Source organism: Lynx rufus, unplaced genomic scaffold, assembly GCF_022079265.1.
Source record: "Lynx rufus isolate CCGP_SWC_20201006 ecotype Redwood Valley unplaced genomic scaffold, mLynRuf1.p SCAF_18, whole genome shotgun sequence".
Classification (NCBI taxonomy): domain Eukaryota; kingdom Metazoa; phylum Chordata; class Mammalia; order Carnivora; family Felidae; genus Lynx; species Lynx rufus.
The window spans coordinates 4670525-4799527 of NW_025814832.1; the positions used below are offsets into that span (position 1 = coordinate 4670525).

Genomic DNA, 129003 nt, shown 5'->3' on the forward strand with positions numbered 1-129003 from the left:
CCCATACAACTCCATGAGGTAAATACTGTTACTGTCTCCATTATGCAAATGAGGAAACAGAAGCAGAGAGAGATTAAGCAACTTGCCCAAGATCACACAGTTCTGGGGACATCTAAATCCAAAACAGTGCTGTGGCCACAATACCACTCCTTCCCGAGGGAACAAGTTTAATCCAGACATGCTGAGTTGGAGATGCTTGTGGCTATTCTAAGAGACCACTTCCTCCAGGATCAGCAAGAGGTTGAACTTACCTCCAGGAGAGTTGAGGAACAGGCAAGTTGACCAGCCAGGGAGATAAGAATCAAGAGGGTCTGGCTCTTTGAAAGTTAAGGGGAGGCGGGCGGGTGGGGGGGGGGTGTTCCAGTGGCAGCTCCAGGAATCTGTTTAGGAGGAGATTAGGGAAGTCAATCAAGTCAGTGGCAAAGGCTGGGGTCTTGTCTTGACCCTGGGTTTACACCATAAGCATGCCACTGCTCTATTTAGGTTATATATGTATTTGGGAGGCTGAAAGAGGGTGCTGACGGAGGTAGTGGGTGTAAATGCCCTCCAAACTATGCCTTGGAAATATTTGCAGTAATTCCCGAGATCAGAAGCAACAGAAATATAGGGGCGCCTGGGTAGTTCAGTAGGTTAAGCGTCCAACTCTTGATTTCGGCTCAGGTCATGATCTCACAGTTCATGGGTTTGTGCCCTGCTTCAGGCTCTTCAGGGAGCCTGCTTGGGATTCTTGCTCTCTCCTCTTCTCTATTCCTCCCTGCTTGTGCTCTCTCTCTCTCTCAAAATAAAGAAATAAACTTTAAAAAGAAATTAAAAGAAAAAAAAGAACAGAAATGTAAACTGAGATGAGATTTTTGCAACACGATGCCTTTAAGGAACATCCATTGGGCAAGGCCAGGGGCTGTAAGACCTCTCTCTTCCAACCCCTGGCATGGTGACCAAAAGTCATAGGTCACCCTGGAACCTGGAGAAAAAGCAATCTAAGCCAAGAATAGTCTGCTGTGGCACCTTGGGGGAAACATGCCTCGTGCTACGTAGGTCTGAAAAAAATGCCCTGGAAGGTTCAAAAGCCCATTTAGTTAGGAACCTTTCAGCGGAAGCCCGATTGCAGCGTAAGCGTGCAGATGGTCTTGGTTAATGTGGGGTTGCATCAGGGCTCCTTGTGAGAGTCGCTGCTTCCGTCCTTTCTTCCTCAGTGTCCTTTTCTCTGCCAGCTCGTCTTCTTGTCCTTGTCAGGCAGCGAGTGGCACGCCTGGGCGGCAGGCACAGATGGAACCGGAGCTCTCTGCTGTGATCCAGAAATAGTCATGCAAATGTCTGGCTGCTGGGGCTCTATGTCTTCACCCCTTTCCTTCCCTATTCCTAGCCCGACATCCATTAATTGTTTAAGGTGGCTCATTGGCCCCCTGGCCACAGGGACCCAGGCTGCGGCTCCTCGGGTGTTCTCACTTCCTAGAGGGACAGTTCTTGGTGGCAGAGAGGAATCTCCCCAAATGCCTTGGGGCTGCAGCCCAGACTCCAACGCTGAGGTCAGACAGGGTTATCTCCATCTCCGTTGTCACAATGTGCTGAGGACCTTTGTGGGGCTGGCCCTCCTGGTGGGGCCATACCGTCTGTGTAGGTTTGATGTTCCCTAGTTTCACTGACATTCCTACCCCTGGCCCACCAGCACTGACCACCGTGTTTCCAGGGCCAGGGAGAAGATGATGTACTTGAACTTCAAGTTCAGGGTGGGGGTGGGATACTTCCTCCTGAACCCAGTGGAGATGCACCACTTGGGCTCCTTCCCCTGTTTGTGGCTCAGCAGCTGCCACACCTGGGGGTGGCCTGCCCATCCTCCCCTGCTCTACTCTGATGAGGACAGGACTGGGCTCCATGTTCCCTCCAGCCGGTCGGTGCCTGGACAGTTCAGGCCCCAGCACAGACCTCTGCCCAACGGTGAGTGACACCTGGGTCAAGGTAGCAGCAGAGACCTGAGATCTTACTGGGAAGGGCCACCTAGTGAAAAATCCTGCCATTGACGTCCCTCTCCTGCTTGATCCTTGAGGGTGGGGAACGTGGAGGGGAGTGGGGAACCCTGCTTCCTCCTGAAGGCATTACCTCAATAGACACAGTATAATGAAAGGATCAGGAGCAAGGCGACTGGAGGCAGGCTGCCCAAGTTCGAATCCCAGCTCTGCCATTGCTGTGTAATTTGGGATGAGTTGCTTAACCCCTCTGTGCCTCAGTTCCTTTACCTGGAAAATGGGAATAATAATAGATCCTGCCTCGTAAGAACGCTGTGAGGATGAGATGAATTTGTACATGTAAAGGGCTTACCAGTAGTAGTAGAGAGTCATAGGGAACCTCGGCCACCATGTTAACCTTAGCAGTCTAGGGCATTGCTTGCTGCCCGGTCCACCCAGAACTGGATGAATGGGCAACTCCTTCCTCACCTGCTCCTACGGCTGTTGGTAGCTGTGTCCCCACATGAGTCTTTCCTTCTGTGTCTCTCCTATACCTGTCCCCTCCTGCTGGTCCCGACAGCATCCGTCTGGCACAGACTTGCGTGCTCACTGCCCTGCTGCTGCTGAATGTGCCCGCGTTGCCCCCTCCCTCCATTGCAACCCGTACGTGATTACCACCTGAAGCTCCTGAGCTTGGCATCCAGCGCCTTCCATGAGCCAGCCCAGACCTCCCTTTCCAACCTGGTCATTGCCCTTTCCCAGGCCAGCCACATCAGGACCTGTGCCCCAGACCTGCACCAGATCCCTCCCACCCTCTGCCCCTCCTGGGCAGCTCCGACCTGGTAGGCTTCAGAGCCAAACTAATCCTGCTCAGCTATGTGACCTTGGGCAAGCTGCTTGGTGTTTTGAAGTTCAATTTCCTTCCGTATAAAAAAAAAAAAAAAAAAAGGACTAATAGGGGTGCCTGGGTGGCTCAGTCGGTTGAGCATCTGACTCTTGCTTTCAGCTCAGGTCATGATCCCAGGGCCGTGGGATGGAGCCCCGTGTTGGGCTCCTTGCTGAGCGTGGAACCTGCTTAACATTCTCTCTCTCTCTCTCTCTCTCTCTCTCTCTCTCTCTCAAAACAAAAGGGACTAATAATACCTACGTACTAGGTTGTTGTGAGGATTCAACGAGACAATATAAATAAAGTACTGGGCACACAATGTCCCTCAGCAAGCAGTGGATGCCGTGATTATCATAAATTCTACAATTATGGACTCAAACCCTACCTTCTTTCTATGAAGCCTTCCTCGACCCCGCCTCTGTTTTGTTTTGTTTTTCGCTCCTCTGAGCCTCCTCGAAGACTCCATCTGATACTTAGTCATGCACTGTTTTGTGACTTCCCTTTACTGCTGCCTGGAGCTGTTATTTAAATCCATCCTGCTGCAACTTTGCAAGTGTCTCCAGCTGGGCTTTGCACCTCCGTGGCAGACAGGATAGCAATGGGGTGCTTTGTATGGAATGGGGGCTCCCTCATACACACCGATTTAATTTTGTTTTGATCTTTAGGACAGAATGAGGCGTGGGTCCAGACAGGGCGTGTCGGAAAACCAGGAGAGATGGGCCTTCCTCCACCTCCCTCCACAACTTGGGCCAATCTTAACAATCCTTCAATAGCTAACTTCTTCCCAAGGTCTAATTAGAGTCCTGCTTGCTGTCGTGGAAGCTGTTTTCCTCGGGCCTCGGGCTATTGATGCCTAGGTCCTGAGAGGAGAGGTAGCCAGTAGCCTTTTGGGTGATGCAGAGAAGCCTGGGTTCTATCCTCTAGGCCAGGGCTCAGCAAACTATAGCCCTCGGGCCCCAATCTGGTTCACCACCTGTTTTTATAAATAAATTTGTATTGGAACACAGTCATACCTATTTGTCTTTATATCATCTGTGGCTGCTTTTGTGCTATAGTCGTGGAGTTGAGCAGTTGAGGGTAAAGCCTAAAATATCCGCTATCAGGCCCTCCACAGAAAAAGTTTGCTGGTCCCTGTGCTAGGCCATCATTGGGAGCCTCTGAAGAATTCCAAGCCAGGGAGGGAGTGACAGGATCGTATGTGTATTTTAGAAGGATCCTTCTGGCAGCCAGGCATATGGAAGACAGGTTGGAATGAGAAAGCTGTTGCAATTGTCCAGACGACAGCTGACGAGGCCTGAACTAAGACGAAGGCAGTGGAGATAAACAGTGCAGATTGGAGAGCTATTTGTGGAGTAGAACCGATAGATCTGGATGCCTGAGTGGATGGGGGCAGAGGGAGGAGGAGGTAAGGAGAACGCACTGTTGGCTCCCCTACCAAGGATTAGGGTCATCAGCTGAAGGGAGGAGTCATGGAGGAAGGTCATACATCTGGCTCTGGACATGATTCATTTGGGATATTTGCACGAGATGGTGAAAGCTCCAGGCTAGCCTCTAGAGTGATGTCTGCCGTGGACATTTGAGACTTATCTGTTGTGTGGGAGTGTTTATTGTGGTAAAATATGAATAACATAATATTTACCATTTTAACCATTAAAAACATTTTTTTCTTTAATGTTTATTTATTTTGGAGAGAGAGAGAGAGAGTCAGAGAGAGACAGAGCATGAGTGGGAGAGGGGCAGAGAGAGAGAGGGAGGCACAGAATCCGAAGCAGGTTTCAGGCTCTGAGCTGTCGGCACAGAGCCAGATGTGGGACTCGAACTCATGAGCGAGATCAAGACCTGAGCTGAAGTCAGACACTCAACCAACTGAGCTAACCAGGCACCCGCCATTTTAACCATTTTTAAGTGTACAATTCCATGGCATTAAGATATTGTACAAACATCACCACTCTCCATTTCCAGAACTTTTTCATCATCCCCAACCAAAACACTGTACCCATTAAATAACTACTCACCATTCTTTCCCTCCCTCAGCCCCTGGTAACCTCTATTCTACTCTCTGTCTCTATGAATTTGCATATTCTATATACCTCATGTAAGTGGAATCATACAGTATTTGTCCCCCGTGTCTGACTTCTTTCACTTAGCATAATGTCCTCAAAGTTCAATTACATATGGCTGAATAATATCCCATTGTATGTAAATGTCACATTTTGTTTATCCATTCGTCTATGGATGGGTGGGTTCTTTTTATATTCTTACACTTCTAGTAAAGACAATCATATTTCTGATGTCTTAAAGTGTCATTTTAGAGACAACGGGACACTATGTGCCTCCTGTGAAAAGAAGATTATACCACCTATGAAGTATTCTTGCCAAAAAAATTAAATTCAAATCTGTCCAAGCCTCTAGATGTACCTACCAATTTATAGGAAATACAGAGATCAGAGCATCATATTAAACTATCCTATGGGGATTCAATCAGCAAAGTCCAGACTGTGCAAAATTTATAGGATAAATGACCTAGTTTCTTCAACAAATAAATTGCAGGAAGAAAAAAGAAAGAAAAGAGAAAAGTTTAGATTAAAAGATACTTAAAAGTTTTCAGCTTACTGAAACATGTGGATCTTGATTCAAACAAACAAACAAGCAGTTTTTTAAAAAAGACATTAATGGAGACAATTAGAAATTTGAACACTGATTATTTGACAATACTAAGCAATTATTGTTCATTTATTTAAAAAAAATTTGGGCGGGGGGGGGGTGCGCCTGGGTGGCTCAGCCGGTTGAGCGTCCAGCTTCGGCTCAGGTCCTAATCTCACAGTTCCTGAGTTCGAGCCCCACATCAGGCTCTGTGCTGACAGCTCAGAGCCTGGAGCCTGATTCAGATTCTTTGTCTCCCTCTCTCTCTGCTCCTCCCCTGCTTATGCTCTGTCTCTCTCTCTCCTTCAAAAATAAATAAAAACATTTTAAAAAATTAAAAAAGGTGTCCCTTTTGGAGGGCATCCCTGGGTGGCCCAGTTGGTTGAACGTCTGACGCTTGACTCTGGCTCAGGTCATGATCTCACGATTCATGGGTTTGAGCCCCACATCAGGCTCTGTGCTGACAGCTCAGAGCCTGGAGCCTGCTTCGGATTCTGCATCTCCCTCTCTCTCTGCCCCTTCCCTGCTCATGCTCTCTCTGTCTCTCTCTGTCTCACTCTCTCTGTCACTCTCTCTTTCTCTCAAAAATAAACATTAAAAGATTAAAAAATAAAATAAATAATTTTTTAACATTTATTTATTTCGAGAGAGAGAGTGTGCATGCACAAGTGGGGGAGGGGCAGAAAGAGGGAGACAGAGGTTCCTAAGTGGGCTCCACGCTGACAGGAGAAAGCCCGATGTGGGGCTCAAACTCACAAACTGCGAGATCATGACCTGAGCAGAAGTCAGTTTCTTAACCACTGAGCCACCCAGTCACCCTTTAGGTGATTATTGTTTAAAATCTTTAGGTGTGATAATGGTATTGTGGTTTTGTTTTTAAAATAATCCTTATCTTTTAGAGATTTATACTAAAATCTTTTCAGATGAAATGATATATCTAGGAATTGCTTCAAAACTCTACTGGGTAGGGATGCCTGGGCTCAGGTTATGATCTCAAGGTTCCTGAGTTCAAGCCCCGCATAGGGCTGTCTGCTATAAGCACAGAGTCTGCTTCAGATCTTCTGTCCCGCTCTCTGTCTGCCCCCTCCTCCCCAAAAATAAAATAAACATTAAAAAAAATCTCTACTGGGTAGGAGGGAGTATAGTTGAAACAAATTTTCCTTGAGTTGGAAGCTATTGAAGTTGTGCAATGGATACTTGGGGCGGGGGGGGGGGGCGGGGATGGTGTGTGTTATATTATTGTTTAGTTTCGTATGTGTTTGAACTTTCCTCAAATAAAACATTTGCGTGTCATATCAGAGATGTGCTCCTTTATTTTGGACTGAACTTCTGCAAGTACTGTCTTCTAAGAATTTAGATTTAAGGGGCGCCTGGGTGGCTCAGTTGTTATGCATCTGCCTTTGGCTCAGGTCATGAGCTCACAGTTGGTGAGTTCAAGCCCCCTTCCGGTGAGCCCCACTTCAGGTTGAACCTGGCTTCAGGTGAGCCCCGCTTCCCTCTCTCTCCCTCTCTCCCTGTGCCCCTCTCTCAAAAAAAAAAAGGAAAAAGAATTTAGACTTAAGTTTCCTGGAGAGCATTCTCCACCCACACTCCAAGCCTCGAAGCAAAGAAATAAAGGATCTTAAGCTAATAAATGCGTTTTGAGGGAAAATATTCAAGGTGTGCCTTTGTCATCTGAATAGCACTTGTTATCAGGCAGATTTGTAATTCTGTGGGCTTTTTAAAAAAGCTGGCTTGCTTATCTGCGACCCTTTTTGGACGGCCATGGTATGGTAGTTTGCCACCATAACAGTCTCATCTCACGTATCATTTGCCATTTCTCGTAAGCCTCACAATAACTCTGTGACCTACATGCTATTATCAGCCCCCATTTTACAGATGAGGAACTAAAGGTTCAGAGAGATTAATAAGGGCTAACATCTGTTAACCACTTACTATGTATCAAGTACTGAGTTAATTGCTTTAAACGAATTTGCTTGTTTTATCCTCTCATACCCTTGTGAGGCAGGCATTGTTATTATCCCCTTTTTATAGAGGAGGAAATTGAGGCGTAAGGAGGCTAAGGAATTTGCTAGCAGCTGCTAGACCAAGTGTCCTCTCCGGCCGTGTGGCTCCAAAGCCCATGCACTTTCCACTGCACCCGGGACACAGCCCAACAGAGTGTGATCAGAGCAAGCATTCCGGGCTCTGCTATGTATTAGTCACGTGGCCTTGGGCAGATTATTTCACCTTCCTAAACCTGGTTTCTAATCTGTAAAATGGGGGTAATAACAGCACCGACTGCATAGTAAGGGCTCCGCTGACGTAAGCGACTGTTATCACCAGGTTTTCTCTCTGAGGGGGATCCTTGATTAAAGTCAGATTGCTTTAGAAGCTCAGGAATCTTCTGGGAAAAAAAAAAAAAACTGGCCTTTCCATGGTCATCTGGGCTATTTTATGTGGACACCCCTCTGACATTTTTCTACAAGGGGGAGAGAGGTGCTTTACTTTCACACAGAGCCCAGACAGGGATTACTTCTTTGGGAAGTAAAAGACTAAAAACCACGAGACCATGAGCCCACCAGTCATTGTGGATGTTACCTTGGTGTTTCAAACCTACCCCGTCTCTGAAACTGCTTCCTGGGTCAGGCTAGAGGAGCTCTTAAGAATACCCAGTGCTAGGGGGTGCTTGGGTGGCTCGGTCAGTTGGGCGTCAGCCTTTGGCTCAGGTCACGATCTCACAGTTTGTGAGTTCAAGCCCTGCCTCAGGCTCTGTGCTGACGGCCTGGAGCCCGCTTTGGATTCTGTGTCTCCCTCCCTCTGCCACTCCCCTGCTTGTGCTCTGTCCCTCAAAAATAAATAAACATTAAAAAAAAAAAGAATATACTACCCCAACAGTGCCTAGATGTGGACACACATAAACAAAACATTTTTTTTTAAGTTTGTTTATTTATGGGGTGGGAGGGGCAGAGAGGGAGAGAGAATCCCAAGCAGGCTTTGCACTGACAGTGCAGGGTTTGGACTCACGAACCTCGAGATCATGACCTGAGAAATCAAGAGTCAATCGCTCAACCAACTGAACCACCCAGGTGCCCCCAAAAGATACATGTTAATATGCCTATTCATTCACTGTCATGTTGTAGGGGGAAGAACATGAGCTTTGGAGCCTTGGGGACCTCAGCTTGAATCCTGACTCTGCCACTTGCAGGCTGTGTACAAGACACAAATCTGTCTGTGCTTCAGTTTCCATAGCTATGAGTTAGGACAGATGTGAATAGTAAAGCTAATAGTTATAGAATGCTTACTATGTGCTGGGCACTCTTCTTTTTATATATTGGCTCATTTCATTATTTCAAACTTAAGACATTTCATTTTTATTTTTATTTGAGAGAGAGAGCAGGGTGGGTAGAGGGGCAGAGAGAGAGACAGAGAGAGACAGAATTCTAAGCAGGCTCCACACCTAGCACGGAGCCCAGTGTGGGGCTCTATTCCATGATCCTGGGATTATGACCTGAGCCAAGATCAAGAGTTGGATGTTCAACTGACTGAGATACCCAGGCGCCCCCAAGAAACTTTATTTTTAAAAGTAATTTTAGGTTTATAGCAAAATGGGGCTGAAAGTGCAGAGTTCCCATATACCCTCTGCCCCAACACAGGCACAGCCCCCTCCCCCCCTCCCCCCACCGCGTGCCATCAACATCCTGCACCACATTTGTTGTAGCTGATGACCTGATATTGGCACACCATCATCACCCAAAGTCTATAGCTTACATTACGGTTCACTCTTGGTGTTGTACATTCCACAGGTTTGGACAAATGTGTAATGACATGTATCCATATCATATCGTTTCACTGCCCGAAAAATCCTCTGTGCTCCGCCTATTCATCTCTCCCTTCCTCCAGCCCCTGACAACCCCTGATCTTATTATTGTCTCCATAGTTTTGCCTTTTCCAGAATGTCATAGAGTTGCAATCATACAGTATGTAGCCTTTTCAGATTGGTTTCTTTCACATAGTTATTTAAGGTTCCTCCTTGCCTTTTCATGGCTTGATAGCTCATTTCTTTTTAGTGCTGAATGATATTCCACTGTCGGGATCTACCACAGTTTATCCATTCAGGTACTGAAGGATGTCTGGGTTGCTTATATACTGGCAATTATATTAAAGCTGTTATAAACACCTATGCAGGGTTTTGTGTGGATAGAAGTTTTCAGTTCCCATGTGGGCAAATAACAAACAGTGAAATCTCTGGATCATATGGTAAGAGTATATTTAATTTTGTAGGAAACTGCGAAACTGTCTTCCACAGTGATTGTACCATTTTGCACTCCTACCAGTAATGAATGAGAGTTCCTGTTGCTCCACATGCCTGTGAGCATTTCGTGTTGTCATTGTTCTAGATTTGGGCCATTCTAATAGGTGTGCAGTGATATCTCACTGTTGTTTTAATCTGCATTTCCCTATGACATATGACGTTGAGTATCTTTTCAAATGCTTATTTGCCATCGATACGTCTCCTTTGGTGAAGTGTCTGTTCGAGTCTTTGGACCATTTTTAAATAGGACTGTTTGCTTTCTTATTGTTGAGATTTAAAAGTTCTTCATATATTTCTGACAACCGTCCTTTATCAGATGTGTCTTTTGCAAATTTTCTCTCCCAGTCTGTGGCTTGTGATCTCTTAGTATTGTCTTTTGCAGAACAGATGTTTTTAATTTTTAAGAAGTCCGGCTTATCAATTTTTTCTTTCATGAATCATGCCTTTGATGTTGTATGTAAACAATCATCACCATGACACTGGTTGTAGCAACATCTTTTCTAGATGTGTTTCCTGAGGCAAGGGAAACAAAAGCAAAAATAAACTATTGGAACGACATCAAAATAAAAGTTTTACAGAGCAAAGCAAACGATCATTGAAACTAAAAGACAACCTAGTAAATGGGAGAATATATTTGCAAACGACATATCCAATAAAGGGTTAGTATCCAAAATACATAAAGAACTTATACAATTCAACACCAAAAAACCCCAAATAATCTAATTCAAACATGAGCGGAAGACATGAACAGACATTTCTTCAAAGAAGACATCCAGATGGCCAACAGACACATGAAAAGATGCTCAACATCACTCATCATCAGGGAAATACAAATCAAAACCACAATGAGATACCACCTCATACATGTCAGAATGGCTAAAATAGAAAACACAAGTGTTGGCAAGGATGGGGAGAAAAAGGAATCTTCACGCACTGTTGGTGGGAAAGCAGACTGGTACAGTCACTCCAGAAAAACAGTATGGTGGTTCCTCAAAAAATTAAAGCTAGAACTACCATATGATCCAGTAATTCCACAATTGGGTATTTACCCAAACAATAGGAAAACATTCATTTGAAAAGATGTATGGTCCCCTATGTTTATTGCAGCATTATTGACAATAGCCAAATTATGGAAGCAGTCCCAGTATCCATCAATAGATGAATGGATAAAGAAGAGGTGGGTACATATGTACAATGGAATATTACTCAGCCTTAAAAAATTAAATGTTGCCATTTGCAACAACGCGGATAGATCTAGAGGGCATAATACTAAGTGAAATAAGTCAGAGAAAGACAAATACCATATGGTGTCACTGATAGGTGGAATTTAAGAAACAAAACAAAGAAAAAGAAGAGACAAACAAAAAACCAGACTCTTCACTACAGAGAACAAACTGACGGTTACGAGAGGGGGGGAGGGCGGTGAGGGAAGTATGTGATGGGGATTAAAAGTACACTTCTCATGAAGAGAACTGAGAAATGTACAGAATTGTTGAATCACTGTATTATGTACCCAAAACTAATATAACAGTGTATGTTAACTATGGTGGGATTAAAATTTTTTAAAAATCATTACCATACCCAAGGTCATATAGGTTTCCATCTATGTTATCGTCTATCCGTTTTATAGTTTTGTGTTTTACATCTAGGCCTATGATCCATTTCAATTTTCGTAAAAGATGCGAAGTCTTTGTCTAGATTCGTTTTCTTGCCTACGGATATGCAGTTGTTCCAGCACCATTTGTTGAAAAGACCAAACTCATTTTTTGTTTTTTGTTTTTAAAGATTTTATTTTTAAGCAATCTCTGCATCCAACATGGGACTCGAACTCACAATCTCAAGATCAAAAGTTGCACCCTCCACCAGCGGAGCCAGACAGCCAGCCCAAGACTAAACTCATTTGGTTTTCAGTATAAACTTTGAGGCAGGCACTGTTATTTATCCCCATTTTTCAGATAAGCAAACTGAGGCATAGAGTGGTTTTGTAAATCGCCCAGGGTAACACAGCTAGGACTTGACAGGGATTTGAATTCAGGTAACCTGACTCCAGAGTCCATGCACTCAGTCGCTATCTATAATAATAGTCTCTTGTCATAGGTTTGTTGTGAGGAATGGAGAGTGTGTGTATCACATAGTAGGTGCTCAGGAAGCGGTAATGATATGATATGGTATGATAGTATTGTCCAACCCAGCCTCCAAGGTTTCACTCAATGTCATGTCCTCATCCTAGGGATGTCACTGTCTCATCCTAGGGATGACAGTGTGGTGTACCCTCCTGCAGTCACAACTCACTTCTGTGTGAGTTCCCTGGAAAGAGGTTCTATGTCTGATTTCTCAGTGTCCCCCGGAGTGCCTGGGGCTGCACCTGGCACTCAGCAGCCTCTCAATAAAAATTTGTTTAATCGAGTTTGGGTGGCACACTATTCCTCTATCCAAAATGTACATCCTGGGTGTGGTCTATTCCTCAGGATCTCCCAGCTCTTACTCACCTCTTTGCTCCTGAGCCCCCTTGCTCTAACCTTCCCTGATCTGTCAGCTTCCGCCCCCTCTGTCTGCAGAAATTCTTGGTTGGGCTAACTGTGGAGGCAGCTGCTCTTGTCTGCTACACCCTTCTTCCCACACCATGCAGTCAGTTTCTTCTACATTCTGGGGTATCCCACTCCAGTACGCACACTGCCTGTAGAAGCATCCACCTCTCCATCTCCGAACTCAAGATAGAGCACCTACCTTGGAAGACTGGTCTCTAAACACCTCTGGCCTCTCCCAGGACACCTATAATCCTTTCCTGGGTAAACATCTCACTGGATGAGGACATGACGGGACCTGTAAACCAAGAAGCTTCTGAAAGGTGTTAATCTTATTAGCATCGTTGGACTCCTTTGGGGACTGAGTGATCACCGCTGAGGGCTGCGTCTCCTGGGCCCCGGTACACCCCTCAGGCAGCTGCACTTGAGGCAGGGCTCTCTCAGACCAAGCTACCACCCTGGGGAGTACATTCTGCGAGTGCCACCCTGGACATGCGGGCAGTGTCTGCTTCGGCCTAAGCCATCTGGCACCATCGAGCAGCGCCCTATGTCTGCCCCTGCAGAGCCACCCTGGGAAGATGTGACCAGCAAGACTCGAATGCGTCCTCCGCACAGCACTGCCCTGGGCAGCACCCTCTCGGACACAGCCAGCGCGCGGAGTCCAGTGCCGGCCTTGGAAGGAACCTGTTCTATACATGCGGACACGGTGCCTGCCCTGGGCGTGCCCAGCGGCCTCCGGCGCCCAGCGCAGACGGGAGCTCCAGGCCTCTCGGACGCGGGCAGAAGGCTCCCAGAGCAGCGCCCCGTGCCCGCATGGCCCGTTCTGGAGGCGCGCCCAGGCGCTGCCAGGAAGGCCGGGCGTTTATCCCCGGAGCCGCCAGCAGGGAGCTCCCTTTCGGCTCTGCTCGCGCGGCCGCGGGGGGCGGCGCTGCGCTGCGCCGCGCTGCGCTCCAGCCCGGACCGGGCCGGGGCCGCTGGATGCCGCGTCTCCGCTTCTGCTGCCTGCCGGGCGGGCTCCGGCGGCCGGTGAGCGCGGGGCGGCGGGGGCGGCCGCTCGGGGGCTGCCCGGGCCGGGTGGGGCGGCGGGGCGGGCTCGGGCCGGGAAGGCGGGCGGGCGGCGGGGCCCGCCGGCTCCTCCTCCCCCACTGTCCCCTGGAAGCGGCGGCCCGGACTCCCGGCTCCGGTCCCCGGCCGCGCCGCGGAGCTGGGCGCCCGGGAATGGGGGCCGACAAGGAGGGGCGGGGAGGGGAGCTCCGGCCCCTTGTGCCAGCTCGGGAGCGCGCGGAGGCAGGGCAGGGTGGCCCTCGGTTTAGGGGGATTGAGGGCTGAGGGGAGCCCAGGTGGCCCCGGGCTGCGGGGTGGAGGCTGCAGCCTCCGGGATAGGGGGCTTCTCGGGGCCAGGCCCAGGCCCCCCCTCCCCCCCAGGCCGACCGACCGACCGACCGAGCGAGGCTCCGAGGAAGGCAGCGGGGAAGGCGAGCACCTCCACCGAACCCTTTATCCCTCCCAGCGGCCTTCACCCTTTCACTGCCAGGCCGACAGCGGGCTCCTCTCAAAGGAGCAGCTGCTAGACAGCTGGCAAAACAATGGAGACCCCGCTTCCCCACGCCCCCTCCCCTTGGGACAGAAGACGGGGGTGAGTGAATGGTAGGCTTTGGAGATTAGGGAGTGCTGCCTGTCCCCTGTGACTGGCTGCTCACCTCACCTTTCCCTGCAAAGGGGTGGGGTGTGTGTGGGAAGGTCGGACAGCCTGCCCCAGGCCTCTGGGAGAGACTGCCCTGACGCCCCGCCCTGCTAACCTGTCATGCCAGTTGTCTCGCCAATGGGGAGGCGAGGTGGTAAGGTTAGCTGCTCCACACCCCTGTGGTGGGGGTGGTGGGGGGTGGGGGTGCGGCTTGGTACCAAGCATGGTGAGGAGTGGGTCATGTTCCTGGCTGAGATAAGGCCTGCAGGGACATAGCACACATTGGGGCTTTGTTGGGGGCAGAGAGGGGGGATGGGGATGTCACCCTGTTGCAAGGCACATGTGTCCTGCTGATTAGTTGGAAAGGCTGCCAGCCAGAATGAACGGCGGGGGGGGGGGGGTGGGAGGGAATGGGGGGGAGGCAGACGGTGTATTTTCTAAGGGTACTGCTTTTGCCTACTCACTTGGCCAACCGGGCATGTATTTGGCAATGTCTTCTTGGTTTGTGTTTGTGCAGAGGTTGGGGACAATGCTTCTTGGGAGGAGCTCTCCTGCCTGGAGCCTTCCTGCCCTCTGACGGACTCCCAAAATTATGGAATTGGGTTCCCTGCCCCCCTTCACCTGGCCAATGATTCAGGCTGGTTTGTGTGGGCTCATTTGTCTTTTGGAGTACCCGGCATGTCTGTTGCTGAGGAGGCCTTGTAATTCCCCATAAGGAGAGTGAACTGCCCGAAGTGTGTATGCATTGGGTCCATGCTGGAAGGGAGGGAAGGTCAACCAGACAGTTAAGAGCAAGATCACCTTTCCACGTTCTTACCAGTTCTGGAGCCCTTTCTTGGGCAGGTCGGTTTCCTGTTGGCATGGCAATGGGCCAGGCCTTGTCTAACTTTCCCCACCCTTTTGGTTCAGAGGCTACTTTCTATTTGGGGATATTGAAAGTTGCTCTCCTGAGGTCTCTGGCTTCCTGACAGACCTCACTGGCTCTTTGTCAATGGCCTGCCACCTCCTCAGCTTCCCCTCTGTCCTTTTGTGATGAGGGCTTTCCAGGAAACATCCTCCTGGTTGCTGGACATGACTAATTATAGATAGCCTCGGGTGGAGGTGTGCTTGTTCCTTTGGGGTTGGAGACATTGGAGTTGGGGCCTCATATTCCAGGAAGACCATGGGGGAAGCTATTGTGTTGGAGGGTTAGGGAAATGAGAAGGATCACAGGTGGGGGTGGAGGGGGGAATGTGGGAGGGATAGAATGAGTGCTGGTGGTCACTTCCTTTGGAAGCTTTGAACTTTGAACACTTGACCTGGTGCCTGGCAGCTCTGAGTATCTAGTTTGTTTACTCTCTGCGGGCCTGGCTCAGGTGCCAGGGTGTGTGCCTAAGGGCTTCCTCCGGTGCCCCTGGCTCTCCTCAGAAGCCCTCACGTGGATTGTGCCCCTCCTGCCTCCTGCCTGGTGCCTCCACCTCATTCCCTGGGAGTCTGGGTAGCCAGCCTGTTGCCTGGAGCCCCCCTCACCGGCCTAGCTTGAGGCTGCTCATTAAAGGGTGCGTGTGTCTTCAGAAATCGGGCCTGAAATGTGCGGGGTCCCCCAGAGGCAGGTACCTGAAGCTGGACTGGGTGGGGCAGCACTGGGGCTAGTGTGAAAGGGAGAATCCACCCTACTCGGGTGGAGCAGGGAGTTAGTTGCTGGAACTCAGGAAGCCCTGATCCGGACTTGGTGTGTCACAGGTCTCCAGAGCAGCACGGCTGCTCTTGCTCCTTCTAAACCAGACGTCTGTCCCCAGCCAGACCCCCCTCACCTGAAGTGGACGCCACAGACGGAACTAGATCATCCATGTGAGCCGGGTCCTGTTGGTGGCTCTGGGCCCCAGGCCTTGTCCCAGGCCTGTCCCGGGTGTGGTGGGTAAAGGGGAGGGGCTCTGACCTGGTGTAGTTTAAAGTTTCAAGGGTATGGGAGGGCCCAGCCCACCCTGTGCTATGATTAACAGGTTCCCCCAGGACTCGGGCTGGGGGCTTGAAGTTCTACGTTGGATCAGGCCCCTGGGTGCTTTCACTGCACCCCATCCGCCCCCCCCCCATCAGCATTTTCTGAGGTAGCCTGAATTAGAGAGTGTTGTTGGGAGCCGGATTGGGAGGGGTGGGGAGCAGAACTGGAAAGCCTCCACTCCTCTCCCCACCTCACTGTCCTTGAGGTGGGAGTGGTACGGCTTGTCAATTATCCATATTCCCATGATGTTTCAAAGAGCCTATAGTCAGGCAGCAGTTTAAACTGAGAGCTGAGGGTTTTACAAGGCCCTTGGCCCTTTCTCTCTGCCAGGTACTTCACCATCGCTTACAGGGGATTATTTTTATTATCCTCTGATATTCAGAGATGTTGGATGATGGGCTCAAGGTCACACAGCAGTTCAGAGGCAGAGCAGGATTTAGAACCTGCAATTTGTAGTTGAGCAGAATACCTCTCCCGGCAAAGGCAAGGGCTCCTGGCCAAGTCTGAACTCTCAGGCCCATGGAGATTTTATAGTTGAAATAGCTGAGGCCTAGAGAGGGACGGGACTTGCTGAAGGTCACACAGAAATGGGGGGGGGTGGTTAGCAGCGCCCAGCGGACTGCGGCAAACCCCTCCTGGGGCTGAGGAGGTGCACCTGGAAGAGCAGCTGGGGACCTGGCCGCGCTCCTGGCACCTCTCCCGCGTCGTTCCTCCCGGGGCCTGCGGGATCGCTGCGTTCCAGGGGAGACGGTATCTTGGCGGGAGGCGCCGCGGGGCTGCGGCTGCACCGGCCGGCTGCCTGGAAGTGCTGAGCGCCGCGGGTTCCAAGGGAGCCGGAGCCGGCGGGCGGTTGGGCCGGCCGGCCGGCTGATGTCATGTGAGAAGCGTGCAGTCGGAGCGAGCACACCTGGAGCTAGATAAGCTCCGTGTGACCTGGTCTTGAGTCACGGGGCGCTGCGGAGCTCTAAGCAGGACCGGCTGGGAGAGAGGCTCGGGCGGTGGCGGCGAAGGCGACAGGCGTCCCTCTGCGCCGCTCGGCCGGGGCCCCGGCCGAGACGGGACCGGCCAGGTGCTGCTGTTCGAGTCCTGCCTGGTCGCTTTTGCAAACCTTGGTATGGACTGGCACCGAGAAAGGCCTCTGGGCTGTAGGAAACGGCCGCTTAGGGAGGTCAGAGGCCAAGGGAGAGAGGCCGGCTCTCTTGGGAAAGTATTTCCTTTGTATTTATTTATGAGTGTGGTCTGGGAGTGGGGTGGGGAGGACTGACCCTTTTAAGTGTCCACCCACAGCAGCCAAGTCTGGGCGCCTTGTCTTGGGATTCTAACGTTATAGTTTCCATTTCCTGGGGCTTCTATTTTGCCAGCTGCAGGGTGACCCATTTAAATATGTCCCCACTTAAAGCCACAAGACGCTAGTGAGATCTATTTTAACCAAGTCCCCCAAGTCACTGAAACTTTCCTAAGGCATGAGATGGCAAGCCTTGAACTTAACAGTTGCAAACTTGGTTTACAGCCTAAATGCTAAGTGGATTGTCAAACCTTCCTTTTTTTTTTTCTTTCTAATCTTTTAAAATCACAAAAGTAACATATGCTGCGAAAGGCTATTAGCTAAAAAGCTAAAGTGTTACTACCCCTGTTTGCCTGTGCTGCATGGAGAAAACCACAGACAAAATCTTGTAATGGATCTTTTCAGGCATTTTTTTTAAAGCTTGTTATGTATATCTTATATATAACATATTTATCACATATGCATATATTATTTATTTATATTTACATGCAATATCATGTTTCATAAATATAATTTTACATAAATATTAAAAAAAATTTCTGTAGGAAATAAAGAGCATATAGAAAAGTAGAAGAAATATTATGCATAATCCCACTCTCCAAAGCCCCTAGGCCTAGGGGCGCCTGAGTGGCTCAGTTGGTTAAGCGACCGCCTTCGGCTCAGGTCATGCTCTCATGGTTCATGAGTTCAAGCCCCCCATCAGGCTCTGTGCTGACAGCTCAGAGCCTGGAGCCTGCTTTGGACTCTGTCTCCCTCTCTCTCTGCCTCTGTCTCTCTCTCTCAAAAAAGAAACATTGAAAAAAAAATAATGAAATAAAGCCCCTAGGCCTAGATACACACACACATACACCCCTACCAGCTAAATATTCTCATTGTAAAAAATTAAAACAGTATAGATGAAACACAAAGCCATTGACTCTTCTAAAATCTGTCTCTTTCCCAGAGCATACATTTTTCTATGCGTTTGCAAATATTACACATACATAATCTCCATGTATATATATGCACACATATACATAGTTTTAAAAATTTTAGTAAAAATTATATGGCAACTTGAGTTTTTCACTTAAAAATTTTTTTTTCAACGTTTATTTATTTTTGGGACAGAGAGAGACAGAGCATGAACGGGGGAGGGGCAGAGAGAGAGGGAGACACAGAATCGGAAACAGGCTCCAGGCTCTGAGCCATCAGCCCAGAGCCCGACGCGGGGCTCGAACTCACGGACCGCGAGATCGTGACCTGGCCGAAGTCGGACGCTTAACCGACTGCGCCACCCAGGCGCCCCGAGTTTTTCACTTAATATAGAATAGAATCTTTCTAGGTTAGTATATACAAACCTTCATTCTTAAAAAAAAAATTTTTTTTAATGTTTATTTTTTATTTTTGAGAGAGAGAGAGCCCAAGTAGGGGAGAGGCCGAGAGAGAAAGGGAGACAGAATCTGAAGCAGGCTCCAGGCTGTCAGCACAGATCCCTATGCGAGGCTCGAACCCATGAACCATGAGATCATGACTTGAGCTGAAGTCGGATGTTTAACCGACTGAATTACCTAGGCGCCCCTTCATTCTTTTTAACTGTCCGGTTCTTTAATCTTGCTATTTCCCTAGTGATATGATCTTTGTATCGACAGAATTTTGAATTACAAACAATGATGCAAAGATCAGCCATGTTTATTGTGTGGACATATCTGTAGATGTCCTATGTGTAGAATTGCCCAGTCTAAGAATATGTACATTTAAATATTTTCATAGATACCACCAACTTGCCCTTATACCAATTTATACTCCCAACAACACATAGCAGATACCCTGCTTCCTATCTTCTATTTGATTGACATTATTAATGATGGTAGTTTTTACTAACCCGATAAGTGAACAATAGCATGTCTGTTTCATTTCATGTGTCTGTGATATGACTGAGGCTGAATACCTGTTTGTGTTTGTTGGCCTTTCATATTTCTGCATCTATGAATTGCTTGCGCTTTGTCTTCGGCAGTAGCTACATGGGGCCTCTGGACTCGAGCCAGTGTGATCCAGCCTGGCCATGTGCTCATTGGATTGCCTTCACTTCTTTGGGCTTTACTTTCCACATACAAAGATTCTGTCCAGGGGCGCGTGAGTGGCTCAATTGGTTAAGCGTCGGACTTTGGCTTAGGTCATAATCTCCTGGTTTGTAAGCTCAAGTCCTACATTGGGCTCTGCACTGATAGCACGGAGCCTGCTTGGGATTCTCTCTCTCCCTCTCTCCCTCCCTCCCTCCCTGCCCTTATCCTGCTCATGCGTGCATGCTTTCTCTTTCAAAATAAATAAATAAACTTTAAAAACTTAAAAAAAAAAAAAGGTTCTGTCTGGCACTAAGATTTTATGTTTAGACTTATTTTAGTCACACTTGGGCTGATAGTCATTTCTGTACTTTATTATTCTGTCTACTGTCCCATTTAGATGATAAGAATGTGCCTTGCTATGCTTGGGTACCATTCTTGAGGGCTTACCCTGGGCTAGGTGTTATATGGAGGACTTATATACCAATTTCATTTAGTCCCCAGGCCTTATGTGGTAGGTACTATTATTTAACAATTTTTTTAATGTTTATTTATTTTTGAGAGAGAGAGCATGTGAACACAAGAGAGAGTGTGTGAGGGAAACACAGAATCCAAAACAGGCTCCAGGCTCTGAGCTGTCAGCACAGAGCCCAACACGGGGCTTGAGCCCACCAACCGTGAGATCATGACCTGAGCCGAAGTTGGATGCTCAACCAACTGGAGCCACCCAGGCGCCCCTGTTATTGTACTCTTATTATCTCCATTTACAAATGGGAAAACAGAGGCACAGAGGCATTAAGTGACTTTCCCAGGATTGCATAGCTATTACCTCAGAATTGGTCCCACGTTTGCTACCTGACATCTGAAGCCTAAGCTCTTTCATTAGTTTCATTTCTCTTGCATTTAGTAGGTACTTGATAGATATGTATTTTCCCCAACACTTTATCACAATTTAGAAAAGTTAAAGAATTTTACTGTGAATATCCCTCCGACTTCCTAGATTCTACAATTTACACTTTACTGTCCTCACTTTATCACATATTTATCCCTTGATCCATCCATCAAACCGTCTTACATCTTTGATACATCTCAAAGAAAATTCCAGACATCAGTATACCTTGCCCCCAATACTTTAGTGTATGTATCATTAACTAGACTGCAGTATATGTTTTCAGTTCTTTTTTTCTTTTGAGTGCCTGTTTCACATAATGAAATGCACAAACCTCATGTGCACTATTTGATAACTGCTGACACATGTATACATCCGTCAGCCCAAATCCCTATCAAGGTAATGTAACATGAACATCACTCCAGAAAGTTCCCTCATGCCCTTTCTCAGGCAATGGCCACCCCTACCCGCCTCCCCACCTTCCAGAGGTAATCACGGTTCTGATTTTTTTTCATCGCAGATTAGTTCTGTCTATACACATCTTCCTTGGCTGACAGTGGGTTTACCTCCTGATAAACCCATTGTAAATTGAAAATATCATAACTCAAAAACGCATTTAATACACCTAACTTGCCAAACGTCATAGGTTAGCCTAGCCTACCTTAATTGTGCTCAGAACATTAATATTAGCCTACAGTGGGGCAAAATCATCTAGCACAAAGCCTATTTTATAATAAAGTGTTGAATATTTCATGTAAATGATTGCACACTGTACTGAAAGTGAAAAACAGGATGGTTAGGGCGCCTGGGTGGCTCAGTTAAGTGTCCAACTCCTGATTTTGGCTCAGGTCATGATCTCACGGTTTGTGGGTTCGAGCCCCATATCCGGCTCTGTGCTGACAGTGCAGAGCCTGCTGGGGATTCTCCCGCTCTCTCTGTCCCTCCCCCGCTTGCATGCTCACTATTTCTCTCTCAAAATAAATAAATAAACTTAAAAAAAAAAACAACCCACAGTGATTGCGTGGGTACAGAATGGCTATAAGCACATCGGCTGTTTACCCTTGTGATTGTGTGGCCGATCAGGACCACTGCCTGGCATCACAAGAGAGCATCCTACTGCATATTGCTAGGTCAGGAGAAGACCCAAATTCAAAATTCGAAGTATAATTTTTACTGAATGCCTATCACTTTCATGTGTGCATATTGTAAAGTTGAAAAATTGTAAATCGAACCATTGTGAGTCAGGGACCATCTCTATGTACTGTATGAGCCTCACCAGTATGTACTCTTATGTCAAAGCCTTCTTTTACTGTCGCTTGACATAGTATTTTTGGGATTCATCCCTGTTGTATCAGTAGTTGCTTTCTCTTTTTATTGCTGAATAGTATTCCATTGTGTGAATATGGAAACTGTTTCCCCTGTTGATGAACTGCAAGATGCATATTTGAGTTGAAGGGTCCTTGCCCTTAAAATGCTTTCTGTCTTAAAGTGATAAGGCAGCCGAGTTGAGTCAGTCGATTGTACTTTGCTTTGATCGGGTTAGTAGTAGGGTCAAGATGATATGGGGACATACCCTAATTTTTATATATAGCTTTCCTCCACTTAAAATTAGGAAAGGCCTCCTGGAGTAGGATGAGGGGAGAAAGACAGAGAAGGAGGTCAGAAAACTCTAAGGTGACCTTCACTGGAGAGGGTAAGAGACCAAGGGGAGGCGGGTAGAAACTGCAGCCCAGAGTGAAGAGTGGGAAGATCCTGATGTCATTGCTGCTGGAGACTTTGAACCTGAGGGTGGGAGATGGTGAAAAGTGCAAGGTCCACAGGAAGGTGACAGAGCCCAGGTCTCTGGAGACGTGAGCTCTGAGGAGCTTAGGAGCGGCTGCACTGTAGGTTTGACCCGGACAGGGAGGTTGCAGGTAGCCCCAGACAGGCTTGGAGGGATGACAGTGGGGAAGGGGTACCTTGTGAGCTGTGTGCCTAACAGTGGCAGGACAGGGATGATGAGGGAAGAGCTGAAATGGACTCAGTCTCCAAAGGCTCCAGGGTTGGGATGAGAGGAGTAACTTTGGCAGAAGGTTAATGAACAACCTCTATCCACAAGAGACTTAGATGTTTGGAATTTTTGAGCGACAAGAGACCAAATTATCCAGCCCAACCTTGAGCAAAGTGACAGGCTCAAGGTCCCCTAGCGATTTGTTGGCAGATCCAGGCCTAGATACCAGGTCTGCTAACGTTCCTGGCCAGCGCTGTCTCCTGTGCTACTGCTGTGATGGTGTGTGGTTCCTGCCTGTCACAATCGCAGCGAGGAGCAAGCTTTTGCCAAGACACGGATTTACATTAAATTACTTCTCAGGGACCTTTCCAGCCCGAAGGTTCTAGAATTCTGGGACCTGTTTTCTGTTGGTGCTACACAGGTGTCTAGCTCCCAGCAAAGAGCCAGGGTTGGGGAAGGATAGCAGAGTAAGAACTGAAGACCAAAAGAAGTGTCTTGGGGGGAGAGCATTGTAGGCATTGGGTTCTGCGTGGTTGGGCTGAGGCTGAGGCCAAGATACTCATTTGTGTCCTTCCAGTCCCCAGGGTGGGTTTCTTTCTTCATTTCCCACACAGGTACCCCTGGAGCCATCTTCTTTTTTTTTATTTAAGGTTTATTTTTGAGAGAGACAGAGACAGAGTGCGAGCAGGGGAGGGGCAGAGAGAGAGAGAGAGAGAGAGAGAGAGAGAGAGACGCACACAGAATCCGAAGCAGGCTCCAGGCTCCAAGCTGTCAGCACAGAGCCAGACATGGGGCTCGAACTCACAAACTGTGAGATCATAACCTGAGCTGAAGTCAGACGCTCAACCGACTGAGCCACCCAGGCGCTCCTGGAGCCATTTTCTAAATCATCCTTTTAAAGGGCACCTGGGTGGCTCCGTCAGTTAAGCATCCAACTTAGGTCATGATCTAAGGCTCAGGTAATGATCTCACGGTTCGTGAGTTCGAGCCCCACATTGGGCTCTGTGCTGACAGCTCAGAGCCTGGAGCCTGCTTCGGATTCTGTGTCTCCCTGTCTCTCTGTTCCTCCCCTGCTCACACTCTGCTCTCTCCTTCTCAAAAATAAATAAACACTAAGAATGTTTTTATTTATTTTTGAAGGAGAGAGAGACAGCGCATGAGCAGGGGAGGAGCAGAGAGAGAGGGAGACACAGAATTTGAAGCAGGCTCCAGGCTCTGAGCTGTCAGCACAGAGCCCGATGCGGGGCTCGAACTCACGAACCATGAGACCATGACCTGAGCCGAAGTCGGATGCTTAACCGACTGAGCCACGCAGGCGCCCCCACCCCCCCCCCCCAATTTTTTTTAATCAGCCTTTTAAGACAGTGCAGGAAGTGATGGGTGAAGGGTAAGGTGGGCAGTGACCAGCCAAAGATCCCATGTCTTGGTATATGGTATGTCTGTGCCACACTCCATCAGTGTTGAGGAGGAGAGAGAGAGACTCCCCATGTCAAAATAGAGCCCATAAGAGAGGATGCCTGCTGTCAGGTACTCCCCCATCCCAGATCAGTCCAGACTCCGCAGGACAAGTTTGCCCCTGGCTTTGCACTTCTTGGGCCCTAGATTTCCTGTCTTCCTATTTCCAGGTACTGTGCATGGAGCATTTCGAACCAAAAGGTTCAGAAGGAGCTTTGTCTTACTAGGTAGAAACAGGTCAGAGGGGGAAATGGTGCCTGTTAGATCCACAGGGAGCTAGTAACTGGGCCAGATTCCCCATCTCTTTGGATATGGTCTACAATTAAAGATTTCTGTAGAATTGTGCTGCCCAGTTCAATAGCCACTAGCTGTTGAATACTTGAAATGTAGTTAGTCGTAAGTGAGATGTGCTCTAAGTATGACATTCACACTGGATTTTGAAGACTTAATATGGAAAAAAGAAAGTAAAATATCTCAATATTTTCCTTTTTAAATTTTTAAAAAATGTTTATTTTTTAGAGAGACAGAGAGAGACAGAGCATGAACATGGGAGGGACAGAGAGAGAGAGACACAGAATCTGAAGCAGACACAGAATCTGAGCTGTCAGCACAGAGCCTGATGTAGGGCTCAAACTCACGAACCGTGAAATCATGACCTGAGCCGAAGTTGGACACCTAACTGACTGAACCACCCAGGCGCCCCTCAATATTTTTCAGAAAGATCACATGTTGAGACGACAGTGTTTTGAATATAGCTACATTAAAGTATATCATTAAAGTTAATTTCACCTGTTTCTTTTTACCTTTTTTAATGTGGCTGCTAGACAATTTTATTTTATTTTATTTATTTATTTTGAGACAGGGAGAGGGAGGGAGAGAGGGAGAGAGGGAGAGGGAGAGGGAGAGAGAGAGAGAGAGAGAGAGAGAGAGAGAGAGAGAGAGAATCTCAAGCAGGCTCCACACTGTCAGTGCAGAGCCCAATGAGGGACCCATGAGATCATAACCTGAACTGAAACCAAGTGTCGGACACTTCACCGACTGAGCCACCCAGGCACCCGAGACCATTTTAAATTACACATATGACTTGAATTATATTTCTGTGAAGAGTACTGCTCTAGGAAGAATACACTGGTCTCGCAGGAACCTATGGGTCAGGGTGCTGGACGTTGGAGGAAGCAATTAGCCGGTGCACCAGGACCCTTGGGAGTTCCTGGCCTGAAGTCATCCTTGGCATTGTACCTGGGCTAGGGATCCATGGGATGGAGGAGCCTGGAGGGCCTTACTTGATTGTGGCAGTGGGGTACACGGACAGGACAGGCCTCCCCAGGTCTTGCAGAAGGTCCTTGCTGGAAGGAGTGAGCTTGTCAGTCCCGTGTCTAGAACTCAGAGGGGGAGGCCTTCACGGAGAGAGAAAAAAATTACATTTAATTTCTAATTAGGCAGTATGGCCTATTTCTCCTTCTTGTTCGCTGCTGGTTAGAACTTGTTCCTTGGCTTGCAACTCCACCCCCACCAGGTTTTGCTCAGTCCTGTCCCCAGTCGGGTGGGCATAGGGGCAGAAGGCTGGCATCGTAGGCACAGGTGCCCTGGAGCTGGCATTCTCTCTCAGGCTGCCACGACTTTCTTCCCCAGGCTATATTTAGTTGTTGGTCTGGGGAAAAGGATATGAGTTTTTCAGGATCCTGTTTATCCAGCAGACCCACCCCCACCTCTCAGCTGTCTGTCCTCGGCTCAGTGTGGAACTTCCCCTACCCTCCCCGCTTCACTTTGGGCGCCGAGGACCTAGAGAGAAAACAATATTTGCCATGGGATCCCACCACTACCACTCACTGGCTGTGTGACAACTAACAACATACTTAATTTTCTGAGCCCTGTTTTCTCATTTGTAAAGTAGAGATAATGATCCCTCCCGTGCAGGGATGCTGTGAGGTTCGAATGAAGTAATGCGTGTAAAGTGCCCGGCAAGTGGTAGCCATCAAATCGGGGTGGGTTCTTTGAGGTCTTCTGTCAGGCGGTGGCTAAGGCTGCTTCCGTGGGGATCACAGGCTTAGGAAAGAGCCAAATAGCCTGTGATGTCTGTTGCTTTACTGGGCTATTGGCTCTGGGGAGGTGATGGCCTTTGTGTTTGAATCTTCAGTCGGGTACCAGGTTAGCTTGATGGCGCCCTCTTGCCAGGAGGTCACATCTCCCAGACGCCACCTCTGTGTACACCTATCAGGGATTAAAGGCAATGACAGACTTTGGAGTCTGGGCTTTTACAACCCTATCTGAACCTCAAGTTTCCTTATTTGTGAAATGGGGGTAATCACAGACCTTCCTGGAGCAGTGTTATGACGACTGGCTTAACAGAGACGGTATTGTATAAAACAGAGCACCTGGCACGTAGGGAGCTAGCTCTCAGCGACCACGAGCTGTGCTCATTAGTTGGCCTGGTCTGCACTGGAGACACAGGAAGAGGCTCCTCTCGAATAACCTCTTTCTCTCTCTCTGTTTCTGTTTGCAGCAGCGAGGCGGGGTACCAGGGCCCTGTGCTAAGCACCCGTAATCCCCCAGGGGTGCCACCCCCAAAAGCTGTACCCCACCATGTTTAACCTAATGAAGAAAGACAAGGACAAAGATGGCGGGCGGAAGGAGAAGAAGGAGAAGAAGGAGAAGAAGGAGCGGATGTCGGCAGCAGAGCTGCGGAGCCTGGAGGAGATGAGCCTGCGTCGTGGCTTCTTCAATCTGAACCGTTCCTCCAAGCGTGAGTCCAAGACCCGCCTGGAAATCTCCAACCCCATCCCCATCAAGGTGGCCAGTGGCTCCGACCTGCACCTGACCGACATTGACTCTGACAGCAACAGGGGCAGCGTCATCCTGGACTCGGGCCACCTAAGCACCGCCAGCTCCAGCGATGACCTCAAGGGTGAGGAAGGCAGCTTCCGTGGCTCTGTGCTGCAGCGGGCGGCCAAGTTTGGCTCCCTGGCCAAGCAGAACTCACAGATGATTGTCAAACGCTTCTCCTTCTCCCAGCGGAGTCGGGATGAGAGTGCCTCAGAAACCTCTACCCCTTCCGAGCACTCTGCGGCCCCGTCCCCGCAGGTGGAGGCGAGGACTCTAGAGGGACAGCTGGTGCAGCATCCCGGCGCAGGCATCCCTCGGCCAGGGCCCCGGTCCCGAGTGCCTGAGCTGGTGACTAAAAGGTTCCCGGCTGACCTGCGCTTGCCCCCCGTGGTGCATCTGCCACCGCCTGCCCTCCGGGAGCTGGAGCTGCAGAGACGGCCCACTGGAGACTTCGGCTTCTCCCTGCGCCGCACAACCATGCTGGATCGGGGCCCCGAGGGCCAGGTCTACCGGAGAGTGGTTCACTTTGCTGAGCCCGGCGCGGGCACCAAGGACCTGGCCCTGGGGTTGGTGCCGGGTGATCGTCTGGTGGAGATTAATGGGCACAACGTGGAGAGCAAGTCCAGGGACGAGATCGTGGAGATGATCCGGCAGTCTGGGGACAGTGTGCGGCTCAAGGTGCAACCAATTCCGGAGCTCAGTGAGCTGAGCCGGAGCTGGCTGCGGAGTGGCGAGGGACCCCGCAGGGAGCCAGCCGATGTGAGTGTCCCCCTGGGCAGCTGCGGGGGAGCAGGGATTTGGAAGTGTGCTTGGGCGGATGACTGGGGTACTCGGGAGTTGAAGTCACGCCACTCCTTGGCCCTAGGGACAACTTACCTGGCCCGCAGGGAGGAGCGACCTTAGCAGGGGCTGGTGCACAGTGATACAAACTTCTTGATGCGAGGGTTCAGGGTTTGGGCACCATGTTTCCTGAGCCCTAATTTGGGGTGTGGAGGGTAACACGTGCCACTTCAGATGAGAGACAGTCCGGACTACTTGTCCAGCCCGGTATCTGGAGTAAAACGTAGGATTTCCGTGTTATTTAGATACTAGACTTGAAAGAAAAAGATGGACTATTTCAAATCAGGGCTGTCGTGGAACTTCTGGGATGTGCAGCTGTTTTGCTAGCTCTTGGGTAAGATGATTTCAGACCTCCTCTTGCCCTTGAGTGAGGAGTTGAACAGGAGGTAATGTTGCAGCGATAAGCAGGGGCCAGATCATGGAGGACCTTGCAAGTCATGATAGGAATTTAGATTTTATCCCAGTGAAATGGGACCATTGTAGGGTTTGAAGCGGGGTTGGGGGGAGTGACTGGACCTGATTTATAAAGATCACCTGGGCTCCAAGAGTCATTACTACCTCTCCTGGAAGAAGAAAACACCCTGGAGATACAACAGGTATCAAGCCTACAGAAATAGTCTGACCTGACTATCCGTGAGACCCCGCTCAAAACAGCAGTGGAAGGGGTGACATAGGAGTAGAAGAGATTTAGATTATATGTATGAACGGGTCTCCAGGGGGACAACGATCTCTAAGCCCAGGGGTCTTTTGACTCCACCTATAGCGTGGCTACATATCAGTTTGGAATGTTCCACTTAGAGACAGCACATGAGGACAAGCTGGCCTCTGGCCATCCCTGCCTCCCAGCTGTCAGGTTTTCGGACTGCCCAGCTCTGGTGCCTGCAGCCTGACCAGTACACAGGCTGGCCGGGACCTCTTTCAGCACTAAGTGACCAACCAGATGTGTCCAAGTCAGAAGTGGGAGGAAATGCTAAGGAAGCAGGCAGAGTCCTGGTCCTAGCTTTCTCTCAGGGAGGGGAAGTGGATGCTCAGATGGCCTGGGGGGCCTGGGAGCTGCAGGGTCAGAGTCTGGCAGGAAGCCCTGGAACTGGGTTCCGGACCTTCCTTTACTCGGGGCCTGGTGGAGGTCAGGCAGTTTTGCTAGTCAGGAAGGGGTAGTGCATGGGAGGGAGGCTGTTGTGGGATCCGCGGAAGGACCTGGCCTCATTTATTCCGGAAACTCACAGCGAGCACCTACTGTGTGTTAGCCACCAGACTAGACTGAGCTCAGGGAACCACAGTGTAGAGGGAGTGGTCTTTATCTTAGAACCAAAGCCCATGCTATGTTGCCATGCCTGTCTACTTTCTCCCAGGCTAACATTGCTTTTAACAGATGGAATTTTCTTCTTAAAGAATGAGTCCCCTAGGGGACTGTTGCCAGCTCCCTGCTGAACCACAGCACAGGCCTTTGTGGGGCCCTGGGCCTGGCATCCCAGATGCTGTTTAGTCTTCTCTTTATAGCCTAGGGATCCTCTTGGCATCTCGTATTTCTCGGCTACTCTCCCTTCCCAGCTAGCTGCTGCTCCCCCCATTCCTGGGGAAGTGGATGGTTTAGCTTTGGAGACCCTGGTACATTCCACACTACAGCTGGTATCCCCAAGACCCTGGCTTGCTCTGGCCCCTGTGGGGCAAGGGCAGAAGTGCCCAGAGGACTTCCACAGAGCATGCTACCCTCACGAGTCTCCCAAGAGCCATCTGAGAGAACAGTGAGAAGCCTAGAGCTGAGGAAGCTCCCCCGCCCCCAGCTTCCCCTGCCTGGCAGGTGGCAGGGACTCCTGCCCCAGCAGAGAGGAGCAGAGTGAGCCCAGCATCCTGGCTTCCTGGGACAGGCCTGGAGTGGGTCTGTAGTGGCTGCAGTTATCACCCTCCATCTCCTCGTCTTCCTCCCACTCCCACTCCGGCTCCGGCTCCGGCTCCTTTCCTTGGCAGCAGTTCTAAGCTCACTTCCATGCCAAGAAGAGTCTTCCCATTTCCTCTGGGCTCCCAGGCGGGGCACCCTGACAACTCTGGCCCCACGAGGACACAGCTCCTGGCGGCCACCCTGCCCGTCAGGTCATCCATCAACTGTGTCCACACCGCCTGTCCCCAGGGAGCTCTGAGGGAGCTGGCCGGCCATCTGTTCTCTTTCTGCTACACAGATGGAGACCAGGCCTCATGGCTCCTCTCCGTGGCCTGTTCAGAAGGCCCCAGGGAGAGACAGCCCCTCGGGTTTCCTTCTCACATGATGTGTGTCCGGAGTGCTTGGCTCACACCTCCATGTGTCCCTGTAGCTGCTAGCAAGGTTCCACTGGGAGTAGGGGTGAGCCACTGTAGTGGGATAGACATGGGGCCTGATGGAAATCACTCAGCAGGCCTGGGAGGAGCAGTTCTTTTCCGCCCTCCATTCTTCCACTCACCTATCTATTAAATAAACATTTGTTGAGCACCAACTGTGGGCCAGATCCTGGGATCCAGTGGTGACAGCACATAGTCCCAGCCCTAAGGAACTCATAGTCTGGTGGGAGAGATGGTCAAGTAACAGATGACAATGCCATTTGAGAGGCTCCCCAACAGGGGCCAGTACGGGGCCCTAGGGAGCCCTGCACAGAAGAGGGACTTTAAGTACAGTCTTGGGAGCGATCACTGGGAAAGCTGACATCCAGGTGGGAGATGGATGCCAGAGAGGCAGGTGGAAGTGGAAGGCCGTAAGAGACACGTGCCAAGACCTTGAGGCTGGAGAGAGAATGACGCATTTGGGGAATAAGGCTGGGGGGACATTGCATGGGGGAATGAGTATTGAGAGAAGTGGCAGAGGAGGCAAGCAGGGGACAGGTCACGAAGGCCCTTGTGAGCCAGCCTAAGGAATGTGAACTTCAACCAGAGGACAAGAAGCAGCTCACTCAGGGAGTGATAGGAACAGATCTTAGAAAATCTCTCTGGCTGCTCATGAAGAATGCTTCTGGGTGTAGCAAGGGCAGCCATGGGGAAAACAGCAAAGGCCCTATCGTCATCTTAGTAGAATGAATGGAGGCCTGCGCTTGGGGAGAAGCAGGGGCAATGGAGAGAGAGATCAGACGTGAGCAACTGAGGGACTGTGTAGTCTTGGTGACCGACCAGTGTGGGGGATGGAGGAGAAGAGGGGTCGAGTGGGATGCGTCTTTGGAGGAAGATGCTAAGTTATTTCCTTGGCTTCTCAGGGAAAGTGTTTTGGGCCATCTGGTTTGGGATCAGTTACTCTTAAATTGTCTAAAGGCGAAGCGTTCCCTGAGTCTGGTGTTGGTACAAATGAGGATCTTAAAACCCCAGTTGGATCAACATTCCTTTCTCCTCTTCCATGAATCTGAGTGGGAAAGTCAAGGGCCCACTGAGAAGGAAGAGAGCCTGGGAGAGAGAAGAGCCAGCCCCTTCTGTTTGTATCCTTGTGGGCCCATCGCAGGGAGCAGGAGTGTAGGATGTTTCTGCTAAGCTCAGAGAAGCCCAGCTGGCTAAACCCTGGCTAATGTGGTTGCCCCCCCTCCCCCCACCACCAAGGAGCTAGCCTGCAGGGGACGCCTACCCAGAAAGCACTACTTCCCTGAGCTTCGAAGATGTGGTGGGAGGGGAGAGGTGTGGATGTAAAAGAAGGCGCCCACCCCTTCCCAGTCAGGTCTACCTCCCTGGGCTCTATGTAGCTCTCAGGCATTTACCGGAGATCTGTGATTCAGTTTCTTCTCGCTTTGGACGGTGGGGTTTGTACTCAAAGACTATAGGGCTGTGAGGTTCCTTAAAAAGGTTGTCGTGTCTGTGTAAACCACCTGCTTATGTAGAGTTGTGTAAACCACATTTGTGGACTTCAGCAGATAGTGAACGCTTAGGAAGATTGGTACCTTTCCCTCTGCCCAAGCTCCAAAGCCATCCAGGGAAGGTAATTTTGCAGTTTCCTTAATTAACCCATCCTAGTGCTTTCCCATCTGTGCTCCTCGTAAGGTTTTCTTTCCAACGGGAACTCATGACGCTTTTGTCCAGACTCTGTCCCTGTGGCCCTGTCCTCAAAGACAGCCAGCTGCAGGAAGCGCTGGGATGCTGGGTGCTCAGGCCTGCAGATGGGACATCGGTGGCCTGGCAGGAGACTGGCCGGTCGGGGTTGCCCACATCTGGGAGAAGGGCAGGGGCCCCTTTTCCAGGAAGCCCTAGACCCCTGGGCAAAAGCTATATGACCCTCACCAACCTTGTCTCCAGGACCCTGGTTGGGTGGTGGCGGTGGGGTCGGGGGTGGGGGGCGGGGGTGGTACCTGCAGGAGTGGGGATTGCAGGATTTCAAGGAGAGACTGAAAAGTCTGCTGTTCCAGGTCTGCCAGGCCAGCTTCTGAGCAATGGGCTTTCCCAGGGGCTTCTGGTGGTGGAGGTGCTGGGTGCTGCCCGGGCTCAGTGTTCTAGAACGGCTCTCTCCCTAATGTTACTCCAAATGATCCCCAGAGATGTTTTTGTTTTTTGCTGGTTCATTTTAAACAGAAAACTCTTATTTCATTTGGTGCCAAAGCTTCAGGTACTTCTGACATCGGAGTCTCACCATGTGAGAGCTCTGGCTGGAGGCCTCAGAGTAGAACTCAGACTGAGTTCTTTTGATAATGAGGCGGCCAGTGGGAAGGTGTCCAGGGCATGTGAACTCGTGAGTGAAAGGTCTTTAGGAGCATTTGGGGGGTTACCTATCCTGGATTAGTGGGGCGCATGGGACCAGCAGCACCGGGTGGTGGACTAGGTCATTTCCATTCCGCTAGGTCTCCCTTCTCTGTCCTCAGAGGCATGTTCTGCCCTCTTCCCCGTGAGCTGCTAGACAGACTGCAGCCCCAGAGTGCCCTGGCCACCCAGCCCGTGGGTGGTGGGCACAGTGCCCAGGCCACATTGAACTGGGTGTGGGCACATGTCATGGTCATCTGTTGTTTTCGCAGGCACCGCTTGGAGCCCTGGGGGGGGGGGGCGGGGGGGCAGGGCCTTGACTTGAGGTGGTCTGCACCGGCCCCTTCTGGCCCTGGCCAGAGCCCCTGTGCCCCCCCCCCCAGTACCCCTGGCCACCCTGTCCGCAGCTCCCTTCTCATCTCTTATTTACATTGAAATGGTTCTGGAAAATACCAGATACGCAAACACCCAGACTAGGGGTGGGTGAGGAGTGGGGTGAAGGGGGGTGTGTGGCGGGTGGGAACACAAGTATTTTAAAAATGCTGCAGATCTCTACAGCGTTTCCCAGAAACCACAAGCACGCGGTCCGCCTGCCAGCAGCGCTCCCGCCACCCCGCCACGCTCAGCCGCTGGGTTCTCCTCACTGTGGCCCGAGGTGGAGAGCAGCGTCGGTGGGGGTGGGGGCCGGGGACCCAGCCGGGGAGGGGGCTGCCTGGCGCCTCCATTGTCAGTCTGGGGCAGTGGGTACGCTGTGCCCCAGGCGGCCAGCAGCGCTGGGGGCGCCCGCCGTGCCAGGCAGGCGCTGCGAAGGCGTGGAATCTTCCTGGCTGCCCCCCTCCCGCTGTGCACTTTGGGTGGGGGGGGTCGGTGGGTAGCCAAGCCCAGAGTCCCCTCGTGGTGTTTGGCAGCAGCTTCTGTTCTGTTAAATACAGGGGACAGTGTCAGCAAAGCTTTTTTTTTTTTTTTTTTTTTTTTTTTTTTTTTTTTTTTCCCCAGTTGTTGGCTCCCGTTTGGTTGGGAAACTGTTTCCTCAGACCTGGGTCACCACTCTGGCTGCCTTCATCTCCCGCCATCGGTTTCTCAGAATCGGGAAGTGACATGCTTCCCTGGCACTCGCAGCCCGGCCGCTTTGCAGACTCTGGTGTAGGGAGGAGTGTAGGGTGTTTGTCCCGCGTCCCGGGTGGCGCCCAGGACGGCGCCCAGCGAGCGCATGCATGCTCCCTGAGTGGCGTCTAGTTGATCTGGTAAAGGTTCCGCTGAGCAGAAATGCCTTGAGGGGAGAGCATGAGAGAGAATAGCCAAGATGAGGGTCGTGGCTGGCGTTAGGACTGTTCTAGCTGCTTTACATATATTAACTCATTTAACGTTCCCAACACCCCTTTGAGATAGGTATTACGATAATCTTTATTTCATACATGAGGATACCCGTTTACGCAGAGGTTAAGGATAAGTACATTGCCTAAGGTTCCAAGGCTGTTGACTTGTGAGGAGTTGAACTTAGGGCATCGGCTCCTTGCACCTCACTGGTGTGCTGTCCGGGGCAGAGGACGCAGCATCTAGATATAAATCCATTGCCCGGCCCAGGCCTGCGTCCTTCTGATTCCTGCGGCCCCTGTAGGCGTCTCCTCCAGAAGGGAAGGGGAAGTGAAGAGTGGCCACTCTTGCTCTCGCTCTGTGGAGGGTGAGCTGCAGGAGGGGGTGACTGTCCCTCTGTCTCTGCAGAGGATTAGCCAGAGGAAGAGAGCCCGAGTGGCAGCAGGTGGGATTTAATCTGGTGGGAGCTGGGAGAGGTACTAGAAAGCGCGGCTGCATCTGTCCCGGCAGTATTTGGCTGTGGTCCCTTGGAGGAGGGGCAGGGGCACCCTTTGCCCCTTACACATCTCCCCTGTTAGACCCTGGGGGGCAGGGATGGTGCCCCTCTCCTGTTTGGCCCTTGCTGACGCTAGTACTGACCTCTGCGATACTCGGGGTGGCAGGGTCCCCAGAGTGTCACCTCTGACCAAGAACAGGTCCTCTTCTGTCGCATAGGGGCTGCACGCTGTTGTTTCCTGGTGTGCACTGTGGGGGGGAGGCGAGGAGCATGGCCTGGCAGAAGGCCTAGCGGGTAGTGGGTGTGCAGCTTGGCTTCTTCCATTGAGTCCCTGCTGTTCCTTATGTCGATAAGACTTTTCCTTGCCCACCCTCACGCCCTCATACACATCGGCCCCAGTTTGAATGTCACTTCCTTAGGGGAGCCTTCCTTGACCTTCTCAGATGTCACGTCTGCACCCTGGCACCACCGCATCCTTCTCCTTCATAACATTCACCAAGATTGCGATTAATGGGTTATCTTATGTCTCCAGTGCTGGAGACCTTCAGTGATATTTGTTGGATATTTGCTGAAGGAAAGAAGATGGTTGTCTGGCCAGGAAGTGGTTTCCCATTCTCTCTGCATTTACCGCAGTTTTGGTTTCTAGAACCCTTCCCCCAACTAGCGTTGGTGTTGCGTCTGCAGTACGTCACCATGTTCTACCCGCTACCTTTACTCCCGACTCAGTTTCTTGTGGGCGTCTCAGCATCTCCCGCAGGAATGGAGGAGAGATGGGCTCTGGGCGGCCAGGAGCAGGAGCCTAGGGAAGGGGCTCTGGGAGGAGGGTCACGGGACGGCCTGTCTCCTGGCCCCGCACTGGTATCTTTGGGAAGGCACCAGGCTTGGGTGAGAAGCAGATTTGGGGGCATACGGAGTCACTCTGTGCCCAGCCCGGGGGACCTTGGAGAAATGTGCTTGTCTTACTGGCTGCAGGTCTCTGAGGAGGTAGGATGTGGCCCAGCAGTGATCAAGGCTTCCTCTTTCCTTCTGCTGCTTGCCCTGCGCTGCCTGCGTGCTGGAATGTCAGCAGGCTGGGAATTTTCACAGCAAGGATTTTTCCCAGTCAGAGCAACAGATTCCAGCTGGAGCCTGGGGACAGCTCCGCATGGGCAGGGGCTGCCACAGAGGGCCAGGGTGCGTGCTGGGGCACCCCAACGGCTCCCCTGTTGGGGCCTGGGCCTCATTCCCATCCTCCATGGGAAATGCAAACATCTGTCTCTCCTGTGGGTCCGGCGGAACCTGGGCTTCTGGAGCTGTGGAGCTCAGGAGAAGCAGTGGGAGGCCTTGGGGACCAGAAACTCCTCCTCAGTGAGGAGAGAACGTGGCTGGCCATATCCCACAAGCCTCACTTCCTCCAGCCGGTGAGTCAGGAAGGGGAGCCGCCTCGGATTCCATCTTCAGGTGGGGCCGTGGGCTGCCAAACCCAGGTTCTCTGGCCTGTGGGGACCTACCAGCCTTGGCAGGAGGTAACACTGCTGGCTTTGTCACCCTCATCTGTCCCCCTTTCTCTCGGCCCCATAATGCCTCCAGGACCTGGTTCCCTCTCTTAGCGACCCTTCCGGCCTCTGTGCCCCTTGCCCTCTGATCTCAGTTCTACCGGCCCCTCCCTTCCACTCCCATTTCTGCAAGGAGCTGACTCACTTCCTCTCTCCCTCCCCAGCTTCTCTCACCGCCAGGCCCTATGGCGCGCAGGGTACCCACAGGGAGGGGAGATTTCTCACAGGGCACCTCCCGGGCTCTTTTTCCTGGCAGTAAGACTGAGGCCGCCCCTGGCTCTGGGCAGAAGAGGGCTGGGGCGGGGGGGTGAGGGTACATGGCTCTGGGCTGTAGGAAGGCCAGATGCAAATGGCCTTGGAGCCTTGACACAATCACGGTGGGATGTCAGGAAGCCTTGAAGGGCACCTGCTCCGTGTCACCCTGTGGGCTTGGTTCTGTAGAAGACAAAGCCTGAAGATGCCATCCCTGTGATCAGGAAGCCTGTGCTTTCTCTAGAACAGAAGACATCTGCAAAAAGATAGATCTCAGCCCGGGGTGGCATGGGCTAGTGGCCAAGCAGTGAGAGCACTGTCAGGCAGGATGATACGGTCATGACTCTCTGTGACACCCAGTTTCATGGCCAGCCCCATCGCATCATGGGGAAGGTATCTGGAGATTCCAGGGCCAGGGCGAGGAGAAGAATCTGATACTGTCTCCCTGCTGGTTCTCCCTGCCGGGAGCCTGCCTCCTGCCTCTCCTGGCCCCTGCCTTCTCGAAGATCTGTGGACCAGCCTGGTTGTGGGATTGACTGCAGAAGCCGGCAGCAGAACAGCAGAAGGTTTCCTGCCTGAGTGGCTGGCATCTCCTAGCTTGGCCTCCTTGGAGCTATCCAGGCTGTGGAAGCCGGTGCGCCTGGCACTGCGGGCACTGGGGACGCAGCCTGTGCTGGGCCTGGCACAGCCTTGGATCCTCCCCTGCGGGTGGCCTAGATTACCTAAAGAACACAAACACAGGGTAAGGTCGAGTCCCTAATCACTTGGCCATGCATCACGTTCAATAGAGGCCAAAGGGAAACTGGGCCTCCCTCCCGAGAAGCCTGTGGCCCTGCCATGGGCTGTCTTCCTAGAATCAAGTGACCAGCAACATTCCTGTTCCCCTTAGCACTTGGCTTTGCCTGGCAAAGAAGCCTGCAATAATCCTGATTCTGGCCTCAGGATTTCTGGACAATGACAGGTGTTTCATATTTAGATGAGGTTGGGGGTGACAGGCTGGAATGAGGCCTAGGTGTGGTGAAGGTGAAGGGCACCAGCCTGACCACCCCACCCCAAATACTCTCACCCTTGCTGGTGGGAGGTGAACCGCCCCACATAGGCACGCGGATGCCTGTCTGTTGCTCCTCTTCCAGCCCTGCTTTATTGTTCCTCGCCACCACCCATCGCTACTTGGCCTTGACCTGTGGAGCAGAACCAGGCTTTGTGACAGAACACCTCGTTGGGAAATGGCTTGGGATACGCACGCACGCACGCGCGCACACACACACACACTGTAAAGTTCAGTCCGGGTATCTTTTTCTTTCAGACTCTTCCAAAGCATTTCTACCATCAGCCTCCAGGCCTTCTAACCTGCCTTCACCTTCTCTGTCCAGGCCAGAGGACTTGGTCTCTGGGGCAGGGGAAGGCAGAGTTTTCTGGTTTCTGTCAGGGCCCTGGGTTCCCCTCCCAGCCCTTGTGTCTTCCTTAGCACGCTGGTTTTCAGGTCTCTCTGTGCCTCTGAAAGACGAACCCATTCTATCAAGCGTCCCCTGTTCTCCCCACCCTACTCATTCTCTCCAAAATCCAAAAACTGCGTATCTTGTTGTTGCTATAGAAACAGATGCTTGGCAAATAGGAAGTTGGATTGAAGGGCTGGTTTTGGTTGTAGGGACTGTTTTCAGCAAATTTGGGGAGGGGAAAGAAGAGGCGGGAGGCATAGGCAGAAGGGCCCACAAATCGGAAGTTGCAGATGATTATGTATATATTGTTAATACGTTGGTGTATATTGGGTACAACATGGACTCTGGAGCTGGACTCCTGGGTTCGAATCCTGGCTCTGCTACTTACTAGCCGTGTGATCTTCGGCAAATGATTTAATTTCTCTGTGCCTCACTTTCCTTATCTGTAAAATAAGAATGGTAATAGCACTTTCCTTGTAAGATTGCTTTGAGGAGTAAATGAATCAATACATGCAAATCACTTAGAATAGCGTTGTCATCATCATTAATCTGTCTCTAAAGTGCTGGGAGGTACTTGGTGCCTGGGAGTTTGATGGGCCATCTGCCCACAGGAATGCCACATGCCTGTTAATGACTCAGCCCTGCTGGGGAAGGGGGGGCAGGGAGCTTCACTCTTGTCCCCAGAATGGCGCTTTTACCCTCCAGGTGAAGATAGGGAAACAGGGCCCAGATTTGTCCACAGGTTTACTCAGGGCCACGAGGTAGCCACAGAGCATGTCCTGAGGCTTTCCCCTGGGCTTCCAAACTAGTCTGTAGTTTGATGCATCTTTAAAATTGTGCCACTTTCCCTTTCTCCATGACTGCCTCCAGTCAAATTCTTGGCTGACGCCAACCACTTTGGAATACCAGGCTTCTTCCTACCGACTTGTTTTCCAGTTGAACCACCAGACTCTACTTTTTTGTGGTCTCTCTACACCTTATTTTGCTTCTTCACGCCTGCCTTGCTTCTGGATCAGAGCTAAGCAAGAACTGAGGACAGAATGGAGGCACGGAAAAGAGAGGCAGTCCCAACCTACCAGTTCCTGGGTCTGTTCTCTGCTCCGTCATCACACATATGAGCCTGCCCAGACACTCGCACTTGGACTTTCTAACTACTGTAGCAAACCTTTCATATGAAGTGCCTGTGATAGAATGTGATTGCTGTCAGATCCGTGTCCTGTTCCCTTGTTCCTGCTGGAGCCACTCTAGCCTGGCAAGCGAGCCCTGAGCTCCTTTCTCTACCATGTCCTCCTCCCCCGCTTCCTCATTTGGTTCTTTCAGCGAGTGACGCAGAGAGGTGCCCGGTTACGTTCCCTGTTGCCCCATGGGCAGGACTCCCGGCATGCTGCTCAGGACAAGGTTTTATTGGCCTCATTTGCCCTTGAAAGTTCAGGGTCTTGCTGGGACATCTCTCTCTGGAGCACTAACATCAGATGAGTCCGGCAGCGGGTCGTGTGGGGAAGCCCTCAGGCCACTACATTCCAGATGTCTTACCCATGCATGGTCCAGAGACTCTGCAGAAACAAGGAACGATTGTGCGGCACTAAGGGGCTTTCTCCCAGGCCTGGGATGCCTTGGAGTGGGGGCTGGCTTCCATTCAGCTTTGCCTTTTCAGCCCCTCTGCATCTGGCTTCTGCTCCCTGGCTGGTTGTTAAGTTGTGGCTAAATTGTCTCCCCCTCCCCCATTTCTTCTGAGGCCTAGGGGTCAAGGCAAGGCACATGGGGACAGGAGTCTAAGCAGATTCTGGGGCAGGGGCGGGAGAGAACAGCAGGTGGTCGGGGGCAACACCTGAAGGAGTCTTTGGCAAGGAAGACCAGGACATGCTGAAAGGGGATTCTCTAGATCGGACCTGTCCAATAGGACACTCTGCCAGCATGGAAATGTTCAATAGTCTGTGCTTTCCAACTTGGTAGACATTATCCATATGTGGCTCTTGAGCGCTTGAAATGTGGCTGGCATGACTGAGAAACTGAATCTTAAAAAAATTTTTTTTGGTTTTCATTTAATCAAAAGTGTTCCCATTGTTTCTTTTTTTTTATTTAAAAAAAATTCTTTTTGATGCGTATTTATTTTTGAGAGAGAGACACAGAGCATGAGCAGGGGAGGGGCAGAGAGAGAGGGAGACACAGAATTGGAAGCAGGTTCCAAGCCGTCAGCACAGAGCCCGACGCGGGGCTCGAGCTCACAAGCCGCGAGATCACGACCCGAACCGAAGTCGGGCGCTTAACCGACTGAGCCACTGAGGCGTCCCTCCTGTTGTTTCGATTTAACTTAAATGTAGGTAGCCACACGTGGCTCGTGCCTACCACACCGAACAGTGCAGCTCCAGATAGCTCTCAGAAAAAAATGGTGGCGTGCTCTTGAAGGCTTCTCTCGTCTCGCAGTTCCCCTGATGAGGCCGGGGATGCTGGCCTTTTCCCTTCCTATCGGGAAGGAAGGCTTGTCCACTCTGGCAATTGCTACACTTCACCAACTCTGGAATCCTGATGCCCTGGGGCCAACAGGTCCGTGGCTGTGTGCCACAACTGGGGCAGTGCTTCCCCACCTTGCCAAGCATGTTTTCTGCCCAGCTTTGTAACACACAGGTGCTCACATGCCCCAGTGGATTTGACCAAGGCTGTTAATGTGGAGGTGGTGGGTTGGTAGGAAAAGCAGAAGCTTTTGCTTCTTTCTTCCTACTTCTACAGAGAGTGAGTTTGAACTTTATTTCTACTTTAAAGGACGCTAGAAACAGGCCCAATTAGGGCCTCCAGAGGTGAACACACAGATCCTCAAACATGTATTGAGTGTCTAGTGTTTGGAGGAACCGGATGCTTCTTGAAAGCAGTCTCCCTGACTTTGAGAATAGGCACCATAGGTTTCCAACTCTCACACCCAGGAAGATCTTACTGATGTTTTATTTGAATCCGTGCGGCTGACCCTTAAGCTGGCTTTCCTTTTTTTCTTCTGTGGAAATAGAGAAGACTTGTCAGTTATGTGAAAAAGAGAACAATAGTTCATTATGCTTATTCTCTCATGTCTGCCAGAGGGGGTGGGGATGGGTATATTGTGTGTGTGGTACATTTGGTAGACTCAGAAGTTAACCAAGTCTGGGTGGGATTTGGGCAGGGTATGGAGGATTTCGTCAAGGGTGGCCCTTGGCCTTGTGGGAGCTTGGCAAAGCAGAGGCAGTTTGGAAATCCCCAGGGGCCAAGAGGAAATCCCCCGCAGCCCAGAGTGCTCCGGGAGCAGCAGCCCTACTGGAGTGGTCCCTGCAGGCAGCCAGGATCTGACTCTGAGGGGACAGACTCCCAGTCTTAGCAGAGAGGACAAGCCCAGACGTCACCACTTGGGCTCTGTGCCCTTGAGATGGTGTGGTGTCACCAGGCTCTGAGCAAACCTTTGGGTGTGCTAAGGCAGGGCCTAGGGGACTGCCAAGCCCTAAGCGCAAGTGGTAGTGAGGGTAGTGATCTGGGGCTGCCCCCACCTCCCCGGAATTTCCTAGACTGCTAGTCTCAGACCACTCCCCCGCACACATGTTTAAAGCTTCCCTGGAAGTCTTCTGTTTATTCATGTATTCATCCATTCATCCATTTTATTTCAGCAGTAAGCATTTATTGAGTGCCTACTATTTGCAGGGCTGTTTTGGGTTTGGGGAATGGAGCGACGATTAAAACAAAGGCGGCGCTGAGCTCATCACTGCCCCTTCTTGCCTTATCCCTCCAGGATAAAGCGAGAGGCCATCTTGCCGCGGCAGCCCCCTCTGTCTTGAGCTCCCGGGGGACGCCTCTTGGGGGCGTGGCCTGGACGCCAGCCTTGCGACGGTGAAATCCCGCGGCTTCGGCAGCAAGGGCTGGCGAGAAGGGGGAGGCCGCCCTCTGCCGGTCTCTGGAGGCGCTGCAGGGCGGGTGCGTCCCGGGGCTCTGGATGCATGTGCGCATGTGCACTGGTACGGGACCTGGCCCCTCCCCCGACTCCGCCCCTGCGTCTGCCGGCGGCTGGGCTGGGCCGGGAAGCGCGGGCCCAGGGTGGCGGGGGCCTGGGGCTCCCAGCAGCCACGACCACCTGGAGGGCAGCAGTGTCTGGGCCCAGCCCTGCACCTTTCCCCACTTCAGGTTACACTTCTCAGCGCTCCTTGCCGTCCCTGTGGCCATCCCTGTTCTTAAAGGGGTTCTGTCCTCTTCCACTTTGGGATCCGCTCATCATTGACGTCCAGTAAAATTTCAAAAAAAAATTTGTACTTCAGAGACTACCAGGCACTGCCTACTAACACTGTTATTTCATAAAAGAGAAGCCATTTGTTACACACACACACACACACACACACACACACACACACACACTTTAAAAATAAAAGATCATCCTTTCCAGGAGAGAGAAGGCACTGGTGCTGAGGAACTCTGAAACTGCTCTCTGGGGTGTCCCTGGAGTGATGGGGAGCCCTCCTCCCCCAGGAGGCTGGTCCCCTCCAGCTCTAAGGGCTGAGTGCTTGAAACGTGCATGCCCCCTAACTGAGGGGGCTAAATAAGTTCTATTAATGACATTTTATACCTTGCAAATTAGTAATAATACAAGCACTACGTGATAACTATCTACTTGGAGATAGGGTTTATAGACTTTTTTTTTAAAGGAGTTTTTTGTTTTTTTTTTTTTTTAATTTTTTTTTTTTTTCAACATTTATTTATTTTTGGGACAGAGAGAGACAGAGCATGAACGGGGGAGGGGCAGAGAGAGAGGAAGACACAGAATCGGAAACAGGCTCCAGGCTCTGAGCCATCAGCCCAGAGCCCGACGCGGGGCTCGAACTCACGGACCGCGAGATCGTGACCTGGCTGAAGTCGGACGCTTAACCGACTGCGCCACCCAGGCGCCCCTAAAGGAGTTTTTTTTTTAATTTATTTTCTTTAACATTTATTTATTATTGAGAGTCAGAGACAGAGCATGAGCATGGGAGGGGCAGAGAGAGGGGAAGACACAGAATCCAAAGCAGGCTCCAGGCTCTGAGCGGTCAGCACAGAGCCCGATGCGGGGCTCAAACTCACAAACCGCAAGACCATGACCTGAGTGGAAGTCAGACGCCTTACCGACTGAGCCACCCAGGCACCCCGGGAGTTTTGGTTTAAAGAACTAGGGAGGCAAATAGGGTCAGATGAGTATTATTTTAGGGTGTTAAATAGAACCTCAGGCCCAGTGTTTTTCAAGCTATCTCCCTCTAAATCAGCCTCCATCGGACATTCCTGTTTTGGACAGTGGCTTCACGCTGTTCTTTTGAAATCTTGACAGCTTGAAACCTTGGAGGCTTTAGATCTTCTTCCCAACCCCGTCAACTTCGTGCCCATTTCCCATCCTCCCCCGTAGCCACCAAGTCTCTGTCTCGAATCACCCTCTCTTCCCCATCCACTGCCAGAACAGGGCAACACTCTGCCCATCTTTCTTCTGTCCCTCACCTTGACTTCCAATGGTCTTTCAGCTTTCAGCCTCCTTTGCTTCCCAGCATCCTTCTGTTAGATCAGCATTCGTAAAACACAGTTTGATCATGCCCCTTCTCTCTCCAGAAACCTGCTGTGACTCCTACTGTTTTCCAGGCAGGAGACAGAGTGGAAGGAGCTGGCTCTGGAGTCGGAATGGCTCACCCCGGCCTTACCAATCACTATCTGTGTGGTTTGGGGCAAGTTATTTAACCGCTGTAAGCCTTGCTTTCCCAGCCTGCAGTTCCTCTTTTGCATGGGCAAAAGTTTTGTGAAGAAACTCACCTCCTAGAGTTTTGTGAAGAAAACGAGTAACACTGTCCCTGACTCATGGCTAGTGCTCAGTATGTGTCTGCTTTGTCCTTATGCCGCTTACCTTACTTTTTTCCTCAGGTACAGCCCTTTGAGTTGCAAGTGACAGAGCCCAGCTGACCTGGTTTAAAATGAAGAAATGCATGGGCTCAAACATCTGAAATATGCAGGGGGTAGAACTAGCTATAGGCTCAGTCTTACCTAGAGGCTGAAACAGGACCCAGGCCTTTTCTGTCTCTGAGTTCATCTTCCATACTGGCTCCGTCCTCAGACAAGTGGTGACAAAATGGCACAGCACCAGGTTCAGGTCTTGTGGGAAAAGAAGTGTGTGACTCAGTAATCCCAAACTTTCGTGATATGTCCTTGATACTGATTGGGTTCACATGCCTTCCACAAACCCATCCCTATAGTCTGGGGACATGATACACTCATCGGCCAGACTCAAGTCATATGCTAGGGTAGGTCCCCAAGGGAAAATTAGGGTGCTGTATTCAGAGGTTGGAGGAGTGGACAGTGGGCAGCTGAAAGAATGCCTGTCTACTGTGGCAGATGGGGCTTCTTGATCTGGCCTCACCTACCTTTCCAGCTTTGTCTCTCGTCGTTTACCTATGTGTGTCCTACACTTCATCCAAACTTACTGTCTGTTTTCCCAACTCCTTGCCTTCTCTTATTCTACTCCTTTACCCTGAAATTCTCTTCCTCCCTCACCTCCACATTACAGATTTTCTTCTATCTTTCACGGCCCAGCCCCAAGCTGCCCCTAAGCTGTCTGCCTAACTCCCCAACAGGAAAAGGTCTCTGCCTCTGAATTTTCCTAGAACATTATCCACGGTCCTGTTGGAGCGTTGAGCAGATTCTAGATTGAATTATAATTGTTTGGGTACATTTGTTATCTCTTCTTCTGGTCTGTATGTTTGTTGAGGTCAGGAACTATGTCTGCTTTCTCTTGTTGCAATCACTCGCTCAGTTATGTACCAAGCACTAGGTAGGTGCAAGGGACCTAACAATGAACAACACACATATCACCTCTGCCTTAGGAAGCTCACAGTCTAGCTGTGAAGAGACAGAAAAAGAAGCAGGCATCGTGCTTCCCCACAGTGTTCACCTTGAGGTATTACAAGTAATTGCTAGTTGAAAGCCTGAATGGCTTCCTTTGCTCCTCGGAGCCTCCTGGGTAGCCTGCTCCCCCCACCCCTGCTCCCGCTGCTCTGCATCTGGCCCAGCACCAGTAACAGAGCCAAGGACCTTTCACTCACCCCACACGGAGAGCAGAGTCGTTGAAGTTGTTACTCTATCTGGATATCCCTTTTTTCCCTATTGTGTTCTACCAGGTGTATTTCACCAGCACCTTTCACGTCAGTGAGTTAAATCCAGTGGATACTTATCGAACACCTACTGTGTGCCTAGTGCCGGCAGGAGATCTAAAAAGAAGGAGGAAATGGTCCCTGCCGTCCAGGGAGAGAAAACTGAACCATAACCCCAGATAGATTACCATTCAAAATATTAGTTTACGCTGTGTAGTTGTGGCATATACACATTAAACTTTAGTAAATTCCAGGGGTGCCTGGGTGGCTCAGTCGGTTAAGCATCCAACTTCAGCTCAGGTCATGATCTCACATTCGGTGAGTTCGAGCCCTGCATCAGGCTCTGTGTTGACAGCTCAGCTCTGTGCTGACTGTAGTCTAAAATGGAAACATGTATTTTGTGTATTTCTTTTTGTCATAGGCTGTGCATGTATCTGTTTTCCTGCAGATACATGGAATATACAAAACCATGTGTACTATACTTTGGGAATTTCAAGAGTACTTTTGACTATATTCTATGTTTGCCTTACAGACTGGCTTTAGAATCTAACCCCTGTAGTATCTATGTAGGTTCCATTGTATCTCGCAGAGCACCATATTGAGTAGATTGAAGAACCACCCTATGTACATGGTGATGTTTAGGTGTAGACAGTACTGTGGTTTTGAAAATAATTTAATCACTGCCTGCAATTTGCCAGGCACAATGCCAGGTGATTTGTATGTACTTTTTTTTTTTAATGTTTGTTTATTTTTTGGGGGGGAGGGGCAGAGAGAGAGGGGGATGGAGGAGCCAAAGCAGGCTGCACGCTGTCAGCAGAGAGCCTGATGCAGGGCTTGAACTGATGAATGATGAGATCATGACCTGAGCTGAAGTCAGATGCTTAACCAGCTGAGCCACCCAGGCGCCCCTACTATTTTTTTTAACTTTTTTTTAATGTTTATTTATTTTTTGAGAGACAGAGCATGAGTGGGGGAGGAGCAGACAGAGAGGGAGACACAGAATCTGAAGCAGGCTCCAGGCTCCGAGCTGTCAGCACAGAGCCCGATGCAGGGCTTGAACACATCAACCATGAGATCATGACCTGAGCTGAAGTCAGACGCTTAACTTACTGAGCCACCCAGGTGCCCCTATTTTTTTTTTTTTTTAATTCTCAAAGCAACCCCATAAGGGAGGTATACTATTCTAAGGCAAAAAAGTGGAAACTCTAAGAAGCTGAGTTTCACTTTCCCTTAGGTCAGACAGTGAGAAAGAGGCCGAGCTGGGATTCAGCACACCTAGGCGTGCCTGGCTGGAAGTGTGTGCTCTTTGCACAGTGTCACCATGCAGGCCTTGGGGTCTGGGGAGGGCTTTATGAAGGAGGTGAGACTCAAGATGGACCTTGACAGATGGGAGGGTTCGGCAAGGTAGAAAGACATTTACAAGTAAATGCTCTGGTGGTGATGAAGGCAGGGGACCCTGGGAAGATCTGCCTAAGAGAGTGAGAGCAAGGAGTGCTGGGGAGAGGGAGAAAGGGGAAGGAGGCAGGCCAAGGGGTCTGGGGTGGGCTGGCTGGCTGTGGGAGTGACTGTGTGGCCCCCTGGAGTCATAGGGTAGGCTTATGCAGAGTGGGCCAGGCCGGGAGGCAGCACTGACCTTTGGGCATCAGAGAGACTGGTTGTGGCTGTGTGTGAAGCTGAATGGGTTGCCAGGGCCTCAGGTTTCCCTCTGAAGAGGTCTGCCCTTGTCCCTGCTCCGAGATGATCTCCATCAGTAACACGAGTCAGCTCACAGACAGAACTGACAGCATCTGGTCATCCGAGCAGAAAAGAGGAGTGATCAACACGTGGTTTCTAACAATTCAGAACAAGACTCTGAGGGTAAAGTGACACCTCAGTCTCCCAGAAGTCATCTTCCAGAGTGCTGCTGAATGGAAGGTGGGCCTAGAAGACCCTCTAGAATGTGTGGGAAAACTCAGACCTTCCCTCACAGGAGAGTGGTCTCTGGTATTCCGTTTGCTCTGCTCTGGGCTCTTTCGTATCAGGCATGGTTATCTAGTTTTCTAGTCTTTGGCAGAAACTGCTTGTTAGAAGGAAGTGAGACTGTTGGGGACAGGCATGCTGACAGGCAGAGTGACAGCTGATGGCCTGACAGGGTAAGGGACAAAAGAACTAAAAAGCAAGTATATGGACACAAAGGGCATCTGGCCTTCCTAACATGGGTGCGGAGCGAGGCCGCAGGCTGACTGCTGTACCCAGGACAGGGTTGGTGCCCTTTGAGAGTGGCCAGGGACATTGGTAGGACAGGGGCCCAGCTGGGAAGTCAAGAGTCATCACAGTGGGGATGATGTGCCCTTCCGTACAGGATGGAAACGGATTGGGTTCAAGAGAGGGAGCTCAGAGTTTGAGATGTTTGAGATGGGTTCAGAGTGTTATTCTTAAGAATCTATAAAATGTGTTATTTCTATGATTACAAATAGCAGTAGAATTTAGGAAACTACTCAAAATAGAAAGCATTTTGTGCCTTAAAGGGAATAGTCATCAGTTACCTGGAAATTTTGCTTGGGATGCTTTTCTTTTCTCGCCGCTAGTGATCACAGATAGAGAACAATAGTTAAAACTATTGCAAACTTTTTTTTCAATAAGTTTATTTAAAACTTATGTGTTAGACACTGTTCCTAGAGCTTTGCAAGCAGTAACTCACTTAACGCCTACAATAACCCTGTGTGGTGGGTACAATTATTTTCCCTCCTTGTACAGGTGAAGAAATCAAAGCACAGGGTTAAATTGTATAGCTCATCAGATGGACAAGCCAAGATTGAACCAGGCAGGCTGGCTCTGGAAGTCTCACTATTGACCATGGTACACCATGAAGAATTCCTTTATTTTTATTATTATTATTTTATTTTATTTTATTGCATTTTTTATTTTAATTTTATTTTTTATTTTTGAAATTTATATCCAAATTAGTTAGCATATAGTGCAACAATGATTTCAGGAGTAGATTCCTTAGTGCCCCTTCCCCATTTAGCCCATGCCCCCTCCCACAACCCCTCCCATAACCCTCAGTTTGTTCTCCATATCTATGAGTCTCTTCTGTTTTGTTCCCCTCCCTGTTTTTATATTATTTTTGTGTCCCTTCCCTTATGTTCATCTGTTTTGTCTGTTGAAGTCCTCGTATGAGTGAAGTCATGTGATTTTTGTCTTTCTCGACTGGCTGATTTCACTGAGCATAATACCCTCCAGTTCCATCCACGTAGTTGCAAATGGCAAGATTTCATTCTTCTTGATTGCCGAGTAATACTCCATTGTATATATATACCATGTCTTCTTCATCCATTCATCCATCGATGGACATTTGGGCTCTTTCCATACTTTGGCTATTGTTGATAGTGCTGCTATAAACATGGGGGTGCATGTGTCCCTTCGAAACAGCACACCTGTATCCTGTGGATAAATGCCTAGTAGTGCAATTGCTGGGTCGTAGGGTAGTTCTATTTTTAGTTTTTTGAGGCACCTCCATACTGTTTTCCAGAGTGGCTGCACCAGCTTGCATTCCCATATTATTATTTTTTTTAATGCTTATTTTTGAGAGAGACTGTGAGCAGGGGAGGGGCAGAGAAAGAGGGAGACACGGAATCCAAAGTAGGCTCCATGCTGTCAGCATAGAGCCCGACTCAGGGCTCAAACCCATGAACCGTGAGATCATGTCCTGAGCTGAAGTCGGACGCTTACCTGAGTGAGCCACCCAGGCGCCCCATGAATAATTCCTTTAAAACAGTGCTTCTCAGAATCACCTGGAGGGCTGGTTAAAACAAGTGCTGGGCCACATATCCAGAGTTTTTGATTCAGTAGGTCTTGAGCGGGGCCCAAAAATTTACATATCTAACAAGTTCCTAGGTGATGCTGATGCCGCTGGTCTGGGGACCACACTTTGAGAAACAACCCCTTCTTTATTTTTATATTTTTATTTACTTTTGAGAGAAAGGGAGACAGAGTGTGAGCGGGGGAGGGGCAGAGAGAGAGGGAGAAACAGAATCCAAAGAAGGCTCCAGGCTCAGAGCCCGACACAGGGCTTGAACCCACGAACCATGAGATCATGACCTGAGCCAAATGAAGTCGGATGCTTAACCAACTGAGGCACCCCGAGAGACAAACCCTTTCATTCACTGAGACTTCCCCAGTCTCCAACTGACTATGCAAAAGAGTCACTGTGGGCAGAACCTTTGTTTTGCAGGTGAGGGCCTTGGAAGTCACTTGGCTGTGGTCACACAGCTAAGTTGTTCATTCATTCATCCATTTACGCCCTCGGTGATGTTTTTACATGTTTATTTTATTTTATTTATTTTTTTTTCAACGTTTATTTATTTTTGGGACAGAGAAAGACAGAGCATGAACGGGGGAGGGGCAGAGAGAGAGGGAGACACAGAATCGGAAACAGGCTCCAGGCTCTGAGCCATCAGCCCAGAGCCTGACGCGGGGCTCGAACTCACGGACCGCGAGATCGTGACCTGGCTGAAGTCGGACGCATAACCGACTGCGCCACCCAGGCGCCCCTGTTTATTTTATTTTTGAGGGCAAGCACAAGCAGGGGAGGGGTGGAGAGAGAGGGGGACCGAGGATCTGAAGCGGGTTCTGTGCTGACAGCAGCAAGCCTGACGTGGGGCTCGAACTCACGAACTGAGAGATGGCCTGAGCTGCAGTTGGACGCTCAAGTCCCCGAGCCACCCAGGCGCTCCCACGCACTCAGTGATTGAACGACAGGGAACCTCTGCATCAGGCCTTATGCTGCTTTCAGATTGAGCAGTTCTCAGCCTCAGCTGCATGTAAGAATCACTTGGGGGAACTTTTAAAAATCCTAGTGTCCAGGCCTCCCTCCCGGGCCGATTAAATCAGAAACTAGGAGGAAAGGGTGGGATTCAGGCATCGATATTCTCAGAGTCCCACAGGGGATTTCAGTCTGCAGCCCCAGTTGGCACCAATATGTCAAGAAAGCCTAGGGGATGTGAAGATCTCTAACACAGCACATGCCCCAATAGGGCCAGATGATCTCCCTGGGAAGACACAGCAAGCAGTCCCTAGAAAGCAGAGGCACCGGCCCCACGCCCTCATGGCCGTGGGTGACTCCGCTTGTACAGTGTGTGACAGGGAGGAGGCAGAGCAGGCTTTTGTCCTCCCGGCCGGTGCTCACCAACCTTTGCACAGAGAAAGCCATGCTGTTTACAGGACCCACTGGGCACACGAGACTGGCCAGGGTGGCAGGCCTGGGGTCTCCAGCCACTCTGGTTGGACACTGGTTAGGTGACGGCTCTGTTCCAGACCTTCCCAGCACCCCCACCCCACCCCACCCCACCCTTTTTTTTTTCTTTCCTGGAGACAAGCTTCCTTTTTTCTGCAGAGCTGACAGCTTCAAAAGGCCTGTCGTTGGCTCCTTCCGAACGGCCCCCAGCTCCCATTTCAGCCTCTTGGAAGTCCCCAGCCCTGGTCTGGGCATCCTGTGGCACTAACCAAAGACCAGGGCCAGAGTCCCTCTTCACGAGGAGCCCTGGCTTTTCACCGGCAGCCCTTGCTCATTGGCCAGACACCCACGATTTCCTCTGCCTGCAGGGCTAAGGCCCACCCACCACACCCTCCTCTGTGCCTGCGCAGTCTCTGGCTGTGTGGGGTGAGGGATGTGCACACAGAGAGTGCAGTTGGTTCCTGCACTCAGTCCCCAGTGTATTTACAGCCAGGCAGCGACAGTGGGCCTCAGACTGATCGCGTGGGTCTCTACTCCTGCGGGACTTTACGGGATGGCTGCGTGGCTGCTGTTTGGGCACAGTGTGCAGCAGGCCCTGTGTGTTGGATTGGATATGACGTTAGTGGTTTTCTTGGCCTCTGCCGCAGTAATTAGATGGCTGGGGTGAGCCTATGATTTGTGTGTTCTCAAGAACACTGTGCTGTGATTGAGTGTTCATGCATGATGGTGAGTGAGTGTGTGTGTGTGTGTGTGTGTGTGTGTGTGTGTGTGTGTGGGTACGCAAATGTGCTTGTCTCATTCCTGGCCTGTGGGGCCGGGGGCTGCAGGTCTCAAATTCCTCTGCTATTTTTAGGGGCCATATCAGCTCAGCTGTCCGGGAGCCCGGGTGTGTGTCAGTAGGAAAGTCCCACCCTCCCTGTCCCTTGCCCCTAACCCTCCAACACTGCCTGCCCCCTACCTGTGCCCTCACTCTAATCGCCTCCTCTGCCCCTTCCCCACACTGTATCACCCTCTCCATCCCAGCATACCTGGTACCTGCAGTCCTGGTGGCCACTCAGTCCTTCCAACCGACGACAAGCAACCGGCCAGGGTTGGGCAGCTCCGGACGGGAGGGGCCTGGAGAGAGGGAGGGGAACAGGGGCGGGGCTGCAGCCAGTGCTATTTTGAGAAGCTAACGGAGCAGCATCAGAGAGGAGACTCCTAGCTCCGGGTTGCTCCAGGCCAGGCCATGCGGGTGAGTGTCCCTCTGACCCCCCACCCCGGAAACGTCCTAGGCTCCTCATGCCTGTTCCTCATTTATGAAAGGAGGAGCCTTTTTGTTATTTCCCCAGATGTGGCTGAAGGAGGTGGGGCGGGGGGGTGCTGCCTTGGGGCTCCTCTCCCAGCTTCTTGGTGGGGAGGGAATTATCTAGCCCAGGCAGCCTCACAACACCTCAGAGGCAAGGCCCTCCTGGGTCTGACTCATGACTTTGGGAGTTTTGGAGGGGGCACCATTTTCTAAACCTCAGTGTCCTGGGACTGCATCAGCTTGTCCACAGGCTGTGACACGCCTTCCCCACAAACCATTAGTGCTGGAGGCCTTCGTTCCTTGGAACGCTATTTTCTTCCGAGGTCTGGAACCCCAGTACCTTCTAGACACTGGGAAGTCTTGTTCCCTGCTTTGTGTTGCCAGCTTAGCCTTCCACCCTTCTTCCTCCGGGTAGACAAGAGAAAGGCGCTGGAGAGGGGTGGTTCTTGGAGTTGTCCGGACGGCCACCAGTGGACTCAGCGTGGCCTTCTGCATTTCTGTGGATCGGACACTTGGAAGGGGCGCAGATGGCATCTCGGGGATGCCCTGACTGTCTGTAGGTCTCTTTCAAGCAGAGATTACTCCAGAAGAGTAAGTTCCTTAAAAAAGCCAGTGAGGCAGACATAGCTGCCTCCCAGTCGTTCCGTTCCCCCAGCGCCACCCCTCCCGGCCACCAAGGGTCAGGTTTTTAGTCGTGTCAGCAGTTGGCAGTGTGTGGGCTGGCCCAGTGCGGTGGTGTGCCCAGAGCCTGAGATGTGCCCATGGGCATTCGTATCTCCCTGTGCCCCAGGACTGCCTCGCCCCAGCCACACAACTGGTACCAGTGCTGAGGTGTGTGTGGGTAGCTGGGGTGGGGCCACAGAGACTCCTCACCCTGAGAGGTGGGTGCTTCCTGCCCTAGCTTCCTCCCCACACCACCCCAGCCTGGGTCCCCAGGCCACCAGCACCATGTTGAAGATTTGGGGCCATGTGTGACGATGGTAAGACAGACGGCAAAAGGCTCGGCAGAGGGGTAGCGAGTGTCCCCAGGGAAGGGAGGCCTCCAGCAGGTCCGGCCATTGGAGGAGGAAACCCGGGCCCTTCTGCAACTGCAGTGGCAGCAGGAAGCCATTCCTGTGCACCTGCTTCCTCCGGGCTGGCCGGTAGTGACTGCAGGCGCTCGGCTGCTTTCTGTTCCGCCCTGGGGTGGGGGAGGGCTCTCGCTGGAGGCTGGACCAAAGGGGCCAGGGTGTCCCTGCCAAGCTCTTCTCCCCCTCCTCCTTTGGCTGGCAGCATGGCCTTCAGGCCACTCCCCAGAGGGGCCTCGCTCCTCTCAAGCAGCTCTGTGCAAAGCTTGTTTGGGTCATAGTGGAAGGGCGGGTCATCTCTGGAAGCCCCTGCTTTCTACCCCAGCTGTTATTCTGGCAGATGATGTCACAGAAGCTCAACGATGCAGGTGAATCAAGGGAGGTGGGGGCAGGGCTTGCTTCCATCCCTTAAAGTGAGCCTGGGAGGTTCTTGCTGGAGGACGGACCTGGCTGTGGGTTCTGATTTGCGACTCGCTGCCATGAGGCCTTGGCCGTGTCATTTCTGAGCTTCCTTTTGCTCATCTGTAAAGTAAGAATCATACTACTGTCTACTTCAGAGGAATACTGTAGGGGTTAAATGAGATAGTGCACGAAAAGGATTCAGCACGGTACCTGGCACTTAGTACATGCTCAGTAAAGGTTGACTGTTATTACTCTTACTACTGTTCTTTCTTCCCCATGCCCTCATCCTCCCTCTCGTTCTTAGATAAGTAGGTGCTAGGGTGGGATTGGTAGCTAGAGGGTCTCCGGAGAGCTACTCTTTGCTCCTCAGAGTGGGAAAGGAGACAGAGGAGGATGCCATGCCTCTTTCTTCTCCCAATGTGCAAGTTCCCTGGGTCACAGACAGCAGGATCTCCTCTTTCTCTTCCCACTGCCCTTGGGGGCTCCCAGTGTGGGGATATCTGCATGGACACTTGGCCTCGATGCGTTTTCCCAGGCTGGGTATTACATACCTGTGGGGAGCCTGGGCGGAGGTGGAAAGATTCTCCTGGGGGCATTTGTGCCCCCATTCCTCCCTGTGAGGGGCACAGAGGGTGGTAAGTTAAGGGCTGATGGCCTTCGCAGGTCCATGCAGAGGGTAAAATGCAGCCTGGCCCAGCCCCCTGAGTGTTGGAAGCCTTCCCAGGCTGAGCATAGATGGGTCCCTCAGCACATCTCTTGGATTTCTCCTCTTTGACAACAAATGCTTTCAGCTATTATCTCCTCTGCTTTTTCTTTTTTATTGACTATTTAGCCATCTTTACAATAGAAATAAACAGTAAGTAACAAATACATAACAGAATAAATACCAAATGTCTCCATTGTGTCTAATTTGCAAGACTGTGATGATGACTGTTTGCATACTATTTAGGTTCTAGTTGCTTTGATTGATATTATTTTAGGTGGAGTTTTCCCTGTGGTCACATTGATCATGTATTTGTTAGTTTAAGTGGCAACATAATGGCGCATTGTACCTAAGTATCGTAGTTTAGCCAACCCTTCCCTAACTCTGGGCATTTGAGTTATTGCCAACTGGGGGCTGGTATACAGAGTGCTTCTTTAAAAGTCTCTGCATGGGTTTGTGGGTGTTTTTTTCTTTCTCTTCCTTTCTTTAAAGCGACTTATTGCTTATACCTTCCTTAGATGGGGTGGCTAGGGCCAGAGGATGATGCATTTCATGGCTGTTGTTGCTTGCCAAAGAGCTACTAAGCAATTTCAGAGTGCCCCTGCCCTCCCCTTCCACCCCACGGCATCGAGTGTATACGATCTATTAATTGTTGCTCAGTTTAGAGATTTTACCTCTCTTGTTTTGCCCTCGTCCCTGGGAATCAGGATTGGCAAGTGCTATTCTCCATAGTTTACAGTTGAGGGGAGAAACCAGATGGGAACAAGAAGTTGGCCAAAGATCCCCCGTTGCAGGACTGCCGTGCAGCCAACATTTATTTATTAAGCACCCACAGTATGATGGGTAGAATAGAGTTTGCATCTGCGAAGAAACCACAGTCCAGGGAACGTTGTAGGCGCACAACCTGCTTGCGAATCCCAGGGCCGCCACTTACTGACTTTGGGGTCCTCAGCCAGGTACTTACCCTCTCTATTTCCTTATCCAAAAAGTGGGCTGTTGAGAGGATTAAATAAGGAGCCAGTATGAAGCAACTGCCACTGTGCCTGGCTCCTAGCAAGTATTCCGTGAGCATTGGTTTCTCTTCCCTTCCCTCAACGGAAGAAGCCAGAAGTGCCAGAGAGAGTAGTCGGGGAGGTGGTCAGAGCCTCAGAGGGGCAGGATCATGGCTGGGGTCTCCCTTTGCAAGTCTAGAAACTCTGTTTGGGCACCTGGAACACTAGTGCCCTCCCTGTCCATCCATGCTTTAGCTTGATCCAGACCTCCTGAACACTGACACCGACACAGTACATACACCAGGATGACTCAGCCCCTCGGATCCTGCCTAAGCCAGGGCCAAAGGTGGGCCTCTCAGGGAGCAGCATGGGCCTTGCACTCGGAGCACCTTGGGTTCAAATCTCAGCTCCACCACTGAATGGCTTTGTGACTTAATCTCATTCTGAGTCTTCTTCCTCATTAGTAAAATGAGACTGATGTCATGAGGCTGTTGTAAGACTTATATTTAAAAATACATTTGGGTTCCTGGGTGCCTCAGTCGGTTAAGCGTCTGACTCGGTTTCGGCTTGGGTCACGATGTCTTAAACACAAGGCAGGTTTAAGCCTTGTATCGGGCTCTACAGTGACAGCGTGGGACCTGCTTGGTGTTCTCTCTCTTTCCCTCTTTCTCTGCTCTTCCCGCGTGCTCTCTCCCTCTCTCTCTCTCTCAAAATAAAATAAATAAACCTTAAAATAAATAAGAGTAAAAATATGTGTTAAAGGGGCACCTGGGTGGCTCAGTCGGTTGAGCGTCCAACTTTTGGCTCAGGGCATGATCTCATGGTTTGTGGATTCAAGCCCAGTGTTGGCCTCTCTGCTGATAGGCAGAGCCTGCTTAGAATCCTGTGTCTTTCTTTCTCTGCCCCTCCCGCACTTGTGCTCTCTCTCAAAAATAAATAAACATTTTTTTAAAATGTGTTAAATACTTTTACAGGGCCTATCTCATTAGGGTAGGTGTTCCATATTCAGTAATTAATGATGTTGTCAGAAATGGCTGCAGTTTGGGGCGCCTGGGTGTCTCCGCTGATTAAGCGTCTGACTTCGGCTCGAGTCATGATCTCGCGGTTTGTGAGTTCAAGCCCCACGTCCAGCCCTGTGCTGACAGCTCGGACTCTGGAGCCTACTTTGGATTCTGTGTCTCCCTCTCTCCTGCCCCTCCCCTGCTTGCACTCTGTCTCTCTCTCAAAAGTAAACATTAAAAAAAAAAAATTAAAAAAAAAAAAAAAGAAAAGAAATGGCCGAAGTCCCACGAGGGAGCAGGTCAGGGTTTGTTCCCAGCTCTGGCAGTGACCGTCATGGAGACATTGCCTCCGTCTTTGGGGCTGAGTTCCTCATCTGTTATGTATTGGCTAAAGACAGGTTTTTTTGGATTCTAAGCAAATCTTTAAAATCTTTAAAATCCAGTGATAAGGAAGGAAGGAGAAATATTCAGGCAGTTCCTTACAAAAGCCACAGAGAGAATTTCCTCTGCGGAGAACCCCATCTTTGTGCCTAGAGTGATATTTCTAAGGAAGAGCTGATACAGAAGAACAGGCCCGGGTGTGAATGGACTGGTGTCCTCACAGCCTGGGATGAGTGGACTTCCCCCTGCACACATAGAAAAACTTGAGCAGGAGAGCAAAGAACAAATGAATTAAATAATTAAACAAACTTCACAGCTAGCATATGAACTGGATAGTAAAAGAGACAAGTCGACAAAGCAAGTTAAAAATAATTAATTGTGGGGCGCCTGGGTGGCTCAGTTGGCTGGGCATCTGACTCCTAATCTTGGCTCAGGTCACGATCTCACAGTTTGTGGGATCGAGCCTTGCTTCTGGCTCTGTGCTCACAGTGAGGAGCCTGCTTAGGATTCTCCCTCTCCCTCTCTCTCTGCCCCTCCCTGCTCACATTCTCCCTCTCCCTGTCTCTCTGTCTCTGTCTCTCTCGAAATAAATAAACTTAAAATAAAAATAATAAAGAAAATAAATAAAAATAATTAACTGAAAACAAAAAATTCTCCAATTTTTCACTGTTAATTCATGATGAGCAGTAATAAGAACAAACGAGTTCTTGAACTCCACTGAACTGAATGGATTCTTTGAACGAAGCCTCTCTCTGGGCTGAGGCAGATTCTGCCTGTTGATTTTCAAGAGGACCAGTCCTAATTTCTCACCCATAGGTGAAGTGGCTTTACAGTTCTCCAGGTCCCCTTCCTCCAGGCTGGTGATGGCGTGTTGCAGGTAGAAAGCCAAAGTTGCTGCAGTCCTGGGGAAGCTTTGTTAATGCCCTTACAGGCCCATAACTTCGGTTCACTGAGTTAAGGGCTTGAGTGCCTCTCTTTACCCAGACTCCTAGGGTGCAGACCTGGAAAGGACATCAGCCATTGTCTAGACTGGTCCATCCCCTAATTCTATAGAGAAGCCCAGAGAGGTGAGGTGGCTTATTCAAGGACACACAGCTCCCGAGGGCAGGAAGTTGTAAGTTCTGTACCCCACCTTGCCAGCACCTTCCCCCAGTGCTTTATCCCTCACTCCTCCTCTGACCTTTTGAGCTCTGTAATCTTTCCCCTTTCATTTCCTCCCCTCTGTCCCCTGTTGCCCACAGTGTTTGTCCTGGCAGGTGGTGGCCTTTAGGAAGACTCCGATTTCCTGAGAGACCCTGCCCACCCTGCCTGTGTCTTCTCTGACCCAGGGGGCAGGCTACCTTCAGCACCATGGCCTTTTCATCAAGGTTCGCCTTCTGGGAGCAAAAGGAAAGTTGGGTCTCAAAATCCTTATGCTTTTCCTATGTGCTTGGCATGGTGTGTGCAGGCAGGAGTCTGGCTTGTGGGCAAGGGAGCTTGGGGAGCTAGAGACAGACTGGGGCATGAGCGTGTATTTGGGGACTGGGGAGAATCGCTCTGCTCTGGATGGGCTTCTGTGCTGAGTCATGCTCCTTCTCTGAGCTCCACCTCTGGTAAGCTGAGCTGCCTTTTGTCCCACTGGTGCCCCTCCAAGTTAACCACCCCACACCCTTCCCATCTGCCCCCCTCCCCCCCCCCTCCACGGGCTGCTCTGACTCACCGCTGGAACGTGGGCCGCTGTGGGGGGCCGCGAGGGATGGCGTTGGTTCTGAGGCTTCTGGAACTGGGTCCCCCCTGGTCTGGGGACTGTGGTGGGTAGAAGGAAAGGAGCCAAGGGTTGGGAGCCAGGCCAGTTGGCTGCCTGGGTTCCAGAGGGTGATTCAGGCTGCCGACCTGGGCGTGCCTTTGTGCTGTGCACAGTCCCCAGCTGGGCAATGACCTGTAACAGACAGAGCCCTTGGTTGGGGGGGCAGTGGGGGAGGCTGTGAGTCAGCCTCAGGCTAAATCCAGAGCTGAGCTCAGAGCTGGGCCTAGTGTCCCAGACCTTTCGGGGGGCGGCCAGTGTTTCCCCCGGTGCCTCACCACTTGGGCGGGACACTTGGGGTCCTAAGCTCGCATCACTGGAGGGAGGACAGAATTGGAGCTGGTGGAGGACACGGAGTGGACTCGGAATCTGGGCCATCCCTGAGCCCAAGCTAATAGCACCGCGTGCAGTAATGAGCTTGTCTGTGTGGTTTGTGAACACTTGCTGCTCCTCTAACCTGTGTGCCCAGGAGCTAATGCATGGTGTGACCTTGGGGGTGTGGGGTGGTGTGAGGGATAGGCACCGGGGGTGGGGGCAGCAGGTGCAGACCCAGTCTCTCCCACTCCTCCTCGTTCCCTCTCCACCAGCCCCTCCCGTCCCTTTAATCTGCTCCAGTCCCAATTTCTAAAGTAGTAGAGCGCACTCTGATGAATAATTGCCATTTTCCCCCTGTCCGTAACAGTGTGAGCTAACTTTGAAGCTTCAGCCCATTGAAAATAGCTCGGTAGACAAGTCGCAGCTTTAAAACTTCAGCGGCCATCATGCTGGTCAGTGCCCCTAGGCACTGCTAATTAGAGCTCAAAAGTAGCCAAAGACTCCCCCTCCCCCCAGGGGGACAATCAACATGATTCTGGAAACGTTTCTAAAGATCTTTTCCATCAGGAATTGAGGACTCCTTCCAATGCTTTTACCCCACTGTGCCCGGAAGGAACGGCATGTTGAAGACGGGTAGAGCTGCTCACAGACCTGCCTTTTTCCCAAAGTCCTAAGTGACTGGGGAAAGAAGAGAAACGAAGTCCATGAGGCATTGTCTGAGCTTTTCCTAACTCTGCTCCTGCCCTCTAGCTCCTGGGCTGAGCCCAACCTCCTGGCCAGAACAGCCAGAGCCCAGGCATCTCTCCTTCTAAATTCTGCCCCCAACCTTGGGGTTCCCTCCCTCAGCTGCATGGTTAGCAGTTTTGTGGGTCTGAGGTTGGCAAAATATCTGGCCTCCCTGCCCCTGCCCCATTTCCTGTCCCCAGTCCAAGCTCAGCTGTGTGGCTGGGAAGGCATTCAGGCTCTGGGCCAGGGGCGATCACAGGGACCTAAAAGCAAGTTGGAACCAGCCTGGTAAGGGCCACCCGTTCTACCTCCGTTGGCCCAGTAGGGCTCCCACCCTGGGGCTGTTCCCTCCTTAGTCACTAGGTCAGGAGCCTCTTATTCAGACCACTTCTCTTCTGAGCTGGGAATGACTCTTGCAGTTGAGCATGGGTTGAGTTAGCTGGACCTTTCCGTCCACCCTGTAACCATGATGGCACTCTTCAGACCGCCCAAGTGGGCCACGTGACTGGTGGCCGACGGCAAGGGTACCTGATCCCGCTGTTCATTCTTGAAGTTGTCACTGGACAGTTTTGACCGCAGCGCAGGGTATCCGTTGCTCATGTCCCTCACCCCAGTACTCCCAAATGCGCAGGAACTCTGCCTGCTCGGGAGGGAGGGCCCCTCGGATGTTTTCCTCCAGTGCTTTTAATGCTCTTTCCCGCCCTGACCTGCCAGTGACTTCTTTGTCTGCTCCCTCAGGTTAAAGAGGAGGACAAAACTCTGCCGAAGCCTGGCCCCCCTGGCAAGGAGGAAGGGGCTGTAAGTGTTTCTCTGAGCCCCCCGTGCGTGTGCCCGGGTGGGTGTGCCTGCCCGCCTTCGCCTAGTCCGTGAGGCGGTTCCGCGGACCAGGCAGGCATGGCAGGTGTCCCTTCGTCTCTGGGTGGCCAGAGGGAATGCCACTAAAGGGGCAGAAAGCGCAGCACGTGTGATGCCAACCTCTGGGGTGCGCGAAGGAGATGGGAACACCGAGGCGCTTTGGACACCTCTCCCGGCCCCTCTCTTTAGTTCCTACCTTTAGCTCTGGTTTTCTGGACCCTCTGGGGCTGGAGAGTCCTAGGCGGGCAAACTCTTAAGCTGGGGAGCACCAGAGGAGAGCTCAGCTGTTGGGACTCTTCGTCCTGCTCTGGTGACACAAGACCGGCACAGGGAGGGATTTCACTGCAGCTGTTTTGTCTCTTCCCAAGACCCTGTCAGCTGCTTGGTGCGGGTGACCTGGAGGCAGGCTCCGGCTGCTTGGTGCCCCCAGCTTCTCCCCCAGGTCACTCTGCCTCGAGATAGAGACCCTGAATAAAGCTGGACTCTTTTCAGGCAAGAAAAGAGAGACAGTTCCAGAATAGCCAGGTCTAAAGACGTGTAGTTAGGAGAGGGCCGCTGTCGGCACAGGGGGCAGGAGTGCGGGGGGCCCTGGGGCAGAGCTGGGTCACAAAGTGGATCCGGGCTTCATTACCCCAGATGGTGCCTGTCCCAGTTCCCCCACTTCCTCGGATGGAGGTTTGATTAGCCAGACTCTGTGGCTTCCACCTGATGTGGAATTAATCCTGCCAGGTTAGCCAGTGATTTCAAAGGGGTCTGTTTGAGATATGCTGGGGAGGGGCCCGGGAGTATCCAGATACTCCAGAAAATTACACGTGAAGTGCTTAGAAGACTTCCCGGCACATAATAAACACTGTGTGTTAGCATCACCATTGTCACCATCTTCAGTCGGGGAGATGGGAGGAGAGCCAGAAGAGGGAGGAGAAGGGAGCAGGAGCCGGCAGCCGGGGCTGCTAGCCAGCTCCGCAGTGCCCTGGCATGCCATGGAGCACTCTTGGTCCAAGAGGTTGAGGGAGAGGCACCTTCAAGCCCTCCTCTCCCCACCCCGGCATCAGGGCCTCCCTGTAGCTGAGGCCCGGACTGAGGTTGCTTGGGTCAGCCCTGTTCAGGACGTGCCAGAGGTCTGCCCACTCTGAGTATCTTCCTGCATCCAAGCAGAGATGGCAGCCAGACTTGTAGAGCCCAGGGCCCAGGTATACCCTGGAACCAAGGTCATTGTTTTGCGGAACAGGGACTCAAACATAGCCCATTAGTGGCAGGGCATTGCCGGATCAGCAAGGAGCCCCCAGGTTGACCTTGCTCCCCCAGGCAACGTGGCTGGCTTTGCAGGAAACTCTGCCCTACTATTAGCCAGCCTGGCTTTCCTAGTGGCTGTCCCTTGGGACCGCAGACAGTTCCCACCAGTGTTGGGGGAAGGGTAGGCGCATTAGGCAAAGTGTGCCAGCACGCTCCAGGCGGGTGCCAGAGGCTGGGAGGCTGGCTGAGCCAGGGCCCCAGCTCCAGGGCAGAGTGGATCTGTGGTCACTTGAGTGCTTCCCCCTTTGTGGGCCCCAGCTCTCTCCTCTTCATCCTATTACTCTGCGCACACATACCCTGGGAGCCAGGAGGCCTCCAGCCCTTGGGAAAGTGGCAGGAGGAAAGCTGTAGAGACTTGACAGAGCAGCCTGAGGTACAAGCTTCCCCCCCGGCCCGCACTGGGTTTCTGCAGCCCTGAGAGTGGGGTGAGGGGTAGACAATGGCCACAAATCAGGGGAGCAGGAGGGAGGAAGCTTGGTATGTCCAGGGGCCAGGAGTTGCTCCCCAACCACTGTTTCTGCTGGGATTGGTAGGTTCTGGGTCTGACGGCCCAGAAAGCACAGTGATAGAAGGACCGGGGACCACAAAGGCAGAAAGCCCCAGAGGGAGGCCCAGGATTGACGGCAGGAATTGGTGGTTTGACCTCTCCATGCTCCATCTCTGCTGTTGTTTGGGCCGCGAGGGAGTGGGCTCATCTGGATTGGGGCTTGGTTGCTGCCCTGACATCGGCCAGTAACTCTGGGACACTTCATGGGCCTCCGGGCACTGTATGCTGGCATCTCACAGCTCTGTGCTAAGGCTACGGATAGACAGCAGGTGACTGCAGTACCTGCTTGTGCTTTGGGGGAGAGAGTAGCCAAACTTTGAGATGCAATTGTCCTATCTAGAAGATGCAATGAAGGCTTCCTGGTGTAGCCTCTTGGAGCTATGTGTTGTTTACATGGACGAATGGAAGGTCTGTTCCATCCAGGGCGAGGCGCGAGGTCTCACTTCCTCTGCATGGGGTGGGCAGGGACACAAGGGCCGATGCTAATGTCTACCTGTGTTTGTGTGACTGCAGCTAGAGGGCAGCTCAAAGGACAGCAGGGGTCCATCTAGGAGTCCTCAGCCTCCTACCAGCCCTGTACCGTCAGAGACTTCCCAGAGAGCCAAGAGCCCTGCACCCACACTCGCCATGAATGGCCTGGGGGCTGCCTCAGCAGAAGGCCCAAGTGAGGAGGCCCAGGGCCTGTCCCGGAAGAGAGTGGCAAACGCAGTTAGGAAGGTGGTGAGCAAGGTGCTGCCTGGTGAGGAGCCTGGGAGCGCCAAGGAGCCTTCAAGCAGAGGGGTCAGGTCCCCTGAGCACCCAGCTCGAGGCAAGAGGGGAGAAAAGGCCCCTGGTCCCAAGCCACCACCTCCTCCACCTCCCCCTCCTCCACCTAAGCCTGAAGCAAAGAAGGAGGCAGCCAAGGATGAGCTCTCTGTGGGTCTACGGAGCCTGATGTCTCGGGGCAGGGCCAAGGACCACAAGCCCCGTGGCAGGCAGTCTCCTGGGAAGGGGGAGAAGCCCTCCAGCCAGGAGCCAGGCTCCTCAGGGAAACCAGGCTCCCCGGCCAAGCCTGGAATCCCAGAGAAGCAGTGCTCCCCTGCCCCGCCGGAAGAGCTGGCGGACCCGGGCTCCGCTGGCCCGAAGCCGAACCTGACTGGATTGCCGCAGTCCAAGTCACCAGCCCCTGACGTGCAGCAGGAGGTACCCGAGTGTATCACTAACCTCCCACGCCCTCACCACCCTCGTTGGAAGGCCAGGCACCCTCGCAGCCAGCTTCCCCGGGCCTCCTCAACCCGCCCGCATGACTGAGAAGCTGGGCCTGGCCTTGTGCCCGTGGTGGGGCTGCATGGCTTTTCCTTCACTGAACACCAGAGTCCGTGGCGGCCCCTGCTCTGGGATGGGCCCTGCTAACCAGCATGCTGCCGTTCCTTCACATTCCTGTGTGGGATTGGGGCCTGGTCCCAGGCTGCGTGGTGTTGGCCGAAGGCTCCAGATTCCCAAGCAAGGGTCGGAGTCTTAGCAGATCAGTGCTAGGGGAGAAGGAGACTTTCTGAAGTCAGGTGACCCGTGTTCACATCCCCGGCTACTCACCCTCTGTGGGATCTCAGCATGGTCCCGTCGCTGACCCTTCCTTCATCTGCCAAGTGGGGATGGGACAGGTCTGATTCCCCCTCTGAAGCCCTTGGGGCCAGAAGTATTTTGCAAGTTCATAATTTCTGTATTTTAGAATTTCATACATAGCGAGCAGCAACCTCTAACCAAAGGTAAATATTTTCATAGCAAAATCTATGTTCACACTGCAGGGGGATAGAATACAAAGAGTTTTGGCGATCAAAATAGTTAAGTAAAAAATCGTTTGGGGCAGAGGGGGTGGAGGGGGCTTTCGGATTTTGGAATTGCAAACAAGGGATAATCCCAGCTTTGAAGGGTCCTGTGAAGATTAGGAATGGTACGGTGCTCCCCCGAGCCTAGACCCTGGCGTGGTGGGTGCCTCATAAATGGCAGCATGGATAGCGATGCTGATAACAGGAGTTTTAATGCCATCATTGCCATCACTTCCTTCTTCAGGCCTGGCTGGCAGTCCTCTCTGACAGCAGGATTCCTGAGGGAGCCCTAGGCCTGGGTGGCAAAGGAGAACCGTAGGCCCCTTTGGATCTGCGGACCCGTCTGTCCCCAGAGTACCCTCTGAGTGGGATAGGAAGCTGAGAGGCAGAGGGGAGGACCTTGGAAGGTGATGCCTACGTGATTGGTCCTCTGGCCAGGGACAGTTCCCTTCAAACTTCCCCATTTTGTGGACCCTTCTGAGGCCTCATGAGGTGTAGGAGGGAGGAGTCAAGTTTCACCACTGCTTCTCCCACCTGTTGCAAGCTCTTCTGGCTAGAAGGGGGGGGGGGGAGGGGGAAATGGGAGTAGAGCAGCCTAGAGGCCCTCCCTGCCGATGACCTCCTGGGACTCCCAAGGTCCCAGAACCTGCCAGGTTCCCCGCTCCATTCCTCCTGGGTTTGGCAGAACTTCGAGAACAGGAGGCTGCAGCCGCCCCAGCCCTGCCGGCCTGCTCTGAAGCAGGGAAATCAGTCCTGGCACATGGGAGTTGGCAGGGGTGTTTGGGCCTCCCGGGAAGGCTGTGAGGTGTACTGTCAGCCCCTGAGTAGAACCTATAAGTAGCCAGAGAGAGTCATGTGCCTGTTCCCTGGCTTGGCTGCCTTCCCTCCGGCTCCCCGTCCCTCTCACTGGGGTGGAGTTGAGGGGCTGAGATGTGCCCTGAGCTGAAGTTCAGCCACCTGTCACCTGGGCCTGGGGCAGGGGCCAGAGGGTGTGTGGGAGAACAGGGTCATCCTAATGCTGAAGTAGTTAGGACTGTGAGAAGAAATAACCCCAGAATTTCCTCCCCCCCCCCCCCCACCTCTCATTGGATAATTTAAAAACTCAAGTTGGGGGCTGCCTGGGTGGCTCAATCAATTAAGCGTCCGATTCTTGATTTCAGCTCAGGTCATGATCTCCAGTTCGTGAGTGTGAGCCCCAAGTTGGGCTCCAAGCTGAGAGTACTGAGCCTGCTTGGGGTCCTGTCTCCCTCTCTCTCTGCCCCTACCCCGCTTGCGTGCTTTCTCTTTCTCTCTCTCTCTCTCTCCCACCCTCCCTCTCTCTCCCTCTCTCAAAATAAATAAACTTAAAAAAAAAAAAAAAAAAAGACAGCTCAAGTTGGTGCCTGGCTTGCCTCCCTGACCCTACTCCACTTCCCCACTGGGTCCCAGTGGCTTCCTAGGCTAGAAGCTTGGCATGCCGTGCCCCCCACTCCTCCCCAGGCCAGGACTAACAGTGGTTTAACCTCTAGGCAGGAGCTGCCGCTGAGGTCCAGCTGACCCCCGCAGAGGAGGCCCACCAGCGCCTTGAGAGGATCTTCACAACTCCTGTAATGCCACCTCACGTGTATGGTTCCCAGGCCAGGGGGGACGGGGGGAGCACCTGAATATGGAAGGATGGCTCCATGGCAGTCTGGGGGCCCTCACGTGGGCTTCTCACCTGAAGAAATGAGAGAAGGGCTCTGCAGAGGGTCTGAGCACAGCGAGGCCTGTTCCTCTAGGGGACCCAAGGCCCTGTGCCGGTGGGAGGGGGCCCTTCGTGGCTGTGGATCCAGCCCCCATCTCTGGCCCCATTCTCTTGTCCTGGAGAACATGTCTTGGCACCAGGGCCTGGTGGACGGTGAGGCAGAGAGCTGACTCTCCCCTTTTCAGATGCGGGTGGGGCCAGTTAACTCCTTGTTTATTCCTTATAGGCAAGGTCCAAGGTCTAGCTGGGTCCCCTTCCTCTTCAGAAAGGTCTTTAAGTAACTAGACAGAGGGGCACCTGGGTGGCTCAGTTAGTTAAGCATCCAACTTCAGCTCGGGTCATGATCTCACGGTTCATGAGTTCAAGCCCCATGTCGGGCTCTGGACTGACAGCTCAGAGCCTGGAGCCTGCTTCAAATTCTGTGTCTCCCTCTCTCTGCCCCTCCCCCGCTCAACTCCATCTCTCTCTCTCTCAAAAATAAATAAATACAAATTTTTAAAAAAGTAATCAGACAGAAAAAGAGAGGCAAAGTCTGGCCAAAGGGTCTACCGACAGTCCCTTGGTTCTTGGGCAGGTTGCAGATGGAGTGCTGCCTCTGCTTGTGGTGTGCCCTTCTAGGAGTGGTGCAGGGGTGCAGTGGGGGGTTGAGTAAAGGGTCCCAGACTTGGGGCTGCTAGTGGTCTTGTTCCATGAGACTTGCCCTATGGTCTTGTTCTGTGCAGGAGTGACAGCTCTGATGTGTTTGGAGGCCAGATAGAGGGGAGCTAGGCTGGCCAGGGCCCTGGAGAAAAGGCCAGAGCCACCCAAGGGGCCCGGGCCCTGGGTGTGGTGAGGTGGCCTGGCAAGCACACAGAAGAGGAGCCTAATTCAGAATGCACTGGATGTCCCACCCGGGACAGACTATGGCCGGAGGCAGAGTGGCATATTCATGCCCGGGCCACAGTGAATGACTTAACAGAGCAGCTACTCAGAAGTCTGTTGATAGCAAGTGTCTCTTCACCATGCCGGGCCCCGCCTTCCTGGTCTGGCTTCTCCTTGACTGGACACAGTTGACCTGCCCAGGCCAGCTTCCCATCCTGGCGCTAAGTTCCTCCAGCCTCCACCCTGCACCTTGGGCAGCTGGAAAGTGCCCGCCCACTTGGCCCAGAGTGCTTGCTGAAGGGTTCATGCCAGTGGTCTACTCATCTTCACCCCTCTTTTTCTCTCTCTCTTCTTTGCTTGCTGCTGGCAGCTGGACCCTGAGGCCGCCTCTCCTGCCCACAGCCAGGTAGGGTGCTCCTGCCCCCTTCAGGAGCCCTCCGCTTCCTCCAGTGACCGCCTTCCACCCCTGGCCTGTACCTGGGCTGGCGTCTGTGCTCGGGCCTCATGCTGGAGTGTAAGGCCTCTTTTCCCTTCCGGCTCCCACCCTGTATCTGGGGGGATCCTTGGGGGAGGCGGTGCCAGAAGTTTGAAATGGGGCTGTTCTGTGTCAGGCCCTTGGGAGGTGTCTAGTATGAGTGCCACCACTTGAGTTTGGCCTTGTGGCACCTGGGTTTTAACCACTGGAACCCAAGGGCCTGGCAAGAGTTTTGGTTTCTAGGTGTTTTAATTTCTCTTACTCTGGATAGAGAAAGCTGAAAGGCTGAGCCCCTCCCACCTCCCACCCTCCTTCCCAAGCCAGAAGATGTGGCATTCTTTGGCTCCACCTGCTGGCCAATTTGGGAACCTACCTTTGAATTAGCTCTAAAGGATTCGTTCTAGGCCAGGACCCTGTGATGTCCCCTTCTTCATCAGGTTCCAAGCATCTGACCCGTAGAATGTGTCCAGTCGAGATGAACGTTTAACCTGTATCATGTGATTTGGAAAAAAAGAAAACATTGATTTTTTTTTTATAAACTTACATTTCTTCAAATATAAAAAACTAGCCTTTTTTTTTGTTTTCATGTCTTCATTTAACAATTTAAAATGTTGCCAGCCCCATAGTGGTTCTCCTGTTTGAAGGGTGATTTCCCTGGTCATGATTCCCAGAGCCTGGGGGCCACGCGTACCCTTCTCTCTCCAACGGGGAAGGGCAGTCAGCAAGGAAGAGGAAGTTATCTGAACCCAGAATCCAACCTGGGAGTAGAACCCAGATCTCTTTTTCGTTCAGCTCCAAGAAATGTGACAAAGAAAATATTTACTATGTTTTCTTATCCTTTCCAATCCCTCACACAGGGGGTCAGTATCACAGAGCAGCGTCTGTACCTCGGCCTCAAGTCTTGTGAGGGTGGGGGACTCTCAGAGACTGATGGTGGCTCACAGCTGTTCCAGAGCATGCCCAGCCATGTGGCATACAAGTCTTTTCCTGTGTTTGGCAAAACACTGCTGCACTTCTGTGCCCCCCTCATATGTCTGGCCATGCTATTTTATGGCCTTGGCCTTCTGAGGAGGCATGGAGGAGGAGTGGAAAGGCTGGCGTGTACATCTGGGCACTGCTCCTTGCCCAGCAGGGCATCCTCTGGAGGGAAGACCAGGCAGAGACTAGGATTTAGGACCCATATATCACTTTGCAGTAAAAAGTCCGCAGTAGACACTTCTCGGGTCTTGAGGAAGCGCCCTTTCCCACCTCGAGACAGAGGCTGGGCATGAGAGGTCACAGTAGCAGTGGGCGTTGGCTCAGGGAGAGGAGTGTGGGCTCAGCACACCAACCCTACAGGGGAGGTGGGGAAGAGGGCGGCTGAGGGCAGAACCTGCTGGTTTGCTTTCCTACAGTCTACTCTCCTCAGGACTCGGGTTCTGAGTGTCCCCGTCCTTCCAGACCCTCAAGGCTGGCATGGTCCCTAACTCTGTGTCCTTGTCCTTGGGGCTCCTCAGGCCCATCCCCATCCCCTGGCTTCCCCACCTTCTTCCTCTGACACTTGCAATGTCCCCTGTTCTGTGTCTGCCACCCAACTGTCCCCCTTACCAGGTGGCTCATCTGGAAGCACTTCCCCTCACGTGTCTCTTCTCTTCTGTCCCGACTGTTTTCCAGAGCAAGGTCTGACTATTTATTACCCCCCCTTCCTCTGATAGGTGAAGACAGAAGAGCAGATTGCAGCTGAGGAGGCCTGGTATGAGACAGAGAAGGTGTGGCTGGTCCATAAGGATGGCTTCTCTCTGGGTGAGTCTGGGGAGGCCCAGGGTGCAGATGCCTGGGCCTCTCAGGTTTCCGGGCTGGGTGTGCCTTCTGGGTCTGGTGAGGCCTGGGTGGTGAGTGAGGAGAGGCTAGTGATATAGTAGGGAAGAGACAGGACCACAAAGGGCCTGAAGAGGGTGGCAGAGGCTTCCCGGGCCTGTGTCTAACTGTCTGTCCCCGCTCTGTAGGCAGTCAGCTCAAATCTGAGGAGCTCAGCTTGCCAGAAGGCAAGGTGCGTGTGAAGCTAGACCATGATGGCGCCATCTTGGATGTGGACGAGGATGATGTGGAGAAGGTTTGCAGGTGGAGGGCACAGGAAGTGGGCTGGGCAGGGCAGACCTGTCCACTGGCAGTGCCGACAGATTCTGCTTCTTCAGTGCCTGCCTGCCTGTCCTATCACACAGGCTAATGCTCCCTCCTGCGACCGTCTAGAAGATTTGGCCTCGCTGGTGTACCTCAATGAGTCCAGCGTCCTCCACACACTGCGCCAGCGCTATGGTGCTAGCCTGCTGCATACGTACGCTGGCCCCAGCCTGCTCGTCCTCAGCCCCCGTGGGGCCCCTGCCGTGTACTCTGAGAAGGTGCGGCACCCACTAGGCGACCATGCTGCCCCATGGACCCACCCACACACTACCTACCACACCTTCCCTGGCTTTGCTCCTTCCCTTTGGCATCCCACTGGGCTCTTGTCCACTCTCACAGTTGAACTTGGAGCCGTTTCAAGGGGTGGGGACATGAAGCCCTCCCCGTAACCTCTAACAGAGGCCGGGACTGTGCTAGTATCTGCATTTCTATGCAAGGCCTTAGCCTGGGAATCCCTCGACAACCCCCGCCCCAACAGTGAAAGGCCCAGAAAGATGTGGACCTTGGGGGTGAGGACTGTCCAAGTGTGACCAGCTAAGAGCCTGCCCCTTCCCGCCCTCCCCCTCCCACCCAAGGTGATGCACATGTTCAAGGGGTGTCGGCGGGAGGACATGGCACCCCACATCTATGCCGTGGCCCAGACCGCATACAGGGCAATGCTGATGAGCCGCCAGGACCAGTCTATCATCCTCCTGGGCAGCAGCGGCAGTGGCAAGACCACCAGCTGCCAGCATCTGGTGCAGTACCTGGCCACCATCGCAGGCACCAGTGGGAACAAGGTGTTTTCTGGTGAGACAGGCCACCTGGAAAAACCGAGAGGGGCTGGGGATGGAAGCGCCTCGTAGGTGTCAGCTTTGTTCTCCCTGGCTTCTCTGTGCCCTCAGACCTCCTCTGTCCCTGGGCAGTCTGGCCTGAGTAACTCTGAGCCTTTGTGCGCTGAGGGAATAGGCCCTGGGCAGGAGGCTTTCCTGATGGCCCCTGGGCCTCTGGAGGCTTTCCTGATGGCCCCTGGGCCTCTGGAGGCTTTCCTGATGGCTCCTGGGCCTCTGTTCTACAGCAGAGAAGTGGCAGGCTCTGTACAGCCTCTTGGAAGCCTTTGGGAACAGCCCCACCATCATGAATGGCAATGCCACTCGCTTCTCCCAGATCCTCTCCCTGGACTTTGACCAAGCTGGCCAGGTGGCCTCAGCCTCCATCCAGGTGAGAGAACACTCAGGGTAGTTAAGAGACTGGCTGCCTGGTTTCAGGCTCCCTCCTGTGCCTTATTTTCCCGGGATTCTACCCAGGATCCCCTCCAGCAGGGATGGTGTGCTCTGCTCCGAGCTGTCACCATTCTGCCCCCGCCGTGTCTTCTGCCCCCCCATGCTTCTTGCCCCAGGTGGGTCCTGGCTCAGCTTCCTGCCCAACCCTGGGGTTGGCTGTACCCTACTTCTGGGGCCCTGGCCCTGTGTTCAGAGGTTTCTCTCAGGCTAATTTCACCCAAGTAAGACTTGCTTGTCAATGAAGTAAGTTCAAGCCGAAGCTGGTCCCCTTCCATGCTGAATGAAATATTTTTCCACAAAGTGCCCAGCTCCCTGAGAAGACTGTGCCTGGGGGCTGGGCAAGGCACCAAGGCCCCTCTGTGAGCTGGGCCTATCTCCTTCCCCCTGGCTTTGGTTTGTGCCCCAGGTTTGACCCTGTGGTGATCTGGCCTCTGGTTGAGAGTAAGCTGCACCTGCTTGCTCCCATGGGCCTTGTTCTTTCCGGTGTGGGGTGGAGAAGCTTGACCTGGCACCACCCTCCTTGCCCATACCCTCTATGCTGTGCCATAGACGATGCTACTGGAGAAGCTGCGTGTGGCCCGACGCCCAGCCGGTGAGGCCACCTTCAACGTCTTCTACTACCTGCTGGCCTGTGGGGATGGCACCCTCAGGTGAGATGGGACAAAGGAAATCGGGGAGGGTGCTCTGGGTTCTAGCTCACTGATGGCTCCCAGACCTTGTCACTTGACTGCATCTCATACCGTTTGTTTATCGTACGCTTGCTACATGTTAGGCTCTGAGGTAACTGGGGGTGGTGAGATGAATGAGCCATGGGCTGTACCCCACAGGAACTCCTGGGTCCCGGGCACAGAGTCCTGGCTATGTGTGAGGGGCACAATTGATGCTCCGTGTTCCCAGGGTCAAGCTATGACCTCTGCTACTCCAGGTCTGCAGAGGAAAGCACCTCAAGATGCAGGTGGTCAGGGACTTGCCTATAAGTCACACAGATAACGTGGGGCTGAGCTGTTATTTGAGTTCATACTGGAGCCGAAAGCCCGGGCCTTTTTCTGTGCCCTCCAAGCTGGGCCTCCTGCCCCCCATGTTGGCTCATCTACCAGGCTTTTCCCGGTAGACCTTCAGACTTGCTGTCTTCGTTCTTTGAAAAAAAGGATTAATGATAAGGCTGAGCAAGCAACCCCAGGACATTATCCTCCTTAACTCTTCTTGTAGCTGAGAGCCTGGTCTCTGTCCTGGCTGGACTCGCGCTTCAGGCAGATTCCTGGCTCTCTTTCAGGGTTCTGTCTGGACACTCTCCCCAGAGCATCTCTGACGACCTGTCCTAGGGAGGTTGGTGCTCTGACCAGGCCTTCAGGCCAATTAGGGAAGGCGGCGGCAGCCGGCCTGACAGTAGGGCATGATGGGCAGACAGGACTGAGAGTCTGGAAGCTGAATCTGTCTCCACCCTGGTAGGGAGATGGCCTTGGCATGGGGACTAAGCACTGTGCTGATGCCTCATTTGTACCCCTAGGACAGAGCTCCACTTGAACCACTTGGCAGAGAACAATGTGTTTGGGATTGTGCCACTGGCCAAGGTGAGGGGCCTGTGGGGACTAGGTTGGCAGTCCTGGGCCTTGGGAGCAGGGGAGTAGGGGAAGTGACCTGGAGAACCCCACGGGAATAGCAGGAGCCCAGCCCCAGCTGGGCAGCTCTCGCCAGCCCTGCCCTCCCCGAGGGTCCAGAAGCATGGGGGTATGCCGGGAGGGACAGCGCCCCCCCCCCCCCCGAGGTGCAGTGCCAGCGTCCCCTCCTGTCCCTGCAGCCTGAGGAGAAGCAGAAGGCGGCTCAGCAGTTCAGTAAGCTACAGACCGCCATGAAGGTGCTGGGCATCTCCCCAGATGAACAGAAAGCCTGCTGGCTCATCCTGGCTGCCATCTACCACCTGGGGGCTGCAGGCGCCACCAAAGGTAACCCACAATGGGTCCCAACAGCCTGGCTTGTTGCCCGGGAGAGCTTGTGGAGGCCCTGCCACTCGCGGTTTGTCCTCACCCAGCACAGATGTGTCTGTTATCACCCTCTGTTGCGTGTGCCTCTTCCCAGTCTCCCACGTCAGAACAGGAGGCTCTGATGCCCAGAGAAGGATCTCTGCCCCTGGACTTGGATGGCAGTAATGCGGAGCACTGTGAAGAGTTGGGGGGGGGGGGCAGGATTCGGAAGCTGAGGGGAAAGAGAAGGGCCCTAAGTCCGAGCAGTCCCCTTGGAATAACTCTGCTTCTTGTTCCCTTCCTGACAGAGGCCCCCGAGGAGCAAGCCGGTAACTGACCTTGGCCCCTCCCTGGGGTGTAGGGGCCACCTTGTCCCACCTTGGTGCTTGCCCTGGGCTCTGTCTGGGGGCTGGGCTTGTTCTGTCACAATGGAGGGGACTGGCCTGGGAGAAGCCCCAGGTTGAGGGGGGAGAAGGTGCCTGCCGGCTGTGAGGCTTCTCGGAGTCCCAGGCATAGCTGCTTCTACTTGTGTTGCCTCCAGATCCTGGGGCCTCTCAGGATGCCCTCCTCGGGGCTTGGATGGGGTAGGGTGGGCCTGCTTCTTGGGGCTTTCCCAGGCCAGTTTTCTCTGAGTCTTCCCTTTTCTTCACTGGTTTGGTAGAAGGCATCGCTTCCTCTTGCATATCCAGGTGGGGGCCACTAGGGGGCGGCAGGCACCGTGGTAACGAATGGGCTGTTGCTTCCGCACTTGAACTTGGGGCTTGTGAATGGCTAGAGCTTGGTCTGGCTTGGAAGAACTCTGCTGCCTTCTTCTGAGATTACCTTGACGGCTGGGCACTCTGAGCACCTCTTTGCCCCTTTCTCCCCTTTCTCCGAGGGATGCTGCCTCTGAACAGCCTCTCGGGCTTTGGCTTCATGTTCCTCTGGGATGTGAAGAGCCCCAGGCTGCTCAGCAGGAGCGAGAAAGCACTGGTGGGCGGGTAGGTGCATGGAGGAGCAGGCGTTCAGGTGTTAGGTTCCTTATGATCCCAGCAGGTGGCATCCCTGCCAAAGAGGAAGCAGGCTCTGAGTTAAAGAAGTTGTCTCCAGACTGCGTAGGTGGGCAGGCGGGTAGGCGTGTGGCTGTGTCTTGAGGAAGTTCTTTTGCTCTGAGGCGGTGACAAGCCCAGGTTTCCTATAACCCTGTACTGCACGCGGAGAGCTCCGGGTGTGTGTCAGCAGGGTCTGTTACCTCCTCAGAGCTTCCAGTATTTCCCAGAGGGTGTGTGTGTGTGTGTGTGTGTGTGTGTGGTGTCTTTGTAGGTCTCTATGTGACAGCGTGATTGCATCCATGAACACACTCCTTCGAGATGGTGTGTGTGCACATGTGTGTATTTTTGTGTCTCGGAGTCTGAATGTGGTTATGTTCTCTTGCCTGCTCATCCTCACAACCCCCCACCCCCCATGGTCCCTTCCCGTGGGCCTGGCGGGCTCAGCTGATGACTGTTTGCTAACACGCTGTTTTTCTTTGCATGCTGCATGCTGGTCCTTTGCCTTACAGAAGCTGCTGAAGGTAAAACCTTGTTTCTTGTTAGCTTTCCCTAATTGCTGTGATTAGACACATGTTGGCTGAGGCGCGACTGTCTGCGTGGGCTGTTCCCTTTCCCTGGCAGCTCTTTCCACTTCCCCACTGGTGGGCCATGGGTGGGTGTTTGTGGTCTCCCCCAGCAGATGCCTAGAAGTAAGGGAGAGGGTATTCTTGGAAGGGGGAGGCACTGGTACTCCCCCATGATGTGTCCCCCACAGGCACAGGTGGTTCCGGTGCTCATTAGAAATGGGCTGGCTCCTCCTCGGACCGCCCCACCCCAAGTTGGTACCCCTGAGGCCAAGTCTTCTAAAAGCGATGGTCAAAGCTGCCTGGGCGCCCTCTGGCGGCGGCAGCCTGGAGTTACCTCCTCTTTTAGGACCTGCTCATTCTCACTAGGGCAGGGGACCCAGGAAGTGCTTGCGGGCAGCTGCTGGCCGTCCCTGTTTTGCCTAAAGCCCTTCTGGTGTCATCAGAGCTGGTGTTTCCTCCAGAAGATGTTCACTCCCCCGTTGTTGGCCATGGGAGCCAAAGGGCCCCATGGTCATCAAGTGGACTAAGGAGAAAGACCCAAGATGCCAGATCCTTTTTTCTACCCCATAGCTGGGCGCAAGCAGTTTGCCCGCCACGAGTGGGCCCAGAAGGCCGCATACCTGTTGGGCTGCAGCTTGGAGGAGCTCTCCTCAGCCATCTTCAAGCACCAGCACAAGGGTGGAACCCTACAGCGTTCTACCTCCTTCCGCCAGGGCCCTGAGGAGAGCAGCCTGGGGGATAGCACAGGTACCATGGGACCCTTGGCTGGTAGATGTGATTGGGAGGCCTCATCCGGGGCTCATTGCAGTCTTCTCTGGCGTGGGGAGACTGCTGGGGTGAATAGGTGCTTCCATCAGAGGAAGAGGCCCAGCCCCAGGGCCCCATGCTGACTTGACCCAGGGTGGGTAGAGAGCATCCCCCGTGGGGATTCCCAGGGGGCAGGAGGTAGAGATGATGCTCTTGCCCCACAGGCCCCAAACTGAGTGCACTGGAGTGCTTAGAGGGCATGGCGTCTGGCCTCTACAGTGAGCTCTTCACCCTTCTCGTCTCCCTGGTGAACAGGTGAGTGCCAGGCAGGGCCCAGGAGCTGACCAGCTTCCTGCCGTGACAAAGGTGGGAGTTGACTGATACCTCTGTGCTGGTGTGATTGCTGAGGTGGAGCCATTCTCCGCCAGCAGAGGGCTCATTGTCCTCGCGGGCGGCAAAAGGCACATCCTCCCCACCAGGGTCGTGGGCACCTGGGCAGGGTGGAGATCTGGCTTGGGGCAGAACATGGCTGCCTGGGCGCCATAGGCAGACCAGTGGAGCGTGTTCAGTGGTACTGCCCTGGCCAGCTCTGACCCAGGCTCTCCCTGTGAAGGGCTCTCAAGTCCAGCCAGCACTCACTCTGCTCCATGATGATTGTGGACACTCCGGGCTTCCAGAACCCTGAGCAGGGTGGGTCGGCCCGTGGAGCCTCCTTTGAGGAGCTATGCCACAACTACGCCCAGGACCGGCTGCAGAGACTCTTCCACGAGCGCACCTTTGTGCAGGAGTTAGAAAGATACAAGGAGGTAGCACTTGACCTTGCCTCTGCCTGCCCCCGCCCCACCCCCACCCCGGCCCCCAACTTCACTTCCCTGGCGCCCGTAGGGAGGGCATCTGTGGAGAGAGAAGGCACCACCTTTCCCACCGGTGGCTCCCTTCCTCGCTTTCGCTCTGTCATTTCTGTCTCTCTGTGTTCTCTGGAGTGGTAGTCTTGTCCTGCCCCAGACTGCATTCTTACCCTGTGGAGAGTTTGCTCTCCAAGAAGCTGCGCCTGCATTCGGGGTCCCTGAGAGCCCCTCTTTGCCCACCCTCAAGGCACCCACCTAGGCCCCGTGAATTCCTGCCTCCACGTGTGTCAGGCCTGGCCTTCCCTGTCTGTCTCCTGATCTGTTAAGATGGTGATTAGCTAGGGCCCCTTCACGAAAGGGTGTCCCGCATGGAACAAGATCTAGAAATCCCACCTCATGTGGAGGTGAGATGAATGAACTGGGGAGCGTATTTACCTTGGATGAGGGAAGATATACGAGGCAAATGACAGCTGTCTTCAAGTGTTTCGAGGGTGATGGTGTGAAATCGAGAGTAGGGGTATTCTGCATAGTCTAATCAACTGGTGCGAATAACAGGAATATGCGACTTTACCTCAGTATTGAAGAAGGTTAAAAGAATTTTAGCTGTCCCAATCCCAGCGCCCCCTCCTGGCCATCACCCAGGGCTGCACCCCTCAGAGGGCCTGTGCTCACAACCTCTCTCCCTTTCTTCCTAGGAGAACATTGAGCTGGCATTTGACGACTTGGAGCCAGCCACGGATGATTCTGTGGCAGCTGTGGACCAAGCCTCCCATCAGTCCCTGGTAGGAACTCCAGCAAGGGCCTGGGCTGGCCTTTTCTCCCCTTGTCTGTTCCTCAACCTCAGTCAGGCCCTTGCTGTTGTAACCTGCTGCTCAGCTGGTCCGGTCAGGAAGTGGCACTTCCTTCTGCCCTTGTGCAGTGACAGGCTTAGCCCCAGGTGTCTGAGCCACAAGGGAAGATGTGACCTCCTCCCTTACCACCTCGGGCTCAGGCCCTGTCCTGTGACTGGCTGAGCCAGGAACTCTGGTGTCTCCTCCTCGATGGTGAGGGTTTGACTGGACCCAGAGGACATAGTCATCCCTCCCACTGTCCCCAAGAGACTGGTGCAGCCAAGCAGAACGGGCGAGGAGTCTGTGCAAGCAAGGAATCTGTGCCTCGCTATATATGTGAGCCCTCACCCCTCAACCTTAGGGGCAGGCTTTGTCACACTTTGGACTAGTATCTTGGGTACTTTGCTGCCTGGGAGACCGGCCGGCCTGATGAACACTTGGCATTTGCTGATTGTCTTCAGTTAGGGACGTTTCATAGGGACTTTTCTCGAGAATTGGCATTTTTGCTAGGTTCCCCTCCTCTGCTTTGAGCCCTGCCTCCCTCTCCCTCTTCCTTGTGGGAAGGCCCTGCCATGCTACAAGGACGTGGGGCCCCAGGGAGATCGAGTGTCCTCTGGTACAAGTCCTTAAAGTGCCCAAGTTCCGTGTCTCCCCAGGGAAGCTGGCTTTGCTTTTCCTGGCACCTGGGTTCTTGTCCCGGCCTCCGTGAGAGACTTTGCCATTCCCAGGAGGTGTGGGAAAGTCAGTCCGTGTGGCTTAGCAGTGGCAGTGGCTCAGACAGTGGGTTCCCTTCTTTGCTGTCCCTATCTGATGGGCCTTAGCACCTCTGGAACAGGGACCCCTCGGTGCTGAGCCTGTTGCGCACTGTCCTTCATTGCCCAGTCCTGCCATGCAGCTCCAGCCAGTCTGGGACCTTAGCTGCCCTTCAGTGCTTGGCCACATTCTGCTTCCTCCTGAGAATCACACAGGCTCCCTTGGGCAGCCATGGGGTGGGGGTGGGGAGGAGATGCAGGCAGCTGGGTTCAAAGAAAGGGAAAATGGCACTTTTCTTACTTCTCTTGTCCCCCAGTCCCTAAAGGCCAGGCAAGCATGGGGGTGTGGGGGCGGTTCTGTCTTCTTGCTCAAGGAAGACTTGGAAATGCTGTAGAAAAGACACCGTCAGACCAGGTGTGGCCACAGACCTGGTTTGTGTGGCCTGCGTAGGGTGTTAGAAACCAGAATTCAGTATTTCCACCTTCTCTTGAAAAGCTGGAAGGTTTATCTGCACTAGGCCAGTGTTCCTCCAGGACAGAAGTTGGCTACAGCTGATTGGGAAATAGCCATTTCCCTCAGATGGGGACACCTGCTAGGCAGTCACCCAACTCCGCCCATTTTGGCTGTTATATCTGTTAAGTCGCCTGTCTTACAATTTGGACGCTCAAGTTTATGACCCTGCAGGAATCCCCCCTGCAGTGCTCTGAGCCCTTTCCGCGTCCCCCGCCCCCCGCTGCCAGGGCGCCCAGGGTTAACCCCAGCCATCACTGACTGACTGCTGCCTTCGGGCCATGCCGTCTGCCCAGGGACCTTCCAGACTTCATCTCGTTTAGTCTGCCTGGGTGGTGATGCCCAGGGAGTGAGGGCCACACAGCCTCACTTCCAGGAGGGTGAGGATGATTAACAAGAAGCCTTCAGCCTTTGGTGACTTCGGACACGACTCCTAGGAACTGTGTTTTGCTGTGGGCTTCTCTCTCTAGTCTTTCTCAGGCTCCCTCTTTCTCCTTGCTGCGCAGCTGCTCCACAAGGTGTCAGCCGTGAGTGGCAGGAGCTGCAATGCATGTGCGTATGGGTGGCGTGTCGATAGTGTGTGGTCGGGCCAGGGGCTCCGTGTGACACGGGGGCATTTCTTCACTTCTCCGTAGGTCCGCTCACTGGCACGCACCGACGAGGCAAGGGGCCTGCTATGGCTATTGGAAGAGGAGGTGCTGGTGCCAGGGGCCACTGAGGATGCCCTCCTGGAGCGCCTTTTCTCCTACTATGGCCCCCAGGAGGGTGACAAGAAAGGTAGGTGGTACCCCTAGAGGGCTCTTCCGCTACCCCTCGGAAGGACCCACTATTATACGGGTCTAGATGGTACTGTCTGGAAGGGCTCACCGGGTCCCTGGGCTTTTTGGGGGCCTGTGCCCTGATGATCTGAACCTTACTTCTCCCATCCTCAGGCCAGAGCCCCCTCCTGCGCAGCAGCAAACCCCACCATTTTCTCCTGGGCCACAGTCATGGCACCAACTGGGTCGAGTATAATGTAGCTGGCTGGCTGAGCTACACGAAACAGAACCCGGCCACCCAGAATGCCCCCCGGCTCCTGCAGGACTCCCAGAAGTAAGGACACCACTCGCTCTGCCACGTCTCATCCCCAGGGCTGGTTTTGGCCTCCCTGGTCTAAGAGGCCCCCTCACCAGCAGGGTTGATTGCCTCTACTTCCTGAGAGGTGACAGCCAAGGTCAATTGGTCTTGAGGGCCTGGGAGTGGCCTCCTGGATAGAGGTGGGATGGACATGGTTGGAGGGACCTATAGTTTGAAATCTGAATAGCACCTCCACGTTCTTCATAGAAGGCAGGAGTAGTAAACACACACACACACACACACACACACACACACAAAACAAACAAACAAAAACTTTAAAATGGAGTGCCTGGCTTGGTCACAAAAGCATGTAACTCTTGATCTCAGGGTTGTGACTTCAAGCCCCACACTGGCTGTAGAGATTACTTAAAATACCATAAAAATTAAAAATTTTAAAAGAAGGCAGAAATAGCCTTAGAAACCCCTCAGTCATACAAGGCCTGTCATTCATTTGTGTATTTAGCAGATAACTATTGAGCACCTGCTCCTTGACTGAGACTCTTCCGGGTGCCTGGCAGATAGCAATGAATAAAATAAAACTCCCTGCCCAGTTGGGGGGGGCGGGGACAGGGGGGGAGAGCTCAGATAACAACCAGTAAATGTCATATGCAAATTCTATGGCGTGGCAGAGGATGCTGGGCTCTAATCTCTCCTCTCACACTGGACCTCTGCCCTCCCGGGTGATGGACAAGAACAGATCACTCCACTCTGTTCAATGCCTGCCTACCCCTAGGCTTCTGTCCCCCTCCACCCAGTGGTTTTCTCTTCTTCCTGTTCGAAGATTTGTCTACAGTTTCTCTCTAGGGTGCGGGACATGCAGCCCCAGGCCAGATAACCCAGGTCACTGGCCACGATGATGTGGGGCTTTTGGGGGTGTCTTAGGAACTGGGAGAAGGAACGGCCTCCACTACGCTCTCAGTGAGACTTCTTTCCCTCCTTCGCCCTTCCACCTCCGGCAGGAAAATCATCAGCAACCTGTTTCTGGGCCGGGCGGGCAGCGCCACGGTGCTGTCGGGCTCCATCGCGGGCTTAGAGGGCGGCTCGCAGCTGGCGCTGCGCCGGGCCACCAGCATGCGGAAGACCTTCACCACGGGCATGGCGGCTGTCAAGAAGAAGTCTCTGTGCATCCAGATTAAGCTGCAGGTGGTGAGTGTGCCCGCCCAGGCTCTGGGGCCCTCTCGGGGCTTCTCTGGCCATTCTAGGCACACTCAACTTACCTGGTGCCCACTCAGCATCCCACTCTGACTTGACTGCTCTCTTTTTTAAGTCCTCTTTTCGGTACGGCTGCCTGAGTGGCCACGCAGGCCGAGCGAGGGCATGGCTTGGCCATTGGTGGGACACCTGCCATCCCGTGGGGAGCGGAGATGCTGATGCCAGTCCCAGCTCTCCTGACCCCCGGCCGGGCCATCAGAATCCACTGAGGCCTGCCTCTTTCCCTTTGGCAGGATGCCCTCATAGACACCATCAAGAAATCAAAGCTGCATTTCGTGCACTGCTTCCTGCCTGTAGCAGAGGGCTGGGCTGGGGAGCCCCGTTCTGCGTCTTCCCGCCGGGTCAGCAGCAGCAGCGAGCTGGACCTGCCCTCGGGGGACCACTGCGAGGCTGGGCTCCTGCAGCTGGACGTGCCCCTGCTCCGTGCCCAGCTCCGCGGCTCCCGCCTGCTTGACGCCATGCGCATGTACCGCCAAGGTGGGCCTCCCTCCCTCTCAGCTACTGCTTCTCTTTTCTAGAACTGGCTCCTGCCCCTCCCCACCTCCCAGATGGGCCCATGGGGCTAGAGGGGTGCTGCTTCCCCCTCTGGGCCCTAGATCTCTTTCCTCCTCTGGTGCCTGCTCAGTGGGGGTCTCTCCAGCCCAGGCAGTTCCTTTCTCTTTTTCCTTCCACCTGGCTGACCCCCTTCTTCCTCCTCTCCCTTCTCTATTCCAATCCTCCTCACTCACCCCCCGTTCCCCACGTGCCCTATTCACACAGCTCCTTCTTTCCCCCTTCCCTGCTCTGCCCACAGCAACAGACCCACTCAAGCTGTCTGCTCAGTGGTGCTAACTATCTCCTAGAGCAGGCCGGTGGCTGGGCTGCACCCCCGATGAGAAATGAGGTGCTAAATTTTTCTGAAGTACGTAAAATTCCCAAGAAAGGTCAGACAGACCCTATTTATGGACCCATCTGGAGGAGGTGATGGAAAGGGTGAGAGTAATTAGCACAGTTGACCCCTGACTAACTGGTTTTGAACAGTGCAGGTCACTTATATGTGGACTTTTTGTAGTATGGTACTATGCCTGTCTTTTTGCTCCCTTGTGACTTCCTTAACGACATTTGCTCTCTTCTAGCTTACTTTATTGTAAGAATACGGTATATACTACACATAACACATGACAATGTGTTAATCGACTGTTTCTGTTATTGGTAGGGCTTCCAGTCAACAGTAGATTATTAGTAGCTAAGTTCTGGGGTGGTGGTTGGGGGGGGGGAGAGTTAAAAGTCATACTTGGATTTTTGACTGCACAGGGGGTCAGCACCCTTAACTCTCATGTTGTCCGAGGATCACCTCTAGTTCACATCTTTAGAGTATTTACGGTACACCAGGCACTATTCTGAACTTGTCATAGACATTGACTCATTAATTTTCCCAACAATCTCATAAGCCATAGGTGCTATTACCATCCCCAGATGAGGAGACTGAGGCTTAGAGATGTTAAGTAGCTTGCCTGGGGTCACACAGCTCTTGAGTGGTACAGCGAGATTTGACCCAGGTGGACCAGCTTCCAAGTCCATGCCTCTTGAGTAGGGCTTCGTTAGCCTGAGAAGTTAAGGGTTGCCAGATTTCTGCCCTTTTTCCTTTTGATAGAAGAACTGGCAGGGTCCCACCGCCCATAGCCAGGTCCCCTTGAGGCATCCCCATGGACACCATCACTTTTCCTTAGCAGCCAAAGCCAAAACACGGGCTCCCTGCCCTGCTCTAAATAAATCATTGATCTGTCCCCACGTCTTGATATGGAGTTGGTGTTTATTATTTCAAAACCAGATTGTTACCGCTCTGAACCAAAATCAATGTGCTTTACTCAAACAAGCAGATCGATGAGGCCAGCAGCGGCAGGCCCCCCTCCCCTCGCCCAGTCCCCAGCCACCATCGATAGCGCTGATGATTAATTAAGATGCCAGGCGTCCGGACCTGCTATCCTGGCCCATCAATTTAATTGCAATTCAGATACAATCAATAGCTCACTTTGTCTTGGCCCCTCAGCGGCCCCCGCCTCCTGTTTCAATTATCGGGCACACGCATCAGCCTCATCTCCCAGTTGGAGGGTTTCCCAGAGCTGGCTAGGCCGGTGGAGTGGAGCGAGCCCCTGACTAGCTGTCAAGAGCCCGGCTTTGGAGTCCAGTTCTGCCTCTAGCCGCAGCCTCTGTGACCTTGAGCAAGCCGTTCGGTCCACCTCCTCGGCCTCAGCTTCCATGCCTGGAAGATGAGTTGTATCTGCTCTAAGACCCTTTTCAGTTTAAATTCTGTGAATCTGGGGGCGCCTGGGTGGCGCAGTCGGTTAAGCGTCCGACTTCAGCCAGGTCACGATCTCGCGGTCTGTGAGTTCGAGCCCCGCGTCGGGCTCTGGGCTGATGGCTCAGAGCCTGGAGCCTGTTTCCGATTCTGTGTCTCCCTCTCTCTCTGCCCCTCCCCCGTTCATGCTCTGTCTCTCTCTGTCCCAAAAATAAATAAACGTTGAAAAAAAAATAAAAAATAAATAAAAAAAAAAAATTCTGTGAATCTGTAAGAGTGGCTCTCGTGGTCCTCTGCCACGGGCTCTGGTTCCCTCAAGTGGCTCGGGGTAACTTCCTCCTGGCCACCATCCCGACCTTGCTCCAGGCTAGAAGCCATCTGACCCTTGCCCTCACCTCAAGCCTTAGGGAGGTCTCTGTTAGAGGCAACACTCTTCAGGGAAAGAGAATCTATAAGTCTTGGTCACTCGGCCTAGGGCTCAAGGTCAGGATAGGAGCACTAAGGGTGCCCTTTCTGTGTCCTGCTTCAGTGGACTGAGGAAAGGAAGGTAGCATTTTATTGAACACCCATTATGTGAGCCACACTGTGCGTTCTACATATTTTGTCATTCAAGGCCCATGACTACCATGCAAGATAAGTGGTAGGTCCACCATTTAAAGATCAGGAGACCGAGAGTCAGAAAGGTTGAGCTGGGAATGCAAGCTGGTGCAGCCACTCTGCAAAACAGTATGGAGGTGCCTCAAAAAACTAAAAATAGTTTTACGACCCAGCAATTGCACTACTAGGCATTTATCCAAGGGATACAGGTGTGCTGTTTCGAAGGGACACATGCCCCCCCCCATGTTTATAGCAGCACTATCAACAATAGCTAAAGTATGGAAAGAGCCCAAATGTCCATCAGTGGATGAATGGGTAAAGATGTGGTATATATATACAATGGAGTATTACTCAGCAATCAAAAAGAATGAAATCTTGCCATTTGCAACTACGTGGATGGAACTGGAGGGCATTATGCTAAGTGAAATTAATCAGAGAAAGACAAAAATCATATGAGGACTTTAAGAGACAAAACAGATGAACAGAAGGGAAGGGAAACAAAAATAATATAAAAACAGGGAGGAGGACAAAACATAAGAGACTCATAAATATGGAGAAAAAACAGAGGGTTATTGGAGGGGTTGTGGGAGGGGGGATGGGCTAAATGGGTCAGGGGCACTAAGGAATCTACTCCTGAAATCATTGTTGCACTATATGCTAACTAATTTGGGTGTAAATTTAAAAAAATAAAATAAAATAAATGCTATTTACAAGTATCCTCTAATCGGTGAATGGATAAAGAAGATGTAGTGTATATATATATATATATATATATATATATATATACACACACAATGGAATATTATTCAGCCATAAAAAGAATGAAATCTTGCCATTTGCAATGACATGGATGAAACTAGAGAGTATAATGCTAAGCAAAATAAGTCTGTGAGAAAAAGACAAATACCATAAGTTTTCACTCATGTGGAATTTAAGAAACAAAACAAACGAGCAACGGGGAAAAAGAGAGAGAGAGAGAGAGAGAGATCAAGAAACAGACTCTTAACTAGAGAGAACAAACTGATAATTGACCAGAGGAGAGAGGGCTAGGGAGGGTGGACGAAACAGGTGATGAGCACTGGGTGATGTATGGAATTGTTGAATCACTATATTGTATACCTGAAACTAATATAATACTAGATGCTAGCTAACTAGAATTAAAATAAAAACCTAAAATGGAAAAAAGTACACCAGTCTAAAATTAAAATTTTGTTTTTCTCTCTGTTAAAAAGAAGACTTTCTTAGATTATTGATCTGCTCTTGATAAGAAATCACAACATTTTTTTTTCTTTATCTGCCCAGAAAACAAGGTTTCTATATTTGTTTTTATCAGATCTCTAATTACCTAAGAAAACTAAAACTTACCGATATTAAAGGAGCTGAGTTTTGCTAAAAATTATATAACCTTCTATAGAATCTCTTAGTGCCATTTTGGTTAAAACTTAAAACTTAAGTTGTATAATGATCCATAATCCTATTTAGTCATGTGCTTTCAAACTTTTTGATATTTTTAACAAACTTCCCAAAACTTTACATTCTAAATAAAGTTTTTTGTGACTAAAAAAAAAAGAAAGAAAGAAATGTTGAGTGGGTCACCCAAGGTCACATGATGCTAAGAGCCAGGGTCAGGATTCCAACCCTAAGCCTGTGCACTTTTCCTCTCAGCTACTCTCTGTTACCCTATTTTCTGTTTCCTTATTAAGCCCTGAAGACATTGTTCTCTCTGGGTTCGAACAGAGTCATAGACTCGGAGCCTAGAAAGCATCTTAGAGGTCATCCCAGCTTTCTTCTCCAGGTGGTCCGCCATCCTCCGTTTGCACACCTCACTGACAAGGAGCTTGCTTCCTTCTAAGGGAAACTGTTCCCTTTGTAACCTTGAAATCCCGCTGGAGGGCAGCCTCCTGTCCCTTGCACCTGCCTCTTCCCTCTCCACCCCTCTTTCCTGGGCCTGCCTCAGCCACGGCCTCTCCTCCCCCTTGAGTTTCTTCCCCTTCCAGTGACGTCCCTGCGTGCTACCTGGGTGCCAGTGGCCATCGGGCGTGCCGGGAGCAGACGGGGTGCTGAAGGACCGACTCTGGACCGCCCTCTCTTTAGGTTACCCTGACCACATGGTATTTTCCGAGTTCCGCCGCCGCTTTGACGTCCTGGCACCACACCTGACCAAGAAACATGGGCGCAACTACATCGTGGTGGATGAAAGGCGGGTAGGTCTGGACCCCAGATTCCTCTTCAGACCCCACTCCAAGCGGCTACCTTTCCTCCCCTAGAGAGAGCCAGGCTGGCCCTTGCTCAGGCTCCTGGTTTTGGCCGACCGGGGCCGGGACAGGGGCACATGGCAGCCAAGCTGTGGCAGTGGGGAGAGGGCAGCCTGGGGAGTCAGAAAAGAGCACCCCCTCTGGAGGCCGGCGCTCTGGTGAGCTGGTCGTCTAAGAGCCTCCCAGGTGGCAGACTGGAACTAATGTTTTGGGTGTACCATTGGTAGCACCTGGGCCCTTCAGCCTCGACTCCCACATCACGGACTGGTTCCCACAGCAGGAAGCTGTCCAGAGGTGAGGCAAGCATCCCTCTTAGGGGGAAGATTGGTGTGGTAAGGCCTCCCGGGCCAGGGTAAGCCAGAGGCTCCTGGGCCCCTTATCAGCACAGGGTGGTGAACTCATGGCTGCAGAAAGGGAGGCCTCCCTGCCATTCTGAGCTATCACGCAGGCTATCACTCCCCAGAGGAGCCCTGCAGACAGCCAGAGGGCTCCTCGAGCAGAGGACCCCTCTTTCACTGTGCTCTGGCCTCAGGCTCCCAGCCTAACTCTGAAGGCATCTCAGAACCTACCTTGGCTTCCCTAAGACGAGGAATGGGGCCGAATGGGGCAGAAAGCCCCCGTCCCCTTGCCCCCTGAGTCACAGACCCATATTCACGGAGGCCTCTAAAACTTCTTTCCATCCAGGATTTGCCAGTGTCCTGGGCAAGCTTGCTGTGGATGTAGATGACCCAGCCCCCCTCTGTCTGACCCCTGACCTTTATTCCAGCCTCCCACTCCTGGCTACACCCAGCACCTTGTCATCCCTGGAAACACTTCACTTCAGAAATCTTAAATTCTAACGTGGCCTTCTCTGACCACAGCCCTCTACCTGTGCACCTCACTTCTCTCCTTCTCTCAGGACGCTTGCTCTTTGACCCTGTTGAGACCTCTCGCTTCTGGACCCCACTCCATTCCCTTCTAACTTTCCTTCCTTTTCCACTCAGCCTCAATGCCGTGGTCCAGCCCTCCCATCACTTGGCCTTCGTCACCCTCAGCTCTCCTGAGCCTCCCATGGCACCCGCCCCCCGCCCACCCCCCCCCAAACAACACACACACACACTAGGGCCAGCCTTCAGGCATCTGTGCTCCTCCATTTGGGACTCCCAAGAGCTGTGGGAGAAAATTATACAATTGGGTAGACTTGAAGTCCTACAGGTTCCTGGCCTCCAGCCTCAACGGGGCCCTTGACATGGCCCAGCAAGTTTTTCATATGCCCCATCCTTCCCTGGCCCCTATTCTAAGCTCCTTCCCTGCTGTTCCATTCTCCATCTTTCTCCTCAAATCCCCCCCTACCACACCTTCCCACATCATCCGCCCAGCAATTGACCTTGCCTCTAAATGCTAATAAAATTGAGGTTCCAACTTCCTCCTCTGCCTTCTGTACACTTCTCTTCAGGTGCCTCCTTCCTCAGCCCTCCTGTCCGGGTGGGAGAGGTAGCCACCCCCCCATCCAGTCCCTTCCTTCTGTGCTTTGGAATCCATTCCTGGTGGCTCCCTGGAGGCCCGCTCCCTCAGTGGTAATTGTTCTCTCTCTCTCCTGTTCCTTCAGCCTCTCCTTTTTCTGTCCACAGAGAAACATGCTGCAGACACTGTGCTCAGAAAGGAGGCTTCCGTCAACCCTCTCTCACCCCAGACTGTTGTCTGTCACTGACCTGCCCCCGTCCCACCGCCATCCATCCCTCCACCCTCAGCTGCCTAGATCCTGGCCCTGACACCCCAGGACTGGTCTCTGATTGCCCCGTGGCCTCCATGTTGCCAGCGCTAATGGGCACTTTTCTGTGCTTCTTGGCCCATGTGACTCTCTTGACAACTCTGTTCTTTTGGAAACATTCTCTGCTCTGTTTCTTTGCTGCCACTCCTGGTTTGCTCTGGTCTCTCTATTCTTTCTTTCTTTGTCCCTCTGAGCTTCCTTTCTTCTACCTCCCCCTTCCTTTAAGATGCTCTCCCTGGACGTCCATGTTTTCTATTCTACAGCCTCTTCCTGGACAACCTCATTCACACCCATCACTTCAACTACTGTCTACATATTGATGACTCTCAAATCAATACCTGTAGCCCAGGCCTCTCTCCTGAACTTCAGACATGCATTTCTATCTAGCCGTTTTCTGGACTTCTCTACCTGACCTTATAACACCTCAAACTCAGAGTGTTCAGACCAAACTGATTCGATTCCATTGCCCCCACACCTACTCTTGCCCTTCCGTTTCCTACCTTGGAGAATGACACCATTAACTGTTTAGCTACAGAAGTCAGAAACCTCAGTCGTCTACCCTGCCCTCTCACATGTGGCAAGGCTCTGCCTCCTTGACATCATCTGCATTTCCGCCTCTTTCTCTTCCCTGTGGGTCAGGCTCTAGCCTCCTCTCCTATGAATTACTACAGTAACTGCCTAAGGGATCTCCGTCCATTCTCCCACCGTGTGCCAGCGGGATCACTGAAAAATGCAAATCTGATCATGTCCCTCCTTGAGAGAGCCCTCCATGGGTTCTCAAAGCACACAGGCGCCTCACCCTTTGTGGGTGCTACTGCCCCCCTGTCTAGTTGCACCTTAGCTGCCCTATCCCCTTCACTCCTGCTGTACTCAACTGTCTGGTTTCCTTGGTGCATTCTTGTAGTCTCCAGGCCTTTGCTCATGCCCGTCCCTCTGCCCGAAATGCCTCGTCTCCTACCTTGGCTAATTCTTACTTGTAGCTAAAGACTCAACACAAGCAACACCTCCTCCAGGATGCCTTCCATGGTTCCCTTGTCTGACCTAGTGCCTCTCCTCAGTGTACTTCACTAATTCACTTGTTTTACCCCCCAACAAGACAACTTATTCCTCTCGTAGTCATCTTTACATCCCCAGAATCTAACACAGTGCCTGACACTGCAGATGCCCACTGAGGGTGCTTGTTGAATAAGTAACAGACTGTCTCAGTGGAGGATGGGAAAGGCTCGTGACTGGGCAGAGTCCCGCGTGGAGACGGGGGTGGTCCCTGGCCTCCCTGACAGGGGCATGTCTCTGCAGGCAGTGGAGGAGCTGCTGGAGTCCCTCGACCTGGAGAAGAGCAGCTGCTGTATGGGCCTGAGCCGGGTGAGTTGTCCCTACAGGAAGGCAGCTGGGCCGTCCCTCTCCGGTCACCCTTGTCCAGACAGCTGGCCCTTCCCTTCTGCCGCAAACTTGACTTTCCCTCCCTCTGAATAACTGGCTTGTTCAGTGCCGTGAACACCCCTGTGATGTCAGGAGGGAGTGGGTTGGAAGGTGGCCCTGAACTTGGCCTGAGTCCTGGTGTGGGGAGTGGGGGAGACAGAAGGGAGGAAAGCTGGACAAAGCAGGAGGGCAGGAGTTGTCCAGGGGACTCTTTGGTGAGTCATCCAGGGCCGCCAGGGTCCCAGAAGAGCAAGCAGGACACAGTGAGGCTGGGCCAGCACCACCTGCCCACAAGCCCGATTCCTCATCTGAATGGAACGTGGCATATAAAAGGCAGGCACGCCCGGTCTGGGTGCCGGTCTGCCGAACTGCTGTCAGGCGAGCGTCCCTCCCGCCGGCAGGAGCCCTGCGCGCCCCTCTGTCCTGAGACTTGACAGGTGGCATCCACGTATGTGCCCCGAGGGCTGTGGTAGGAGGGAGAGCATTTGGAAGCCACGAAGAGGGTTCTGAACCTGTCCACCTGTCAGCAGGGAGGGAGGGAACTCCGGGTCCCAGGGCTTCGTGGGGAGCGTGAAGTGGAAGGAGATGCTCGCAGAAAAGGCTCGGTGTTGCTTGTCCGCTCTGTTTTCTCTGTTCTGTATTCTGAGTCACGGTCTCACCCTTCCCTTTCCCGTCCCCTGGCTGTATCTGTGTCTCTGCTGGTTTTCCCTTTTCCTTGGGGCCCTGGCAGTTCCTGCTGGTCTCTTCCTTGGCTTCTGGCTCATCATTTTGTTTCTTTCTTTGTTCTCTGGGTCTTCTGTGGTCCCACTCTTTCTGTATCATTTTTCTGGTTTAGGTCTCACTGTGTCTGACTCGACCTCTCCCATCCCCAACCATCTGTGAGCCCAGGGGCTGCCAGCTGAGTTTCCTCCCTGGGAAGCCTACAGTCCAAGGTTTCACTTCAGCCTCTTGGTCTCTTGGGCAGGCTCCTACCCCTCTGGCAGGGCAGGACTGCTGCTGGTGGCATTGGGGTGGCACTTCCTCCAAGGCACGTCTCGGGCAGGAGTGGGCCTGTACAGGCTGGTCCTCTTCCCGGCTGCCATCTCAGACCCTCTGCTGCATCCCAGGTGCCTGGCCGAGACGGGCCAGCCCCAGGGCACACGCGTGCTCAGAGAGGAATTAGGGGCAAAGCTGGATGTGTGCTCACATCTGATTTGGGGGAGAAATTTCAGGGCTTCTAGGCTGTGGTTGGGCTGGCTGGTGAGCAAAGATTCCATGTGTTTGTCGCATTGTGGCTGAGGAGGCGGTCTCAGTCTGAGCCCACAGGACCCTGAGGGTTCAGGCAGGGTGTTTGGGGACCTGAGAGTCTCTTGAAATTTGCAAAATTTGTGTGGATGGGTATGTGGGGGAGGAGAGGGCCCCGAGCTTTCACCTAATACTCAAAAGGACTCTTAACCCCACTAACGTACAGCTGCTCAGGAGAGGTCTAAGGTTCCCTGCCCCAGTGCCTAGACCACCCTTTCTCTTCTCATTGTGAGACACTGAGAATGGGGGCCGCTCTCCATCCTGTAACCCGCCACCTCCCTTCTTCGGCCCTAGTCGGACACCCACGTGCGCTGGCCACTAGCTCATGTGTCCACCTCTGGGGGGGCTTGGATATTCCCCACCCCCTGGTGGAGTCTCAGGCTCACGCATTGTGGGAGATGAAGGCTCAGGTAGGGCTTGAGGCCCGTAGGAGGTCCCAGGCACTCAGCCCCAGCGTGGGATTTGGGGAAACGTTGCAGAGGACCAAGCTGGCTTTCTCCTAGGCCAGCCCCAGGGGACTAAGTTTCTGTGGAGTCGCCAGAGGCAAAGCTTTCTCAGCACAAAGTGTAGGCCCTCTCCCCACTTCTTCACTGAAGGAGGGGTCTGGGGGTATTGGTTCTGAGTGTTTCCTGTGGAGTTCACATCTTCTCTTGGCCCCCAGAAAGGGAATTTTCTGTGTTCTGGGCAAGGTGGAGGTGGGCATATTCCCGGATGTCCAGGATCCTCTATGAGGATCCTAGAGTCTTTTTTCACCTATATATTTCCCTCTCTTCTTCTCTTAGCAGGGGAAATTTTACCCAGCCCCAGCTCAGAGCACCAAAGAGTGAGAGGAAATGCTGGATGTGGGGGCGCCCAGCTGGTTCCTCTCACGTCTGCTCTCCAGCCCCCAAACCTGTACAACAGGTCCCTTGATGGGGCCAACCCCCGCCTACCCCACTGGCTTTTTCATGAGATGAAACCTGGGTGTGTGTGTGTGTGTGTGGGTGTGCATGTGTGTGTGTGTGTGTGTGTGTGTGGAGGTGGGATGTTGGCACATGAAAGAGGAGACTGTCTAAAATGAAACTGAGCGGGGAGGGTGCAGGGAGGGTACCCCCTGCCCCTTGCCCCACCCTTTCTCTGCCCACGGCTGCTGGACCTTTCTCTTCTCACACACATTCCCCACCATCCACTTCACCTGATCCGAGGTGGCTGGAGCCTGCGGTGGGCCCTGCGGTGGGCTGTGGGCCCAGGGGGCAAGGACGGTGTTGCTGGCAGTCCTGGGGGAAGAAGCCACCGTAGATGTTGCTGAGGGGTGTCCTGTCCCCATTTGACAGTGGCCGCTTCATTTCCTTCTTGTCCCAGATTCCTTCCCTTTGACTTCCCTCTCCTTTTATCTCTCTTTGAAGTTAGATTTCCCACCCTACTCCTCTCCTTCCAAAACACCGCCCCAGCCCCCAGCCTGGGCCTCCTCCCTCAGCCATCCTGGGGCCTCTCCTTGCTCCTTCCCTCCTCTCTTGTTCCCTTGGATTTTCAGGTTCTTCCCAGGCCAAGGGCCCCCTCCCAGGCCTGCCCGTCTCCTGTGCCAGCTGCCTGTTCCCCTGCTGGGCTGCCCGGAGCCCATCACCCGCCTTCATCCAGCCTGCTTCTCCACAGGTGTTCTTCAGGGCTGGCACGTTGGCTCGGCTGGAGGAGCAGCGGGACGAGCAGACCAGCAGGAACCTAACCCTGTTCCAGGCGGCCTGCAGGGGCTACCTGGCCCGCCAGCACTTCAAGAAGAAAAAGGTCCCACTCCCCGGCCTAGGTGGCAGAGCTGAGTACCTGGGGTGGGGGCGGGGGTTCAAGGGGACATGCCGGGGCAGGAGGCTGGTCTTGGGGCCATGAGTTATTGTTAGCTGGGGGAGAAGAGGCACGGGCCTCCCAGGGCCAGCATGCCCTGGGCCGGGGCGGGGAATGGGCAGCTCCTGGGTGCCAGAGAGTGTGCTGGTATGCCCAGCTCTGGGGCCGTGTGGCCTGGTCCTAGGGCAGGGGTGGGGGGCAGGGCTTAGGGGAAGGTGGGCTCTGGATCATAGGCTGCTCCATGAAGATTAAGGAGCTGTGTCAGCGACTCCTTTTCTTATTAGCAAGTCCATAAAACAGCCAGCACCGCCGCCTCTTGTGTTTCAGCAAGATTAGGTTTTATAGCACATCTAGGCCAGGGTGCTGGAAATAATCAGGCAGCAAATAAAGCAGATGAAATTATTCCTAATGACGGCAGAGCGGTTAGTGCCCAGTGCGGTGCTCCCAGCACCGGGCTCCCTGCCGCCCACTCTCTGAGGGATGGGGAGAGGCTGAGAGCCAGGGGTGGTGGAGGGAGTGTTTGAACGGGGCGGGGGCGAGGGCGGGGGCGGGGGGGTTCAACCTGGCCGTTGTGCTGCCGGTGGTGGCGGGGATCCTTGTTGCGCTTGGGACTGAGGTCCCTGTTGTGCACCACCCCCGCCCCAACTCAGATCCAGGACCTGGCCATCCGCTGTGTGCAGAAGAACATCAAGAAGAACAAAGGGGTGAAGGACTGGCCCTGGTGGAAACTCTTTACCACCGTGCGGCCCCTCATCGAGGTGCAGCTGTCCGAGGAGCAGATCCGGAACAAAGACGTACGTAACAGCCCGGGAAGGGCCAAGCCAATGGGAGAGGACAGGTTCATCCGCGTGGGCAAAAGCCTTGCCGGCTTGTGTTGGGCTCCCAAGTGCTCTTTATTTAGTCCAGAGAGCTGGTGTCCTTGAACTATGCCCACCAAACGGAAGGCGTCCCTCTGGGGTGCTGGCTAAGCCGCTGGGTAGCCTCTCGGCATAAAATCGCAGGCATCCTTAGCATCTGGGGAAGGGTCCAGGGATAGGAGCCCCTGGGAGGCAGTGGCTTCCTATTCCCCGTGTCCTGGCCCGAGCTTCACCAGCTCCCTTCACCCCAGGGGTGCTGATTCCAGGCCCCAGCCTCCCGCAGTGCCTCTGGCTCACTTTGCCCTCTTTACTGCACCCTAGGAGGAGATCCAGCAACTGCGGAACAAGCTTGAGAAGGTGGAGAAGGAGCGGAACGAGCTTCGGCTCAACAGCGACCGGCTGGAAACCCGGGTGAGTGACTCCCAACACCAGGCTGACTGGCCACCTGTGCGGGGTGCCAGGCCTAGGAAGCGCCCCCCCTCCCCCACCCCGCCCAGGGGTTCCAGCTGAGTGAGGCAGGCATTTCAACTGGTGGCCACTCCCTCCCCCCAACCCCAGATCTCAGAGCTGACATCGGAGCTGACTGATGAACGCAACACAGGAGAGTCCGCCTCCCAGCTGCTGGACGCAGAGGCCGCCGAGAGGCTCCGAGCCGAGAAGGAGATGAAGGAGCTACAGGTGAGGACAGGGCCGGGGTGAAGACAGTCGTGCCAGTGACTACCACGCCCTGGTATCCATCCGCTCCCCCCACTGGGGACAGGTGGCCCGGCACCCCTGTCCACCCTGGGTGAGCACGTGACCGTGGTCTGCGTGGCTCAGGGCCCTGGCTGGTGCCGAGTGAGGGAGTGGGACGGCAGCCTCATACGCCTCCCCTCTACAGACCCAGTATGATGCGCTGAAGAAGAAAATGGAAGTGATGGAAATGGAGGTGATGGAGGCCCGTCTCATCCGGGCAGCTGAGATCAACGGGGAGGTGGACGATGATGATGCAGGTGGGTGTGAGGCCAGAGGAGCTCGGCAGTGGCCTGAGTGGCAAGCTTGATACCCACCCCTGGGCAGCCGCGCCCCTGGCCTGGGCCCATCCCCCATCCGTAGAGCTGGTGCAAGGCTCCAGTGAAAGAAATAGACGAGAAGGTAGAGGTGCCGGTGAATGTAGGGGATCATCATGGCGGGTTATGCAACCGTGATCATGACAGTGTCTGAGGGCCATGGTCTGAGGGTCCCCAGGGAGAGGACAGCACACATAGCCACACACCCTCTCTAGTCTTTTGCTGGCTTGTGAGGAAGCTGTCACTCCAGAGACCTTTCTGAGTCCCTCTGGCCGATTCCACCTGCTTCGTGCCCTCTGCCCCTTCTCAGGGACTCTCAGCAGCTTGGTCCTCCCTTGTCTGCCCCCGACCCTGCAGGTGGTGAGTGGCGCATGAAATACGAGCGAGCCATGCGGGAGGTGGACTTCACCAAGAAGCGGCTCCAGCAGGAGTTTGAGGACAAGCTGGAGGTGGAGCAGCAGAACAAGAGACAGCTGGAGAGGCGGGTGAGGCTGGCGGAAGGAGGGCGGCCTGTGCCTGGGAGGGCCACGCGGAGCCGGCGAGCCCCCAGGGTCCACCTGTTAGCCTCTCGGTGCTGGGGACACCCAAGGGCAAACAATTGTTAGAGAGTGTCTTCGGTTCCCTGGATGTCCCAGACTTCAACCCACATCCCTGGGTCCCTCCCTCCCTCCCTCCCCCGCCTCCTCCTCCTCCCCTTCTCCGCCCATACTTCCGGGCCCCTCGCTGGCTGCTGACCCTGTGCCCCACCTTGGCCCTAGCTCGGAGACCTGCAGGCCGACAGTGACGAGAGCCAGCGGGCTCTGCAGCAGCTCAAGAAGAAGTGCCAGCGGCTAACAGCTGAGCTGCAGGACACCAAGCTGCACCTGGAGGGCCAGCAGGTCCGCAACCACGAGCTGGAGAAGAAGCAGAGGAGGTGGGTGGGTCCCCCACCCTGGACACAGAAGACTTCCTAGAGCAACCCCAACAGGGCTCCCTGCCTCCCCCTCCAGGGAGGAGACACGGAACGAGGGCCTGAATTGGGTCAGGGACCATGCCTGCATGGTCCCTTGTCCTGGAATGTGTCTCACCCCTGACCTCTGAGGAGCACTCAGGCTGCATCCCCACTGGAGGCCCGCTCGGGCCTTCGCTCTTGGACGTGCTCCCCGAAGTGTGTGCCCATCACCCTGCCTGGACCCAGTAGGACGAGCTCACCCAGGACCCGTGCAGAACGCACCCGCGGCCCTGCCCCTTGCCCCCACCCCGCTCCCCATCTCCTGCTTGCCTGAGCCACACAGACACCCTCTCCTGGCTAATGTTGTTAAACCACCGTGCTACTTCCATCTCATTATGGTAATGACACAGAGGAGGGGGGCAGCCCTCACAGGATAAAATCCAATCTAAATTAATTTCCCTGGCTGGGGATGGGAATGGGACGCCTTTATTAGCAACACCGGGGAACCCACACACCCTGGGAGCAGCAGGGTGCCCCAGGGAGCAGGAACAGTGCCTAGTTCCCCTCTGCAGGGGAGGGCCTCTCAGCAGAGGCCCCGGGTGCCTTGGTGAAGGAACAGCATCACACCCATGACCCTGGGGGTGAGCAGGGCAGAGGCGAGTCCTTCCAGTGACCCCGGGGTTACCCTTGGCCTCCTGGGCTTTCTGCTGTCCTCCCAGCTGGGCGCTGCTTGCAGAGAGTGAGGAGAGACAGATCTTACTCCTCGCTCCCAGCACCGCGCCTCTCCGCTTCCCTAGTTCTCTCCTGTACCCCACCCTCCCTTTCCCGTAGAGGCGGACACCCTTAGCGGGACCCGTCTCCCGAGCACCCCGATGGCAGTGCCAGCCCGGCCTAGTTACCGTCTCCTGCTGCACTCCCTGCTGGGCAACTTATTAGGTTTCATTTCAGCTGCCCGGAGTTTCCTTACCTTTTTTTTTTTTTAATGTGGGGTTGGGTTGGGGGGAGCCATTCAGTTTTCAACAGGAACCTCATTAGCTATTCAGGGAAGGTATCAAGAGGAATTTCAGCAATTTGCTCCTTATTTAGAGTCACTGGGCGGGAAATAGGAGGCCAGGAGGTAGAGGAGCAAGGAAAGAGGCCTCGACCCTGGCCTGTGTGCCCATCGAAGCGCACTGCCAGCTGGGCACAGTGGGACTGCTGGCTTCCAGCCCGGCGTGGGCTGTCCTGGTGGTGACACGAGTTCTGCTGGGCCTGGCCAGAGGCTGGCACCCAGGGGTGGGGGCCAGAGCCAGCTGCTCATCTAGAGTGGCCAAGATGAACTGTGGAAAGTGAGTAAGATGAGGCAGGACGTCCATTTCTACCTATTTCAGTGCCCACCCGGCCCCTTGTTCTTGGATCTGTTGAAATGGAAAAGGTCAAGACAGCAACTAGGCAGAGTCTATCCACCTCTTCCCTGGAAGCTGTCTGTGGGTCCCTCCTAGGCCCCCCTGGTACAGGGGCTCCTTAGACTGGCACAATGAAATGCCCCCATCCCAGACCAGGCTGCTCAGCAGGGCGAGGTGGCCTGACCTGTATCCTGGATGTTGCCTCACCCCTGCCCTATCCCCCTGCTTTCGGGCCGTGCGAGGCCGCCTCTGCTTGCATCCTGTCCTATGGTGGCCCTGATTCCTGGCGGCTTCTGGGTGCCGGAAATCCGGACTCTTCCCTGCGCTGGGGGAGCCACCTTGGCCATGCATGTTCTCTCACAGGTTTGACAGCGAGCTGTCGCAGGCACACGAGGAGGCCCAGCGGGAGAAGCTGCAGCGGGAGAAGCTGCAGCGAGAGAAGGATGCGCTCCTCGCCGAAGCTTTCAGCCTGAAGCAGCAACTGGAGGTGCGTGGCCCACCCGCATCCGTGCCCCATCCCCATCACAGACGCAGGCTGGGTCCCGGCCGGCCTCATCTTCTCTTTTGCTCCAGGAAAAAGACATGGACATTGCAGGGTTCACCCAGAAGGTCGTCTCACTGGAGGCTGAGCTCCAGGACATTTCTTCCCAAGAGTCTAAGGATGAGGCCTCTCTGGCCAAGGTCAAGAAACAGCTCCGGGACCTGGAGGCCAAGGTCAAGGATCAGGAAGAGGAGCTGGATGAGCAGGCGGGGACCATCCAGATGTTGGAGCAGGTGCTACAGGGTTTGGCCGAGGGAGGCATCCCCCCTCCCCCACCCCCACCCCCCCGCCACTAACCCAGGGAATAGCCGAAGGAGGACAAGTTCCCATGTGCAGTCATTCATTCGTTCCCTTACTCACAAAATGTGGGGTGAGCACCTGATCGGTGCCAGCCACAGTGTGAAAGTAATTAAGCTTTCACGTAGCTCTCCGCGAGAACAAATCTTGATTGAGCTCTAGCAGTCAGGGGTTCAGGATGCACAGCAGCCAGGAGGCCCTGAGCCCACCCAGCCCGCCCCCCAGCCACCGTGTCAGTCCAGGGAGCTAGAGCCTGGAGGCCAAATGGAAGACCTACAGAATTGTCCCCACCTCTGGCAGCCTCCCCTGGGCCTGGGACACACATCTAGTGAGGGAGTTCGGCTTCTCTGGAGAAGCTGGCTGCCACAGGAGCAAGGCAGGAGCACAGGGGTATTTCTGGCAGAGACCATCCCCACTCCTGAGCCCAGGGAGCACTGCCTGCCAGGGTGTAGCACTGGGGTCAGGAACCTGGTCCCTATTCCCAACCACCTCTAGGCCAAGCTACGTCTAGAGATGGAAATGGAGCGAATGAGACAGACCCATTCCAAGGAGGTGGAAAGTCGGGATGAGGAGGTGGAGGAGGCCCGGCAGTCATGTCAGAAGAAGGTAAGGTAATGGGCAACTACCCTGTCCCATACAAACCCTGGTTCCCCCATCACTGCTTTAAAGGAAGGGGTTTAAAGTCAGTTGAGCATCTAATTCTTGATTTTGGCTCAGGTCATGATCTCACAGTTCATGGGATTGAGCCCCAAATTGGGCTTTCCATTGACAGTGCAGAGGCTGCTTGGGATTCTCTCTCTCTCTCTCTCTCTCTCTCTGCTCCTCCCCCACTCACTTGCACCTTTGCGCTCTCTCTCTCTCAGTAAATAAATAAACATTAAAAAAAATAAAGTAAGGGGTTTTCTGTTTCCCTACCTTAGCCACACTATCATCCATTGCCATTTTGGACCCGGAACCTCTGCTGGAGACCCTGGCATTGGCTGGGATGTGTGCTCTCGGGGTCGATAGAGAAGCTCAGTCCTTTGAGGCACGAATGCTCCCTGCTTTCTGTGCCAAGCGACAGCTCACTCTGTACCCCTCTGCAGTCAGCTAGCCTGACCCAGCAGGGCCTGCCCACTCCAGAACGAAGCCTCCCACTCAGAACGAAGTCCCTCCTCTCCCTCCCAGGCTGCTTTGAAACCCTAGGAACTTTGAACTTGGGGTCTGACCCCTTGGGGTCCTCCATGCTCAGCCTGCCCCACAGTTTTCCCAGGGTAGGGGGATCCAGAAGGGAAGGGGACTGGCTGGAAGCAGACGCTGAAGGGACCGGTGGGCCTCTGTCCCCGGGCCCTGCAGTTGAAGCAAATGGAAGTGCAGCTTGAGGAGGAGTATGAGGACAAGCAGAAGGTGCTTCGAGAGAAGCGGGAACTGGAGAGCAAGCTCGCCACGCTCAGCGACCAGGTAAGCATGGCCTGCTGGTGGGGCCCAGCCAACAGCCTGTACCGTCCGGCCTTAGGGAGGCCATCTCGGGGATACAAAGCTGGGAATGGGGAGGGGGACTGGGCTCCGTAAAGCCCACCGTCATCGCGTGTATAACTGGGGTCATTACCACACACAGCACCCCCAGGCTTTTCTCACTGGCTGGCACGACCCTGGCACTTCCTCTGTTGTTACTTGTTAAGGAGACTCTCAGAATGAGGGCGAGAGTGAACCAGGGGCTTAGGGAAGATAGGAGGAGGCTCTGTGGTGGAACCCAGAGCCCCAGCTTCTGGTGTCCACCCAGGTGAACCAGCGGGACTTGGAGTCAGAGAAGCGGCTCCGGAAAGACTTGAAGCGCACCAAGGCCCTGCTGGCAGATGCCCAGATCATGCTGGACCACCTGAAGAACAACGCACCCAGCAAGAGGGAGATCGCCCAGCTGAAGAACCAGGTATCTTTACAGAGAGGAAGTCGGCAGCTCCAGGGGGCTGGTTCTTCCTCCTGCTCCTGCCCCTCTCAGGGATTCTTGAGTCCTTGAGAAGGAAGGTAACAGGGAAGGGGGAGAAGCCACTTGTAGCAGCCAGACTCCTAGGATCTGTGCCTGCCATACAGCGTGACTGCCAAGCCCCAGGATGGCATGGATGGGTCCCCGTACCCACCCTCCCTGCCACAGCAGATGCCTGTGCGTGCACCCCAACACGCCACAGCCCCGGGGTCAAGCGAACAGAGCGCCTGGGCTCCTTCTCCCCTGTGAGCACCCTGTACAGCCCTCCTGCTCCCAGGGAATGGCTGACGTCTCTCCCTGGGGCGGGGGTGGCTCTGTGTCCAGCTGGAGGAGTCAGAGTTCACCTGTGCAGCGGCCGTGAAAGCGCGGAAAGCAATGGAGGTGGAGATCGAAGACCTGCACCTGCAGATTGATGACATCGCCAAAGCCAAGACCGCGGTGAGGGACTGGGGTGTGCGAGCCAGGCTCGGGGGGCGGCTGAAGCAAAATAGAGCTGTAACTGTGGCTCCCTTCCCCCCAGACGGGGGCCCTGCCCCAGCCCACTCCCTTCACTCCAGGACTTCCTGCAGGGAGAGGGGGCCTCCCCTCCTTCGCCCCTCCCCACTCAGAGCAGAGGCTGGGAGGGGGGCAAGGTGGAAGAGGGAGCCAGCAAGGGCCCATCTCCCTGTTTAACCACCTGCCTGTGGGAGCTTGGCCGCAGGCCCCGACACCATAAATAAAGGCAGCTAATGTGGCTGAGGGATGTAAACAGGTGCCTAGAGATTAGCGGAAGCACCGATAAGAGGATGGGATGGCTCCGTTTCCCTCCTCTTCCCCTGGCCAGCCCACTGACAAGCCCAAGCGGCAGCTAATTAGAGCTTTTATTTAATGCTTCCCTTTTAATTCCCTACCTCTCCCACGGCCCATCTATCGGCCGGGAATTCATTACGGGGATGCGGCCACCAGTACCTCCTTGGGCAGGGAAGGGGGCAGCGGGGAGGCTAGGCTGGGGGCTCTGGGCTCCGCGGCCCCCCAACTGGTCACCCATCTGCTGAGAGATGCCAATCTCCCGGGCTTGATTTATCCCCGTGACATTTGTGCTCCTCAGCAGTTTTCAGGTGAGTAATTCAAATTCTTTAATTGTGTTAAAAAAGGCTGTTATAAAATTACCATTTTATTTAAATCCGAGTTAATAAATTTCTTGGCGGAGGCTTCCCCAGCTCCCCACAGCCCGGTAACAAGACGGATGGGGCAGAGAAGGAGCCAACGCAGTCATTTTGGTTTGGAATTACAGGCTAATAGATTCATTCATTTCCTGAAGCTGCTGTTGGCCGTCTCCTCCCCTCCCCCCAGGAGTGGACCGGCTGTGGGGGCTGGATGGCCTGGTAGCAGGCCAGGGGGGGCGGGGGTTGGGGGGGAGAATGAGAATCCGAGCTAGCAGAGCTTCCCAGAGTCCAGGGGTCCTTGCCTGAGGCCTGAAGGGGGCAGAGTACCTTCAGGTTAGGGCCTAGATTGCTGGTGCCAGGATGATGGGTCATTTGTTCTGGGCAGACCTTTTCTGCCTTCTCATTAGCCTTCAAAGAGCTGCCAGAAAGCAGCTGTCATTTAGCCCAGGGTCTGCCCACGCTGCAAAGACAGCCTTTGTCTCAGCTGCCCGAGCGCCACGGGTCTGGACCAGTGCGTGGACCCGGCCCCGACATCACCCCCTTCCCTTTGGAGGTGGCATGGGGAAGTTCGGATTTGCCACCTGGTGCCGTCGGGCACTCGAGGCCCCATGCCCTCTGATCGGTCTTGCCTCCGTCCAGCTGGAGGAGCAGCTGAGCCGCCTTCAGCGTGAGAAGAATGAGATCCAGAGCCGGCTGGAAGAGGACCAGGAGGACATGAATGAGCTGATGAAGAAGCACAAGGCAGCCGTGGCTCAGGTGCCCCACCACACCCCGCGCCACAGACGCTGGCCCTCTGGTCCTCTTCCTAAGCCCCCCCCCCCCCCACGCCACTTCTCTTGGGAGTCGCGGGCCTGCACTCTGTGTGCGGTGTGGTGGGCTGGGGTTTGTGTTCATGGGGGGTCCTGCTTCAGCACTCACTCCTTTCCCAGGCCTCGCGGGACTTGGCACAGATGAATGACCTCCAGGCTCAGCTAGAAGAAGCCAATAAGGAGAAGCAGGAGCTGCAGGAGAAGGTGGAGACTTTCTCCCTTGGTAGAAAGAGGGTGTGGGGTGTATGTAGGGGCGGACCCCCAAGCCCGTTGGAAAGCAAGCGCTCCTCTCAGTCATTAGTAATCCACGCCGCCGCATCAATGCACGCGAAGGGCTAGGCTTGGAGCCATATCACCACAGTAGACATTTTGGCTTCAGCTGCCTCATTTCACATTTCTATTCCCTCTCTGGTCCTCGGCTTTCTCCTTTCCCTCCAAAGGGCAAAATCTGTGCCAGCATCGGGCCAGGTGGGGAATGCCTCTGGCTCGGGGCCCCGTCCTCCCACCTCCCCAGTGCATCCCTCCCTCCCTTGGCCCTCTGGTCACCATGGTGATCTTGCCCAGGCTCTGCCCCTCCCTTCTGGGCTCAGCTCTTCTCTTCCTGCCCCCACCCCCAGCTACAAGCCCTCCAGAGCCAAGTGGAGTTCCTGGAGCAGTCCATGGTGGACAAGTCCCTGGTGAGCAGGCAGGAAGCTAAGATCCGGGAGCTGGAGACCCGCCTGGAGTTCGAAAGGACCCAAGTGAAGCGTCTGGAGGTGGGTGCACACTTGTCCTGGTCCGTAGCCAGAGCAGGGCAGAGCTGCCCCGGCAGCTGGAGCCACGCATGCTCAGCTGCGCCGGGCAGGCCACGGACGCTCCTCAGAGGCCCCTGCCAAGCTGCCAGGCCAGCTGACGGGGCGGGTGCCTTCCCCCCGCCCGCCCCGCCTGCTCTCTGGGCACCGTGGAGCCAGCCTGCTTTACATTCTGTTTCCGTGCTTGCTTTCTGCCAAGGGACCAGAGCAGCTTAGCTTTTTGTCTTCATATTTTCCTCCACCATGAGCTCCCCCCGCCGGTCCCCTCACTCGCTCTCGCTCTGCTCTCCGGCAGGGTCATAAATATGCAGCGGATGGCGCCACTTCTGTGAGGGCTGAAGTCTGTTCTCTCATCTCACCGCGCTCACTCTCTCTCTCCCTTCCCTTTTTTATTGCCTTTTTTCCTCACTTCTTCCCACCCTTCTTGTCTCTGCTTTTTCTCCTCTCTCTTTGCTTCTCTCCACGTCTGCCCCCTTCTTTTGCGTTTCTCCTCCCCACCCACTCCCCACTTCTTCCTCTCTCCCCATCCCATGCCTCTTCTCCCTCTGCTCTTCATCCTTTCCTTCAACCCTCCTCCTGTTCCCGTTCACCCCTCTCCTGCTCTGTCTTGTTATCCCTTCCACCCATGGCCTCCATACTCCACATCCAGTCCTCTCTGCTCCAGGCTCCGGAAGCCGGCGCGCCCAGCCCCACCCTCCCCGGTAGAGCAGGTGGGATGAGAGAGGCAGGCAGAATTGTCTCTGGGTGAACACTCCCCTCGCCCTATTTTTAAGTTCTCCTCCTCCCGCTCGAGCTTGTAGACTTGTGGAAGCACCTCCAGTTCTCCATGAGAACTGTGTTCACGGGCGTGCGTGCCAAGGAGCGTCCCTGCCACCTCCCCGGCAGCCCCTCAGCCCGTGAAGCAGGCACCAGGGAAGGGATGGAAACAGGTGACTCTGGAGCTGGCAGTGGGCATTGAGAGGGCGTTAGTACCCTTGACCCGGGAAGGGAGTATGGCCAAAGCTCCCAAGATGAGGTCACAGTCCTCAGGAGAGCTAGGGAGAGTTAGGGGAGACCCAGTGATGTTCCTCGGCTACACACCACAGCCTCAGCACAGCTGGTAATATCTTGACCCCCATCTTGCATACAGGAAGGGTTAAATAGGTTGCCTAAGGTCACAAAGCTATCAAGGGGCAGGAGAAGCCATTGATCCGGTGGCTCTGGGGCAGATCTGTATACTTGTCTCCTTTTCTTGTCGACCTCAGTCCCTTTCCTCGGCTCTCTCTGTTTCCCTTCTGCTCAGAAGAGCAGTCTTGTAGTTTAGACGCACAGAATGTTAAACACAAATGGCCCTTAGAAATCATATAGTCTAGGGGCGCCTGGGTGGCTCAGTCAGTTAAGCGTCCAGCTTCGGCTCAGGTCGTGATCTCATAGTTCTTGGGTTCGAGCCCCGCGTCGGGCTCTGTGCTGACAGCTCAGAGCCTGGAGCCTGCTTCGGATTCTGTGTCTCCCTCTCTTCTGCCCCTCCCCCACTCATGCTTGCCCGTGCTCTCTCTCTCTCTCTCTCTCTCAAAAACAAATAAAAATTAGAAATCATATAGTCTAGTGCTATTATTTTAGAGACACAGAGGCTGGGGGGCCTGGGGTAGAGACCCCATGGCCAGTCAGCAGTAGAACCAGAAGCAGGTCCTTCCCTCATGCTCTGCCGCAACCTCCAGGTCATTTCTTGCGCAACGTCCTATGGCCCCGGGAGGGAACAATGTATTCAGTTTCTGGAGGAAGAGAGATTCATCAGGCTTAGAGGGATGGCTTTGTGCTTAGAATCTGATGACTGTTTAGTCTCCTAATCCAGGAACTCTCATAAACCATTCACCTCCAAGCACAGGATCTAGCTTTTGGAGCTGCTGGGTTCAGAGTCCCTGAGGGAAGTCCTGCTGACTGTGGAGACCCCACACATGGTATCAATGTGGACAGACCCAGGCTGTAGCCAGAGGGTTCCTCTGACCTTGGTCGTGATGATGATGATGATGATGATGATGATGATAGCATCATCCCAAGTGCCTTCACATACTTTACCTTATTTAATCTTTAAAAGACCCTGGGGGGGCGCCTGGGTGGCGCAGTCGGTTGAGCGTCCAACTTCAGCCAGGTCACGATCTCGCGGTCCATGAGTTCGAGCCCCGCGTCGGGCTCTGGGCTGATGGCTCAGAGCCTGGAGCCTGTTTCCAATTCTGTGTCTCCCTCTCTCTCTGCCCCTCCCCCGTTCATGCTCTGTCTCTCTCTGTCCCAAAAATAAATAAACGTTGAAAAAAAAAATTTTTTTTAAATAAAAGACCCTGGGGGTGGGGAGGGGCATGACTTGATGGCTCAGTCAGTTAAGCAGCTGACTTTGGCTCAGGTCATGATCTTGCGGTTCGTGAGTTCGAGTCCCGCATCGGCTCTGTGCTGACAATTCAGAGCCTAGAGCTGTTTCGGATTCTGTGTCTCCCTCTCTCTCTGCCCCTCCCTCACTCACGCTCTGTCTCTCTCTTTCTGTCTCTCTCTCTCAAAAATAAACATCAAAAAAAAAATTTTTTTTTTTTAAAAAGACACCAGAGGACTGCGGTAGGTGTTATTCTCCCATATTACAGAAGATAAAGGAAGGGGGCACCTGGGTGGCTCAGTCTGTTAAGCATCTGACTCTCAGCTCAGGTCATGATCTCACAATTCGTGGGTTTCAGCTCCGTCTTGGGCTGAGCTGACAGTCTGGAGCCTGCTTGGGATTCTGTCTCTCCTTCTCTCTGCCCCTTTCCTGCTTACTCTGTCTCTTTCTCTCTCTCGCTCTCGCTCGCTCTCTCAAATCAATTAATTAATTTATTTATTTATTTATTTATTTATTTATTTATTTTTAAAAAGATGAAGGAAGGCTCTTCAGAGAGCTTTAATTCTTGCCCACCTAGCAGACCTAGCAGCGAGTGGTGGTGCCAGAGCTGGACCCCAGGCCTCCTGACTCTGGAGTCTCATCAGAGCCACACTCCCGTCTCTGACTAGCTGGTGGGCTTCTCTTCCCTACCTCCCCCTCCAGAGCCTGGCCAGCCGGCTCAAGGAGAACATGGAGAAGCTGACTGAGGAGCGAGATCAGCGCACAGCAGCTGAGAACCGGGAGAAGGAGCAGAACAAGAGGCTACAGCGGCAGCTCCGCGACACCAAGGAGGAGATGGGCGAGCTCGCCAGGAAGGAGGCCGAGGCGAGCCGCAAGAAGCATGAACTGGTAACGTGCCGAAACCCGCAGGGCCCCGAGCAGGCAGCTGTCTGGGTGCACGCCTCCCCTGGGCTGGGGTGGGGGATGGGCCACAAAGAAACCAGAGTTTAGATCTCTGGAAGGAAGAGGAACACGTCCCGAAGCCAGGCCAGAGGGCCGGGGGCAGTGCCCGAGTCTCCATCTGGAGCTCCATGACGCCTCCATGGCGCTCCTTCCCGGCCTAGAGAGACTTGCAGCGGGCTTTCTCTAGAGCAGCCAGATAGAGACTGGCCCTCCGGTGAACTCGACTGCCCCCCCTCCCTCCTAGGAGATGGATCTGGAGAGCCTGGAGGCCGCTAACCAGAGCCTGCAGGCCGATCTCAAGCTGGCATTCAAGCGCATTGGGGACCTGCAGGCCGCCATCGAGGACGAGATGGAGAGCGATGGGAATGAGGACCTCATCACCAGGTGAGGGGGCCTCTGTGGCAGCGGCGGCCGCACCGAGGCCCTCTGACCACCTGTGGAGCAGGCCACGAGGTAGAACAGCTGCAGTCTCTGTCTCCCTGCCACTGAGCCGCAGCCCATCTTTCCCTCATTGCCAGACCCCAGCATGGACCCTGTCCTGTAATGACCGAGGGCAGGACCGGTGCTGCCCGGGTGAGATGCCCTCCCTCCCCCTCCCTGTCCTCCCTCCTCAGGCCTCCCGGGAACCTGGCTCTCCAGCTCTGCCTGTTCACAATGAGTTATTCCCCCGTTTAGCTGCATTTCCGATGGCGCCTGCCCTACTCTGGGGAAAGCAGAGATTTAAGGCCCGTGGTACCTTGTTACCATGCCAGAGATTTTCTCTCATAAAACCCACCCAGGGAATGGTTTCGGAGAGAGAGATTTATAGTCCTAGGCTCAGGAAGAAGTCACAACGCAGGTAGACCAGCAGTTCTGGAGGGTGAGGGTCAGGCCCTGGAGAAACTCCGAAGGCTGCCTTGGGCGGACCCCCACCCCCAGACCTGCCCCCTTCCCGCTTGAGTGCTGATGCCCCATCCTGCAAGTGGGTCCTGGCCCACATAAGAAGCCTGCTCCTTGGGGGCAGAGAAAAAGTGCCCCGGGGCGGCCCAGACCTCCCTCTGAGGATACACTGTCACTCACCCCACCCCCCCCAGCTGGTCTCAGCCAGCCAGAGCCATGTCTTGCTCAGGATGTCCACCTTGGCTGAGAGGTCCACCCTTGCTTTGCCCACTGGTTTTTCAATCTTCTTCTTCTGTCCCCCTAGCCCACCATTTTCTTTCTGTTTCCAGTTTGCAGGACATGGTGACAAAGTATCAGAAAAGAAAGAATAAACCGTGAGGACTGGGGCGCAGGCGCTCTCTGCCTCTCCTTCTGTGGTGTCTAACTGCCCCTAACACTGGCTTTCACCCAGGGTCCCCACTGCATGCCGCACGTGGACACGGCCTCTTGCACACTCTCCAAGCTGGTCTCACGCTAACACCACTGACTCTGCCCTGAGGGGAGGCAAGGCCAGGGCAGTGAGGCGCTACCCCAGGGAGGTGCAGGCTGGCGCTCATGCCCTTGGTGTGCAGGACGGGGGCTCCATCAGAAAAGAGAGCTCAGCCTCATTCGGTGGTACCCACAATCTGCCTTCCTGAGCTCCAGCCCTCTCCTTCCTCAGAAACCAAGCCTCCCAGCCTATTTCTCTGGGGAAAAGTCTGTTCGGGCTGGATTTTTCCATATCCCGGGGCTCCTTTGGAGCCCAAGCTACCCAAAAGAAGCGGGTATGTTTCATTTTGAAAGGTCCACCACCTTCTGGTGGCAGACAAAGGTACAAGGTGAGGAGCATCTAGCAGTTACTTGTTTGAGGAAGGCATCCAGGCAGCTAATCACAGCCTGGGAGCAGTGGCAGGGGGGAGGGAACTGGCAAGGGAAGGGAACACAGCCAGATGTGTTTACTTTACTCCCTGCGGGCGCCTTGGGCACAGGGAGGCCCCAGGCATTTGCGCTGGTGCCTGTCTGTCAGGTGGCAGGGAGCCCAGCACATCCACCCTCTCTCGATTCTTTCTTTCTGGGTGGGAGCTGGACGGCGGGTGTGAGATGTGCAGGCCTTCAGGCGGATCGGAGTGATCCTCCGTCAAGTTCGTCAGGGCTGTTTGTTTGGAGGTTGTTTTTTTAGCGTGGCATTGGATTTCCTCCCCCTACTCCCTCTGGCTTGGCAGGCCTCCTCCCCTGGCCAGGATGGGCTGGCGGCCTCGCAAAGGACTCCGTGAGAGCTAATGATAAATGTAATAGTGTGTAACAGTGATAGAGGGCCGCTGGAGCCCGGTTGTCACACACAATTAATATCCCTCGCCATTCTGTCTCCGTTTGTTTGTTCCCCCGCGATTCGGCTCCCAGTTAACTAATAGCACATGAGCCTGGACATAAATTGTATTTGACTCGAGGTTTAATTCCGACCATTTAAAGTTTCAACTGCCCCCTGAGCCTGCCTGCCCCTGGAGTTTGTTTACGGGTCTGATTATTTAAGAAAAAGAACCTAAACATCATCTATGTGCTCGAAACTAAAGGGAAGGTGAGGGCAGCCAGGCCAGCTTCTCAACCCGTTTGCTGCTCTGAATGTAAGGAGGGAAATTCATATTCTGGGTCCACGACTATCTGTCCCCTGTGTGTTCTAGCCCTGCCATCCTTGGACTGTAGGAGCTTCGAGGGCTGATAAAATGCGCATTTAAGATCATATTCTAAACCATTTCCAGGCATGGGCACGTGCGTGCATGCATGAGTACACACACACACACACACACACACGCACGCACACCCCAGTGTGCACTCACGCAGGCGCACTGGGGTGGGCAGTCCTAGCCACAATCCTGCTGATGGCAGAGGTGGTGTGGCTCCGTCCTCAGCAGCTCTGGGCCCCAGCTCCAAGTTATCGAGCAAGCCAGTGAGTGAGTGTGCTAAGGCGGGCAGAAAAATAATGTTTCGATTTACTTAGAGATACAGTTGTTATTGCCATAACCTTAATGAAAGCAGTAAACAGCGCAGTATTAAGGGAGATTTATACAGAAACACTTTTAACATGTAGACATAGATTTTGCGATGCATACAGCACCTCCTTTCTAAAGGCAATCAATATGGTTATGAACGGTGGTGATAAATTACAGGCTCTGAAGCTAGAGAAGGAGGTTTTTTGCACGGGTGTATAAATCAGGTGGTATTGGCGTTCCATGGGGCCCATGCACCATAGTAAATCTGCCAGGCTCGGACAGGCACAGGGCTTGCATTAGTGGTTTTGGGGCTGTCTGCTAAACTCCTGTTTACCCAGGGCATCAACCAGCCTCGTCTTCGTTATAATTCTGTATTTGATGGAAGCCCATAAAATATGCCTCTTTGTTCCCCTCCCAACGGGTCATGTTCTCTCACAGTCCCCAGAACAGAGTCTGGTGGTTTCTGGTTTCTGGCGTGCGTGCGTGCGTGTGTGTGTGTGTGTGTGTGTGTGTGTGTGTACGCCCTCACACACACACACACGCGCGCGCCTGTGTGGCTATTTATTCAAGAACATAATTCAGGAATGGGCCTGCTCCTGTTGACACAGATGAACGGAAATTTATATCAAGGAGAAATCCCAGCATATCCATAGCAGGGGAATGTGGTGAGCAGACATTTTGCAGAATTCTAGAAGCATTCTCACTCAGAAGCTGTCTCTAAGCCCCCACTGCTTTGTGAAGGAGTCACCATGACTCCAGCCTCAGACTCTGACTCCTTTGGGCTTTTCTGCAAGTAGAGAGGGCTCAGGCCAGCTTGGCCAGAAAGCAGAACTGGGGAGCAAGAACTGGGGAGGAGGGGGAGAGGAGACTCAGAGAGACAGAGCCAATGTCTGGGACTCTCTGGGCTCAAGTGGATCTCCAGGGTGCAGTTTGAATCCCGAAACTGTGCTAGCACCTCAGGAAATGCTGACGCCCCCTCCTCATTTTTCTTTATTTCTTAAGGGCCGGGGAAGTCACAGGGCCGGTCTGGGATCTGGCCTGTGATGCTCGGTTAGCTTAGCGCTGCCATCAGCTGAGGGGCCTCCCGTTCAAGCTAACCTGCAGCCAGAAAGCTGCCCTGGTCTTTTCTGACCCACGGCCAGTGGTCAGGCTCTCACAGTGAAGGCATGGAAAATGGCAGTAGCCATGGCCCCGTTTCTGGGAGTGTGCACACAAGAAACAGAATAGGCTTCCGGGAGTGGCCGTAGAGCCTACGAATCCTCTCTTTTTAACCAAGAGCCATTTAGCTGTAACTGATACATGGATGGTTTCCCCGTCATCCCCGTTGGACTTATTTGGCTGAACAGCGGGCTGTCACAGAAAGTAGAATGGGAGGTGCCTCCGTGCCCCTCAGGGTCTTCCTGGTGGCTGTCCTACAGTGTGGCCTGCTGAGTGGGGCCGGGTCCTTGTGAATGGTATGCCCCATCTGACCTCTCTTGTTCCCCTCCTGACTCACCGATGTGCATGTCACCCGCATCCCACCCCTGCCCGAGAAATACCTGCCGCCCCGTCAGTGCTCCTTCCTGGGCAGCAGGTGATCACTCCCTCCCCGGCCTTGCCTACCTTTCTGCTCCTCATCCCACAGCGAGGGGGACTCAGATGTGGACTCTGAGCTGGAGGACCGGGTCGACGGGGTCAAGTCATGGTTGTCGAAAAACAAGGGGCCTTCCAAGGCAGCGTCCGACGATGGCAGCTTGAAGAGTTCCAGGTGAGCGTGCGGCCTTGAGCTGGGAGGAAAGGCCACCTCATGGCCCGGGGATAGCTGAGCAGTGCCTGGATCCCAAAGAGGCCGGGTCTCATGCCACCGGCGTCTCTTGCCTGGCGTGCCTCAGAGGGGCCCAGGGATGCCCCCAGCGTGTGCGATGCGCCAGGAGGCTCAGTGTCAGGTCAGGGTTGGTGGCACCTTTGTTTTTCCCAAGCGATGTTTTCCTACCAGACTCAGGGCTTCGGTTTGCCGTGGGTTTAACTTCATCCCCACTTACTCATTTGACAAATGTCGGTTGAACTACCCAAAAGTTTGGGCCCTGGAATCAAGACTGGAAGGTGGCATAAGGAGACTCCGGATCCCACAACCCCGGACAGGGCTGGCTGGGCCCCTGAAGCCGGCAGAAAAAGACACTGGCTCCCCTGACTCCCCTGTCACAGCTCCATTTCTGTCTTTTTCTGCCCATTCTCTCCTTCTTCTGATCTTTTCACCATTTCCCCTCGCCACCACCCCCATGCTTCCTGCTCACACCCATCCACTGGGAGAACTCATTCCCTATTGTCCAGCCAAGTCACAGGCTTCTGATCACACAGACAGCTACGCCTGGAATCCGGGCCTCCACGTTCCTCGTCCCTCACTTCCCAGCCAGCATGGCAGCAGGGAGGGAGATCCTCTGTCCTCTGCTCCAAGGCCTCCTCAAGCTGTTTCCCTGCTGGCTCCCCCGCCTCCCACTTTCTCCCCAACTCTGAACCATCCTGATCCCCACCAGGGCACACCCTTCTCCACCCCCTCCCAGAGTAGCGGGCAGGCTGCTTTGTAAAGTAATCCCTCGCCTTCTCCAACTCCCCTGAGGCCCCTTCCCAAGTCCAGCCCCTCACCACAAGCACCCAGCGGCCCCCTCTAATTGGTTTAATTTATTCAGCCAAACAACATTTTGTTATTGCAGATAATGCCGCCTTCCCCGCCCCACTGCCGTTCACCACGGTGTGGCACAAGGCTCCAGGTAGTTGACAATGAAATAAATTGAACTAAACGTTTTAGAGGGGGAAAAGTGATGAAATAGAACAATGGTCTAATTTACATGACATTCTCCATGAAGCTATTTTCACTGACGCAAATTATTTTGCTTCATTTCCTCCGATGCTCTCGCTGCCACTTTGCCAGGGTGCTGCCGCTCGCTCCTTTTGCCTCATGTCTCCTCCCTCCCTCTGTATCTTTATTCTCTGGGTTTAATGCCGGCTCCTCTCTTTCTCTCTCTCTCTCTCTTTCCCTCTTTCCCTCCCTCCCTCCCCCCCTCTTCCCTCCCTTCCCCTCCCCTCCATTCTCTCTGGGCTGCCTCTAATCCACTACTGGTTCTCTCTTCCCGACCTCATCTCCCTCCCCTAGAACGGCCCTCAACACCTCTGGGAAGGAGGGCAAGGGGGTGGAGGAGAGGCCAGCCTCCGTGCTGAGCTCTCTGAGCTACCGGAAACGGCTCACCCTGAAGGACTCCATCGGGGGCACTGGGGACGAGGACTCGCTCTTCACCACCCTGAGCGAGCGGGCAGCCTCCCCAGAGAGGCCCCCCCGGAAGACCCGCACAGGCCCCAGGGAAGAGCAAGATGAATGCGGCTCCACCTTCTCCGAGGCCCGGAGTCGCGTTGGCCGGGGGCTGGAGAAGCGGTGGGGCTCAGACTTCGACCGGGCCTCGACCGTCTCTGCCCCCACCAGCCGGGCCTCCTCAGCCACACGGCGCGGCTCCGGTGAGGACGGGGCCCGCTCCTCCATGAGCTTCTCGCTCTCAGGCTCCCCCAGTTCCCGGCGCAGCACCTCCCGGCTCGATACCCTGTCCAGGACCCTCAGTCCTTCCTTGAGCCGGGCCTCGGGCCTGGGCCGGGACAGCCCTGATTCCCGCCTGTCCTTGGGCCAGAGCTGCCTGGATGCGTGGGATGACGGAGCCAGTGTGGCCTTGAGCGAGGCCCACTCCCAGTACAGCCACCCGTCGCTGGCCCGCAGCCTGTCGGTGCCACCGCGGCCACACGCCTCACCCTCTGCCACGGATGAGCCTCTCGGCTCCAGCATCCGCCCTGTCAGCCATCACTCCTACCTGGACCCAGACCTGGAGGCCGCCATCAACGAGGTCTTGAGCTACAAACCCGTCCCGTTCCAGAGGAGCAGCCTGGAGCCCGACTCCGAGGAGGACGACCGGAAGAGCATCCAAAGTGTCCGCAGCGCCCAACTGGACCTCCCAGCACGGGCCACCAGCATCCGCCGCTCGGCCTCTGCCGCTGACGTCTCCCGCTCCCGCAGCGGCCGGAAGAGCCGGAGCCGGAGAAGGAGCAGCTCCAGCTCTAGCTCCAGCTCCACCTCCGAGGACTCCTCGGAGCACAAGCGGCGGAAGAAGGGGCGCTCTCGGAAGAGCAAGAAGAAGTCCAAATCGAGAAGAAAGAGAGCGGAGACAGAGTCGGAGTCCTCATCGACATCCAGTGGCTCTACTGTGTCAGGCCACAGCCGCTCGAGCGTGAAGAAGGGCCCGGCTGCAGAAGGTGAGGAGGCCAGGCAGGCGCACCGGCCGTCTCGGAAGGAGGAGAAGAAACGCAAGAAGGAGGTGGACAGCCTGATGATGCGGTACCTGTACCGGCCCGAGAGCGACTAGTGCAGTAGGTGGCGCCCGGCGTGGGGTGCAGCATGGAGTGTGCCGCTCGGTGTGAACTAACGTGCCCGACCCCGTCCGCCACCACCCAGGCCTCTCCTGCGTGCCTCTGTGGCAGGCCTGGCCTCAGAGAGCTTTCTGGCTGCCTTGGAGAGTGGGGCCAGCGAGCTGGTTAGTCCTTCTCTGCCCCGAGCCCAGTCAGCTGACCTTGCTGAGGATGGTCCGGCACAGCTCCCACTTACTAAGTCCTCACCGCGGGTGCCGGGGGACCTCCTAGACATTTGCCACATTTTGTTCACTTCATCCTCACACTAACTCCATAACAAAGGCTTGACTAGCCCCATTCTATAGCAGAGGAAGCTGAGGCTCAGGGAAGTTAAGTCACTGGCCAGGGTCACACAGTTGGGAAGTGATGTGCTGGGATCTGAATGGAGTCTATTAGGCTTGCTCTCCACCACTCCTCCTCCGTAGGGCCCAAGGCAGAGCCCACAGGTGAAATGTTTACTGTGTGTGCCTCGGGCTTTTGTCTATGCCCCCAATGGGCTGGGCTTGGGAAAGGGCTCTAGCCGACCCCTGAGGGCGAGCTGGTGTGTCAGTGGCCCAGCTGGTGTGTCAGTGGCCGCCCTCTCTTACGGGACCTTTGGCTCGGCTCTCGGCTCTTGACACTGCCCTGCAACGCCACCTTCCTCCCTGCTACGCGCGTCAAGCCTCAGACAGCAAGGCTCACGGGGCTGCACCACACCCTCCCTCAAACCCGCAGTTCCCTGACTCCCTCCCCAGCCCTCCCACCTGAAGCCCACACATGGGCGTCGCCTCAGCTCAGCTCATCTTAAAAAGTTATAATGAATAGAAATTAGCAGCTGCTGAGTGACAGCCCCCTCCTGGCTCTCCTGCCTCCCCCAGCCTTCTCTCTGTGGGAAGGGAGATCTAGCAGTTAGGCCCTTTATGCCCACACCCCCACCTCAGAAGAAGGCAGAAACTGACTCACTGGAGTCCCATTGTTCCCGGTTTCCCTGGTGGGTGGTGACATTTGGATCACCCTGGTTATGTGAAGCTGTTTTCGGCCTGGCACCCTCCCAGGGCAAGCTTGCTGCTTCCCAGGAGGTGTGACCCCAGAGCGCAGCCCCCTGGGGCAGGGGCCTTGCTTCCCCGATGCATGAACTAACACACACCTGTCGCATGATTGTGGGCCTCTTGTGCCGTGGGGTGGCTGAGCACGTACGTTGACTTGGCCGGGTTATACCCAAAGGGACCAGTTATGTTTTAAGGAAAGGAGCAAGTAGAAGTGAAAGTTACCTGCAGCTATTTGGAGATGGGTGATGGGATGGAATTAGGGGGATGGTGGAGGAGGGTGGAATTTAAGCCCAGCCCAGGCTCATGGACAGACATCTTGGATTCCTCTGGCCCCGAGCTGCTCTGAAACCAAGCCCTTGGGCTCAGCACTGCTCGGTCGCTTCCCCCCTGTGGCAGTGGTTGCGGGATGCTCTGGGAGGAGCAGAAAGCATCTCTGTTGCACCAGGGAGTTGTTGTCAGCTCCACAGTGAGCAAAGGCTGGAGTCGCAATATTGTATCTACCAGCTCAGCCTTCCCCTCCGCAGCCCTACTGAGTGCCCTGCTCCCTGAATGCAGGAAGTCAGTTGATGGGCCATCGGGTGGTTTGGAAAAGAGAGAAGGCCAGACCCATCTGAGCACTGCACCCCTGCTTGAAGAGGAAGACGTGGGCCTCACCAGGCCCCTCCACACTGCCCGGCAACTGGTGTATTTCGGACCCGATGCCCTCAGCCCATCATCACCCTTGACCCCAGGACCAGCAAGAACAAAACTACATAAAGCCTGTTTCTTCCCCCAGCCACCAGCACAGTTCCTCTTGTCTGCCAGCAAGACAGGAGTGATCCTGAAACCCTATACAACACCACCGGGGAGGATTGGATTCACTGCGGGGAGAGTGGGCGCCGAGCCAAAAGCTTGCCAGTCAATACAGAGCTGGCAGGAGAAGGGCCAGGGAAGGGAGGACCTAGTCAGACTCAGCATGAACCGACTTTGGGTAGAATGGGGGCAGGGGCAGAGTGATGGCTTAGCTTCCCATCTGGTGATGGGGACCGGTGAGAATTCAGAACACGAACGCATCCATAGCAGAGGCAAGGGGAGGGGCCTGCCACCCTGGGCTCACCCAGCAGGAATTAGTTTATACACCAAATTGTTTGTGACAGCGCTGCGCAGGAGACACTGGCTTGTGGGGAGGAAAGCTTTTGGAACAATTTGGTTAAAATGTTCAAATTGCCAGCCCAGACTCTTGCCCTTGGGAGGGGGCTAGCTGCCTGCTGTTGGCTCTACAGCTGTGCCGATAGAAGCCACAAAGGAGACTGGCTGAAGAACACCCAGCCAGGGGCAAGGGTATCTTATGGCTCCGTGGAACTGACCCCCACTACCTGTGCTACTTACCCAGCACCTGGATGGAGCAGTGTTGGAACCTGGCGGGCACAAGGACATAGGGATGGGGGACACGACCCTACTCTAAGGAGAGACGTGGGGGGAATCGAAAGGAATTCGGGCCGGCCCCTACCCGACAGCGCCCCATTGGCATCTGGGTCCCAGTCCTGGCATCTGCCTTGCCCCCCAACTGCCCCCAAAATAACCACACTGCCGTTTCACAAAATCAGTCCTTCCCGTGCCCAAGAGCAGACCTTAGCACTGGGTGCCCAGAAATTCTATCTCAAACATGAAAATAAAACCAGGCTCCCACTAATTTAGAATTCAAACAACCCAAAAGCTAAAATAACCCCAATTTTTTCTATGGTGCACAGTCATCATTGAGCTTTATGATTTCGTCCCTGAGACACCCTAGAGTCCTTAAGTGCCTTTGGCCCATCAAAGTAAGACTCATTTATGTTCAGTCTAGTTTGTATTAAATGTGTTTTGTGCTATTCTGATTCCTTTAAAAATGGTAATTCATTCATGAGAAATATGATAACTATTAACCAGACTGCCCCATTCCTGAACCATTTTGCATAATTGAACATGTAGTCTGTCAGGCTCTTCCTTCTCCCCAGGGAGGGGGGGAGAGAGAGAGAGAGAGAGAGAGAGAGAGAGAGAGAGAGAGAGAGAGAGAAACCTATCTTTACACACCCCCTGGGCTTTCACCATGGGCCTGTGGGGAGCATTCAGGTTTGGTCTTGTTTCCTCTTCGGGTCACCCAATCCAGTGGCCGGGTGGAGTCAGCAAAAGCTTTGAGGTCTAAGAGTCCAAGTTCAAATGTACATACTGGCTATATGACCTTGAGCAAGATGCTTCTTTGAACCAGCTTCCTGGTGACCTTTCATAGGGCTCTTGTGAAGAATAAGACGCATATCCAGACTGCCTAGGACGATGTCTCACACGCTGGAAGTACTCAATAGCCAAACCCTTTCTTCACAACACAGATGGAAAAGTGAAGGATTTGATTCTTTCTCTCAGAAGCCTGCTTCTTCCTCTTCGGGTTTAGGGTAGAACTTCAAAGGGGCTATAAACAAGGTTCCCCGCCTCAGATTCTTAAAGCAGAATTGTGGGCAGAGGGGTCACCGAATTCCTGTTTATGCCAGTGGAAGCTCTCTAGGATCCGGAAGCAGAGCTGTGTCCCTGGGAGCACTGGACGGGGACTCTCTGAGTGCTGGACACTGGTAGGGGTGGAGCTTCTCTGTGCTGCATTTTGTTCAAGAGTGTTGAAATTATGGTGCACTTGAACCGGCAGAGGCAGCAGCGGTGGGAGGGGCAGGGGAAGGTGGCTCTCAGGCTTTGGGAAAGAAAGAAAAAAAGATGACTGGAGCAGAAGGTTCCATCCTTGCTGAATGCCATGAGCCTGCTCCATCCAGGGGATGATGTTTCTTCACATCCTGGTGGGAGGAAGCTGGAGGTTCCCAGTGGCCTGATGAAAACTCTAGAGGGCTGGGTTATGATACCAAGAAAGGGATAACTATGCCACCCTGAAATGGACGTCTTGCCGGTTCCTACATCCTGAGTCTCCTATCCTTGTGGTGAATAGATGATGGCACGGTCAAGGGCAGAAATTCTCACAGGCCTTAGGAAAGCCTAAGGAGAAAGTGTTAAGGTCTGGTAGTATTCCGTGGGGAAGGCTCCTCCTTCTTAGAAGGAATCGTGTTAGGAATGAGGTTCCCTTAGGTTGTAGCCATATAATCACCAGACTGCCATTCTCCAAGTCAGCCTGGTCCATGGACCACCTCAATCAGAATCTTCTGGGGAGGAGTTGAAAATGGGGAATTCCTCGGTTCCACCCAAAAGCTAGCAAATCAAAATTTCTCCAGGGAAGGATGCAGGAGTCCTTATAACACACTCGGGTTTGAGACCCACTGCTCTACAGTGTTGCTTTCCTGGGAATTTCAAAAGGTTTCAGAATCAAAACAATGTGCTCCTTTCTCTTACTACTCTGAGTGTCTTCTGGGGAAGATGGAATTGCTTCTCAAGCAAGATAGGATTGAATTTACTTCTCAATTTGTGGCTTTTAGGGACTGCTATGACAGGGCTTTGGGAGCCTCCCAGACCCAAAGGCTTTGGTGCCGCGAGTTAAGAGCACTGTTCGTCTGTGACCTTGTTCCTCTCTCCCTGCAGCCCCACCAGTTACTGGAAGTCCCTTGCCCCTGACCGGTCAGATGATGAACACGACCCTCTGGACAGCACCTCCAGGCCAAGATATTCCCATAACTATCTGAGTGACAGCGACACAGAGGCCAAGCCGACAGAGACCAACGCATAGCCCAGGGGAGTGGTCTGAACCTCTGGCACCCAAAGGCTACTGCCACAGCGCCTCTCCCAGGAAATGATGGGGCACAGGTCTCCCCCACCTGACTGCTGATCTGCATGGGAAACACCCGACCCAAGGGGGTTGGGGGGCTTTCCAAATTGTGGGTGTCTGACATCTCCACATGGAAGAGGTGGGGGGAAGAGGAGTTTCTGAAAAGAGAACTTAATGCTCCTTCTGCCTCCAAAATGCCACACTTTTGGTTTCGACCTTGGGCCGCACTGTGGGCAGTGGCAGGTGGCTTGGCACTGCATGGAGCCAGCAAGCTGACCTCCATCTCAGCCCCCTGCTCAGGGACGGTGGACAGATTGCCTGCTGGGACACTCTAGGTTGCTGGGTCCATGGGGAGGAATTGGGGGCAGGAACAGCAATTCCTTCCCCGCCCCCAGGCTTGGGGTGAGGGCTTTCTCTTCTCAGTGCCTGCTGTCTTTTTACTTTTAATTTAAATACCCACCCTCTCCATCACAGCTGCATCCCTGAGAGTGGGAGGGGGCTGTGGTGGCAGCTGGGGTTTCCAGGAATGACTGACTAGGGGAATCTCATCTCCCGCTTCGCTCCTCAGAGAGCAGTCCTTTCTCTGTGCAGCTGGAGAGACCGGTGAGCGGAGCTGGGTCCAGATTCTTGTCAGCATGGGGAGCGGCTCTCAGGTGCTTCTGGGTTTGGGTTGAGCAAGCCTACACAGACAGGGGTGCATATGTACCATCTGGCACTTTCAGCCCCCACCCCCTTCGTCTCAGTGTGTTAAGTGCAATGACCTATTTAAGACTAAACCCATTCCACCTATGCCGATAAGTTCGGGGCTTATCCAAGCACTGCCTCCTTGACCCTCTGTCCAAGTTGCCTGGACCGTAGGCCCAACTTGAGAGGGAAGGCCTTGGGTTGGGAGCTTGTGATCAGAAAAACTCAAGATGGGGGTTTGGGTCAGTACTGATGTGCATTAGACACGAGTCCTCACCCTGTGTCCTGAGCCTGAGTCATTTTTCTTCTTCCAATTGCCCTGCCCCCACACACTTCCCCGAGACAAGACAACACGTGGCCGGACAGTCCCAGCCCCACCCTAAAGGTCATCCCACCAATAATACCAGACTTGGGGACCCAAGGGCAGTGCCTGGTGCAGCTCCCATCTGCTGTCCCCCTCACCTTCTCTCCCGCAATTGGTTTGTACTCATTGGGCTGTGCTCTCTCTTCCCTGTTTACCTGATGTATGGAAATAAACATCCTTCTCCTCCTGGCTCTGCCTGTTACTTCAGGCTCAGGTGAAGTCCTAGATGGTCAGTGGGGAGCAGAGGCAGGGTTCTGGTAAGGACCTGGGGAAGCGGCCGGGTCTCTGGCCTACTCCCACGCCAGATCAGTGCCACAAAGAAAGTTCTGGCAGGTCACCTGGGGGCAGGCAAAGGTAGAATGAGAAGATTGGTCAAGGGAGACAAACCCCACCTTTTATTTTAAGAGCTTGTAGATTGCAATCAGGCAGAGCCATTCATGGCTCATCCTACACTGGCCTCCACTCAGAAATGTTGAGGTCCTCTGATTACTAAATCTCACCAATTACAGGGATCCTAGCTTCTCTCTTCTCTCTCTCTTTTTTTCAAGTCCTTCTAGAAAAAAATTTTAAGTTTAATTTTAGTCGTTCCAAATATGACTTTTTGATCAAAACTTGCCAGAACTCTCTCTGGCCCCCAACCCCATTGGCCACAGGCCAACTTGAGTAGGCTGGGAGTTCTGGCTTCTCTGCCCTGCCCAGTCTCTGCCTTCATGACTCAGTCCACACTTGGTCTGCTCGCTGACAGCTACGAGGCAGCTCTTACAGAGGGTTAAAAACAAACGACGACTCCTCCTCCACCTTCTGTAATGTGACCAGTTATAATCCTGGCACACATAAAGTTTCTTTTACAGCTGGTCAGTCGGGCTCCCCTGGTTTGTACAGGTAGGCGGGAAAGGGTATCAGACAGCCCTGAAGCCAAGGCTCTGGCAATGTCAGCCTCCCAGAAAGGGTCAAGAAAGGGAAGGAGGGAGGAAAGTCCCCCAGAACGAGTGGGAGAGAAGTATAATATGGATCCTTCTTGAATGAAAAAGACTACCCCTCTCCACTGCCCCTGCAAGGTCGAATAGAAAAGGTAATAAAAGTAAAGTTACTTTTTTTTTATTTTTTATTTTATTTTACATTCATTTATTTTTGATAGAGACAGAACACAAGTGGGGGAGGGGTAGAGAGAGAGGGAGATGCAGAATCAGAAACAGGCTCCAGGCTCCGAGCTGTCAGCACAGAGCCCGACGCGGGGCTCGAACTCACAAACCGTGAGATCATGACCTGAGCCAAAGTTGGACCCCCAACCGACTGAGCCACCCAGGCGCCCCTACTTTTTTTTTTTTTAACTGCTGGCTCCTCATGTTCATCTTTTACTCATGCTCTCAAATAGATGGGTGCATTTCCTATTTCTCCCAGGAACGGGTGACAGAGTCCCTCCCATCTGCAGACAAGATCCCAACTCTGTTGACCTGCGCTGACTCAGGCCTCAGGTTAACTGGAAAGTCCAACATCATTGTCGAATTGTCTGACCTGGGGCTTCAATTCAGAAAGCTTATATTATTAATTATTCATTCACTCAACATTCAGATATTTCATAACTGCCTGCCATGGCCTAGGTAGGCACTGTTCTAAGTGCTGGGGACAGATGAGTTTTCTTCCTTCATAAGGCAGATATTCTAGTGGAGGAGTTAGACATACAATATAGGTACTGCATCTACTAATATCTGCAAGCTTTGGGTGAGTAGAGAGGAGTAAATTATAGTGTTTGTCATCTAGGGGCTCATAGATTGGGACAGACCCATGTGGAAATAATTACGTGAGACATAAGAGAAGGACAAATAGGTTGCTTTGGGAATATGATGGGGGAGGGGGTTGGAGAAGGATGGGAAGGCTTCTAAAAGGAGCTGGTATTTTGAGCTGGGGTTTGAAGAAAGGCTTCTACAGGTGTACCAGAAAAAAAAAAGCTTAAGCAAAGGCCCTGAGGCAGGGAAAGATAGGTGGTGGTAGGGATCTCCACAGGCCAAGGAAGCAGGAAATCGCCTCACATGACCAACACTTCAAGTTGCAGCAAAGCCCCTTGGCCAGGGTGCTGGGCTCCAAGAAGGAAAGGAGCGATTCCCTCAGCACCATCTCCCCGGGGGAGTCCAAGAGATTGTAGGGCCATCAAAGGCCAATCATTTTGGGTGTGCCTTCAGAGCTCCATAAGTTCCGCCCTCACCTGTACACTCAGGGCACCTCTGGTCCCTAAGATGTAAATGATTCTAGAAAAAAAGGCTGCAAATCTGTCCCTGTGCCAGGCTCAAAGCTGCCTCCATAGAATCTCCTGTCTAACGAGAGGCATGGGTGGGGCCCAAAGCCTTGTGAGGCTCCCCAAGGTGCCCAGTCAATGCCCAGAGACAACAGGGGCCCACAGTGACTCCTGAACTACTTCCTTTTGTCCTGTGTCCTCTTGGCAGATTATCCCAGTTGTCCCCCCACCATGCCCCACCCCCATGCCTGGTGGCACAGACACTTAGCGATTTGCTCCTTAATTGTCCCCCAGCTAGGCTGCGCAGATGCCGCTCTTTAATCTCTCCTGATAAATGAATCGCGCCGCTCCTTTAATCATATGTTCATATCCAAGCCAATTTGAATCAATTTGGCAGTGAGCGTGTTGCAAGAGATGCCATGACTGCTGCTTTCCCCTCAGGGCCCCCGAGCCAGCACGTCTGCTGTCCTCATCCTCAGCAAAGAGCCCAGGGGGCCCATCCCAGGAAAGGATCTCCTACCTGAATAGTGAGGACTTTTCAAAGTCAATCAGTCATTCCTGTCCTCCATGCTGGGCCCTTCGGGACTAGAGGGAGTTGGGTTCCAAAGCCCTCAAAAGCGAGGGAGGGGCGTGGGTCCATAGCCTTCCTGGGTCACTGAATAAGGGGCCCCATTATCATCCCTGGGAGAAAGCACTGCCTTAAATCTAACCATAATCCTTCTGCTCCCCTTTCATTTCCTCTGAGCTAGTTCTCAGAGAAGCTGGAACACTTCCTCACCTTTCACACAGCAACACATTCCAGACCGGCCTATGGTAATTTGTCCTTGCCTGCTGCTGCTGCTACTGGCTGCCACCCCAATTCCTTTCATCTTTCCCCAGGAAGTATTCTATTCTAAATCCTCCAGCCTGGTGGGCAGTCCGGGATATGCTTGGTAATGCACCAAGTTCTGCTGCATTTAGGGCTGCTGCTTTTTCACCTACAGAGTGGTGTCCACGTGCCGGAGTGAAAACAAAACAAAAGGAGACAAGAACCTACTCCACGGAGAGCTTCTGCCGCTAGCACTGAGACCCTGGAGAAGGGGCAGTAATCTCTCGGACTCAGTTTTCCCATCTGTAAAACAAGGTGGTACCGCTGACAACCTTTTGGCTTCTCAATTCGGAGGGAGCCCCTCACTGCTGCCCACAGAACCTCCCACCCCCACCCCTTCATCACCCTCGGTAAGGAGCCGGAGGGCCCGGCTGGCGGCGCGAGTCGGGCAGCGCGATGCCGGTGCCGGGGGAGGGACGTCTTCTCCCAGCGCCAGTCGGTCTGGGGCCGGTTGCGTCCAGCAGCCCGGGTGCGCCTCCGCTTCCTCTCCGCATTTCTTCTCCCGTTTCCCCGCGGGCTCTGCCGGTCCCGGCAGACGCCCTCCCAATCGTGGAGAGCCCACCTGCATTAGCATATTCATATCTCATTTGCATGACCCGGGCCTCCGGAGCGCCTCGCCTCCGACTCCGCCCCCGCCCGAAGGGTCTTCCCGCACCTCCGGAAGCCACTACGCTCAAAAGGTTCTCAAGCAGTTGACTGGGCGGAGCCCGTGGGCCTTGCCCTTCAACGATTCCCTGGGCGCGAGCCCTGGTCTCGGAGCTCAGCAGACCGACAATACTGTTTCCCGCCTTTTCAGGGCTCTTGGAAGTCCCTGGCAGAAGCTGGGAACGAGGCTGCCCTTCCCGGCCTGTCAGGAGTGAACTGTGGGATGAGGAGGATGATAAAATTAACAATAGTTCCCATTTGCTGAGCACCTACTTACTATGTTCCCATTTGCTGAGCATTTCTAATCCTCTCCCCTTCATCACAACCCGGAAGTGTCCTCCTCTCCGTGAGGCTCAAAGAGGTGATATGTGTCCTAGCAGCGTCCTCAGCTTGGTTCCAGCAACTGCCCTGGAGCCTCCGGGCTATTCTGGCCTTGTCAGAGGGTAAAGGGACATGTGAGAGTGCCGGGAAGCATTGTCCAGAACCTCATCTCTAAATCGCTGTGTGCCCGGTATTCACCAAGGCCTGGCCTAAGTAAGGAAACACTTCTTGGCATTTTGGGGGGAAATGTCAACCTTACATTTATGTTGCTCCTTAAAATTTTCAGAGCATCCTCCATACATTATCACATTTCTGCTTCATGCATATACTGTGCCAACAATATGAGTAACAGTTCCACATGGCCCGGAATGCATATATTAAGCTATATTCACCTCAGTCTAATTTCATTACAGCACGATGGAAAAATCCAGACCATTCTCTGGGATTTGATCTGGGAGGAGCGATTTCCAGAGCAATAGCCATTTTGGAGTTAACAAGGATGCTAGATTTGTTTAGACGGAATTTCACAGAGAAATTGAGTCTTTTGTAGTGTAAACCCCAGTGATGGGTCATATACATGAGGGAGATTCCAAAAAGGATGTGTGCTTTGCGATTGAAGTCAGTGACATAAATCTCCCAGTGGAATACTTAAATGTGCAGATAGAATTTGCTTTAGATATCAAAAGTCAGCTATGACAGTTTTACCAAAAAGAGAGAGAGAGAGAAAACCTCAAAAAGGATATTAAGGTTCACACCATCCAGGCAAATTATATTTGAGGTGGCTTAAGAGTCAAAGAGTTTCCACATTTTAATAAATTTTTATATGTTTTGTGCCACATCTATGATCTGACTAGATTAGAGAAAGAAGCAAATGGATTTGAGGAAAAGAGGACGCTAGGGAATTTGAAAGCACAGAATCAGAAAAGAAGGAGTTTAAAACACACACACACACACACACACACACACACACACACATTCTGGAACAACTAGAGGCAGCCAATAGCCTTAGAAACATTATGTCTTTGAAAGATAGGTCAATGACTGGTAAATAGGCAAAATACAAAATTGTGTGTGGTACAATAGGCCTCGTGGCTCATATTTAGTTCTGGGGACTGGCAAGTTGCAGTTGGAGGTTGGAACCCTTGCCTGAAGGCTGCTTCTGGCCCCCACAGGAATACTATCCTCTGGAGAGGAGGGAAGAGTGACCCTAGTGAGTGGCACTGCCCTGGAAGTTGCTTCACGAGAAGCACAGAACTCACGGCCTGCCTTGGAGGGTCCTAGAGCTCATCTGTGGAGGCTGTCTTTCCAGTGGGCCACATACTGAGCCAACTGAGCAAGATTTAACAGCAGAGAAGGAGCGTCTGTTCCCAGGAACCGGCAAAATAACCCTAGAGAACCAACTAGAAAGTGAGGCAGTCTTACTGCTCTATGAATGGGTTCTTAAGGGAACATGCACACGTGACAAAAGTACATGCGAAAGCACAGATGTTAGATAAACATTAGAAGGGACCTCGGGGCGCCTGGATGGCTCAGTCGGTTAAGCATCCGACTCAGGTCACGATCTCACAGTTCGTGAGTTCCAGCCCCTTGTCAGGCTCTGTGCTGACAGCAGCGAGCCCAAAGCGGGACTGAACTCATGAACCACCACTCATGACCTGAGCTGAAGTTGAACGCTTAACCAAATGAGCCACCCAGTCTCCCCTCGGTTTTTTTCTTTTTTAAGTCAGTACAGATATATATCTGTGCCAAACACCAAAGAAAGCCCCAAATTGTCATATTAGTGTGATTTTAAGAGTAGCTTCTTTCCTGGCATTTCATAGATAGAAATAGTAGCCAAAGGGGGGGTGGGGGGTGGGGGGACCATGTGGCAAAGCTGCTTAGAAACTGCTTAGATCCCTTGCTCCGGGAAAGCCGTTTTTAAAGCAGCAGGCATCTCTTGGCACGGCTGAGTGTAGAAGCTGGAAAAGGAGCAGATTGGAGGGTGGAACTTGAACAGGGTATTTAGGGGAGAGGAAGTCAGGGGAGCATCTAGACCTGCCCTCCCGTGTAGCTGGGAGCCCTTCAGGAGACAGGTTGAGGCGAGGAGACTCTTGTACTCCTGTTGGTGAAGGGGGACTGGTGTGGCGGAATGGGTAAGGAGAAGCCAAGAGTCAAAAGGTCATTTAGGATATGCGTGTCACAGTTGTATACTTTTTTTTTTTTTTTTTTAAGATCTCTGTGGGTCGACGTGGCTCAACGGCCAGACTTTGTGCCTGGCTGATCGATTTGTGCTTCTCATACCTGACCATCTAAGGTTTAGCCCCTTAAGGAAAAAGTATCTTTGCTGTTTCAGAGCATCAAGTGACCAGTGAGTTCTCTGAGAAAATGAGAAGGTATAGGTGTCAGAAGGGGATGTCTGGGGGTTCAGGCTTTGCAGAAGGTCCAGGAGGAGTAAGTCCCCTGGGGCGTCAGGGTGAGTTTCATCTCCCTCCCCACCCCCACTCCTTGCTCCCCAGTAGAAATCAGCTACAAATCTCAGCTTGTTGGGAACAGATGGCCTTGGCTGACGAATAAGCCACCGCAGGCTGCTCCACCTGTTCTCGGGCTGGAATAATCAGCTCGAGACAAACATCGGCGCTGAAATAACTCATGGCAGCGGGTGATGCGCAGGCACAGATTCCAAAAATCTCTTAAATAGACCCCCTCCAAGTCTCTCCCCTCCCCAGCCCCTAGAGGCCATCAGGGGAAGGTAATGGAGCGGAGAAGACAGATCGAGAGCCCCAAACTGAGCCTGATGCCGTGCTGGTGGTGCCTGCAGGGGTGGGGGGAGGGACTGGGGGGGGCGGGCTAAGTTCAGTATGGGAGGGGCGCGGAGTGGGGTGGGGGCATCGTACCCCTCCGCTGGCCGGGAAGTTATTTCACAAGAGCACGTGGAGAACGTGGGAATGGTTGCTCTGTGTCAGGGACAAATGTGAGGAGATCCCACCAGTGGATAGCAGAAAACTGAAAATTTGGGATTCATTTGAATTGTTTATTAAAGGAGTGATATGCAAATGAAACCAAGCTTCTGCGAATCTCTCAGCAGCTCAGGACAGCTCTGCTGCCGGGGGTGGGTGCCTGGGTGCCCATACTTTTGTGGATTTGTGTTGCCTTCCCTCACCTCCTTGATGAAGTCAGCTGGGCTAATGTTCCCTGGCACGGGCAGATGAGCCCGTCAGGGGAGTGACAGCGCAGGGAAGCAGTGGTGATGGCAGTTAAGAAAGGCGGGTGCCTGGGGAAGAGGGGTGCCTGCTGAGATGGGGTCCAGCTCCTGTGGAATCAGGAGAGGTGGGGATTGAGAAAGAGGAGCGAAGCTGGCTTCTTGCTCTGGGTGTCTCAGGCACCCAGTGACCCGCCGTCCAGTGACCACTCCCAACGCCCTGCACTTTGGTGCACAGAGCATGGGGACTGAGTCCCCAGAGACTGTGCTGGCTGGGGAAGAAGGCTTGGACGCCTCCCATCCCCAACTGCATCTCTAACTGTTATGTATCATTCCCAACCCCCTCCCCAAGTGGTTTCTGCAGCTCTGCCTGCAGTCAGGACCCTCACCTATCATTTAGGGTCCCACAAACCTGCTCTGCTTGAAGCCAATTGTATTCACAGAGGTGCCATGGTGACCCCTTTTCTGCTGAGTGCCTGGCTCTGTGGTTCTCACCCTGCTGCATATTAGAAACACTCAAGGAACTCTGTTTACTGTTTTGTATACAAAAAGTGAAAAGAATAATACAACGAACTTCTCTATCAAGCAGCTTCAGCAGTCATCAACACTGGGGGCACCTGAGTGGCTCAGTCGGTTAAGGGACCAGCTCTTGATTTCTGCTGAGGTCATGGGATTTGTGGGTTCCAGCCCCACATCGAGCTCTGAGCTGGCAGTGCTGAGCCTGCTTGAGATTCTCTCTCTCCCTCTCTCTGCCCCTCCCCCACTCATGCTTCTCTCTCTCTCTCTCTCTCTCTCTCTCTCCCCCTCGGAAAATAAACTTAAAACAAATTAAAAACAAAACAGTTATCAACACTGAGCAAATCTTGCGTCATCTACACCCCCACCCACTTTCCCATTCCCTCTACTGGATTATTTTGAAGTAGACCCCAGACATACCACTTTCTCAAGAAATACCTTAGTGTATATCCCTCAAAGAAAAGACAAAGATACTTTAAAAATGTAATCACAATACTCATATCACACCTAAATACATTATCAATAAGTCCTTAATACCAAATATCCAATGTTTAGATTTCTCTGATTTTATTTTATATATTAATAATTTAAATAACTGTATATATATAAAATTTAAAAATGTGTTCCAATCAGGATCGAAACAACATTGGGGCGCCTGGGTGGCGCAGTCGGTTAAGCGTCCGACTTCAGCCAGGTCACGATCTCGCGGTCCGTGAGTTCGAGCCCCGCGTCGGGCTCTGGGCTGATGGCTCAGAGCCTGGAGCCTGTTTCCGATTCTGTGTCTCCCTCTCTCTCTGCCCCTCCCCCGTTCATGCTCTGTCTCTCTCTGTCCCAAAAATAAATAAACGTTGAAAAAAAATAAATTAAAAAAAAAAAAAAAAAGAAACAACACTGAGGAGCCTTTGAAAAAATACTGTGCTTAAGGGCTTTCTCATTCAGGGATTCCAATTTAATTGGTCTTGGGTGGATCCCAAGCATCATATTTTTTAAAGCTCCCTGGGTAGTTTTAATGTGCAGCCAGGGTTGAGAAATGCTTTACCTTTCCCCCTACCAGTTTCCTGCCAACTCCTCCTTGTCTAGGCTTTTAATACCTCTCCCAGCCTCCAGCCGGTAGACCCGGCAGGTCCCAGAGCACTTGGCACTAACATGCCCTCCCGGGACACACTGAAGGCTGCGCGTCTTCTCCAGCCTTCTCCTCCAGGTGGGCTCGAACTCTGTGGGCGGGAGGCTTCCTTGTCCCTACAAATCCACATACCATGTGTGTCTGTGTCTGTCTCGTTCTCCCCTAATAATGCCTGATGCCTGTTCTTACCTTGCAAGCGTAGCAGATTTTGTGTGTGTGTGTGTGTGTGTGTGTGTGTGTGTGTGTGTGAGAAAATATCAAAATTCCTGCCTCAGGAAAAAGTGAGAGCTTTCCTGGGGGCTGTACTCATCATTTGGCTGCTCAAGTGGCTCAACATTGCAATGGAGCTGAGCGAGGGGCCTGCGGGGGGCTTGGCAGCAGGTGCGAGGGAAACCGGGGATTGAATGGGACTTGAACCCAGCACCTTTTGGGGAATCTTAAGAAACTTTTCGTCCCTGAAGATGTTGGACCCAGGAGCCATTTAGAGAATTATGCCCAGGTCCCTAGCTCCCAGCCGTCTGCCTGCCTTCCCGTGGCTGCTGCTTCTGTCCCCTTCCCCTCAACTCCACCTGCCTTTTGGCCACGTTTCTCCCTCCTGCGTCCCCCACTCCATGCCTCACTGAATGTTGGTGAAACAAATCTAGTCTAAAATAATGAGCAATCAGCTACCCTGATGCTTGGGGCAGGCTGGGCAGGGGCTGGGGGGAAGGGGTAGGGAGCTGAATCATTTATAAAGCTTAATAAAGATGCAGATGAGCATGCTGGGCTCATTCATTATTCAAAGTTATGTAAATGCCACTGGGCCCTGCCCGTTAGAAGCCCGCCCCTTGTCTCTGCTGCTTCTCCCTGCCCTACAGACTCAGCCCACCTTGTGCCTCGCCTTGCTGGCCCAGGTGCTTACATTTGCCCTGCCATCGGCCCGCATCCAGAAACCCATTTTAGACCCTACCTCAAGGGTAATAAAAACCTTAGATCTCCTCTCTAGCCGGAAGTCTCCCAGAGGTTTCTGGGGAGGCCCTAGCCTTCAGGAAAACCTATACAGGCCCAGATAGATGGGCCTCTCATTGTTAAAGATGTCCAAGGAAAGGATACCACAAGAGTGTTTCTGTACATGTTTTAATGTCTCACAAATCTACTTAGCGGGATGGATTTCCTGAGGTCTAACCTAAATCCCTCCTGCTGTACTGGAAGCCCGCCGTCGAAGTAAAATATCCGTGCCTGTCCATGTGGCTCAGTTGGTTAAGAGTCCAACTCTTGATTTTGGCTCAGGTCACGATCCCACGGGTCGTGCGTTCGAGCCCCGCATCGGGCTCTGCGCTGACAGTGTGTGGAGCCTGCTGGGAATTCTCTCTCTCCCTCTCTGTCTCTGCCCTTCCCCTGCTCATGCTCTCTCTTTCTCTCTCTCTCAAAATAAATAAATAAACTTTAAAAATAAAAGAAATAAAATATCCAGTAGCCAAATTCTCTTTAATCACCTTTCTGAGAAGTAAAACTCAAGTTGTCAAGTGACTCCTGCTTACTGTCTCCAGACTAACTCATCCTCATCGCCTCCTTTCACCTTTGTAGACAGTTGAACCTCCTCCTTCCGAGTTACACTCACACTCCTTAAGCTCTTAAGCCTGTCCTGGGGCACCAAACTCTGGGAAGGGTTTAACTAGTACTACCTACACTTTACCCCCTCTTTTCCACGTCACGATTACTGACTTGTGCTCCACAGCTGCCCAGGTCTTAGGACTCACATGACTTTCTGACTCTCCTCTCTCTGGGCCAGACCTTTCCCTCTTCCCCCGTCACCCCCGAGTTTTTCAGTTTGGTGAGGCTGAGAGAGGAAGAATTGGGTCAGAGTCACAATAGCATCGATTGCCTCCGCTTTCCCTTCTTTTCTGGACTGGCTTTCCTCCCTCCCCACCCCCAACCTATTTTTAGCCTGCCTCTGTTTTCCTTCGTCTAGTTGGCAACCATGCTGGCCTCTTTCTCTCCGCTGCCCTTATCTCTCCCTTGCAGCCTGTGCAGACCCTAGCGGCCTTTCCAGAGGTCTCTTATTGCCTGCCCGATTTATTGCGATTTCCTTCCATCTTGAAGATACGTAGGGTCTGCCTGAAGGGGCATGCCTGGCCACGCTGAGGCCGGAGGGAAGCAGGGAGATAATGTAGGTGGGTCGGTTTTGGTAAATCCTTCCATGTTTCTAAAACCCTCAAGTTGTCCATCCCCACCCCCACCTTCAACAATGGTGTTTCCTCTCCTCTGTGCCCACGGACTCTTCATTGCCTACATCCCCTCCAGGACCCCATCCGAGCCCCAATACGAAGTGCTCGGATCCTCCCTCTTGGGCATTCTGGACCAGCTTCCTTTGGCTTTGGGGGTGGGCAGCACCCCTGGAGGTCCCCGCCTGCCTTCTTGGTCTGCACATGACCGGTCTCTTCTTCTGCGGCTCCTTTTTCTCTCCACTCCTTCCTGACCTCATCCCTCCCACACACACCCCTTCCTGCCCCCACACGCCCCCGCCCCTCCTCACACTCCGTTTTTAGGACACACCAGCTCAGGCAGGGTTTGTCAGCATCCCCCACTTGTCCTTTCTCAGCCTCTTCTAGACATTGGTCCCCTCCTTTACTGTCACCAGCAAGCTGAATAAGACTGGATATTTTGGAAGGGGATCTGCAGCTGGCTGGGGGAGGAGGGCGGCACTGAGCGAAGCAGAGGCAGAGGGAGCTGCGGGCAGCCATTGAATGAGAGGGAGAGGTTCCCAACACCCTTTCTCCCCAACTTTGCCAGCTTGGGAGACAGCAGGATCTTACACGGATCTCTCTCTGTACCCCGTTTCTCTCTCTCTCAGCAACAACACAATACCTCGTTTTACAATTTACTGCATTCTCTTCTACATATCCCACTATGTGCATGGTGCCCTCCCCCCTCTTCCTGGGCTGCTCAAATGCCCCTCCTCACTGAGTCCCAGGTGGACCGCCATCATCACCATCACCATCATCGCAAAGGGCAGTGTCCCCCAACCCGCCTCCGCCAGAGTTCTCTATCTTCCCCTTCCTGCTCCATCTTTTTCCCAACGCACCTGTCACCTTCTAAATTATGATAAAATTTACTCATGCGTACTGTTTATAGGTCTTCACATTGGACTGGGTGAACGCCACAAGAGCAGAGATTTCATGTTTTGTTCACAGATACATCCAGGATGCCTAGCACAGTCCCCGGCACATAGCAGAATTTCAATAAACGTGTATTGGGGCGCCTGGGTGGCTCAGTCGCCAAGCATCTGGCTTGGGCTCAGGTCATGATCTCATGGTTCGTGAGTTCGAGTCCCACGTGGGGTGAGCTCAACCCCCGCTTCCGGTGAGCTCCACTTGTCTCTCCCTCTTTATTTCTCTCTCCCTCTGCCCCTCCTGGGATTCTCTCTCTGTCTCTGTCTCTCTCTCTCTCTGCCCCTTGCTCACGTGTGCCCTCTCTCTCTCTTTCTCAAAAAAAAAAAAAAAAATTGTACATTGAACGAGTGATCTCTTTCAATCCTCACACACCCTTGTAAAGCTGGTCAGTGTTATTATTCCCATTTTTTTATTGTGATAAAATATACGTGACATAAAACGTACCTTTGTCATCATTTCTTAACGTTTATTTACTGGGGTGCCTCGGTGGCTCAGTCGCGTAAGGTCCAACTTCGGCTCGGGTCATGATCTCACAGTTTGTGAGTTTGAGCCCCGTATCAGGCTCTCTGCTGTCAGTGCAGAGCCTGCTTCGGATCCTCTGCCTCTCTCTCTCTGCCCCTCCCCTGCTCACTCTCTCTCTCTCTCTCTCTCTTTCTCTCTCTCTCGAAAATAAATAAACATTATAAAAATGGAAATCTTTATAAAAATAAATAAATAACAGAATACTTATACTTAATACTCAATAGAATAAGTATCCTGTTATTCTATTTTTGAGAGGGAGAGAGGGTGTGCGTGTGAGTGCTCAAGCAGGGGAGGGGCAGAGAGAGAGAGAGAGAGAGAGAGAATCCCAGGCCAACTCCCAGCTGGCAGCACGAGCCCAACTCGGCACTCGATCTCACAAACCT

At 53.2% G+C, this 129003-nt stretch overlaps 1 protein-coding gene and 1 long non-coding RNA gene across 8 annotated transcripts; one reads left to right on the plus strand and one right to left on the minus strand.

Annotated features, from left to right (window-relative positions):
• Nucleotides 1–13300: 13300 nt before the first annotated feature.
• Nucleotides 13301–116251, plus strand: MYO18A (myosin XVIIIA). Of its 7 annotated transcripts, XM_047080709.1 has the most exons (42): nucleotides 13301–13317; nucleotides 26118–27196; nucleotides 67217–67304; nucleotides 67508–67614; nucleotides 67724–67900; nucleotides 68258–68471; nucleotides 68740–68882; nucleotides 69494–69594; nucleotides 70452–70515; nucleotides 70743–70887; nucleotides 72446–72457; nucleotides 73073–73249; nucleotides 73474–73564; nucleotides 73863–74055; nucleotides 74793–74879; nucleotides 76826–76967; nucleotides 77123–77282; nucleotides 78266–78452; nucleotides 78752–78995; nucleotides 83488–83597; nucleotides 86695–86760; nucleotides 89734–89862; nucleotides 90567–90710; nucleotides 91095–91184; nucleotides 91332–91451; nucleotides 91654–91765; nucleotides 92180–92307; nucleotides 92581–92735; nucleotides 94502–94625; nucleotides 94712–94912; nucleotides 95472–95582; nucleotides 96312–96416; nucleotides 96739–96885; nucleotides 97264–97377; nucleotides 98724–98840; nucleotides 99014–99097; nucleotides 99511–99648; nucleotides 102728–102913; nucleotides 103212–103351; nucleotides 104176–104220; nucleotides 107477–107599; nucleotides 114831–116251. In XM_047080709.1, exons 2-42 carry the CDS (start codon nucleotides 26198–26200, stop codon nucleotides 114973–114975), a joined length of 6165 nt encoding a protein of 2054 aa, XP_046936665.1. In that variant the 5' UTR covers nucleotides 13301–13317; nucleotides 26118–26197; the 3' UTR covers nucleotides 114976–116251. The 7 variants fall into 7 exon arrangements, with proteins under 7 accessions (XP_046936665.1, XP_046936659.1, XP_046936660.1 ...); XM_047080703.1 differs by lacking the exon at nucleotides 104176–104220 and having other exon boundaries at nucleotides 13302–13317; XM_047080704.1 differs by lacking the exons at nucleotides 72446–72457; nucleotides 104176–104220 and having other exon boundaries at nucleotides 13302–13317.
• Nucleotides 50063–51330, minus strand: LOC124513013 (uncharacterized). The gene is made up of 2 exons (XR_006962276.1): nucleotides 50934–51330; nucleotides 50063–50421 (listed from the first exon to the last, which is right to left on the minus strand). It is a non-coding gene; the product is annotated as an uncharacterized LOC124513013 (long non-coding RNA).
• Nucleotides 116252–129003: the final 12752 nt, after the last annotated feature.

Excerpts from the sequence above, each read along its gene's own strand:
- MYO18A (XM_047080709.1), top strand. The coding sequence starts at position 26,198 with ATGTTTAACCTAATGAAGAAAGACAAGGACAAAGATGGCGGGCGGAAG. Across the intron at positions 68,472-68,739 it reads TGGGAACAAGGTGTTTTCTG|CAGAGAAGTGGCAGGCTCTG; the intron begins GTGAGACAGGCC and ends TCTGTTCTACAG. Across the intron at positions 73,250-73,473 it reads CAGCCTGGGGGATAGCACAG|GCCCCAAACTGAGTGCACTG; the intron begins GTACCATGGGAC and ends CTTGCCCCACAG.